Below are 144,179 nucleotides of genomic sequence, written 5' to 3' on the forward strand. Positions count from 1 at the left end.
GCCTCATTCCCATCTTTCTTTCCCAACGAAGTTATAAATGTTGGCTGTTTGTTCCATGCAACTTTTACGAGAAAATGCTGAGTTGACCTTTCTTTCACTACATTTTCCACCATGGAGGAAACAAACATCTAAGCATCATATGAAAATTTGCAATGCTGGCACAAACTGGCCCCAGTTTTTCTCACCATGTTCCTTTTTTTCATGTGATGTCTTTTATACCTCTTCCGAGAGTCCGAATAGGGTGCAATATAATTGCACAAATATTTGTGCATTAAGCACCAGATTCGCCTCTGTCAGACCTTGACAGGCCCTGTCCCCAGGTGATCAGGTGCTTAATGCACAAATATTTGTGTAATCATATTGCACCTGATCTTTTCACCTCTCCTATATGAAAGAGCTATCATGGGAAGGCTCTGTTTGCAGGACTTCTTAAAAAAGTCTGCCGCTTCCTATGAAAGGGTATTTTCTCCGTGAAAAGATTAGGTGCAATATGATTTTGCACATATATCTGTGAATTAATCAGGTGATCATCCTCCATCTTGGGCGACGCAGGGCATGTCGGTTGCAGGTTCCGAGGCTTGATTGAGAGCAAATAGTTATGCTTAATGCACAAAATTTTGTGCCATATGATTGCAACCGATCTGGACTCATTTTCTCTCATGAGAATGAAACAAACGGGTCCTTACAAGTTACAAGTCAGATCAAAAGATCAGGTGCAATATGAATGCGCAAATATTTGTGCATTAAGCACCTGATCACCCACCATCTTTGGGACAGGCCTATCAGTTGTAGGGCCCAAGGTCTGATGGAGGGCGATCAGGTGCTTAATGCACAAATTTTGTGCCATATGATTGCACCAGATCTCAACTCCTTGGTTGGTATTGTGTGCACAAGCAATTATAGGTCTGCAGAAAACGAAAAAAAAAAACACTTATCATGGACTGCTATAATGTTCTCATATGAGAGAGAGAGAGATTTCTAGTGAAAGAGAGCTAGATGTTTAGCTACGTATGGTTCACAAGGAACCTGTTCCGACTAAAATTAGAGGCAGCCAAATTCTGGAGAGAAATTGGAATTTATAAATTTTCTCTCATCATTTAATAATGAAAAATTCAACAAATTCTAAAAATTAGTAAAACATGCAAAAAATAAAAAAAATAGGCATAAAAAGCAAAAAACCTTTTTCCCTCGTGTATACCCAATAAAAATGTAAAACATTGTGATAAAAATCGATATTTTCAACTGACCAACAAAATATTGTAAAAAATTTACTATATTTTTTCATAAATATCATTTCACTTAGCACGTATCATTTAGCACCTATATATATATATATTAAGAGAGAGATGAAAACCCACAAGATGAAATATGCTAAATGGGTCAAAATCAGGTTTTATATAACTTTTTATTGCAATTCTGCCCTTGTCGATGGGTTCAACATGGTTGATTTGCTAAGAATAAACATAGATCATATTTTTTTTATTAAAAAATGATTTTTCAAGCCTCAAAATTTTCAAAGATTTTAGACCATTGATTTTTCAAACCCAATGAAAACCTATCCATGTGTCAAAACTGGACAATCCAAAAAAGACAATAAATCAAGCATGTTGATCGCATGTGTACGGTCAGAGTTTAAACAAAAAAACCTTGAAAAAACCATTCAGCATTTTAATTTTTATAGGTTTCCATATCTCTCTCTCATGGTGTGTGCCTCTCCAAGGAAAGTTTAATCATATTGCTTTGGGGGCTTCATTTATCTAAGCAAGAGATTTTTTTTGTTCCAATGCTCGTGCCTAGGGCTGGGAACGAGTCAAACAGCCCAGTTGGCTTGGGCCCACCATAGGTTGGGTTTGGCTGAGGGTTTTAGGCCTTGACCCATTAGCTATCAGGCTAAAACCCGACCCATTATATAATCAATCAGGCTCATGTCAGCCCACAGTCTAGGCTTGAGTTACCTAATTAGTCGCATTAGCATAAAAACTAAAGAAAATTAGCTAGGTACAAGGTAAGTTGGTAACTTGCTAGGTTACAATTTATTTTAGTTGCATTAATTGTATGGAAGCTAAATGGATAATGAGCAAGGTGCATGGGACAGCTGGGTTACCATTTACCTAATGAGTAGGGTTTTTTGGCATCTTGAACATTCTCTAATGTAGAATTTTGGATTTTATGATTTCTTCATTTAATTCATTAAAAAATAATTTATTTATTTATTTTCAAAATAACTTACAAATGGATTTGGGTCCAGATTGACCAACCTAATGCCCTATCTGCATGACCCGGGACAGGTCATGGATTATCTTTCAAACTCTAGCCCATTAAGAGGTGGGCCGAAACCCGGCCAATTCATAAATGGACTGGGTTGTTTCCAAGCAGGATCACGCTCAAAACCTGATGGACAAAGGTCAAATAAGTCTGGGCTGGGCCAGGCGAGCCGGATGCCCACCCCTACTCATGACTTAAGAGAGATTTGGGACCAATTTTATTTTTAGTTAGTGTCCCTTATCCTGTTTGATAACTTAAGTATATATATATATATATATATATATATATATATATATATATATATATATATATATATATATATATATATATATATATGAGAGAGAGAGAGAGAGAGATGTTACCAAGTTCTTTACTTTAATTTAGCACTAATTCTAAATAGCAGCACAGATCATTATCGAACGCTGTAATGTTTTACATTTAAATATTTCATAAATAATATTTGTTCAATAAGGGAAAAAGGTCAAGAAGAATGTGCGAACTCTTAATCCCCTGATAATAAGCACCTCTGAATCTCTGATATCTACATTGAAAACCAAATCCATTGTAAAGAAGTGACCGCGGAGCTTTATGATCCATGCTTGCATCGATGTAACATATCCGTATTTCTTCATCTGTATACAAGAACTTTTTCCTCAGTTCAATTATCAATCTAATCCCGTAAAGGTCATATTTATTTTGAAAAAAATATCATGAAAGGTTCACACTTTTCATATCATTGTACCAAGATACGCATGTGACACAATTCACAATCTCCTAATATTCAAATATAGAGTAGCCTATCAACACATTTCATAATCAATTTATCATTTTTCACTAAAGAGGGAAAAAAAACAAAATAATCTCTTGATGATTCCACAAAATATATATATGAGTGCTACCACCAAAACACAAAAATGTAACAATAAGCAAGAGGTTAGGATTGAAGGAATTCAATTAACATGCTTGAAGGACAAGTGAGTTTGAGAGAATATCGAATAATTTCTTATTACATCCTATTATTTTTGAAGATTGTGGAAAGATCTTGCTGCTAATCAATCGCTATCAATCAAAATAGATGGTTTTTCACCTCATAGTTTCTAGTTGTTTATTTCAACTAAAATAATGATGCACCCTTTGAGTATCTTACCATGTTTTAGGAATCAAACAGATTTTTAGGCGCTCAAATAGAGATTTATTAACCAACACATATGCCAACATGTAATTGACGACAGCTCCAAATTCAGTACTTGGCTACAACAGATTTCTAAAATGATTCATTCAATCAAGATCAATTTTGAACATTACATTAGGTGGCCCAAACTTTGTTGAATTCACTTTGAATGACCTAAATTGCACTCATTGGCGGGATTTGAAGTTATAGTTTTGTATGAGACTTCACCCCTCTACAATGAATCTAAAGGATTTATGCCTTGAGTTGGAAGTGAAAAAACAACACCCTATCCAGCTGAAGAAGAAGCCCCAGGATAACCGCCTTGGTGCCCCCTTTGTTCCCTTTTATTGATCACATTTGAGTAGGTGAAATTACATATATATATACCCCTCCATGTATGAAGGCATTACATCTAATGCTCTCATGTACAATTATGAATCGAGCGTGAATGCAGTACATCTCATAGTTACCGGAAGCGCCCCTATAGGGGAGAAGTGCTTCCGAAGCGGGAAGTGGGGGAAACTCACTTCCCATTTGCAGGAAATGTGCTTCCCACTCGCTTCTCAAATTGCTTCCCTCTCGTTTCCCACTAACTTCCCCATCGTTTCCTCCTTGCTTCCCCTTGTTTTTGGTGTTTTTCGTGTCAATATCTATTTTTTCGCTTCCCCCTCGTTTCCTGCTCATTTCCTTCACGTTTCCTAGTTCGCTTCCACAATCGCTTTCAAAACGAATCCTGCTTCACAATACTTTTTAACACTTGCTTCCGCTTCACGCATCACTTCCCGGTAACTATGGTACATCTAATGCCCTCAAGTACAATTACGATAATGTAATCTAAACTAATGCATGCAAGAATGCTAATCTGCTCATGTACTTTAGTACAATAATCAGAATATATACTGGGTGAAATGATGAAAATAACGGCGTTTTTTTCACCTTTCCTCAAACCAAGGATCACCTATGACCATCGAGAGTTTGTTCTTGATGATACAATGACATGCACAAATTGCTTTTGCATCTTATTTTACAGCCTAAGGGTTATGCAGTCAGTGGTTATGCCAACAAGAGTTTGAGAGAGAAATGGCTGCCTTCTAGCAACCAATGGAACGATGGAGCATCTTATGCAGGAGTATTAATCAATTTTTATCAATTTTCATAAAGATTATACTTCTTTAATCTTTTGAGTGCAGAAGCTTTTTTGTTATCCCGAATTTTAAAATAACAAACGCATGTACTCTGATTTTTTTTTACATACTTTTCTCCAAATATGCTTGACAAACTTTATTAGATCTTTACAATATTATCCCTCTCCCATGTACATGGATACTTTAAATTTCCAGCAACACTGTGTTGAAGATGGTACTTAGTTGTTGCTGCTCCACCGCACACATATATTATTACTCACCACATGCATATATATTATGTGCTTTTGTATTCTTCTTATATTTCCATATAATTTTTATTCCTTATAATTCCTATCACTTCTATGCACTTTTGTAATACAGTGTGGACACATAACAGAGCACTGGAATTTATTTACATGCATGACAAAGGCAGCACAGTAAATGTTTGCAACACAACTGGAGAGCAGAGAACAAAAGCTTACTTAATGTACTATTAAAGGTGAGCACAAATCAGGCTTTGGAACTCTAGTTGTTCTCCCCAGCATTATTCAAAAGTGTGAGTATCAGAATAATTGTCCATTAACCTGGAGAAAATACCTGAAGAGTTTCATCTGTTCCTCTAAGTAGGTCTAATTATTCCACACATGTTTACTCAAGTAATTTGATTTTGTAAATATCAACATTATTCATGCCTCATCACCACTGTAGATACCTACATATCTATACTAATATGTGTCTACACATATCTTATGGACAAACTACTGATTAACAATTTATTAATAAGAAATATATTCAGAAAGACAATGCTTTCATATGAGATCTTACATCAATATAAGACATGAATCATAGAAGTTGGTTTTTGGGCCTCATTACTATAAATATTCACCATAATATTGTCCTTCTTTACATGATTGCAGTAGAAAGTAAGAAAAGACACAAGTATGCATGAGATAACATGCTAGAAGTTTTGGAGCACAAACCTGGTTCAATGTTGCTGAGGGCCTTTAACCTTGCATGTGAACTATCTATCCATAGAATATGTGCATTTGGATCTGATAAGAAAGAATACTTCATCAATTTGATGTTCCTAATCATTAGAGCATCAAAAGTTGCAGATAAAAGGAATTTTGAAGATGCAGAACCATTATGGATTTGTGGGACATCAGTAGCAAAATTCAAATTCAAGCACCTATTTTATTGTATGGCATTTATGTTGGAACCATGACATGCCAAGAAATGATAAATATGTGGGCAGTGAGTCTGGGTATGACATGAAAAATTGATGTCACAAAGGACACAATCAGGATCAGGTTGGAGGAGTACAAGCCTAGTGTTTTCAGCAGCCAGAAGTGAACAAGGGATTAAAATGTAGTTCTCAGAAAAACTAGTTCTAAACTTGTCTAACATATATCTATAGCTGCACTTGCGCTTGGAACATGAAACTACCTTTGGTTTCTCATGGACGGTTAGAACCAAGGTTGTAAGTATAGTATCGTTACCTGTATCGGTCGAGCCCAAAATAAGATATGTATCATATTGTATCGTAAAAACCAGAGTTACCAGAAGCGCCTATGCTTGAGGGAAAGCGCACTTCCCCGATACGCGCTTTGGAAGCGCGAAACATGACGCTTTCAAAATGCACGGGGAAGCGCACTTAAGTATTAGGAAGCACATACCCCTTTAAAGGGGTACGCGTACCCCATTACATGGGGGTACGTGTACCCCTTTAATGGGATATGCGTACCCCTTTAAAGTGGTAGGCGTACCCCTTTAATGGGGTACACGTATCCCTTTAAAGGGGTATGAATGATCTTTATTACTATTATGCCCTTTTTTAAAAAAGAAAGAGTTTTTTTATTAAGGGCAAAATAGGAATTTTAAAAAACTCGCAAAAAAAAAACATAAAAGAGGCTTTAGGTTTTTTTTTTTCACGCCTCTTCCGAGTCTCTCTCTTCCTCCCTCTCTCCCTCAGGATTTGACCACCGACGGACGACTTTCAGAACTTTCGGCGACCTCCACCGACCGACGATGGGGATATTCAGGTACGCGTATCCATTTTCCCTCCATCTCTTCTCTCCATCTCCCACGACTCTGATTTTTTTCCCCTCTTCCCTTATGTTCAGGTACACTCTCATCTCACTCTCTCCATCTCTTCTCTCACGCTCATCGCACAACTGCAACCCCTTCACAAGCCAAGCATGGCGACTCTCGTTCAGACTCTTCAGAGTTTTTTTTTTGTTTGTTTTTTTTAAGGCAAACTGGGGTTAAGCTGAGTTGCAGACCCTAACCATCTTTTAAGCCCCATGAGGCATAGGGATTTCAACTTTCAGCTTGGCACAGGACCCGTTTACCACATGGGATACCACCTCGGTAGTAAGCCCTTAGAGTTTTTATGCTGCCAAGGTACCATTTTTATGAAATTTTCTATTACAAGGGGACATGATATGGGATTAAGTTGGAGTATCCCTGTGACATGTTGTAGCAGCAGGTACTGCAGATGGGTATCATGCCATCAGCACATGAGTTTTTATTGTATTATGAAAATCGTGCTATGTTACATCTCCATCATTCTAATATAGCATGGAAAGAACAAGCACATTGAAATTGTTTGTATTAATTCTTGAAGAGTGAAAAGTTGTGCATCGGTAAATGAATAGTATGGCTAAATTACATGGTGTTAGCATGGTAAAGTTTGTTCATGGTAATATCCTGAGTCAGGATTTGCATATTTCATGTCATATGTGGAATAGCCATCTTTAATCAACCTTTTGCTTCTTAATTTTCCTCAAATTGACATATTCATGTAGAGTATTGGTGTAATTATGTATTAGGAATAAGGGTTAATGTAGTATTTTTTTATCATTCTTGTAGGTTTTAAGTCATTTTGACGAGTGCTTGAATCCTGATCAGATTGACTGGATCACTTTTATTATTCTTGTACTGTTGGATATATATGGATTATTGATTTATTGTTTTCAATTTCAAAGTCAATGAAAAACATGTTCTGTCTCCACAAGTTGTCTTATGGTTTCATTATGGTGTTTGATCTTGCAGACTTTCATTCTCTCCTTGATTTCTTGAAGTGACTTTGCTTTATGTGAATTCTGAACTTACATGTTGATCAAGTGTACCAAGCATGATAAAAGAAACAAAAGAGATACTTATAAGTATAAATTACAACAACAACAACAACAACAACGCCTTCATCCCAAAATAATTGGGGTCAGCGATATGAACCAAATAAGTATAAATTAATATATATATATATATATATAATATTATAGGAAAATTCTTGATTTCATATTATAAAAATATATAAGTTATAATATAAAAACATATTATACAAAATATATACCAAGCATGATTGAGCTTATCATCCTTATTAAGTATGAATTCTTTGATATACCGAGCATGGGCACACCCAGGCTTGGCTCATTTACTCTATCAGAAGAGTGGGGCAACTAGTATGTTGCAACTAGTTGTTTAAAATTTTAAATAAATATCATTATTGCTAGAAACAGTCGGCCAATATGAATTTTGCTTTTCTTCGTTGTTATGTTATCTTTCTTTAACATTTTTTCATAAATGCAAACTTTTGAAAGAACTTCCTTTTTTTTTTAAATTTTGTCTGCTTTATCATAGTATATTATAGAATCATAGATCTTTCACCTTCTTAAATGATGTTTATTTATTTGTTTTAGTAATTGGTAAATTATGAGTAATGATTTGTGTTCTTCACTCTCCATCCTTTGCTGTTAATAATAGCTTTTTTAAAGTATTTTAGGTTGATTCTTATGTTTTTATGATGCAGGTATATTTGCATGTTCTTTGCTTCATTAATGACCATCCCAAGCTATGATCACGATAATTATGATGACAATGATGATTCTTTGTACAATTTGGAGCATGAATCATCTAGTGGTGTTGGGAAGGGCAAGAGGTCTTCTGCTTGTCCATATCAGTTTGAGGACAGAAACAAAAATTGTTTTAATGAGGAAGATGAAGAAGAATATGACTTGGATGACTACTATTCTGAAGATGACCAAGATAATGAACCACCTAGCATGCATAAAACAACAGTGCTATGGCACCATATATTGAAACAAAAGAAGAGTTGACAAGGAAAGCAAGGTGGAACCCAGGTTTTTATGTGCAGGCACTGCAAAAATATTTATCATGGGTCATATACTCGAGTTTTTCTACATCTTATGGAATCTCCAAAGGGACAAAGTGTTGGGATTGCCTTTTGTCCTGTAGTTGCAAAAAATGCAAAATTGGCAAAAAAAATTAAGAGGCAAGTTCGTCGAGTGGAGGTTTCATCAAGTGCATTTGAGTTGAAAAGATCAAGAATTGATAATCCGAAGAATCCTATTAGTATGACTACATCATCTAGTGGAAGCCGAAAAATAGTTGATATTCGTGATACCTTTAAAAAGGTAGAAAGAGATGATGTAGATCACAAAATTATCAGATTTTTTTGTGCAAATGGCATACCTTTCAATGTACTTTGATCACCATATTGGGAAGAGATAATATCTGCAGTTAGTAAAGTGCCTGGATATAAACCTCCATCATATGAAAAAGCACGAACAACGTTGCTTGACAGTGAGAAAGAGTGTATTCATAGAGAGTTAAATGAATTTCGAGAAAAGTTTGAGTTTGGAGTTTCCATTGTCTCAGACGGTTGGACAAATATCAAGAACAAACACTTGATAAATATACTTGCCTCAAACTATTTTGGCTCGATGTTCTTATATGCAAGCGATTTTTCTAATGTGCAATAGTCAGCTGCAAACATTGCCGAGTTTTTGAAGACGGGATTTAAACTTGTAGGGCTTTCTAATGTAGTGTAAGTGATTACAGACAATGCAGCAAATTGTAAGTTAGCTGGTGAAGAATTAAAACAAACGTATAAGTATATTTTTTGGTCACCTTGTGTTGTGCATACACTTAATTTGATCTTCAAGGATTTGGCACATGAGTTTCATTGGTTAGGAGAAACATATTTGCAGAGTAATGAAATTGTGAAGTATATTATAAATCATTCAAAAGCACTAGCAATCTTTAGAAGCAATGAAAAATTAGAGTTAATAAAAATTGCAAAAACAAGATTTGCTTCACATTATACTACTTTGAAGCGCTTTCTTGATGTGAGGGAGAGCTCGAGGCTCACAGTAATTTCAGATAGATAGAGCGAATGGAAGAAATCATGCACGGATGAAACTATGAAAAAAAAGGTTGTTACAACAGAAACAATTGTTCTTGATGAAGAATATTGAGATTTTGTTCGTTTAGCATTGTTGATTACAAAACCCATCTATAAGATGATTAAATTTTGTGATCAGAAAGACCCTATAATTGGTGAAGTGTATGAAGGCATGGACAACATGTTGAGGGAAATCAAAGACAATCTAAAAGGACAACCAAATTTGTATGAAAAGATTCATAAGATTGTCTCAAATAGATGGGATAGAATGAATGTACCTCTCCACAGTCTAGCCCACATGCTTACTCCAAAATATTACGAGTCAGAGTATCTCAAGATCCCAGCAACAGGAGGAGTCAAACGAGTTTCTCCTGGTAAACATTTTATTTTATCTATTTAATAAAGTTAAAAGTTTAATGATTTAATTATTTTTTTATTTCATTTGTATTTTCTTGTTATAGTTACTAAACATTTTTCTTTTCAGAAAAGGATAATGATATCTTAGATGGTGCAATGCTCACGCTTGAAGTGATATCTGCTGAAAATGAAGAGCTCTTTACACCTTATAGGTCACAACTTGTAGCTTTTGTATCAAGAAGTGAAAGATTTAGCCAAAATGCAGCAGGAATAGATGCATTGAATCCTACAATGTCGGTGTTTAATTGGTGGCATTTTTATGGTGGTGATGCACCTGAGTTGAGAGCATTAGCCATTAAGGTTTTATCTCAACCTATTAGCACATTTTCTGAAGAAAGAGTGTGGAGCACCTATAGTTACATTCACAATGTTAAAAGAAATAGGCTCAATGAAGATCGTGTTGATACTTGGTGTATATTTATTCTAATCTTCGATTGATTGACAGGTATGATTAAATCATATTGTACTTTTGTTTTGGTATTTTTTTTCTCTTTTTCTATCATTGATTATTTATTACCATTCATATTTTATATTCTTGTTATAAAAAGGTGCAACAATCGCTACAAAGAAGGACCTAGTCGAAAATGAGATATCAATCTAGAACTTCCTATTGTAGAAGAAAATACGTTGAGATTAGAGGACATGCGTTGGAGAGATTTAGATGATAGTGCACAACAATCAAGCACTATTTCTAAATCCAAGCATAAAGATGCACAACCAAGAGCTCCATTACCTCCAATAATCATATGTATGAATGAAGTTGAAGAGGATACAAATCAATCCAACAGAGCTAGTAGAACTGTAGATATATAAGAGCGTCCATCAGTTCCTAAAGGTCGGATTGATCGTTTTTTTAGCAAGAGACCTAGGCAAGGTATATTGATATTGTATTTTTTATATTTTAAATTATGGTTTTTGAACTTTTTAATTTTTTAATATATTCATTATAGGAAATGAAGGAAGAAGTAGAAGACATGGTCGTGGAGGACAAAAAGCACGTGATGATGCAGAAAGTTCGCGATCTATTGCTTACTTGAAGGGGAAGAGAAAGATGACAGATTAATGAACTCTTGAATTATTAATTATTTTTTTGATGATGTAGTTGGAGTAGTCCAACTTAAAAACTTTTATGTTACTTTTTTGTCATGGTCTTGTAATATTTTTTTGGTATACTTTTATTTTGAATCTTGCATGATGAAGTGAAGTAGTGGATTATGTTAATTTTAAGTTTACAGTTTAGAACTTTGTAACTTATAATTTACAATTTAGAAATTTATAGCTTAAAATTTTAACCATATCTCTATGTAATCTTTGAGTTTATTGATTTCTCATTTTCTATGTTGCAGAGATGACAAGATTTACAACAATCACAACATTAAATAACAAGTCATTTGATTCTTTCGTTGAAAAAGGTACATTTTTTAATCAAATTTATTTGTTTTCTTAATGCATTATTTAGTTCTTGCATGAATTTATTAAATAATTGCAACAAAAATGTGAATTATGATCTTCTCTTGATGTATGATTTTTTAGATGCTTGACAGTTGCAATATGATGCATTTGTTAGATAATTACAACTTATATTATTTATTGTCTATATACATGTTTTATTTTATCAATGATGACATAAATCTTATTTTTTTATAAAATAAAAATATATAATTACATTTTCGCTTCCCTTTCGATTCTTATTCGCTTTCCTTTCGCTTCTCACTCGAATCCTATGTCGCTTCTTTCTTCGCTTCTTAGGTCGCTTCCGGTTCGCTCCCTAGGTCGCTTTCGAGACGCTTCCTAGGTCGCTTCTGAGACGTTTCCTAGGTCGCTTCCGAGATGCTTCCTAGTACGCTCCTAAGTCATCTCGCGCTTTCCACTTCCTAAAATTTTAGAAGTGCCTTGCTTCCCGCTTCCGTTTCCCTCTCCCGCTTCCTCGACTGGCAACTCTGGTAAAAACTCATAATTTTTTAATAAAAATTTTAAAAAATTCAAAAAAATCAGAAAAAACTAGCAAAAATTCTAAAAAAATCATAACACATGAAACAATAATGAATTGCACAAAATACAACCATAAAATCACATATAAAGCATTTATGTCTCTATGAGTTGCATAAGACATCATCAAACATCAACTATCTCGCAAGAATAATGCAAAATATTAAATATCTTGCAATTAAGAACATGCCACAAGACTCGTACTTTCATATTACATAAACAAAAATATTATGACAATAATTGCACTTGATTTTCAATCGGTTTCCACTCATTACTTGAGTGCCCCATTGCCATGCCGGATCATTTGCATGTTATCTTTGTTAGAGGAGTGTAGAGCCTAATTTCTACCTTGATAATAAAATTTTGTTACCTTAACCCATTTTGTTGAGTGAAAAAATGGTGGAAATGCATTTTTGTTTTAGCAAACGGCAAAAAGCCCTCTCCCTTGTGCATGGGTCGACCCCTAAATCACTCTCACGGGTCCTAGGATGCGTGAATACCTCTCTAATGACTTTTACACAAATAAGAGAATCAACCCTCAAGAGGTCTTTAAAACCCAAAATTACAAAATTATGATTAGTCCATTTTTTAAGTGTGTCGATCCTGTATCGTACGATATTATATGATACAACTACAATACACACTCATATCACAATACTAATGTGTATCGTATCGATATTCCTTATAGTAACAATACACATCGTACCGTACCATATCATACGATACATACAACATTTGTTAGAACATGAAACTATGCAATACACCATAACACATGAGATTTTACAATGTCATGCTGACCAACAACATAATACAAAAATAATAATAATACTTCCGAAACAAAAGGAGATGAATTTCACAATCGAATCAATAAGTTCACTGATACATTTGACAAGCAAACAGGTATCAGTTGAGTACCACAGTCATGATTATAGAATGATGATAATATAAACAGTATTTCCTACAGATGCTTCAGCTGAAACAAAGGCTGTTGCACGTGACAACACATTGAGGTACCATTCTCTAGTAAGGACTGCTCATGTCAAAGTGAAAGCACGAAGTGGAACCGCTGGAAAATCATGTGCATTCATGTAAGGAAAAATAAAGATGACCAGAAATGAAAAATGCCAATAGAACATAACATTTAACAACTTTCCAAAGGATACACGCCAATTGTTCATCAGTTACTCCTGAATTTTCAAAACTAGTTCTCAACAAATTGAACTCCTCATTCATCTGTAAAAATAAACAGCAGGGAGTTGCTGGATCAGGATTACTCGGGTATAAAAAATATGGTGATTTCAAACCATTCTAAATGGCTCCGCTAAAATAAAATGGAATACTAATGTCCAATGGTCAACAGAACTGGCTGCTTCAACCAAGGTTCAAAAATATAACAACAAAAAAAAAAAAAAAACAAATGTTTTTCTCTTACCAGTATTCATCTGGTTCAGGCAAATTAAATGCATCAAAACATAATAAGTGGAATCCAATAAAACATTGCGGCACTTAAAGGCCATAATGCTATTCTGAAAATTTTAATTTCAAGAGTATCCTTCTGTTCTCCTTTTTTTTTCTTTGCTTCTTGCTTCGTATGGTCAACAGACTTGAATAAAACAGCCCTCAGTCCCAGATTCCTTGTGGACCACAAGAAATTCCATTTCTATGAACCATCCGATTCCAAAATTATCTACATAGATGAGTCACTAAAATCATTCTCAGTTGCCCAAAGAAAAAATGCATGAAACATTCAACATTTGGATGGCTGACAGACAAGGCAATTACCTCTGAAATCAAGCCAGGTGATAAAAAAGCTGGCTGAAGTATGTCAAGAGTATCAGCTGGTGCAGCTCCAGAGAGAACCATGCAAGACAACTTTTTTAATAAAAATGGATATTTCAGCCCCTTCAGACTTCAGCAAAAAAGAGCACAAAATCAAATCAAAAGCAAGCCTTTCATAACCTCTTATCCCTAAATTAGATGCAAAGCAGCTACAGATATTGCTGCCAACAATAGTGACCATTAACCTAACAAAATTTTCATACCTTTTGCACAGAATGCAGGAAGGCAATGGAAAAAAAGAACAAATGACAAGGCAGTATAGTTTTTACATGCCAAAAAAATAAAGAAATTCTTAAAAAGCACCTTCCAATACAATTTAATTTATTTAAGCAAAAAATATCCTGGCAATGCCCTATTAGTGGGTCAATTAAAATATGAAATGTCAATTACTAATATAAATAACAAAAAAGCAATAAAAATAATGGGCAGGAATAGTGATTAATATCCCAATCAATGTGATGATGAACCCTTGTGTTCTATTCTATACATGATGAAATCTGGGGACAAATTTATGCAAAGTCAATGGGACTGACCATCATATATGCCATTAAGTGATCTTAGGCCTGCATGTGTGTGACAGTGTGTGTGAACTGCAAAAATTGCCTTGACAAATAGTATAAGGGGAAAACCAACATAAAAAGGGAAAATGACAGAAATCCCTAATCGCATGCTTTTTTTCTAACAGAGGAGAAAACCATCATTTTCTGTTCACCAAAAGGTACAATTGGTTGACCAGTACCCTGTTTGCAGTGTCCATTGCCGTAAAACTCCTAGTCCCCCTTCTCACCAGGGAGTACACCTAGCTTCAGCCTTGAAGCAAGGGACACACCACCCCGGGTTTCAAACTCGTCATGCCCCCTTCAACTTAGGACATCAAGAGCTTCCCTCTAGCCAGATGAACCTAATCATACACATGAAATAAACTACATAGACCATAACTAACACCTCCCTTCAAACTCACTATGCAAGCAAAGGTTTGACAAGAAAGCATTGAAAGAAAGATGAAGGAATAGATTTGGTGAACATATCACCGATAGAGCTGGGCTATTGGGCCATAGCCCGTTGATGCCTGGCCTAGTCAAAACAGGTCAGACCAAGCCAGGCCAGCCTGTTGCCCACCCATAGTCAGTGTTTTGTCAATTGGTAGGTACACATGATCTGATAAACCCTTCCAAAAACGTTTGTCTAATAAAATGGCAATCTAGATCAACATGGTTATATATATACAATGGCAATATATATAGAGAGAGAGAGTAATGTGTGACTTCCAGACCATTTATCTTCTAGACCGTCATAAATTCCTTTAAAAAACATATTTGCGTGTGTTTTTTTACTTAATCTAAACCCGTAAATGTGATCTCTATGTTTTATTGAGTAGAAATCGTGTATTAGTTTGATTTTTTTCATGTTTACACGTGTTTTTAGCTTAACAAAAAGAAAACAACGGTTTATATTACACCAAAAACTTGATTAACTAAAAATCAAGAATTCTTGTTAAATTGATTTGATCCAAAGAATGGTTCTTAGTGAATAAGTAATGATAAACACATTTATAGGTTTAGATTAAGCAAAAAACACATGTAAGTGTGTTTTTTGAAAGGGTCTGAGACAGTCTCAGAGATAAATGGTCTGGAACCTACACATTATTCTCTCTCTCTTTCGCTCTCACTCTCGCTCTCTTTATATTTATATCTATGTATATAAAAAAATTGGTTCCTCCTAATTGTCCATCGACTCTATACGGTGTAGACAATGCTGATTTTTGATATTTCAAGCCATGTTTGGCAAATTTGACCCCACGGGTGTGCTTAGCATAATCCATTTGAATCAACCGATGGATCATCTTTTTTCAATGAAAAATATGATTTTATGAGTCTCTAAATTTATAACAATTTTGAGTCATCTATTTTTTATGCGTTAGAAAAACCTACTCACATGTTATAATTGAATGATCCAAAGGCTAAGTCACGGGGACTCGACAAAATAGGTGTTTTACCCGCACCCACGTCGACGCGACGCGACACGGGTGCAGTCAACACGACCCTGGGTGCGGTCAATGCACCCAGAGTCATTTTTGTCCACTTTTCAGTGTTAAAAAAAAAACCCGATGAAAAGGAGGATTAGGGCAAAAAAATTTTTTGCCCTAATCTCTCCTCTCCTCTCCCGCTCAACTCGAGCTCTCTCCTACCAATGCCCCAGCGCCACCTCCTAGGCTCCTCCTCTCCTTTCACAGGTACGTACCCTCTCTCGCTCTCTTCTTGTGTCGGCAGGGGAGGGGCCGAGCCCCCCCTGCGCCCTTTCGCTCTCTTGTTGGGTCGACAGGGAAGGAGTCGAGCCCCCCCTTCCCTTCTCGCTCTCTTGTTGGGTCGGCAAGGAAGGGGCCGGGCCCCCCCCTCTCGCTCTCTTGTTGGGTCGGCAAGGGAGGAGCTGAGCCCCCCCTGCTCCCTCTGTTTTCGGCAGGGGAGGGGCCGAGCCCCCCAGCCTACTCCCTTTGATTTCAGAGCAGGGGTTGAGCTCCCCCTCTCGCTCTCTTGTTGGGTCGACAAGGGAGGGGTTGAGCCCCCCCTGCTCCCTCTGTTTTCATCAGGGGAGGGGGTCGAGCCCCCGTCCCTGCTCTCTCTTATTTCAGGGGAGGGGTTGAGTCCCTCCCTGTTTTTGGCAGGGGAGGGGCAAATCCTCCCTCCTTGCTCCTGATTTTATATATATTTTTATATCAAGATAATGTCTGTACAATTGATTTAAAATTTTGAATGTATTTTTTTTTGTGTTTTCAGGATAAAAATGACGAATAAAGGAAAAGGACTTGCATCATCTTCATCCTAACATGTGAGTTCTGCTACTAGTTTTGCTGATAGTTGTAGTGAGATTGATGATATGGGGCCATTATGGGTACATATAGATAAACTTGCAAAAACTAGAGAAGGAGGTGATTGAAACAAGAGATTTCGATGGAAGCTCTGCGAATGAGATTTTGTTGGGTCTTACACAAGAGTGAAGGCTGGTTTGTTGAAGATACCAGGACATGGCATTTCAGGATGCAGAAAAGTTGATGAGGCAATGCGAAGACAATACAAGAAGAATATGAGAAGAGAAAGGCAATGGTTGATTCTTGTGCAGTTAGTGTGTCATTTGCAAGCCACCAAGAAGATGCTGGAAAAAAAAAAGTCAATGTAGGAGGTAGAAGAACGATACAAGCAGCATTCAATACATATGAGAGAGAAGAGTTTGATAAAAAATTTAGGAGGTATTTTTATTCTAATTCACTCCCATTTAATGTGGCTAGAAATTTTTATTGGAAGAATTTAGTAACATTCTTGGCAAATTGTAATTTAAGTGACTATGTGCCTCCAAGTTCAGAAAAAATACGAACCACACTTCTTACAGAAGAGAGGGCAAATATGGAGAGGTTGTTGGAGATTAAAAAATATTCATGGGAGCAAAATGGAGTTTCTATTGTGTCTGATAGATGAACAAATATTCAAAGGCGTCCACTAATCAATTTCATTGCTTGTTCGCTTAGTGACCCAATATTCTTGAGAGCAATTGATGCATCTGGAGAATATAAAAATGCAAAGTATTTAAATGGGTTGTTTATAGAAGTCATAAAAGAAGTGGGTGATCAGAAAGTGGTATAAATCATTACAGACAACGCTCCAGTTTGTAAAAGTGCAGCATTGAGTTTGAAGAGTGAGTACCCTCATATTTTTTGGACTCCCTGTGTAGCACACAACTTAAATCTGACCCTAAAGAGCATCTGCAACCCCAAAGAAGAAGAAAATTCATAAGCATATGCTTTATGTTCATGGATTGAAGATTTAGAAAGAAATGTCAAAAGCATTAGGAATTTTGTTGTTAACCACCATCGTGCTAATGCTATATTTAATAGGCATTCTGACCTGAAATTGTTGAAGGTCGTTGAAACACGTTTTGCGTTCATCATTGTGATGGTGAAGAGGATTAAAAGAGTGAAGAATACTTTGATTAACATGGTGATTGATGAAAATTGGACATTCTATCATACTGATGATGATATCAAGGCTCAAGAAATTAAAAAATTCATTCTTGATGATGAGTTTTGGGACAGAGTGGTATACTTCCTTCAATTTACGCAACCTATTTGAGAAATGTTAAGAGAAGTTGATAAGGATGAGCCCATGCTTCACAGAGTTTATGAAATGTGGGATAATATGATTGAAAAAATACAAGCTATAGTTTTAAGCATGAAGAAAAAAATCCTGCGTTTGATGATTCAGAATTTTTTAATCATATTCATTCAATTTTAGTCAGAAGATGGGATAAGAGCAACACTCCTTTGCATTGTATGGCACATTCTCTTAATCCAAAATATTATGCAAATAAATGGTGGGCGGGTGGTATTGGTCGTGTCCCTCCAAATTTAGACCCAGAGCTATCAAGACATAGAAATATGTGTATGACAAGACTTTTTCCAGAAGCATATCTTCTACATCAAGTCACACAAGAGTTTGAAAAATTTTCATCTTCAAGATTATATGGACCGGCATTATTCGTTAGAGAAGAGGATAATATAGATCCTATCACATGGTGGTCAACATTTGGATCAGAAACACCTCTTCTCCAACGTCTTGCATTAAGATTTCTATCGCAGCATGCTAGTTCATCTTGTTGTGAAAGAAATTGAAGCACATATTCTCAAATCCACAACATAAAGAGAAACAAACTCACCAGCAAGCGTGCAGAGGATTTACTATATGTTCATTCAAATCTTCGATTACTTTCGCGAACCAATGATAAATACAGGTACTAATTTGCTCTCTTAGTTATTTGATTATTTCTTAGTTTTTCATTTAAATATACTTGTATTGTATTTAACATTTTCAAATTGGGTTTGTAACGCAGACAAGGAACATCCAAATTTTGGGATGTAAACCCAGAAGAGTGTGACTTCGAGGGAGAGCATGATTTCAACATAACAAACATGGATTTAGCTGAGCCCAGTATTCTTTTTAATGATACATTTGATGATGAAGAAGAAAATTATTAAGATCAATTACTTTATCAGGATATACTTTGATATGTAATTTAGTTCTTTTCTGCTTTACTTATTTGATTGATATTTAGGTTGATATATTGCATGAATGATGATTGATGAATGATATTATGACAATGTTAATTGTTAACTGTTAACTGTTAAAACTTTAAAATTATATATATATGTATATATATATTTACATTTTTGCCTCTGCCACACCCCCGCACCCAAGGTTTTTGAAAGTACCGCACCTGCACCCATGTGACATAGTCCAAAAGCCTTTTTCTGCTAAACAGACTATGTAGATTACATCTGTAAGGTCAGATTCCAAAGAATATATATATATATATATATATATATATATATATATATATATATATATATATATATATATATATATATATATATTCTGTGTGTGTGCGTGTATTGCACTTTTTTCTCACAATACAATGGGGTAGGTCAGTGAAGATAGCCCCAAGGTCCTTAAGCAATTATGGCTACTATATAACTTTAGCAATAAATTGGTCAGAGCATAATACTTTGCCTCAGTGGAAGATGTACAAATTGTTGCTTCTTACATCTCAAGAAATCAAAGAATCTCCAAGAAAAAACACAACAAATAATCATGAAATCTCCTCCCCAACATGCATTTGAATAAGCAAATAATTCCCAAAATGAGGAAGAGCAAAAGCAATAATGATCCTAACATAATGATCAGAAATATCTAAAAAAGCAAACATAACAGTGATATGTGTTGTAGTACATGTATGCAGAAATTGCCTCATGAGTGGATTCCATGAATAATTTCTAAACGCATAATGGGTAAGATGTTAATGCAACAGATAGTTGTTCAAAAGGTGTGGGATAAGAAAAAGGCTCACGAAAAAATAACAGAATCTTGACATTTAACTGCTCAACTGCCTTATCAGCAGAAATACATGATTATGCAATAAGTTCACAAGGAAGCTTTATCTGAGATGAGAGTAATGGACATGGACATCAATCCCTAAGATTTTTCCTGAAATTGTTTTCTTAAAAGCTTACTATACCATTCTTTGGTTTTTGGCATGGTCTTCAAGACATTGCAGGTCAATTAATTTTGAGTTGAACTGGCTTGTGTAATCAGGATTGGCGCAATGGTTGGGTCAAGCATCAACAATATGGATCATTCCAAACCTAAATACGGGCTAAGCGAGGCCATGCATTCATCCCCTTGTCATCTTTCTGTCAATCTACATTAAAAAGTTTGAACAAGTGAAGATATGGTTAGCAAATAAGGATGTGTAGAGTGAGCCTAATATTTGCAGAATGAGGCTATGCCCACCAGCATTTGACCAACTAGGGTTGGAAAACTTTTCTGGTAAAAAGGTTTAACTCCATACAAGTAAGCAATTTAGATATAGTAGTTGTGCAGGACTGTGTAGGGTCATGGATTCATCACAGTGGTTGTTCACAATAGAATTGATAATGAGTATGCTTCCACCATACTGAATTGCACCATGTGAGTAATCAGATATTTCTAAAATATGTTGGATAAATATGTTCGATATGGGTCCATCCTCATATGGGAGGATCCATTTATCCCTTGTTTCTCTTTGTTGTAGGAAGTCAAATGTGAGGTTTGACTGAGAGGTCTATACTTGTTCATATTTTGTGCAATAAGTTAGGCCTTTATATCTCTTTTGTTTTTGTAAAGAGGGAGAGCTTTTATGTCTTTTGTTTTTTTGCTGAGTGGTTCCTTTACATGCTTGTGGGTGTGTGAGAGAGAAAAAAAAGCCTCTTCCTTCATTTAAAGAGCAAATGGGTGATTTTGTATGCAAAGAGAGAGTGATTCCTTAAGTTAAAGGCTTGAGAAGAAGTCATTGTAACCGATTTCACATAGTGGACTTGTTGCGGTGGCCTCGTGGTTTTTCCCTCTTCTTCAAGAGAGGGTTTTTCACATAAATCGGTGTGTTCTTTCTTTTGCTTGATCTCCTTTATGTTTTTTCTCTTTTATTTCAATGTATGTTATGTGATTATGGTGGTGGTTGCACAAGACTTGGTGTAGTGAGGGCATTTTATATGTGCATGCCAAGTGTTTGTTGAATTTCCTAAGTGATCTACATAGAGGGGAAGTCTTCTGCATCTTTGGGTTTCTCCTCAACAAGTGATATCAGAGCCAGGTTTGGCATTATTTGTGCTTGATATTCGTGTGAAATGAGATAAAAAATACAACAAAAAGGATGACTAGTCTTAATGAAAGAATTTGACAAGTATGGAAGGCTAAGATGGAGGACCTTCTTTATATTAAAGATTTGCATGAGCCCATTGAAGGAGATAAACCCGCAACCACTTCGGATGAAGATTGACAGAAACTTGATCAGAAAGCTATTGCAACCATTCGTCAATGGTTAGATGAAGTGATATTTCATCATATATCAACCGAATCTACAACAAAGTCTCTATGAATGAAGTTGCAGGATTTGTATGAGAGGAAGATTGTGGTGAATAAAGTATTTCTCATTAGGAAAATAGTAAATATAAAGTTCAAGGAAGGATCTTAGGTGGTGGAGCATTTAAATGAGATGCAAAATGTCGTGAACCAATTGGCATCAATGAAGATAGCATTGAGTGATGAGTTGCAAGCTATGTCACACGGACTCGGCTCCAAGGTCGCCGCACCCGCGTCGACACGCACCGACACGGGTGCGGACACGGGTGCGGCTCGGACTCGGTCAACCCGACCCTGGGTGTGGTCAACGCACCCAGGGTCATTTTGGTCCATTTTTTGGAAAAAAAAAATTTGAATTTTTTTTTTTAAATTTTCTGGGCTACAGCTGTAAGGAAAAAAACCCATCACAACTAAAAAACCTGTACACTTTCAAGTTTTAAGTACAGAATGGGCACAACTCAAGTTTTTGTGGTTTTTTCCTGTATGAAGAAAGTGAATTATTACAGTGTATGAAGAAAGTGCCCAAAAGTGAATTATTCCTGTATGAAGAAAGTGTACAGAATGCCTTCACAACTCATCACCTGTCCCCTAATGGGCACAACTTTGACCGAGTCTTATATATATATATATATATATATATATATTTTTTTTTATTTTTTTTTTAATATATATATAGCCGAGTCCCCGTGTCCAAATTTTTTGAAATTGCGCCGCACCCGTGTCGCACCCGCACTCGCACCCGCACCCGCACCCATGTGACATAGGTTGCAAGCCATTTTGTTGCTTCATTCCTTACCGAAAAGTTATGAAACATTGGTGGTTTCCTTGAACAATTCGGCTCCCGATGGTGTATTGACCATGAGTCATGTTATTAGTAGTTTGATGAATGAAGAAGTAAGAAGAAAATTTGTCAATTCCTCTACTCCATAAATCTTATCAAATGAAGATCGTGGAAGAAGTCATCATAGAGAGTCACATGGAAGAGGCAACTCTAAGCCTAGATCAAAATCTAGAAGCAAAGTAATTTGTCATTATTGTGGTGGTGTCGGACACTTTAAAAAACATTATAGAAAGTTCAAAAGAGACAACAAAGAAGGGAAGCCAAAAGAAAAAAAAGAAGTTTTGACATCTTTGGCAAGCCAAGATCCTCTTATTGTAATAGAAGAGAGAAATGATTGTCTCTAAGTTGGGAACGCCGACTCTGATTGGATTGTTGATTCGGGTGCTTCTTATCATGCCACACCATATATGGAGTTGTTTACTTCTTATAAGTCGGAAAAGTTTGGGGTTGTTCATATGAGCAACCACGACACTTCAAATATAGTTGGTATTGGTGATGTTTGTGTTGAGACTAGCATGAAAGTGAAGCTTGTGCTAAAGGATGTGTGTTATATACCAGATTTGTGCATGAATCTCATCTCTACGAGCAAGTTAGATGATGAAGGATACACCAACATATTTGAAAAGTCAAAATGGAGGTTGACTAAAGGTGCTCTTATAGTTGCAAGAGGTGATAAATGTGACACCTTATATCACATGAAGGGATTTTCACTCAAGGGGGAGCTAAATGCATCTATGGATGATTCTCTTCCAAATTTATGGCACAAGAGGCTTGGACACATGAGTGAGAATGGGATGAAAGTCTTTTCAAAGAAAGATCTCATTCCTAATATGAAAGGTATGCATTTACATTCATATGATGCTTGTTTAGTTGATAAGCAACATAGAGTTTCCTTTATAAGAGATGATCCCAAACTATATAAAAGACTCATACAATAAGTGTACTCCAACATATATGGTCCTATGATTACTAGTGACAGAGGTACATCTTATTTTATTACTTTTATTAATGATGCATCTAGAAAAGTTTGGGGTTATGCCATGAAAAATAAGAGTGATGCACTTGACATTTTCATGAAGTTTCATGTGTTAGTTGAAAAGAAAACAGGTTTGAAGATGAGATGCTTGAGGACAGACAATGGTGGTCAATACACCTCAAATGCTTTTGAAAGCTATTGTGCCAAACATGGAATTCGACATGAGAAGACGCCTTCAAGGACTCCACAACATAATGGTGCCACCGAGTGCATGAACCCAACCATAGTGAAGAGGATTTGATGTATGTTGTCCATGTCAAGATTGCCCAAGACGTTTTAGGATGAATCCATGAAAATCGCATGTTACTTGATCAATTTGTCACCATCGGCTCCATTGGATGGAAGGATTCCTCAACAAATTTGGAGAGGTACAGATCCATCTTATAAGCATTTGAAAGTATTTGGATGCAAAGTCTTCATGCATATATCCAAAGAATTGAGATCCAAGTTGGATGATAAAGCTTTGCCATGCATTTTCTTGGGTTATGCGAATGAAGAGTTTGGTTATAGATTATGGGATCCTGACACCAATAAGACTTATAGAAGCCGAGATGTTGTCTTTCAAGAAGATAAAACCATTGAAGAATTTGAAGAAAGAGTTTAGCAAAAGGTTGTTGGAGAAAGAATTAAAAGGGTGGAGCCTATTGTTTATAAAGATCAAGTTAAAAGTGATGATGTCATTCCACATGAGCATAGTGAGAATGATGAATTAGATGAAGATTCTCATGGAAGTGATGATGTTCAAAATGCCTATGAAGAAGATCACCATAGTGAAGATGAAGCCCTTGATGATGATCAAGTTGAAGGGGAGTAAACTTCATATGATGAACCGATTGTAGAAGCGTTAAGAAGGAGCTCAAGAGTTCGCAAGCCATCCATAAGGTACCCTACTTCCGAGTATATTATGCTTACTGATAGTGGTGAACCGGAAAGCTTTAAAGAAGCACAAGGAGATGTTTGCAAGAATGAGTGGATGAAGGCTATGAAGGAGAAATAGATTCTTTGCATAAGAACCATACTTATGACTTGGTGGAGAAGCCTAAGAGTAGAACCTTCTTAAAATCTAAGTGGGTGTACAAGTTAAAGTATGATGAAAAAGGCAACAAACGTTATAAATCAAGTTTGGTTGTGAAAGGATTCAAACAAAAAGAAGGAATTAATTTCAATGAGATTTTCTCACCGGTGGTGAATATGTCATCAATTCGAGTGGTGTTAGGTGTAACGCCCCAAATATTTAACTCAAAAATTTTGAAATATTTTTTTTTTAATCACAGCAGAAATATTTTATTAATCCCTCGGTCAAATAATTTGGACGGGTTACAGGAGATAAGACAAACTCAATAACATTAGGCAAATTAAAATTTTGCCTTGAAAGATTACAAGACGTAAATAATACAATTAATGAATCTTTCAAAGTCATAGTTCCTCAGGACATCCATAGAAGATATGGTCTCATGGCACTGACCGCAGCGACGACCGCAAATGCTCCAATATCTTTATTTGTTTCCTAAAAAATAATAATTCATATGGGGTCAGACTACAACCCATTTGAGTAAGAAGCATAATATCAATATGAATGTGCTCAGTGTCATGTGTATAAGTATATGTGCAACACATTGATATAAGAAATACCAAACATTCAAACAAGTTCTGAATGTACAGTTCATCCAATACAAACCTTTCATGGTTTAATACATAAAGAAAAAATATTAATGAGCGACACATCATATGAATGAATCACATTTATGTTATAACAATTTTGAATGTAAGAAAAAGCATTACTAAGCTATGTATCACATGAATGAATCACATGCATACTATAACAAATACAACATCAAGCATTGTGTGTATACTTGAAGACACTCAAATGTGTTCTGACTTTATGTTTCTCATGTTAATTACCCTATGGGTACGCACAAGCATTCAACATTATAGCAGACCGAGACCACACGGGGGTCTATTATGCTTTTCAAATTAATACCATGTATGACTAGCCATACAAATATCCAAAGAGGTCGGTTCACGATCGAGAGAGTACTCCCCAATGGCTAGAACTAGAATTAGGATGCACCCTGTAACTTCTGCAGAAGACTTGAATCTACCACCTAGGACACATTGATAGTTCTGGCTCCCATAACTTCGATGATTGGGGACCGGGTGAGACCCCTAGTTTCACAAAAATACAATTGTCCCACGAAGCTTGTACCATCTACCCTCTCTAAGGTAGACCATGGGTCCGGTAACATACACTGTCTTTTAAGTATACCCAGAACCCTTGAAAACTGATAATATATACTGTTTTCAGGTATACCCAGAATCTCGAAAAACAGATAACATATACTGTCTTTCAGGTATACCCAGAATCCCGTAGTTAGGTTATATGTGCATATATTACATTTTGTTTATTTCTTAGTGCGAGTCATGACACCACAAGGGATTTTCAAAATCATAACCCATACTCGGAGTGATCTTAGTGTATGCACATACCGAATCAATGCTCAATAGGCACCAACAATAATTCTTCTAAGTCAAGTACTTATACTTGCAGTCTTTTAAAACTTCATTTCTGAGCTAGGGTGTATGTTTCGTACACCCCATTGATCATGCACTCACATGGCATGTCTCAAGTATAATTTCTCATAAGTGCTTGTATGGCACTATAAAGGTTTTGCGAAACCCCAAGCTTGATTTTGAGCTTTCACATGATCATGGCATAACAAATATTCTTTATTAGGCAAATTTTTGCAGAACAAACGTATATCAACCGACACAAAACATGTTATAACATTTGCATGCAATCACCATTCAATTTATATGTGAATCAATTAGCATCATAGGTTCTGCATGCATAGTTTCAATCTTATACTATCATGCCCCCTTTAGTTGTTCTTAATTGTGCCATTATAACAAAAATATGCATTTAACAATAGACGATTCATGCTTTGAACGTGGGTCGCAACATTCATGTGTCAACTATATACAAAACCATGTGTAACATAAATACGTCATTGATATCTCATTCATTGGCCACATTCATCAACACATACTATTCTCTTCATAAGCAGATAATAACAAAATCATTATGCTACTTACACAGGTGCACTAGAGTGAGTTTTGCCATAACCAATGTATGTGTATATTAGTGAGTTTCTGGCCTACTCTGAGTATGCGCATAATAGTGAATCCTCGATGCAATACATATTTCATTTGCGAGGGAAGCAACAAGTACAATTGTCATTTTTTATATTTCACAAACTCAAGAACGAGATAGACATTCATTTCGAGAACAAATAGTAAAATGTACAACTTTTGCAAGAGTGCGTCTATGTACACTATGATGGCCAAAACATCCAAATTTCTATTTTTCTTAGATTGTCCAAGAGAACAATTGGGTACGTATACCATTGACGTTTTGCGAATTCAAGTATTTATCATTTATAAGACCGTACCAAACCTTTTGTCTTCTCAAAATATTTTATCATATATATATATATACACACTCTTGAGACTGTGGTCAGGTTGCGACGAGTCATTGACATGCTGCAAATCCTCTGCGGCCACCACAAGGCAAAGGCAGATCTGTAAAAGCCTTGCAGATGCATCTGTGAAGACTGCACCAAGCTGTGGTTGGGGTCAATGTGACCCATCCGACCGTGCCCAATGGAATACAATTTATTCTGCTGTGCACAGTGGCTGTCAGCCACAGTAGTGCACAGCCAGCAAGCTGGAAAACGACAAGTCAGTGATGACCTTGCGACCACCGCAGGAATGGTGTACCCTGCTGGTTGCCTCGGTACAGGGCAAGTAGAGCTGGGATCAGGTCGACCCCAGTCTACTGCACCCATGTAGATTGCAGTCCGTGTTGGCCTTGTGCAACACACCAGCACAGGTCTGCTGTGAGCAACAGGGTGTGAGAGTGCAGGTAGCCGGCTGGGTGTTGACAGGCCCAGCCTGTCAGCCTTCAATGTATATATATATATATATATATATATATATATATATATATATATATATATATATATTGTTTTTTTTTTAAATAGTTTTTTTGAAAGGCAAGCTAGGGTTTAGACAAACGCCTACCAGTTATACAATTACATACCATTGGGATTTGAATCTGCAACGTCCCAACACAAGGGGACATGCGCGGGCTGCTGCTAAAGGCGCCCCTGTTCGGCACAGCCAGCCAAAATGGTTGTGCTCAGCAGGGTGCCGCAACTGCTGTGCAGCAAGGGAGTGGCAACCGGCTAGGGGTCTACAGACTCCAGCCGATCTATATCATGTTTCCTTGTTTTTTTTCTTTTTTTAAATGCAAGTTGGGGTTGCGGCAGACCCCATTCAATTATGTAACATGATACTGATCGGGGCTTGCAACACTCAGCTAAGATGACTTGCACTCGCTGTGATGTTGCCATGATGGAAACCATAAAGCCAATAGGCTGGGGTCATGACTAAGTAGGCTGGGGTCGGACAGACCCCCCCCAAAAATCAGATTTATCGATAATGACATGTCAGACATTTGGAGCACACCAAATTAACGGGTTTGAAAAGAAAATATGTCAAAGTCCCGATTTCACCAAAATCTCATAATATTTTCATAATGATAACTCTTAAAAAATGTATGGATTACATGTACATAAGGAGCCCACCTCTATGACATGTCAATTTATAAATCATGATTAACATCTATTCAAGTTACATTCTATGAACTTATTTAACTTTTAGATCTACCTGGTGCATCATAGCATGCTTACGAAAACAAGGACTCAGATATGACAAAATTACATGATGGAAACCAAAAAGAATTTTTTTGCATTTAACGGTCTCTCATGACATGCAAAAGAATGCTAATGTGAAAGCATAAACTTCTTACTTAATGTATTAAAAATGCAGATCATATAGCAGACCAAATATATATACATGTATTTCCAAATCTTAAACACCTAAGAACATCAGCAAAATCCTGTATGGTTTTATGTATGCACAAACTGCCCTTAATCAAATTCCAAATCATGTAGAAAATTTACTCAGATATAATGTTATTCCTAATTAAAATTTTCAGAATCTAATTACAAGGAAAAACCAAAACAAACAAATACCTGTTGTTAAACGATTAAATCCATGGAACAAAATACAAACATGCCTGCTATATGCTAGACTGATTTTTTTATACATATCTAAAATAATTCAATGATAGTACAACATATATATATATATATATATATATATATATGTGTGTGTGTGTGTGTGTGTGTGTGTGTGTTTGTACATATCTCAAATGATAATCAACATAAGACTCGGTCATGCCATTTTTTTTATATGATACATGTCTATTAGCATGATCTGGGTACCTCAGTTATGCTTATGATATCTCTATTGAGAGCAGATCGACACCCCATGACATGAGTTCCAACCATAATGTATGTAGGCCCATTATTCGCATACCAAGGATCGATTTGATACCACATCCGCCATGGCAAAATCACATGGCTGTATATATGTATTTTCATACATATATTCGGATGGTGTACACCATATATGTGCTTCATGACATCGACACATGCATGAAGATATAATGCCCTTACATACAATCAAAAGGTGTTGCAGCATACTCGTGCTACGGGGCACCGAACACATGCATATAGATACTATCCCCTTACCTTGATTTGAAGAACAACGCCTCGAAATGGTGTTGCTTTCTTCCCTTCCGATTGAAGTCTCACATAAGGTGAGGAAAACCCAATGGAGGTTTAGAGAGAGAGAGAGAGAGAGAGAAGAGAGAGAGAGAGAGAGAGAGAGAGAGAGAGAGAGAGAGAGAGAGAGCAAGAAAATCATATTTCATGACTTTGATGTAGAGAACCTACCCTATTTTATCTCTTTTTTGGTTGGGCCTTTCAAACCTTTTTGAAAAATTAGAAACCATCCCAGCAATCGCGATTTTCTCTTTCTTTCTAACTCAACTCCAAAAGTACTGTGTTGCTCATCTCCCTTCATGAGCATTTGGTTTTGCAACCATTTTTTTTCTTTTTGTGGTGCCCTTCCTAAGCTTGTGGTACAAGGCTCCCCTAAAATCGTGGAAAGTGGGGGAGAGATCTTAGCTTCCTAAAAAAGTTCAGCAAGTGGTAACTTCCCACGTTACCACTTACTTTTGAAGTAGCTAAAACGTAGGAGTTTGGTTCCCACATTTTTTTTGTAAAAAGGATTTCAAAAAATGCGATGGTGTAAAAACCCATGTGCAATGGGGGTTTCAAACCAGGGTCTGACCCCAAAGGGGCAACGAGCATTATGTTCTATTTCATTGTAATTAGTGTATCTTTTAAACTATTTATGCGCGTCTAAGCCTCTATTCATTTTTATCAAAAAAAGGACATGTTTTCTAAAAAACGTGTGTGTGTGCATGGTGGTATTTGATCATGCGTCAAATCACTAAGAGGTAACGAGCCTCTCCACTATGCTACCCTCCATTTCGTTGCAAGTTTGGTTTGAATTAATTTAGATAAATTCTTGTTTGACGTTTTTCGTAAACGGCTTCGCCTTTTCTAAGTGAATTCTCCCGACTTTTCTTACATACCTACGAAACTTCGTTAATTGTTATTCAGTTCTTGAATAAGGACCACAAGATATTTGGATGTATCGGGATCTAATTGCAATCAGGTTGGGATTCAAATCTCAAATTCAAGTTGGATCTAAAATATACTTTAGATCTTCTGAACTCTCTAACTAGATTTTTGGATCTTGATTGAGATTTGACCATATTTGGATTCATTGTGATCCAATTGAATTCTAATTGGATTTCAGATCCATTAAGGATCTGAATCCACTCGCCCTAACCGAATCCAATTACTGGATCCATTTGATCTTATTCGGATTCAAGATCTATTTGGATCAAATCCATATCATATTATCGTATTTGTTTTAAAGAATTTTAACATTTATTTATTTATTTCGATAATTACCAAAATTTTGTAGGTTTTACATTAGGTCTCACAATTAGTTTGAATTTAGAAGTTGAGCAACTAGATGTGAAGACGACATTTCTTTATGGTGACTTGAAAGAAGAGATCTACATGGAACAACCTAAAGGCTTCAAGGTGAAAGGCAAGGAACATATGGTTTGCAAGTTAAAGAAAAGTCTATATAGGTTGAAGCAAGCGTCAAGGCAATGATACAAGAAGTTTGATTTATTCATGGTGGAGCATGGCTACCATAGATCATTGTTTATACACCAAGAAGTACTCCGAAGGTAACTTTGTCATTCTTTATCTTTATGTTGATGATATGCATATTATTGGCAAAGATATGAATATGATTAGAGAATTGAAGCATGATTTGAGCAAGTCTTTTGATATGAAAGACTTAGGGTCACCCAAGCAACTCTTGGGAATGCAAATCTCTCGAGATAGGAAAAGCAAAAAGCTTTTGTTATCGCAAGAGAAGTATATTGAAAAAGTGTTAGATCAGTTTCAAATGAAAGATGCAAAATCAGTGACAACGCCTCTTGCAAGTCATTTTAAATTAAGCTCAAAGCAATGTCCTTCAAGTGAGAATGAGAAGAATGAAATGATGAAGTCCCGATATGCTTCTGCAGTGAGAAGTTTGATGTATGCGATGGTATGTACTCGATCAGACATAACACACGCAGTTGGAGTTGTGAGTAGATTTCTTGCTAATCCAGGTAAAGAACATTGAGCTGCAGTTAAGTGGATTCTTAAATATCTCATAGGTACTTCCAAGATGAGATTATGTTTTGGAAATGGTAAACCAGAGATTGAGAGATTCATAGATGTTGATTTAGAAGGAGATGGTGATTCAAGAAAGTCTACATCAGGCTATGTGTTTACTTTTGCACGAGGAGCAGTTTCATGGCAATCAAAATTGTAAAAGTGTGTCGTGCTCTCTACTACTAAAGATGAGTATATCGCCATAGTTGAAGCATTCAAAGAAATGCTATGGATGAAGAATGTCATCAAAGATTTGGGCTTAGTCTGATATAGATCTACTCTGTAATTTTAGATTCAGATTTGGATCTAGAAATATCCTGCCCGAGTCTGTAGGTTATCTGAGAATTCAAATGGCCCTTAAAATGCTTCATGCTTTCAAGCATTTTCTCTCCTTTTTGACTTTTCCTTTTCTTGCTTTACGTGTATCCACATCAGCCTTGTGAACCACTATCCGGGCCCGACCCACTGGAATCCTCTTACGCGAAAATCAGGACACTTTACCGGGTCACCTAGTTTTTTTTTTGGATAATCTAAATGAAAAATACCCGTCACCAACTGCACCTTGGCTGGCCTCCGGTTGGTAAAACCCTCAAGTGTGTCCGTGCACATCGGAGAGTACACCCAGTTTCGACTTTGCGGCAAGAGATGCCACTCATTGGTTTCGAACTTGTGGCGTTCCATCAACTCAGGACATTCACAAGTTGCCCCTAGCAGATGAGCCGAGCCCTTGTGGACCCCGCTCACCTAGTTACCCTGACAAAAACAAAGAAATCTTAACCGACGAAACCCTCAGTACCTTCTGTGGGGCCCACGACAGAAACATGAACAGGCACTCTTGGCCTTGGAACGGGAAAAGGTTATCAAGTTATTACTGGCGGTCATCCACCCCACGTACGCAACAACACTGTCCCTAGAAACCCATCAGCACGGCAGGAAGGAACAGAACAGATCTCCTCCCTCTCCCCAAGGCCAAGTCCTCCAGCATGGCGACGCTTCCTACTCCAACCATCACAACAAAACCTTCTTATTCTTCAGTATCAACCTCCCTCTCTCTCCCAGTCCCTCCCTCCTACATCTCACTTCCCCAAATCCGGAACCGTCCGTGGAAACCAAGACCTGAATTTGTCCTTCCCCTTCGCACAAGGCCTCATCTCTCGCGCTTTACGGCTTCTTCTTCTTCTTCTTCTTCCGTACTGTTTTCGGACGAGCAGACAACGGAAGTGCAGGCGGAGAAGGAGGAGGAGGAAGAGAAGTTCGATTGGTTCAAGAATTGGTACCCCATAGCGCCGGTCTGCGACCTCGACAAGAGGGCGCCTCACGCGAAGACGGTGATGAGCCTCGACGTGGTTGTTTGGTGGGATAGGGCGGAAGGAAGGTGGCAGGTGTTCGACGACCGGTGCCCGCACCGGCTGGCGCCGCTCTCCGAGGGCAGAATCGATCGGAACGGCCGGCTCCAGTGCGTTTATCACGGTTGGTGCTTTGATGGCTCTGGGAGCTGCAACTACATTCCCCAAGCTCCCCAAGATGGACCTCCGGTATGCTTTCTTTTTTCTTTTTCGCATTCTATGTGTATATGATTGATCACTGGTCCTGCCGGTTAATCTCGTGGACAGTTGAATGGATGGTTAAGTTTTTTTATGTTGCTGGTGGTTTCTGATTGTTCTGAACCTGTGGATGTGTTTATCGTTGCTTGTTTATTAGAAAACATGTTTTGAATTGAACTATTTCGACGGGAAAAACTGTTGTAAAATTTAGATGCAATATGAACTGTTGACCAAATCAAGGTTGTAAGTATCGTATGGTTACCCTATTGGAATTAAGATAGTATCTCTTAATTTTTTAACAAAAATTTTCAAAAAACCAAAAAATCAAGAAAAATCAGAAAATTAACAAAAAATCTAAAAAACCATATCACATGAAATAATATGAATTACACAAAATCCAACCATAAAATTACATATGAAGCATTTATGTCTCTATGAGGTGCATAAGACATCATCTAATATAGAATCATAGATAATATTGCATGCATATCTCACAAGAACAATGCAAAATATTAAATATATTGCAATTAAGAACATGATGCAAGACTTATACTTTCATATTACATAAACAAAAACAAAATCAAAATAACCACGTTTATGAATAATTAAGTTTTAAATAACCAAGTTTTTTAAAACATATTATATAAAACCTCAATAATCATAATCATAATCATCTTCATCATCATTATCTTCTTCTTCTTATTCTCCTCCTTCGACATTCACATCGTCTCCAAGATACGTGGGGTATTCATCATCTACCTCTTGTGCTCCTTCCACGTTGATCCATTGAATGTTGTCTTCATTCAAAAAAGTCTGCTTCTTTAACCCATACATCCAATTCATCAAAATGTTTCAAATTGATGGGTTCGAATTGCTTTTTGTGCCTTCTTGATAATAACTTTTTTATTTGCATAAAAAGATGACACGGAAAAATTGAAATTAGTTGGGTTTTTAATGATATAAAAGAAAACTTTAAATAAACATATGAATCTCACGAAGTGATTTTGAGATTCTTGACATGGCTGGATTTGAATGTCATGTTCCTGATTTTCAGGATTTGAGATTTATGGGATGTGTTCATTCTCAAGTTCAGGGACAAAATTTTGGACTAATTCCACATTCGAATTCATTTCAACCGATTCAAAGATGACCATGGGAATGACACTATTCTCATCATTGACTTTGTCTCATTGACCTTGAAAAGAAAATTGATTTTCATAAAAATGCAAATTTCTGCTAGAAAATATTTCTTGTTTTTCAATGGCAAAAACTTTATAGGCGGCTTGACCATACAACGAAAATACATTTTCATGCCCTGCTATTAAACTTGTGAAAATACTACATATTATGAGCATAACAAAGACTCTTGAATACCTTTATATGACTGTACCAGGTTTTTTTGTTGTAAAGAATCTCGAAGGGAGTTCTCCTGGATAACAGTTTGGAGGAAAGATGATTTATAAGATAGGCAGACGTAAGAACACATTCCCCTAAAAAACGTATGGACAAGTTGGCTTGAAATCTAAATGTACGATCAATATTGAGGTCTTTGTGTTTGCATTCAACAACACCATTTTGTTGTGGCATTCTAACACAATTATATTGGTGATTTATCCCTTTTTCACTAAGATATTATTGCATTTCATTAAAAAAAAACCAGATTTGATGCTCAATACACGAGTGTTAAATTGGTTACTAACCATAGCGCTAAAACTTTGAAGAACATTTTACGTTTCAGATTTGTTTCACATTAAATACGCTCATGTACATCGACTAAAATCGTCAACAATGATGAGAAAATAACGTGCCCTGGATAATGAGGGGCTTGTATCCACCCCATATATTACAATGAATTAATTGAAACAAAGAAAATGTGGATATAAAACTATTAAAAAATGAGGATCGAGTTTGTTTAGTCATATGACAAATGCAACACTCATCAAGAAATAAATGACAGTCAATTATCTTTGAATTTATCAACATTTCAAGTCTAGCATTGGATTAATGTCCTAACCGAGAATGCCATAAAGAAGAAAAATATTTTGAAGATGCACTAAGTGGCAGAAATACCATCCATCTCGAGAAAATATAGTCTGTTATGTAACTGTCCCACTCCAATCTTCACCTTCGAGTGTGGGTCCTGGAACCAACAATAATCATTGTTAGAAACTTCACAATTTAATTCTTAAACAAGTTTATTTTACAGATATGAGATAGAATCTGAAATCAGGAATACAAGATATTCTTCAAGACAAAATTGGGAGAAACATTGACATTTTTATGTGGGTCACACGAGTGGAAGCTCAATTTGATAGACCAACGGGTGAACAAGAAACCATAGTTGGATTATTTAGATTCGACAAATCATTGGTCATATGATTGGTAGCACCCGTATCTATGATTGAATGTTGGGAAAAGGATAAAAGAGCGAAATGAGAGAAAAAATTACCTGCTAGGTTAACTTTGTGGGTTACCTTGGTGGATGAATGACCTTAGCTTTTCATACTTATCATGGGTGAATTAAGGTGCCGGATTCGTAAAGTTAGGAGTACTAAGGACAACAGAAGCATGAAAATTGGTTTGAGCATGAACGACGTTAAAATTAACTTGATCACTTGTTCGAGCACCAGAGGACACTATGATTGGTGACAAAAAAAAAACAGCACCACGAAAAGATGTTGCAGTTTTGGTCATGTTGGGAACGGAAAACGAGTTCACACGATGATGGTAGTTGAAGAAGAACGAATGCAGCTACGTCGGGTGGCCATTTCTTCGCAACTCTCCTTATAGATCACACAACTCTGATACCGTGTTGAAAAATGATATCGAAGAAAAAACACAATGGAGAACGATATTAAGTCACTGACCTCTATCATATCCCTAACTCAAGGAATTTACGATAACCCATCTTCTATCTCCTTCTTGAATTAAGCAATTCGAAAATTGAAACTTACCTAAGTTAAAAAAGAGAAATTACATTTTTCATATTTACCACACCGTAAATAGGGAACATAGTAAATGGGATAAGTTTAACAAATCTAACATAATTTGTTGAGATCACATTTGCAATAACTTATTTACAAAACATGCGATAAAAAATTGAAAAACTAAACTGTCCATTCAAATTTCCACACCATACTCTATTAGTAGACACACACACACACGTGCACCCATACTCTTACCTTGCTCTTGTCACTTTGTTTGAAATTATCTGATCAGCTGATTATGATGAGTTAACGATCACCAACTGCATAAACAACCTAGTCCAGAGTTATTCTGGCTTTTTGGCTTTGTCTCTTGATTTTGCTTGAGTTATTGTTTCGTAATTCCCTGTTGGACAGCTTCTTTTTATTTCAGAAAGTTTTGAAGGATCTTGGTTGATGTGTTCTCTAATTTCTAGCCGGTACTCTATGTCACACGGATACTCCATTTTGACTCCCGTTCTGTGTACCGTTGTCTTGTTCCATGTTTAGAACCTTTTATTTGGTAGGGTTGACGCTGGATTGGATCATCAAAGGGTGCATGAAGTCCACTGCTATGTGCACTGTGAAAAGAAACTTGTCAAACTCGAGATTCTATACTTCAATCTCATAAGATCTACCTAAGCCAAACCAGCAAGCTGATCGCACCATCTACAAAACTGGCAGAATGCCATTAGTACGAGCTACTGATTCCTCCCCTCCCCCTCAAAAGCTAATCCAGAAAGCTGTTGGTGCCAACTATCCACAGGCAGAATGCCATTACTACAGGCTACCAATTCTTGTCCTCTCCTGAACACCTTGTATAGGCCTGATCTTTTGTGACAAACCATGTCAGGCTGTACCGGCACCCCTAAATATACATGGCAAGTTGCCATGCTACAGAATTTATAGTTTTTCACTTAGATAATCGTGGAAAAAATTCTTTAACACCAGGGACAAATTGTGTCCAGTCATGTGTTGTTTCCTGTTCATGCAGGTAGTAATTAAAACCATTGAAGGGAAAGAACACATCTAATCTTTCTCATAACATAGAGTATGCATCCAATTACTAGGAGCTTGTTGTTCATCATTAGGAAGATTTATTATCCTCACAATAGTCGATAGTGTGAAGCAACTTATTGACTGATCAGTGTCAAGTTGAAAATTTGGGGCATCCAAGAGAGAAGCAACTCCCACAGGTAAAGAATCACATTTTACAAAAGTTTGAAATGGGTGTTTATGGTCATTTTCCACAATTCTGTTAAGCAGAAAGGAAGTTAACAAGTGCAATCAAAATACTGGATAGTTGATCCAGATCACTATACAAGGCATATTGGGTGACCAATATATGTATTAAATAAGGGAGGATTTTCAACATGACATGCCAAACATTCCTTTAAGTGGAGCCTATGCTGACTACTCTATGGTTTAGTTTTTAGCGTGTGTGTGTTGCGCTCACTCGTTCATGTGTGTTCCTGCATGCATGCATGTGTGTGTGTGTGTGTGTGTGTGTGTGTGTGTGTGTGTGTGTGTGTGTGCACACTTGTGTGTGTTGTGTGTGAAGAAGTTTAACTAGTTCAATGTACGAGAAAGTTAAAGCAGTAGTGACTAACACTCGCTTTGGAGCCATATAGAAATTTTAATGTGATTCTTTTTCCGTAAATTTTCTAATTGTTTTTATCTTCATCTCAATTAATTTGCTAGACCATTTGACTGGCTTGGGTCCTGCAATCATACTTGTTTATGCTAGCAACTTGGTCTACACTATAATCATAAACCACGACGATTATGACATGGCTTTGACCTTATCAACTACTTTGCAGATTCATACATCCAACAGAGCGTGTGCATCTGTTTATCCCAGTATTGAACAGAATGGTATTGTGTGGTTCTGGCCGAGCATTGATCCTCAATATAAAGATATTGCAGCGAAACAGAAGCCTCCTTTTATTCCAGAGTTGGATGACTCATCATATTCATCACTAATGGGAAACAGGGACATTCCATATGGGTGTGCCATCCACTATCTTCAAACTTTCCATTGCAGTTGATAGAGATGCACTCCTTATAATCTTTTAGATGCGTATACATCTTGGTGATGCCAAGCTTTTTACCAGATCAATGTAATGACCATAACATAGTTAGAAAAGCACATTATATGCATGTGACTACTGCTGTCATTATTATTAGTCTTGTTGCTGTTGTTATTGTTACTGTGAGTGTGAATCATACATATTTCATGCATTGCCATGTAAATGATAAACACTTGCAGCATATTTCGTCTTATGCATCAACAGAGTTCTATTTAGGGAATACTATTTTGGTACTTATGGAAATATTTCAAATGGCATGCAACAGTGACTAAAATTGCTAATGAAACAAGACACTGCTCACTGTGAAATTGCATACAAAAATTGTTGCTAGTCTGGGCTTTCTTTGAGGTGTTAGTTTCATGATTATTATTCTTATGAAAGGTAGTAATACAGTAAGCATCTCATTCATTCATTACTATGGAAAGGTTTCCTTATGATGAGTTGAGAGCTGCCTTTTCAACAATAATATTAGATGAGTTCACTATAATGAATTCCATATTGTTCTTATTATGTTGTGCATCTTGAGAAATTGCACATGCAAAAAATGTTTGTGATATTTTCATGTTAGCTCTGGCAATTTTATTGCTGCAAGTTCAAGGGCCATTTCAAAAGCTCATGTTCTTCAAAAATGAATTCCAAATGTTCGAACATCGAATATTTGAATCTAGAATTATCTTACACGTTTTCAAGAGATTTTCTTATCGTATCCAAGTTGAGACATGGAAAAATACTAGGAATGCATTAGAAAAACTCAAACATGATGTGGCCACTTTACCTGAAGGAAACTTTTACTGAATGTACTCAGCGAATGAGAATTAAAATCATCATGAACAATGCAGGAGCACCAAATAAGTTCACACTTCTATAATGTGGAGATATTATCAAGGCCGCTCATCTAAGTATTCTATTTCATGAATTCTTTGCCATATCAAGCTTGTCAGACAAACTTTTCAGGACACATTTCTGAGAGAGAAAAAGCATTAATGTGAAATTTTCTTTTTTTCGAACATTGTTGTGAAACATTACTTATTGTAGCTAAAAATAATTAAGGACCATCAGCAATCCTCATAACTTCAAGAATATAGATGTACTACAATCATCAAGTGGCATTTGATAAGAAACATCTATGTTTGTAAGTGTGATACCTAGGCCTTAGCATGCATAGCCCGAGTCAGTACCAGTGAAATGAATCTACTCAAAGATCCTCCTAAGTACTATTGAAAGATTGAAACTGTCTCCATTGATTAAAATGATTGAACATGATTTTATTGTATTGGCAATCAACAATGATAGTTTCGAGCAGTTCTGCACCCTATGTTTGATCATGCATGTGTTGCCAGCCTGCCTTCTTTGTATGCAATATATAGGCCTTTTACAGTGTTGGAATCTCTCATTTGTGTGCAATTTGCAAGATAAAATTCGGACTATAACCCAAGGGGATAAAAGTATTAGAGAATATTACAACGATTTGTCCGAACTTTAAGAAGAAGTGACCCTTCTAGAGCCAAGATGTCATTATGTTGAAGATATAAAACTCTGCAAAAAAACAAATGGATGCATAACATTTCTATCAATTTGTGATATTTTAAGACCGGAATTTGAGTTCATAAAATCGGGCCTCATTCATAGAGCAAAGGTTCCCTCTATTGTAGATACAATTGATGAATTAAGCATGGAGGAAAATAGGCTTAAGAGGAGGACTACGAAGAATGAAGATCTCTTTGTACTAGTTGTATCTAGGCCAGGATACTATGTACATACCTACAAACTACCTCGTTATGGAAAACAAAACAATAAGCATTATGAAAGACAAGACAACAAGTACGAGAAGAAAAAAATTATGCCATTATTGCCATGAACCGGGTCACATCAAAACATATTATCCTAAGCTAAAAAGGACATGATAAGGAGGTTGCCTCGGTTGGCCCTCCACAAGAGTCAAATGATGTTAGCACCACTCACGATTCATTTACTGGAAACATGTTCTTGACTCAACTAGTGGAGTCTTCAACCTCTTTTCAAAGGAGCATCTTTATCAATTGGAACCATTGTTTCATCATTCTTTGATCTTGATAAATCTCTTTGGCTTCTTAACTCGAGTGCCTCATTTTATATGACACCAAATGGTGATAGTTTATTCAAATGTCATAACTCAAGTGTGTCAAATGTTTTTACTGTCGATGGGACATTTCTTAAGATAAAAGAAATAAAAAAATTTTAAAGTATTTTTCAAAATTCAAAAAAGTTTTCTATTTCAAAAGTTAAATATATTCCTAAATTAAATTTAAACCTCTTGTCTCTCCTTAAATATCTGACCATGGATGTAATGTTTCTTTCTCTGATGGTTGTTGGGTGCAAGATCGTCAGTCAGGGAGGCTGATTGGAGAAGGTCATAGAAAAGGAGGCTTGTACTACATGGATCTTTTAGAAATACCCAAGAATACATTTTGTTGTAATGTTCAAAAATTAGATTTGGATTTATAGCAAAAAAGACTTGGTCATTCTAATGTTTCCGAAATCCAGTATTTTTCAAGTTTGAAAAAATTTTGTAATTTTGAAAACTTTACTTGTGAAGATTATATTCTTGGCAAAATGAAGTGATTGTCATTTCAAGAAAGAACTTTTGTTTCTTCTAGACCGCTTGAGTTAATACATTCAGATGTTTGGGGCTTAGCGCATATGATATCTAAGGTGGATTTGCTGATTACATAATTTTTTTAATGATTTTTTAGGCATGCTTAGATCTATTTTCTTAAACATAAATATGAAGTTTTCGTATATTTCCAAACATTTCATAATTTAGTCAAAAATAAATTTAAAAATGATATTTTTATCTTTTGCATCAAGGGGAGAATTTTTATCAAAAGAATTTAAAGATTACCTGAACCTGCATGGCATAACACAACAAAATGATTTGGCCGAAGGGAAGCATAGGCATATTATAGAAACAATAAGAACCTTGCTTATATTAAACCAAGTACCAAAAGATTTTTGGGTTGAAGCTACTTTGACTGCAGTTTATCTCATCAACAGAATGCCATCCTCCTCTTTGCAAAATGTGTCACCAATTGAAAAAACTTTTGAAATGAATCTATGATTATTATAGATTAAGAGTTTTTTGATGCAAATGTTTTGTCTTTACTGACAAGAATGATAAACTTTCTCCTTGTGTTATTCTTTGTGTGTTTTGGGGTTATGTAAAGAACCAAAAAGGCTATAGGTGTTTTGATTTTAGAAATAAAAAATTATATGTTTCAAGAAATGTCCTTAGAAAGGAAAAGATTCTTTGACTTTGAAAAATCTAAGAAAATAACTGAGTATTCCTTTTTGGTGGATTTAATTCCAAAATATGATTGTGATTTTGATCTTGATGAAGGTTATGAGCTTAGAAATAATGTGGTGAATGAAGAACAATCTCACGACGAAGAAATTAGAGAAGAGCAATCCTATAAAGACCAAAACTGTATACAATACTCTAGGCGTAGGGATCCTAAACGTCCATGTGCACTGGAAAGATATTATGATATTGAAAACCAGTCGAAAATACAAACTAGAAGTAGAATCTCAAAACCCCCTAAAAATTTTGTGTCTCATTTCTCTTTTTCACATAAGTACAAAGTCTACATTGCATTAATACATTTCTATATGCTCAAGCAAAAGAACATGAATGGATAGAAGCCATGAGGGTAGAGCTAGAAGCTTTAGAAAGAGCCAATACTTGGACTATTCAAGACATTCCAAAAGGAAAGAAACATCTAGGTTGTAGATGGGTGTATAAGGTGAAAACCAAGAGTGATGGTACTCTTGAAAGTTATAAAGCTAGATTAGTTACTAAAGGATACTTTCAAAAATATGACATAAACTATGAAGAAACCTTTGCACCAGTTTCTAGGATGATCACAGATAGGACCAAGGTTGTAAATATCATATTGTTACTAGTATCGATTGGGCCCAAAGTAACACCTTATCATATTGTATTGTATTGTAAACTATCATAATTTTTTAATAAAAAATTTAAAAAATCTAAAAAATTAAGAAAAATAAAAAAAATAGCAAAAATTCTAAAAAAATCATCACATGAAACAATGATAAATTGTACAAAATACAACCATAAAATCACATATGAAGCATTTGTGCCTCTATGAGCTGCATAAGACATCATCAAACATCAACTATCTCACAAGAACAATGCAAAATATTAAATATCTTGCAATTAAGAACATGCCACAAGACCCATACTTTCATATTACATAAACAAAAATATTATGGCAATAGTTGCACTTGATTTTCAATCAGTTTCCACTTATTACTTGAGTGCCCATTTGCTATGTCGGATCATCTTATGCCATCTATGTTGGAGGAGTATGAACATTTATACCTTGATATAAATCTCTAAATAGAGCTATTGGACCAGCTCCAACAGCTCTATTGAACTCCCTTGTTGTATATAAATAGGGGTGAACCCCTCTCTATATATGATGCTTCTTGCATATGAACCATAATAAAATATTATTATTTTTATGCTCTTGTGCACCCTTGTGTGGGTTTTGTGAGTGAACTCCAAAGTGGGTTCCCTTTTTGGTGATTGTCCACATTTATATCAACTTGGTGAACCTTGTTGGTGATATTTGAAGACTTCCATAACTTAACAGGTTACACTTTTTTTATGTCCCAACGGATGCACGGAACAATGTGTCCGTGCATCCACTATTCGACTGTGGGATGCCGCGAATGCATATAAAAATATTAATTTTATTAAACATAAAATTCTCAAGAAAAATCATACATGATAAGGGGAAAATGTCCACTATATGTACACGAGAGGGCAGCCAACTTGTAATAACCACGTTTTTTAAAAGCTTATGTGATTTGGGCCTGGGATCCAAGTCGCGGATCTGGGACCCATAAAGAGGTATTTATGCCTAAATATTTGCGTTATACTAAAATAATATTAATAATAGTAATAAAAGCGAAATATACTTGAACACATATGTATATATATAGATATATATAGCAAACTCGAGGATCCACATTTGGACCCACATGGATCCGACTTGCGGATCCATATTGATGGGGGTCAATTGGTATGGATAGGGTAAATTTTAAATAAAAACTAATAATAATAATAATAGTAATAAGAAATAAATAAAATTTAAATTATTATTATTATTTATTTGAGGATCCACAGTTGGATCCATTCGGATCCAACTGATGGATCCATATAGTTTGGGGGTCGGGTTACGGGCCTCGGGTCCGGACCCGAGCCGCGCCCCCTGTGTAACCCCTTTTAAAGAAAGGGGCAACCCGATAAGGGTTGCCCGATAGGTTTGTAACAGAACAGAAAAGGGGCAAGAGGGGGGGGGGTACGCAGGCGTAACCGAAACCCCACCCATCTCGGCAAGAAGGGGGGGGGGGGGGGGGGTTCGGCGATAAATGGGAGGTGGAAGAGGGGGTCTCACCCTCTTCCCTCGTCTCCCTCGTTTCTCCCTTCCCTCGATCTCTCTTTCCCTCTATCTCTCTCTCTCTGTCGAGTTGGGTGAGAGGAGGTCGCCGGCGAGCTGCGGCAGCCCACATCCACCATCGCCGACCTCCAGCGAGTTTCCTTTGTCACGGCAGTGAGAGGAGCATCACCAGCCGGCCCTGCTTTGCGTTCCCAACCTCCGATCGCCGGAAAAACTTAAAAAGGTACGGGTTTCTCCTTTTGCTTCGAATAGGGTAAGGAGCACAAATTCGTATTTTATGCAATATTTTAGGAAAAAAAATATATATATGAGAGAAGTCTGTCTGAGTATTTACTCCTATAAGGGTTTGATATCCCTATCTTTCGAACCATATTTTGGGAAAATTTGAGGATCTTGTTCGTGGATCCCTAAATCAGGTCCAGTTTTAGAATATGTAAGATCGTGGAGGTATGATGCAAGAATAAGCATTAGCATGCATACTTACTAAGATGCATACAGGAGTATGGGTTGTTAGCTTATGGATTCATGAAACGTATTCCAGATTTGATTAGTTATATAGATACCTAATAAAAAAGAAAACCTGTGTGTTCTGATTTATGCGTGTGGGTAAAACAATCTCAGTGTAAGCTATTTTCTGGTTAAACCAGAAATCGTGTCTAGCATGCTTAATCGGATACAAATATGTATCTGATTCAAGAACCCCCAATCCTTCTTGTGTAGGGTTACAGACCATAGTCTTCTACCTATCTTGAAAAAAAAATTTACTTGGTAAAAATGTTTTCTGCTGAATTACAACTATGAACTGCATGTGCATCTGATGATTCGGATCAGTTGGTTGGCCTGGTGTTATAGCTGCAGGTTTGCATCTTGAGGTTTTTTTTATTTCTTTTAGCTGTCTGTAGAATTATCAGTTCAAAAGGTTTTCTAAGCTACAACATCATATAATGCTGGGTTCAGCCAATCATAGTAATATTGTTAAGCGTTTATTATCTATTGGCAGTTAAGCTGCAGATTGTTATAAATCATGTCATGCATTTAGTCTGATTGGTACTCGTGCAACCTCAGATGCTATTCATTATTTAGTTGGCTTGACTGTTTCACAGACCATTATGCTGGGTTGACCACATGTCTCTGGATAATGAAACTGGGTTGAACCCTAGTCAATTAAGTCGGCAAAGCTTGAATAGCCAATTTCAAGAAAAATCTTATATAAACTTGATGTTATTTTAAATCCATAATTTGACTCATAGTGTGTGTTTTAAATTTCCAGACCCTAGTTGTGGGCAGGTAAGTTGCCTTTCAATACATGTTACGAATGGAAAGTCTCATGTTTTGACTATGTATACCTCTACTGGTGTTATGTATGTTCCACATGCCTATTGGTTATGTTATGCTTATTCAGGGTGATGTTTCCTTATGTGCTTAAACTTGATAAATAATCCTTGTTCGAAATTATTGTTGTAAGTGAGTGTACTTGTGCATATACACATATGGAATTTAGATGCTTTTGCAGGGTCAAATTGGCATGGTTGTTCGTATGTTTTAATTGGATTGATTCATGAATGAACTCTTGCATTTGACACGAGTATGTGCATGTCATGAAAAAATGCATTTAATGTGGGTGTGTGAATTTATGCTTATGCCTATGAAATTATTGTTTCATGCACAACTTGCATACATGAATGCGCATTGAAAAACATGTGAAAAGAATGCATAAGTGGCATACTCTTTATGATTTTTGCTTATGAATGCAGTGATGATCAAATTGGATCATCAGGGGCTGGGTGAGCCTCGAGAACTAGTTGTTCTCCGTTTTAATTATTTTGATGCATTGCAACAAATCAAATGTGATATTGTTGTTTTACCGCACTGTTCTATGTTGTCACGGGTTGTGGTCCCGTGAAAAGCTTAGCATGCTGATGTGCAAGCTTATGTTATTAATTCTGCATGTAAATTTGCAAAGGTAAAAGAAATGAATTAATAACCAGATAAAAGAAAGTAAAGAACAGTGTAATTCACTTTCTCCTTAATGTCCCTGCTTTAGTGTGAGAATCTTGGATATTGCGGTTTAGAGGAAACCGTGAGGATACAAAAACTCCGTGTGCGTTTTGTTGCCCCTGAACCCGATATTGAGGTTCCTTCTCGTGGCCACGGTTTTAGGGAGAGTCCGCTACTTTACCCGGGAGTGGTGTGTTAGTCACAACTGTGAGTTTGTTTTGGTATACCAAGAAAATGGCGCCAGTGAATGCTGTTTTTCATGGTGTCCCCGACTTTGGATGTTGTTTTCAAGGTTCCGATAGATGGTGCTGTTTCCTGATATCGGTCGAGGGCTAAGTTTGGAACCCGGTAATAAAATACAAATTGTGTGTTAAGCTACCCCGGGAACCCTACTTGACCTCGGGGACTGTACCCGTTTGATGTATCCGCGGGCAATGATAAATTAAAAAGAGGAACTTAAAGATTGTGTGCATTTAATAGGACATGCATATGGAAAGAGGGGAGCTTAAATGAAAGATAATATGGGTTCATGCATTATACATAAATCATGCATATTCTTGCTTTGCATTAGTTCATGCATGTTTACCTGTTCACTTGGTTGTTATATATTGATCATTGCATGACGTTGATCTCTTTTGCCTTCAAATGCCTTTATTGATTACATTATAATCACTGTTACTTACTTAGTGTTCTCTCATCCTTAATATTCATTTTATTGTTGCATAACTGGTTAATTGCCTTATAATTTGGTTATAATTGTATCATTCTAAAATATTACATGGATCTTATTTATGCTCTTTTTCTTATTTGATTCATTAGGGAAACCTGTACGCAGAATTCCTCGGATTTCTGACCCTCTCATTTTATTGGTTTTTTCCAGACACAAGCGATCAGTGAAGTCGACTCGTTTTTGAGGGGATACGAGGGTCACATTTGTTTCAGACGACTTCACTTGCGGACAGAGTGACTCTACTGTTATTTACTTTTAGTCTTCTTAACTACTGCATGTTGTTATTTCACTGTTGAGATTGAACATATTACTCTTATTGATTCATTAATAAAAGAGTTCAGTGGATTGGTTATAAGTGATAAATGTAAGTTGGTTTGTGGTGTGTGGTTATCCAACTGAAATTGGAACTGTAGGGACCCCAGGTCTCTGGGAAGTTTTCCGCAACTCTTAGAAAAAAAATATTTCGCATTTTTAAAGGGTCTGGATTGGGGTCGTTACACAACTAGCCATTAAAATGGCCTAACGGCTAATGGATAGATGAGCTAGCCTAATGGTTAGATGACAAAAGACAAAAATGCCCTTTAGTGGGCATACAAATGCAAAAATAAATATTACAAAAAAGATAAGAAAAAGAAAAAAAAAGGAAAAATGCATAATGCCCTAAAATACAACTTATATATATATATAGGTGCTCTATTTTCCCCAACATACTTAAGCTCCTACTCCATCTTTCTTAGGTGTAGGTTGGGCAGTGCAAATTGGGCGAGGTGCATCATTAATAGGTGAGGGCTCGATTTGGAATTTTTCTCAAATGAGTTAAGCATATCACATGTGATAGTTGTTAACCGGTACAAAATCCATCATTTTCCTAATAAATCACTTAATGAAAGTAAATTGTCTCCCTATTCATTCTACAAATTCCCTGATCTCTTCCCGAACTGAATATGAATCTTTTGATTCATTTGTCTTTCACTTTTTATAAGTACACACATATATATATATATATATATATATTAATAGGCTGCTAATGATTATTCGAGCTCAAATATTAAGCCTGCAGCCATGAGAGAAGAATACACGAGAGTTCATTTCACTAAAGAAAATGAGAGTCCCTTGTTTAATATAGGTTGACTCTCTCAAAGATACAAAGTAAAAGGAAACTAAAGAAATATAGGACTAAATTACCCCTTAGCATTAAGGTAATGTACAAAAGAATATTTATTGCACTATTAAGTGGAGGAAGAGTACTTTGGTGCCTCTATATAAGAATAAGGGTGATATACAAGATTGCACAAACTATCGTGGTATAAAACTCATGAGTCATACTATGAAACTTTGGGAGAGGGTGATTGAGTCTAGGTTGAGGAAGGTTGTCATGATATCGGAGAATCAATTTGGTTTTATGCCTGGAAGATCAACTATGGAAGCTATACATCTTCTTAGACAACTTATTGAGAGAAATAGAGAGAGGAACAAAGATTTGCATATGGTTTTTATTGATTTGGAGAAGGCATACGATAGAGTACCTAGGGACGTTCTCTAGTGGACAATGATGAAGAAAGGTGTTTCTCTCAAGTACATTAGTATAATTAAAGATATGTATGAAGGAGTAGTAACCAATGTCCGCACTTGTGGAGGGGTGACAACCAATTTCCCGATAACGGTTGGGTTACATCAAGGATCTGCTTTAAGCCCTTTCCTATTTGCGATAGTGATGGATGAGCTTACGAGATCAATTCAAGAAAATGTACCGTGGTGTATGTTGTTTGCGGATGATATTGTTTTGATTGATGAGTCTAGAGCTGGGGTTAATGCTAAGTTAGAATTATGGAGACAGACATTGGAAGCTAGAGGTTTTAAGTTGAGTAAGAGTAAGACTGAATATATGGAATGTCGGTTTAGTAAGCAACGAAGTAGTGATGGGAGTGTAGTGAAGCTTGGTGAGCAAGATATACCGGTGAATGATTATTTCAAATATTTGGGATCCATCATTCAAAAGTATGGAGAAATTGATGGAGATGTAAATCATAGGATAAAGGTTGGGTGGATGAAATGGAAAAGTGCTACTGGAGTGTTGTGCGATCGTAGAATGCCATTGCGGTTGAAGGGAAAGTTTTATAGGACGACTATTAGGCCCACTTTACTATATGGTACAGAATGTTGGGCTGCCAAGAGACATCATATTAAAAAATGAGTGTAGCTGAGATGCGTATGCTTAGATGGATGTGTGGAAATATAATAAAAGATAAGATTCAGAACGAAGAGATACGTAAGAAGGTAGGCATTGCACCCATTGAAAATAATATTAGATTGGTATACAGGAAATAAGGAGAGAGAGAGAGAAAGAGAGAGAGGGAGAGAGAGAAGTCACAATGGTTGGGGCGGCACACACTGCTCGACCACCGAAACCCTAAACATTAAAAGGTAAAAACATGTACAACGATATTACAAAAATGCCATTAATGAGGCTATATGGCATGTGTTCATACAATATGCGTATGGATCTGGATCCAGATCCATACGCATATATCCATACTGTATTCTAACACCCTCCCTCAAGTTGTACGTGATTTTGGAGCATGTACAACTTGCTCTTCAATAGCCAAAATTGATGTCCTGTTAATCCTTTGGTAAACAGGTCTGCCACTTGATCTTCTGTTCGAACATGACGTAGTTCTATCTCCTTCATCTCAACTTTCTGCCGTATGAAATGTTAATCAATCTCAATGTGCTTCGTTCTACTATGCTGGATAGGATTACATGCAATGTTTATTGCGCTTTGATTGTCACATAAAAGAAATGATCGAATAATTGTCTTCCTAAGATCACTCAATAAGTGTCTAATCCATGTGGCTTCTGCCGTGCCTGCAGCCATCGATCTGTATTCAGCCTCTGTACTCGATCGTGCCACTGCCTTTTGTTTTCTGCTGCTCCAGGACACTAAATTGTGCCCAATATAAACACAATATCCAGAGACAGATCGTCTCTCATCTGGATCCCCTGCCCAATCTGCGTCTGTATAAGTGATGAGTTCATGTCCTCTATGCAGATTATCGTTCTTGCGATAAACAAGTCCGTCTCCTATAGTTCCTTTTAAATAGCGTAGAATGCGCTTCACAGCTTCCATATGACCCTCCGTTGGAGCATGCATAAACTGGGATACCTGATTGACAGCATAAACTATATCAGGTCTGGTAAAGGTCAAGTACTGTAACATCCCCACGAGACTTCTATACGTTGTAGGGTTGACACAAAGATGACCATCTTCAGAGCTCAGCCTTTGATGTAATACACTAGGAGTGCTGACTGGTTTGCAATTCGTCATCCCGGCTTTTTCCAGAAGGTCAAGAGTGTATTTTTGTTGCATGAGTGTCAACGTGTCTTGTTGTCTGTCAACTTCCACACCAAGAAAGTACCGCAACTCCCCTAAATCTTTCATCTTGAAAGTTTTCATTAAAAACTGTTTCACGTCTTGCACATGACTATCTGAGCTCCCAGTGATCACAATGTCATCAACATATATAAGAAGAAGTATAACAATGTCCGCCTTTTGGTAAATAAAAGTGAGTGATCCAGAGAGCATCTTCTAAAACCATAACTCTGAATTTGCATAGAGAAACTTTCAAACCAGGAACGGGACGCCTGTTTCAACCCATACAGAGATTTCCTTAGTTTGCACACCCAGGCAATAGGATCCTTCTCGGCATAACCAGGTGGTTGCTCCATATACACTTCTTCCTTTAAAGTTCCATGCAAAAAGGCATTTTTAACATCCATCTGGCTAGGGCTCCAGCCTTTATCAACTGCTAGGGATATGATGATACGAATAGTACCCATTTTGACTACGGGACTAAAAGTTTCGTCGTAGTCTTCACCATATTGTTGTGTGAATCCTTGAGCAACAAGTCGCGCCTTATATCTGTCAATACTTTCTTCAGGCTTATATTTTATTTTATAAACCCATTTTGAGCCAACTACATTCTTTCCTTCTGGCCGATGAACTATTTCCCAAGTCTGGCATTCATTAAGAGCTTCCATTTCTTCATTCATAGCTTCAGTCCAATGACGGGATTGAAGAGCTTGATTAAAACAAGTGGGTTCATCCTGTTTTGTGAGCTGAGACATAAACAACTGGAAATCAAGGGAGAAGGTCTCATAACTCACCCATCGTTGAATAGGATGCTTAATGCGTGACGGCCTTTGAGCCGAAGCATTGGCGATGCTTTCCTTCACATTCCTCGGCTCTGTATTTTTGTCCCGTCTAGTGTATATCTGCCCAGAGAAGCGTTCTACTGGGGGTGGCTTAGCTGGAGACTCAACTGGAGATAATTCAACATGCATTTGTGAGTCATTCAACTCCCTACTCAAGCCGAAGGAAGGACAATTTGTCTGACATGTTTCTCCTGTATTAGCAAAAAGATCTGCGCTCATCCATGGATCATATACTTCTAATTCTCGAGATGATAACGCTGCAGAGTCATTGACTTGAAAATTTCCTTCATCAAAAACAACATTCCTGGAGGTCCTAATATGTTTTGTAATAGGATCATAGCATCGATAACCTTTGTATTCATCTGCATACCCAACAAATCTGCACTTGACAGCCTTGTCCTGAAACTTATTTCGCAGAGATGAATTAACATGTACATAACATACACAACCAAAAACACGCAGCTCATCGTAAGAGGGATGTTGCTCAAATAAAGTATAATAGGGAGATTTCTGATCCAAAAGTGCCATAGGAAGACGATTTATGATATCAACAGATGTGTGAAAAACTTCTGTCCAGAGACTAACGGGCATATTGCTGTCATGTAGCATGCTCATTGCGCTCTCTACAATATGCCTGTGTTTCTTCTCCGCAACCCCATTTTGTTGAGGAGTATGAGGGCAAGAAACCTGTCGACTTATTCCTTTATCCCGAAGAAAGGCAATAAACTCGTTCGATGAATACTCTCCTCCACCATCACATTGTAAATGCACAATATCACAAGCAAACTTTGTTTTGACCATCGAATGGAATTCCCGAAATATTTGAAAAACTTCATGCTTGTGTTTTAAGAAATATATCCAAGTATAACGGGAATAAGAATCAATAAAGATAACATAGTAGCGACTGCCAGAAAGAGAAGGAATAAGTGCGGGTCCTCAAACATCAGAACAAATAATCTCAAATGGCTTTGAAGCTCTTTTATTTATAATATGAAAAGGAAGAACATGACTTTTGCAGAGTTCGCATGAAGAACATTTATTATTATTATCAAAAAATGAACATAAACTAGACTCTGGAAGGAGACCATCAGATACAAGGTTTTCAACGAAACTCCGACTACAATGTCCCAAACGACTATGCCAAATATTTGACTTATTACAATGAGATGAATTAAAAACTTTCAATGAAGGAAAAAACAAAGACTCTGAAGGTGAAGACACTGAAGAATGCTTGGACGACTTCAACTGGAGAACTGGGACTGAAGATGAAGACACTGAAGGAACCTCCTTGAAGACGTACATGTTTCCTTGTCGCTCCCCCTTAGCGAACGTCTCCTTCATTCGTAGATCCTTAACATAAACAGAAGAGGGAGTAAATTCGACGGAAGAATTCATATCGTCAACAAGTTTAGCTACAAAAACAATGTTCTTTTTAATATTAGGAGCAAGAAGGACATTGGACAAGTGAAGTGAGGACTTTGACATAGGGATATGTGCACTGCCAGTATGACTAATGGAGTGATAAGTTCCATCTCCCGTAACTATACTACCTTTTTCAAAATAAGGCAATAAGTGAGATAACTTACCCGCATTACCCGTAACATGTGTGGCGACACCTTAATCAACATACCACTCGCCTTGTTCATTTTGCTTGATCGTCATCTGTGACAATGCTGATAACAAAAGTTGTTGCACATCTGTGGATGGCCCTTTTGTGTCCATAGGAGTAGCTGATTTATGCTCAATTTTGTTTATTTTTCCTCTATTCTGTAGATTAAACCAACAATCAGCTTTCACATGTCCTCTTTTGTTGCATAAGAAACAAGTGGGCACTTTCCTCTGATTTCCTGTATTAAAAACCCCTGAAATATTAGGTGTAGGCAAAATACCACGTCCTCCCTGCCCAAAACGTCCGCGGCCTTTGCCTCCTTGATGCCCTCCATTCCCTCGTCCAAAACCTACAGAAGTGTCCATGGCCAATACTGAATGAGGACGAGCAGATTCATTTCCTTCTGCTCGTTGTTTCATAATCATCTCATGCTGGAGAAGCTTCGCTTGAAGATCGTCAAAAGTGGGCAACTGCGGAAGGCATGATAAAGCCGTGGTAAGCATGTCAAAATCAGGACCCAATCCATTGAGAAGTTGTTGAACTTTATCTTTATCTGCAATAGCACTTCCAATAACCGCCAATTGATCGGTAATACTCTTCAAGCGGCCTATGTATTCCATGACTGTCATGGAGCCTTTCTTCAAACTTTGAAATTCATTTTTTAAGTACATAACTCGGGCTTCTGATATCTGAGAATATGTCTGAGACAACTTACTCCATAGATCCGCCGCAGTGCAATCATCTGAAAGAGTAACCAACACTTCTTGATAGAGTGTTGACGTAATATAAGCAACCAAAGACTGATCCCGCTTCCTCCAAGCTGTATACTCTGGATTCTTAATAGAAATGGTAATTGTGTCACCCTTCTCATCTTTGGTTTCCTGCAAAATAAGTCGTGATGGTATAGGAACTAAACCATCCAGATGTTCATCGAGATTCTGACTCCGTATAAAAGAAGAATTTCTGGAATCAATAAAAAATAAAATGAATGAAACTGACAGACGTTGCACAGGGGACACTAAAATAGCAATAAAGAAAAAAATTTCTGGAATCAAAGAAGTTCTGGAAATCAAAGAATGAATAAAAAAATAAATAAATTTCTGGAATCAAAGACGATTAACAGATGAAGAAGATAAATCATTAACAGAGAAGAAAAGATGGATGAGCACGCTGAAAGGAAAAAGGGGAAAAGGAAAGTGCCAACTTTCAGAAGATGAGATTTCAGATAAAAAAGAAGATCACGTTGGAACTTCTTCACGCTGGGGTTGCTGTTCACGCTGACGAACCACGAGATGATCACGCTGGGAGCTGGGGTTGCTGTTCACGCTGACGAACCACGAGATGATCACGCTGGAAGTTCTTCACGCACAGGATTAACCTGTGTGCTCTGATACCATATTAGATTGGTATACAGGAAATAAGGAGAGAGAGAGAGAGAGAGAGAGAGGGAGAGAGAGAAGTCACAATGGCTGGGGCGGCACACACTGCTCGACCACCGAAACCCTAAACATTAAAAGGTAAAAACATGTACAACGATATTACAAAAATGCCATTAATGAGGTTATATGGCATGTGTTCATACAATATGCGTATGGATCTGGATCCAGATCCATACGCATATATCCATACTGTATTCTAACAAATAAGATGAGAGAGAATCGTTTACTGTGGTTTGGACATATTCGGCGAAGGCCTAATGATGCTCCAATTAGAAGGATGGAAAAATGGGAAAATATATTAGTTAAAAGAGGTCGGAGTAGGCCTAGGAAGACTTGGATGGAGATGATAGGAAAGGATATGAATGCTTTGAACCTCACCGAGGACATGGCATTGGATAGAAATGATTGGAGGAGAAGAATTCATGTGGAAGACACAGAATGATTTTATTTGTTGGTTCATATCGCCGACCCCAATTGTTTTGGGATGAAGGCGTAGTTGTTGTTGTACAAAAGAATATTTATCCTAAAGGGGTAGTACAAGAAGTAAAACACCTACATTACATAAGTCTCAACAGTGATAAATGGAAACATTTCAAAAAATCATAACTCTCAGCACTCACCTCCAAAGTTCCTAAGGATGTTTGATGAAGTCTTTTATAAATAGGTACTGTAGAACACAAATGGTCCCAAATGTATCACAGGCCTTAGTATCCAGTTCATGTAAGATAGAGTGACATAGGTGGCGATAACACTAACACTCCAGTCTTTCCATCAACTTTCTTTTATTGAATCAATCCTTTTGAAACATTGTTACTAAGTTAGATTTCTCTTACCAAACCACTAGAACCCCTTCACATGGGAGGATCATAAGTGGAGCTTTTAATAACCTTGTACACATAGTTTGCACCAAGTTTGCCAAATAAGGAAGCGTAAGCAGAAAATGATATCGGAAGCGGAAGCTTGAAGTGAGGCATTTTAAAATTTATAGGAAACAAGAAGCGAAGTTTCAATTTCAAAGCAAAACGGGAATAAAAAAGGAAGCAATATGATAACTTAATAGGAATCGAAAAAGAAGCAAATAAAAACTAAAATAAAATTGATTATTCTTATATTTCATTAATTTTGAGTAAAAAAATTTAATTTTTGTTAAAATATAACAATGATGGTTACCAATTTAGAGAAAGCACATGGGATGTGAGTAGAAGTGTGAGAGGAAGCACATGAAAAACATGAAAAGAAACGTAAGAAAAGCATATAAGAAGCATAGACAATGCGTGTGGGAAGCATAGAAGAAGCGTGGGGGAATTTAGATTCCCATGAAAGTTTCGGAAGCGAGGAGTATCGCGCTTCCGAAGCGAGTTTCTGAGAAGCGCACTTTCCACGTACCTAAGAAGCTTCCGGTAACTTTGGTATGCAGTTGTCAGATATATATTTTCATACCCCATTCTCCAATCTCCACTTTTAGTTTTCACCTATAAGGAAGAGGTGTAAGACTTTGAACCCTTTAAAAGGGCTGAAGAAGTTTATTTTTCAAACTCCAAGGAATATGGGGAAGCCTCTACTTATTGGAAACAACTTGAAACCAATAGTCATTGACAAAGGCAAACTTTCACTATAATTTAGGCACATTTAACTAAGGGATAAGTTTCTCTCTATGTCACATAGACACGGCTAAATGGCCCATGTACCCGTGTCGACACGGCCCAACACAGGTACTAGGTGCAGCACATGTACGTGCTGGGCCCGGATCGGGTCCAACCTGGACCCAACCTGAAACCCAAAAACTCTCCTTTTTTTTCTTGTTTCACAAAAACCCTCAAAAGAAGAAAGAGGGGAAGAGAACAAGGAAGAAGAAGAAGAGGAGAAGATGAAGGAAAAGAGGGAGAGGACCTTCTACCCTTCTTTTTCCTCTGCTCCACCTTCTTTGTCCAATCAACAGAGAAGGAGAGAGGCAGTCGGACAAACCCCCCTCCCTTTTCCTCCCCCTTCCTTTTTATCGTACCCCTTGTTAAAATGTAAAACTGTACACATATGTATATATAATAATATTATATTAGTATATATATATATATATATATATAAATACATTTTTCATTTCTTTCTTTTCTGTAATTTTTTTTCCTTTATTTTTATTTTTTGTCTTTATGTCATCTAGTTCAGTTTGAACTAGAATGACTGTTGCTAGTCAAGTCCTGTTCAGACTTGACTAGCAATAGAGCTGTTGGACTGACACAGTCCAACAACTCTAAATAGAGAGAGTTGTTGGACTGTGTCCAACAACTCTATTGAGTCCACTTTCAGCTGTGTATATAAAGGGGTGCAGCCCCTCTTGTATTTTATTCCAATGCTTCTTAAGCAATTGGTTTTTCATATCAATAAAGAATACATTTTTATTTTTATTTTGTTTCCAGTTATACCCTTTTTAAGGGTTATGCTTTAGTGTCATTCTTGACACTTGCCCTTGTTAATCTAAGCTCGTGTTTCGAAGATCCCCATTTCATTTCATGGTATCAGAGCCGCGGAAGTACTAAATCTTGAGGAAAAACTGCCTCGGTTTCCGTGCCCGTTTGCAAAAGTGTTCGCCACTTGAAGAGAAGTGTTTTATCACTTCATTAGAGAAGATTTCACATCTTGTTATATTGTTTTTTTTTTCTTCTTTCTTTTTCATTTTCCTTCTTATTTCTCTTCTATCCCTATTCTTTCTCTCCTTGTAATCGATGGATGACAATGATAAAGTTACCATCATGCCTATGAAACTAAGCGATACGAACTATGTAACATGGGCTTCAATCATGAAGCACCATATATGGGGAAAAGGCTTATGGGGGATTGTGGATGGTTCCGATTCGGAACCTAAGCTATCTCTTACTAAAAAGGAGGGAGATAAAGAGGTCCCTCTATCGGAAGAAGAGAAAATCAAGGCTATTGCCTCATACGAGAAGAAATAGAAAGAATGGAGAATATCTCATGCAAAGATAATGTCATGGCTAATCAATAGCGTTGACATTAAAAAATGCTCAAGTCTTGCCAAATTTGATCATGCCGATAAGGCATGGGAATACCTTAAGAATATGTATTCCCTTAAAGATATTGCACACGTGTGCAACCTCCAAGAAAAAGTTCGAATGATGACACAAGGAGACAAAACTATTCGTGAATATTACAATGGGTTGTCCGAACTTTGGGAAGAACTTTCCCTTTTAGAACTAAAGTGGCATTGTGCCAAAGACATCGAGCTTCGTCAGAAACAACTCGATGCTGAACATTTTTACCAGTTTATCACTAGATTAAGGCCGGAATTTGAAACCACTAAATCGGCCCTACTTCACCGGGGAAAAATTCCTTCTATTGTTGAAACTATTGAAGAGTTAACAATGGAAGAAAATCGTCTCCCGAAAGGTTCTTTAAAAATTGAAGATGATTCCGTTTTAGCCGTGTCTAGACCAGGGAATCATGTTCGATTATATAGGCCTCCTCACTTTAACCGACAAAATGGTGACTATGATAAGAAGAAAGTTATTTGTCATCACTGTCATGAACCGAGACACTACAGGACACAATGTCCCAAACTTAAGGAGCTGAGAGAAAAAAGAGCTGCAATTGCTGGATCGGAGCCTAAAGATCAGGATGCACCAGTTTCCCTGGCCCAACTAATGGAGATTCTTCAGCCTCTCATCAAAGGTGCCTCTTCCTCATTTGAAGCTTCAACCGGCACAGCAGCCTCATCTTTTTCTGATCTAGGTAAAATTTCTTGGCTTCTTGACTCTGGTGCATCTTTTCATATGACCCCAAATAATCAAAGTCTATCCAAATGTGTTAAAAATAAAACAAGTGTGTCAAAGGTCTTTACTGCTGATGGGACTTCTCTTGAAATAGAAGGAATAAGAAATTTTGAAAAAATTTATAAAACAAAAAAGTTTTTTATTCCAGAAATTAGACATGTTCCCAAATTAAATTTAAATATTTTATTTGTATCTCAAATTTCTGATTATGGGTGTAATATTTCTTTTTCTTCTCATGGTTGTTGGGTACAGGATCGCCAGTCAGGCAAGCTGATTGGGGAAGGCCATAGAGAAGGAGGACTCTATTACATAGATTTTTTGGAAATGTCGAAGAAAGTTTTTTGTTATAATATTCAAAAAATAGAGTTGGAACTGTGGCATAAGAGACTTGGTCACCCACGTATAGCCAAAATCCAACATTTTTCAAATCTAGGGAAATTTTGTAACTCTGAATAATTTATTTGTAAAGATTGTATTCTCGGCAAAATGAAAAGATTACCATTTCAGAACAGAACCTTTTTCTCTTCAAGACTACTTGAATTAATACACTCGGATGTTTGGGGTCCTGCACCAGTAATTTCTAAAGGAGGATTTGTTTACTATGTTATTTTTGTCGATGATTTCTCCCGACATACATGGATGTACTTTCTCAAACACAACAACAACAACAACAACAACAACTACGCCTTCATCCCAAAACAATTGGGGTCAGCGATATGAACCAAAAAAGAAATTCATTTTGGGTCTTCCACATGAATCCTTTTCCTCCAATCATTTCTATCCAACGCCATGTCCTCGGTGAGGTTCAAAGCATTCATATCCTTTCCTATCATCTCCATCCAAGTCTTCCTAGGCCTACCCCGACCTCTTTTAACTAATATATTTTCCCATTTCTCCAACCTTCTAACTGGAGCATCATTAGGCCTTCGCCGAATATGTCCAAACCACCGTAAACGATTCTCTCGCATCTTATTTTCAATGGGTGCAACACCTACCTTCTTACGTATCTCTTCGTTCCGAATCTTATCTTTTATTATATTTCCACACATCCATCTAAGCATCCGCATCTCAGCTACACTCATTTTTTGAATATGATGTCTCTTGGCAGCCCAACATTCCGTACCATATAGTAAAGCGGGTCTAATAGTCGTCCTATAAAACTTTCCCTTCAACCGCAATGGCATTCTACGATCGCACAGCACTCCAGTAGCACTTTTCCATTTCATCCACCCAACCTTTATCCTATGATTTACATCTCCATCAATTTCTCCATACTTTTGAATGATGGATCCCAAATATTTGAAATAATCATTCACCGGTATATCTTGCTCACCAAGCTTCACTACACTCCCATCACTACTTCGTTGCTTACTAAACCGACATTCCATATATTCAGTCTTACTCTTACTCAACTTAAAACCTCTAGCTTCCAATGTCTGTCTCCATAATTCTAACTTAGCATTAACCCCAGCTCTAGACTCATCAATCAAAACAATATCATCCGCAAACAACATACACCACGGTACATTTTCTTGAATTGATCTCGTAAGCTCATCCATCACTATCGCAAATAGGAAAGGGCTTAAAGCAGATCCTTGATGTAACCCAACCGTTATCGGGAAATTGGTTGTCACCCCTCCACAAGTGCGGACATTGGTTACTACTCCTTCATACATATCTTTAATTATACTAATGTACTTGAGAGAAACACCTTTCTTCATCATTGTCCACCAGAGAACGTCCCTAGGTACTCTATCGTATGCCTTCTCTAAATCAATAAAAACCATATGCAAATCTTTGTTCCTCTCTCTATATCTTTCAATAAGTTGTCTAAGAAGATGTATAGCTTCCATAGTTGATCTTCCAGGCATAAAACCAAATTGATTCTCCGATATCATGACAACCTTCCTCAACCTAGACTCAATCACCCTCTCCCAAAGTTTCATAGTATGACTCATGAGTTTTATACCATGATAGTTTGTGCAATCTTGTATATCACCCTTATTCTTATATAAAGGCACCAAAGTACTCTTCCTCCACTCATTAGGCATCTTATTTGTTCGCCAAATCAAGTTAAAAAGATTTGTCAACCATTCTAAACCTTTCTCTCCCAAGCATTTCCAAGCCTCGATAGGTATACCATCTGGGCCAACTGCCCTTCTTGATTTCATTTTCTTCAAAGCCTCTGCAATTTCTTTCTTTTGAATCATGCGCATGAAGTCACGATTTATCTCATGAAAAGGAATGGAGAAGTCTCCAAGATCTTGAGCATGACTATCATTAAATAGCTTATCAAAATAATCTTTCCATCTCTCCTTAATCTCCTCATCTTTGACTAAAACCCTTTGCGTTTCATCTTTGATACATCTAACCATACCCAAATCCTTCGATTTTCTATCTCTCATCTTTGCAAGCCTATAAATATCCTTCTCGCCTTCTTTGGTATCCAACTTGTCATAAACCTCCTTATATATCTTAGCCCTCGCGTTTCGAACAACTTTTTTAGCTTCCTTCTTTGCTATCATATACTTCTCCAAATTCTCATTATCACGACTCTTACTTAGATTTCTATAACACTCTCTTTTAACCTTAATAGCTAATTTGACATCCTCGTTCCACCATGATGTATCCTTACCTAGTGGTGCACCGCCTTTAGACTCACCCAATACCTCCTTAGCTACTTTTCTCATACCACCCGCTATCTTATTCCACATTGATTCTGAATCCTCCTCGAGACACCAATCAACTTCCTTAACTACCTGCTCTACAAACATTCCTTGTTTAGCTCCTTTCAGTGCCCACCACTTAATTCTAGGATCTATCCTATGTCTATCCCTTTTGCGGCATTGTCTAATTCTAAGATCTAAAATTAAGACTCTAGATCTCAAACACAAGTCTGAAGTATTTTCATACTTTCAAACTTTTCATAATATGGTTAAAAACAAGTTTCAAAATGATATTACTATTTTTCGCACAGATTCAGGGGGAGAGTTTTTATCCACAGATTTTCAAAATTATCTTCAATTGCATGGCATCACACATCAAAGATCTTGTCCTTATACACCTCAACAAAATGGACTGGCAGAACGAAAACATCGCCATATTATAGAAACCATTAGGACTTTATTAATAGCAAATCAAGTCCCGAAAGACTTTTGGGCAGAAGCTGCCTTAACTGCCACCTATCTCATTAATAGGATGCCATCTTCTTCGTTACAAAATATCACTCCCATTGAAAAACTTATGAACATTTCTCCAGACTACTCTAGACTAAGAATATTTGGGTGCAAATGTTTCATATTTACTGACAAAAATGCTAAACTTTCCCCTCGTGCGATTCCCTGTGCCTTTTTAGGATATGTTGAAAACCAGAAAGGTTATAGATGTTTTGACTTCAAAAATAATAAACTATATGTGTCTAGAAATGTTTCCCTTCTTGAAAATGAGAGTTTCTTTGATTTTAGAAAATTAAAAGACGTCACTGAGTACTCCTTTTTGTTAGATCTAATATCAACATCTGATGAATATGACCTTGATTGTAACTTTGATGATGATCAAAGAATTATTGATCTTAATGTTGAAAATGAAGAAGTTCATAGAGATACTAGTATTCAATATTCCAGGCGACAAGAGTCTAATCCTCCATGTGCACTTGAAAAATATTCTAACATTCCAACTAGACAATCATCCCGAATCTCGAGGCCTCCAGGAAAGTTTGTATCATACGAGTCTTTTTCACCCACATATAGGGCAGTTATTGCATTAATTCACTCATATGAAGAACCATCCACATATTTTCAAGCAAAAAATGATATCAAATGGATAGAAGCCATGAAAGCTGAATTAGATGCACTTGAAAAAGCTTCTACATGGAATATTCAAGATCTTCCTTCAGGGAAGAAAACTATAGGATGTCGATGGGTTTATAAAATTAAAACCAAGAGTGATGGTACTCTTGAAAGATATAAAACCCGTTTAGTAGCCAAAGGTTATGCCCAAGAATATGGGATTGATTATGAAGAAACCTTTGCTCTGGTGGCTCGTATGACTACTGTCTGAACCTTAATTGCCTTAGCTTCTATCAAAAAATGGTCTATTTTTCAAATGGATGTCAAAAATGCTTTTTTAAATGAAAAACTAGTTGAAGAAGTATACATGGAACCCCCTCCTGGTCTAAGTATTCCTAAGGGTAAAGTCCTTCGCTTAGAAAAAGCTCTTTATGGACTTAAACGAGCACCAAAAGCTTGGTATGATAGGTTTAGTCGTGTTATGATTGATATTGGTTTTCAATTCTGTTTAACTGACACTGCTTTGTTTATTAAGAATTCTGATGCAGGGATCATTGTGCTTCTTCTCTATGTGGATGATATGATCATCACCGGAAGCGATAAATAGGGAGTTGAAACAATCAAAACACTACTTAAATCTCATTTTGAAATGACTGATTTGGGCTTGTTGAGATACTTTTTAGGCATTGAAGTTGCTTATTCTCCTATAGGATATTTATTATCTCAGACTAAATTTGCTTTTGATATTGTTTTCAGGTCTGGTATTACTGATGATAAGAAAGTTGACACTCCAGAAGTTGTTAATGTTAAAATGAAGATTGATGATGGAGAACTTCTTGCAGACCCTACTCCTTATAGACAGTTTGTCAGTACACTTTCCTATCTATCCATTACCAGACCAGATATAGCACATGTTGTTCATACAGCAAGTCAATTTCAACATGCTCCTACTTCTGTTCATATGGGAGCAGTCATGCGTATTATCAGATACATCAAGTCCTCTCTTTCACGAGGACTTTTCTTATCTTCCTCCTCTTCTCTTGATTTAATTGCATATACTGATGCTGATTGGGGAGGTGATCCCAATAACAGACACTCAACCACTGGCTTTTGTGTCTTTTTAGGAGAATCATTGATCTCGTGGAGGTGTAAAAAGCAGTAGAAGGTATCTCTCTCATCCACCGAAGCTGAATACAGAGCCATGGCAACCACGACCATGAAAGTAGTTTGGCTCCGACGACTGCTTGCTGACATGGGAGCTGAAGCAACAAAGGCTTCACAAATGTGTTGTGACAACAAAAGTGCGATCTACATTGCCAGTAACAAAACATTCCACGAACGCACCAAACACATCGAAATGGATTGTCACTACGTCAGAGAGGAATATCTACACGGGATAATTGATCTGCCATATGTCACTTCAGAATATCAGTTAGCAGACTTCTTTACAAAGCCTCTCGCTGCACCCCGATTTCACTTTCTCTTAAACAAACTTTTGCTCATTGTACCGTAAGTTTGAGGGGGAGTGTTAAAATGTAAAACTGTACACATATGTATATATAATAATATTATATTATATATATATATAAATACATTTTTCATTTCTTTCTTTTCTGTAATTTTTTTCCTTTATTTTTATTTTTTGTCTTTATGTCATCTAGTTCAGTTTGAACTAGAATGACTGTTGCTAGTCAAGTCCTGTTCAGACTTGACTAGCAATAGAGCTGTTGGACTGACACAGTCCAACAGCTCTAAATAGAGAGAGCTGTTGGAATGTGTCCAACAGCTCTATTGAGTCCACTTTCAGCTGTGTATATAAAGGGGTGCAACCCCTCTTGTATTTTATTCCAATGCTTCTTAAGCAATTGGTTTTTCATATCAATAAAGAATACATTTTTATTTTTATTTTGTTTCCAGTTATACCCTTTTTAAGGGTTATGCTTTAGTGTCATTCTTGACACTTGCCCTTGTTAATCTAAGCTCGTGTTTCGAAGATCCCCATTTCATTTCACCCCTCAGAAGAAGAAGAAAGAGCGGAGGAGAAAGAGTAAGAACTAGAAGAGGAGAAGAGTAAGAAGGAAAAGAAAGAGAGAGAGGGGGCACCATACCTTAAACTGAAAAGATTCGAAGAGTCTTCAATCATGAACTCAAGAGTCCACCAATCTTCAACTTGAGTGGATAACAACCAAAGTGTTCTCTAAGGTACACGCTCACAAATCCCTCAAAGGGAGCCACAAAGGTGTTCTAAAGAACACTCACAAATCCCACAAAGGGAATACACACAATAAAACACATAATGTAAAAATATATTTTATTCAATGAAATTAGTGCGCATACACATGCTTTACAAAGGGGAGAACATTCTTATTTATCAGAAGCAAACTTAGACTGAGATAATAGATACCCTCTAGGGGAATAAGCAACTTCTATTCCTATAAAATATCGTAGAAAACCCAAATTAGTAATTTCAAAACTAATTTTAAGAATATTTTTAATATGTTCAACTCCCTGTGTGTCTCTTCTAATGATTATCATATCATCAACATAGACAAGTAAAATGACAATACCTACATCAAAATTCTTAACAAATAGAGCAGTGTCAGTCACATAGGATCTAAAGCCAATATTAAGCATAACATTTCCTAATCTATCATACCAAGCTTTGAGAGCTTGTTTCAAACCATACAATGCCTTATGCGGGCGAAGAGCCTTCCCTTGAGGTATACCCATACCCTGGGGCGCCTCCATGTATACTTCTTCTATAAGATTGTCATTTAAAAATACATTTTTAACATCTATTTTATATATAGATCAATTTTTAATTGAAGCAAATGCAATAAAGGTTCTAACCATGGTCATGCGGGCACCAAGTACCAAGGTTTCTTCATAATCTATGTTATATTCTTGTGCATATCTTTTGGCAAGTAGCCTAGCTTTGTATCTCTCAAGAGTCTCATCACTCTTGGTTTTTATCTTATATACTCACCTACAACCTATAGGTTTTTTTCCCTGCGTAAGATTTTGAATAGACCAAGTTTGAGTTTTTTCTAATGCATCTAGTTCTATCTTCATCGCTTTAACCCATTCGGAGTATTCTTTGGCTTGATCATAAGATGATGGTTCAATATATGAATGAATTAAAGCTATGCATGCTTGATATTTAGACGAAGAAGAATCATATGAAACAAATTTTGATGGAAGCTTTGAAGCTCTAGATTTCCTAGTTTGCAGTTCTTCTTCACCTAAATTAGAGATTTTTTCAAGTGCACGTGGAGGTTTTGGACATCCCCGTCTAGAGTATTATAAACAAGTTTAATCATCATGAGTAGCTTCATCAAGAGACTCCCTAGCTCTTGATTCAGTGACATTTTCAAAATCATAATCACAGAAGTTTTTCAATGGGTGAAATATTTTGCAAAGAGGATGAAGGCATTATGTTTATAAGGTAAACAACTCTTAAAACAACTTCTGCTATAAAAATCTTAGGCACATGACTAGCAATAAGGAAGGTTCTTGAAGTTTCAATGATGTGCCTATGTTTTCTTTCGGCTAAGCAATTTTGTTGTTGTGTGTGAGGACATGTTCTTTGACGTGTGATGCCATGAAGTTTAAAATAGTCTTTAATATTATTTGATACGAATTCTCTCCTTGAATCAGTATAAAGTATAATTTTTTTATTTTCAAACCTATTTTTAACCAACTTATGAAAGTTTTGAAAGTGAAAAAAGACTTCAAGATTTATGCTTAAGTATATCCAAGTGTGTCTAGTAAAGTCATCCACAAATATGACATAATATGCATATCCACATTTAGATAATATGGGTGTTGGACCCCAAACATCCGAATGAACTAACTCAAGTAGTCTAGATGAAACAAAAGTTCTATCATTGAATGATAATCTCTTCGTTTTTCTAAGAACACAGTCTTCACAAGAGAAATCGTTAAGATTACAAAAAGTTTTCAATTTTGAAAACTATTGAATTTTTGATAAATTTGGATGTCTTAATTTTTTATGCCATACATTTAAATCTAATTTTTGAACATTCATATAATGTATCCCTCTTTCTCTATGACCTTGCCCAATCAACTTCTCTGACTGGCGATCCTGCACCAAACATTCATTTGAAGAGAAAAAATATTACAACCATAATAAGATATTTGAGAGACGGATAAAATATTTAGATTTAATTTAGGAATGTGTGGAATCTTTGGAATAAAAAACCTTTTTGATTTTAAAGAATCCTTTTTAAAATTCTCTATAACTTCAATTTGAAGAGATGTACCTGGCCGTAAAAATATTTGACACACTTGAGTTATTATGATATTCAAATAATATATCATGGTTTGAGGTCATGTGAAATGATGCATCAGAATTGAGAAGTCAAGGGAATTTACCGGGATTGAAAAAGGATGAAACAGTGGCTTCAGTTGAAGACGATGCTCCCTTGAGAGGAGGTTGAAGAGTTTCCACCAGTTGAGCTAAAGACATGCTTCTAATAAATGATTCTTGGGATGTAGGAATGTTCATTTATTCTTGTGGAGAGCCAACCAAAGCAACTTTTTTTCAAATGTCCCTTTTAGTTTAGGACATTGGGGCTTAGTGTGTGGTTCATGACAATAATAACAAATGATTTTCTTTCTATCATAATCATTTCCTTGTATTCTATAGTAAGGTGGTTTATATGCACGAACATAATTTTCTTGTCTAAAGACTGCCAAGATTGAGTTATCTTCATTTCTTGCCACATGTTTTTCAACCTATTTTCTTCCATGCTCAACTCCTCTATAGTGTCTTCAATAGAGGAATTTTTTTCTTCTTCATAGACTTGTGGTTTCAAATTCCGGTCTTAAACCATTGATAAATTGATAAATTAATAAAAATGTTCTGCATCTATTTGTTTTTGGCAGAGTTCAATATCTTTGGGACAATGCCATTTTGACTCTAAAAGATCCAATTCTTCCCAAAGTTTGGACAAGTCATTATAGTATTCTCTAATACTTTTTTCAGCTTGGGTCATAGTCCGAACTCTATCTTGCACATTATACACATGTGCAATATCTTTTAGATAATACATTCTCTTGAGATATTCCCAAGCCTTGTTTGCATGTTCGAATTTTGCAAGGCTAGAGCATTTCTTAACATTCACACTACTAATAATCCAAGACATGATCTTGGTGTTAAATTATGTATCAAATATTGTAATCTCATATATATTATATATATTAAAAGGTGATACATATACATATATGATATATATGTATATGTATCTACCTAATTATATATATAAAATATATATTTCTTTATTATTAGCCATAGGGGTAGTTTAGTCATTTCTCAATTCTTGCGCATATTCATTTTACGAATATGCTTGTAATTTTGCTTTTTATTTTTTCCTTTTCTTCTTTTTTATTTTCCCTTTCTTTTGACTAAAGTCAAATGCACCTTGGGGGGCCCACTCTCATAGACGTTGGGCCCCTCCAACGTCTATGAGTTGGCCCCCTCCAAGGTCGTCCTCATTGTGTATAAATAGGGGCATTCCCCCCCCTTGTAACTTCAAGGCTTTGGGTCAAAGCCCAAGTGATTCATAAAGTGTTTGCATTTCACTTTTACGTTTTTGTGCATTTGTGAGATTTGTATTGTGCCTTTGTGCACTAGTGTTCTAAGTGTTATTGTGCATGTATGCACGTATTTATTATCAAGAATATTAAAGTCTTGATCATAGTATCTTGTTGAAGATACTTTCACATGGTATCAAAGCCATGTTTGAAGAAGGAAGATCGTGCGGTTTTCCACATTCTTGGGTACCTAAAAAACCGTGCCTTCAAGCTATTAGAGATTGGAGTGGATCACTTTCTTCGGGCAATATTTTAGAAATCTTCTTTGTCAAGAAATACTTAAAAATCTATTGAGGTACGTATTCTTTTTTTATTTCTATCCTCTCTAATAGGCGAAAAAGACTCCCACTTCTCCTTCGGGTTTAAACTCAATGGTTCAAACTATCATGTTTGGGCCGGTAATATGGAAGCCCATATTAAAGGAAAGGGGCTTTGGGGATATGTTCAAGGTTTGATAGCAGAATCCGAACAAAAAATTACCATTATCGAAAAAGGAGATATAAAGATTCTTGAAGGAGAAGAAAGACAAAAAGCTCTTGAAGACTATTAAAAAAAACATGACGAATGAGAATTGAGAAACTTCAAGATCTTATCTTGGATTTTCTGATCCGTTGAAACCAAGATCAATGCCAATATCATCAAATTCAAGAAAGTTTCCGAAGCTTGGATATATCTTGAAAAAATGTATACATCAAGAGATTTATCACACAAGTACTACCTTTAAAAGAGGGCATTAACCCTACAACAAAATAAGATGACTATTTGAGAATACTTTGCCGAATTGTCTTCCATTTGGGACGAGCTTGCTATGCTTGAACCCAAATGGAGTGGTGAAGCTATCGAGCTTAGACACAAACAACTAGAGGAAGATCGCTTTTTTAACTTCCTAAATGGCCTTAGACCCGAATTTGAACAAATTCGGTCCTCTTTTCTTTCTTTTTTCACATCTTCCTATATTGAAGATGTAATTACTAAATTGAGTGGGGAAAAAACCCGTATGAGTATTAGTAAAATCAACCCTAGCATCCTTGCTACCTCTTCTATTCAAGAAGAAAGTGAAGGGGTGAATGTCGTTTCAAGACCGAGTAACAATGTGAGGACTTACAAACCTCCTCACTTCAAGAATCAAAATCAAGGAGGAAATGGGCAAAATGGAAAAAGAGACTATAGCAAACTAACTTGTCATTTTTGTAAAGAACCGGGGCATATCAAACCAATTTGCCCAAAATGGAAGAAATTGCTTGCAATGGCTACTACAACTCAACCAGAAGAACGACCATCCTCTTTCAATGAGTCTCTTTCTCTACAACAAATTATGGAAGCTCGGGAGGAATTTTCGGAGCCGCTATGACAACCTCTTCACCCCTCGGTAAGACATCTTGGCTTTTAGATTCCGGTGCATCATTTCTAGTATCTTATTGAAGATACTTTCACACTTGGCATGTCCCATTGTTCATTCTTTCAACTTCTCATAGTGGGTAATTGTTTTGGTTTTCTCACTTTCGGTCAATGAAACCTCTTTCTCACCTTCTACATTGGTGAAAACTAGCTTGGGTTCCAGATCAGACCCATCTACTAGTCCCCACAACCCTTTCCCTAATTAAGGTGTTTCATAATATAATCACATGTTAATTAAAATCATTAAGTTTCACGGGTTTAATGGTGACATTTTCATTGTCATCCATTTTACAAGGAATGGATAGAGAGGGGGCTATGTCACAGGGATTCGGCTAGCAGGGTGCCGCACCCGCGTCGACGCGGGAGCGGGTGCGGCACCGGGTGCGGTCAACCCGATCCTGGGTGCGTTGACCGCACCCAGGATCATTTAGGTCCATTTTCTTTTTTGGATTTTTTTATTTAAAAAAATTTGCCCTTTGAAATGGGCTGCGAAATTTTTAAAAAAAAATTACTGCTGACAGCTGAGACAACAACTTCTGTCAGCTGCTGAGCTGCGATTTTTTTTTTTTAAAATTCTGCTGACAGCTGCTGAGCTGCGAAATTTAAAAAAAAAAAAATTCTGCTGTCAGCTGCTGACTCTGCTGACAGCTCCTTTTTGTTGTCAGCTCCTTTTTTTCGTAAAGGGTTTTCTCTGCTGACAGCTCCTGTCAGCTGCTTTTCAAATCCTTTTTTCGTAAAGGATTTTCTCTCTCCCCTTTATATATATATTTTTACATTTTTGCCCCTGCCGCACCCCCACACCCGGGTTTTTTGGAAGTGCCAAATCCCCGCACCCGCACCCGCGCCCGCACCCGCACCCGCACCCATGTGACATAGAGAGAGGGATAAAGAGAAGAAGGGAGAATAGAAGAGAAGAGAAAGAACAAAAATAAGGACATGTGCACTCCACCAATAACATGCAAGCACTTGAATTTTCTAATGATGCACAATTACGATGCACAATTATGATCTACAAGCACTTGCACAATCGTGATCTCACGAAACACTCCACCAATGTCTCAATCAAGAACACTTGAATAAGAATAAAAAAGAGCTTTGTTCTGATACCATGTAAAGATTCAAAGAGTCCACCAATCTTAACTTGAGTGGATAACAACCAAAGTATTCTCTAAGGAACACACTCACAAATCCCTCAAAGGGAACAACAAAAGTGTTCTAAAGAACACACTCACAAATTCCAGAAAGGGGATACACACTAAGACACACAATATAAAAAATATATTTTATTCAATGAAATGAGTGTGCACAAGCATGCTTTACAAAGGGGAGAACACCCCTATTTATACACAATAGGAAAACAAGAGAGAGAGAGAGGCCTCTCAACGGCTAGAATTCTAGCCATTGGGGTCAAGGTAAAATCAGTTTGACTTGTCCCTTGTTCTCAATTATATATATATATATATATATATATATATATATATATATATATATATATTTGTGTACAATTTTGTTAAATTATGTAATCAAACTTGTAATTTCGCATATATATTTTATATATATAAGGTAATACATATACATATATACAATATATGTATATGTATTTACCAATTATATATATAAAATATATATATTCCTAGTAAGGGTAGTTTAGGAATTTTACACATATTCTTTTTTCAAGAATATGTTTTTGTATTTATTTTCTTTTTCTTTTTTCTTTATTTCTTTTTCTTTTTGCATTTAATGCATTGTACTTGCATTGGGAGGGGCCCAACCCACTAGTCGTTGGACCCCTCCAACGGTCACATTTGTGACCGTTGGAGGGGCTCCAATGACTATGTGGAGCCCCTCCCAAGGCCTCCTCAAAGCCCTATATATATGGGCAGCTCCTCTTGTATTTTTTGAAGGGATTTGGGATTATAGCCCAACCTCTTTAGTTGTTTATGAATCTTATGAGTGCATTTGCACATTTGTGATTCGGTGTGTTGTGCTTGTTGTGCACAAGTGTTCTTGGGTGTGTATGTTCACACGTTTATTCTCAAGGTTATTGCGTTATCGACTAAAGTATCTTGTTGAAGATACTTTCACATGGTATCAAAGCCTCGTTGAAGAAGAAGAATTGCGATCCGCCTTCTCTTGCATTCCTCGAAAAGCGTGCCTTCAAGTTTTTTGAAATCAAAGAAGATCACTTTCTTCGAGCAATATTTTAGGAGCCTCTCTTGTCAAGAAAGACGCGAAAAGTAATTAAGGTACGTACTATCCCTTGCATTCTTTCCTCTCTAATGGGCGAAAAAGACTCCCATTTCTCCCTTGGGTTTAAGCTTAATGGCTCAAACTATCATGTTTGGGCTGGTAATATGGAAGCCCATATTAAAGGAAAGGGGCTTTGGGGTTACGTTCATGGATCCATACCGGAACCGGAACCCAAAATTACCATTATTCAAGGAGGGGATATTAAGATCCTTGAAGGGGATGAAAGACAAATGGCTCTTGAAGAGTATTCTAAGAAACATGATGATTGGCAAATGAAGAACTTCAAGATCTTATCTTGGATTTTTTCATCCGTTGAAACTAAGATAAACGCCAATATCATCAAATTTAAAAGGGCTTCCGAAGCTTGGGTATATCTTGAGAAAATGTACACCTCAAGAGATCTATCCCACAAGTACTTTATCCAAAAGAAGGCTTTGACTCTCCAACAAAATGACATGACCATTCGGGAGTACTTTGCCGAATTATCCTCTATTTGGGACGAGCTCACAATCCTTGAACCTAAATGGAGTGGTGAGGCAATCGAATTAAGGCACAAACAACTTGAAGAAGACCGGTTCTTCAATTTTTTAAATGGCCTTAGACCCGAATTTGAACAAGTTCGGTCCTCTCTTCTCTCCGCTTTCACATCCCCCTCACTTGAAGATGTTATCACCAAGCTAAGTGGTGAAGAAACCCGTATGTGGATTGGCAAAAATAATCCTAGCATTCTTGTTACTTCCTCTACTCAAGAAGATGGTGAAATGGCTAATGCCGTATCAAGACCGGGAAATAACATGAGGACCTATAGACCTCCTCATTTCAAGAATCAAGGTCAAGGAGGAAATGATCGGTATGGCAAAAGAGACTATAGCAAAGTGACTTGCTATCATTGTAAAGAACCCGGACATATCAAACCTTTGTGTCCTAAATGGAAGAAATTGATTGCAACGGCTATGGCATCTCAAGTTGAAGAGCGACCTTCTTCATCAAGTGAGTCTTTTTCTCTTCAACAAATCGTAGAAGCACTACAACCTCTTCTCAAGGGAGGTACTTCCGGAGCCGCTATGTCATCCTCTTCCCTTGGTAAGACATCTTGGCTTTTAGATTCTGGGGCATCCTTTCACATGACCCCTAGCTATTGCTCTCTTTCAAATTTTTCTAAAAATTCTTTTCCATCCTTTGTATCAACCGCGGACGGAACATCTCTTGAGATTAAAGGAATAGGTAATTTTGAAAAACAAGACTTCTTTGTTCCAAAAATTCGTTTTATTCCAAACCTTAACCTAAATCTTCTTTCCGTTTCCCAACTCTCGGACCATGGTTGCGATATAAAATTTTCTTCTAATAAATGTTGGATACAGGATCGCCAGTCCGGGAGATTGATTGGGGAAGGCTCTAGAAGAGGAGACCTCTACTACGTAGATTTTCTTCAAGTTTCCAAGAGTCAATTTTGCAACGTCGTCCAAAACAAAGATATTCATGTATGGCATAAGAGATTGGGTCATCCCAATATAGTTAAAATCTCCTATTTGCCTTTTGTTAAACATCTTTGTAAAAGTGACTTTTTGTGTAATGAATGCATTCTTGGGAAAATGAAATGTTTTCCTTTTCCTCAAAGATCCATGTTTACGACAAAACCATTTGAAATTGTCCATTCCGATGTATGGGGACCGACTCCGGTAATGTCAAAAGGAGGATTTTCATATTATGTGATCTTTGTGGATGACTATACTAGGTTTTGTTGGATCTATTTCCTTAAACATAAACATGAAGTTTTTTCAACCTTTAAAAGTTTTCACATGATGATTTCAAATAAATTCAATGGATGTTTAAAAATCTTTAGGACTGACTCTGGAGGAGAATACCTCTCCAATGAATTTAAGAGTTATCTTGAAAATTTTGGTATTCTTCACCAAAAATCTTGTCCGAAAACCCCTCAACAAAATGGGTTAGCCGAACGAAAGCACAGACACATCATTGAAACAACTAGGACTTTGCTCATTTCTCAAAACATTCCAAATTTTTTTTGGGCTGAGGCAGCCCTTACTTCTGTCTATCTCATAAACCGACTCCCATCGAAAAATTTAAACAAAATTTCCCCTTTTGAAAAACTGTATGATAAGAAACCTAATTATAGCAGGTTAAGGGTCTTTGGGTGTAAATGCTTTGTTCTCACTGATAAGAATGACAAACTTTCTCCTAAATCCATTCCTTGTGCCTTTCTTGGCTATTCTGAAACCCAAAAAGGGTTTCGTTGTTATGATATCAAAAGTGATAAATTATATGTTTCCAGAAACGTGAGTTTTTTGGAAAATATTAGTGGATTTGAACGTTGTGACCCCCATAATGAAAATATGGATTATTCTTTTTTATTTGATTTACTGAATAAGGACGATGATACTAGTGATAATGAGTCAGATCAAAGTAACCCAAATGAATTTGAAACCGAGGAAAACATCTCCTTGCCTCCTTCGTCACATCAACCTATTGGATTACCTAGAGACCCTATCACCTACTCTCATAGAGATCAAAACAACTTTAGGAATGCTTTTGACAGATATAATGATGCTAGTTCCAGTGCCTCTCAGAATGAAGTGATCCCTCGTAGAACTGAGAGAAGTAGAAGGCCTCCTTCTAGGTTCATTTCCTATGACTCTTTTTCGCCAAGATATAGAGCCTGCCTTAGTGCCATCCACTCTTATATAGAACCTAGAAATTTTGAAGAAGCACGAAAGTGCCCTGAATGGATTAATGCCATGGACAATGAACTTGAGGCTCTAAGAAGAGCCAAAACCTGAGAATTTCAAAATCTTCCTGAAGGCAAGAAAACAATAGGGTGCAGATGGGTTTTCAAAGTAAAAACTAAAAGTGATGGATCCCTTGAAAGGTATAAAGCTCGCTTGGTTGCAAAAGGATATAGTTAAGAATATGGTATTGACTATGAAGAAACTTTTGCTCCTGTAGCTCGTATGGTCACTGTTCGATGTCTTATAACTGTTGCCTCTATCAACAAATGAAACATCTATCAAATGGATGTGAAAAATGCCTTTTTAAATGGCGACTTAAGCGAAGAAGTTTACATGGATGCTCCTCCTGGAATGGAGACTCCTAAGGGAAAGGTGCTTCGTCTTCAGAAAGCACTCTATGGCCTAAAACAAGCTCCCAAGGCTTGGTATGATAGATTTAACTCTGTCATGATTGAGAATGGTTTTTCCTCTTGTTTTACTGACACTGCTCTATTTGTTAGAAAATCCAATGCAGGGATTGTAATTTTACTTCTGTATGTTGATGACATGCTCATCACTGGGAGTGATTCTAACGGGATTAAGAGTATAAAATCTATCTTAAAAGATAAATTTGAAATGTCTGACTTGGGTTTTCTAACTTATTTTTTGGGAATTGAAGTAGCATACTCTCTTAGAGGATATTTCTTATCTCAAACTAAGCTTGCTTCTGAGATCATTGACAGGTTAGGTATTACAGATGAGAAGCTTTGCGAAACTCCTGCGGTAGTAGGAGCAAAGATGAAAATTGATGATGGGGTTCCCCTTTTGGATCCTACACCCTACAGACAGCTTGTAGGATCTCTGATGTATCTGAGTATTACCAGACCAGATATATCCCATGCAGTCCATACTGCAAGTCAGTTTCAACATGCGCCTACATCCTTTCACATGAGTGCCATCTTACGAGTCGTAAGATACATAAAGGGTACTCTAAACAAGGGAGTTTTTCTGTCCTCTTCTTCTGACTTAAAATTGATTGCTTATACTGACTCAGATTGGGGAGGTGACCTAAATAACCGTCACTCCACCACTGGCTTTTGTGTGTTCTTAGGAGACTCACTAATTTTATGGAGATGCAAGAAGCAACAAAATGTGTCGCTCTCCTCAACTGAAGCTGAATATCGTGCCATGACAACTACTACCATGGAGATTGTTTGGATTCACCAACTGCTAGAAGATATGGGGATCAAAATTGAAGGACCCACCAAGCTATGCTGCGACAACAAGAGTGCAATCTACATTGCAAAGAATCACACTTTTCATGAGCGGACTAAACACATCGAAATGGACTGTCACTATGTTCGTGAAGCATATCTCAGAGGAGTTATTGATCTCCCTTATGTCACATCCGAATATCAGTTGGCAGATTTCTTTACTAAAGCCTTGTGCGCTCCGCGGTTCAACTTCCTTCTTGGCAAACTTTCGGTCATCTTGCCCTAAGTTTGATGGTGGGTGTTAAATTATGTAATCAAACTTGTAATTTCGCATATATATTTTATATATATAAGGTAATACATATACATATATACAATATATGTATATGTATTTACCAATTATATATATAAAATATATATATTCCTAGTAAGGGTAGTTTAGGAATTTTACACATATTCTTTTTTCAAGAATATGTTTTTGTATTTATTTTCTTTTTCTTTTTTCTTTATTTCTTTTTCTTTTTGCATTTAATGCATTGTACTTGCATTGGGAGGGGCCCAACCCACTAGTAGTTGGACCCCTCCAACGGTCACATTTGTGACCGTTGGAGGGGCTCCAACGACTATGTGGAGCCCCTCCCAAGGCCTCCTCAAAGCCCTATATATATGGGCAGCTCCTCTTGTATTTTTTGAAGGGATTTGGGATTATAGCCCAACCTCTTTAGTTGTTTATGAATCTTATGAGTGCATTTGCACATTTGTGATTCGGTGTGTTGTGCTTGTTGTGCACAAGTGTTCTTGGGTGTGTATGTTCACACGTTTATTCTCAAGGTTATTGCGTTATCGACTAAAGTATCTTGTTGAAGATACTTTCACAAATTTAACATAAACATCAGCAAAGCAAACAAATTTGTGAGAGAGAGCACCATACCTCCTTCACATTCTTCTTCATCGCATATATATATATATATATATATATATATATATATAGAGAGAGAGAGAGAGAGAGAGAGAGAGAGCAGTAGCAGCGGTGGCGGCTTCTCGTTCTTCTTCACATCGAGTGAGAGAGAGCATCAGATCCACCTCCTTCTCATTCTTCACATCGAGATCGAGAGAGAGGTGGTGGGAAGAGATCAAGTGAGAAAGAGAAAGCAGCAGCAACGAGAGAGAGAGAGAGAGAGAGAGAGAGAGAGAGAGAGAGAGAGAGAGAGAGAGAGAGAGAGAGAGAGAGAGAGACCCTTCCCTTAAAAATAAAAAAAATTCAATCACCCCCCTTGTTTTTTAAGAAAATTCATTTTACCCCCTGTTTTAAAAAAAAAATCATTTTAACACACACACACACATATATATATATATATATATATATATATATATATATAGCCGTGTCCCCATACCCACATTTTTCGAACTTTCCGTGTCGTACCCTCCATACTCGTACCCATGTGACATAGGTTTCTCCTCAGGGAGAAACTTTTCTAAGGGAAAAAGTTGCATGGTCCCCCATGCGACTTCCCCCTCCCCAGTTTTTTAGGAGATTAACTCCCCAAAAACAGCAGTAAAGAGGGGGAAGAGTCGTGCTTCTGATGGATTATTTTGACTTTCACTTTTAAGTAACCAAGGTTTTCTAGCATATTCACATATTTCTTTAAATAATATTTTGGACACATTTTCTTTTCTAAATCTAGATCAGAGGATGGCAAAAAGCCGGGTTTTCGTGAAATGTGAAATCTTGTTGATAAAATCTCGAGAATGATCTTTGTGGTTGTGATATGAAACTGAGTATCCTAAAGGGACAGTGATACACTTAGCTTTGATACCATGACACATTTCAATGTCATGTAAACATGAAAAATGAAGAGAATGTGAGACAAACCTGGTTATGCATAGTAGCACATGAATGTGGTATTATGGACAAGATGTTACAAGCTTCTAGAATTGGCAAATTTATAACCGATTAATATAATCTCCCTGCTGTTGTTTTTTTGATGGGTGCGATTAAGTGATGTGTCATGTTTAGTCTGATTTAGCCATGGTGTCCTGAATTATTATAGGAGAAATAAGCAGTTACAATTGCATGGAGTCTGCTTTAGGGTTGAAGGGTAGGTAAATTCTATAAAAGATGGGTGTATGGTTTTAATTGCGGTTTCACCCAAGGACATCACGTCAAATCAAGTTTCATTGTTTGTTTGAATTCACGCCAGAATTCCCTCATGTTCTTTACAATGTTATTTTTCTAAAACAAATGCATCTTATTATTCCTATCTAGGCATGTTGAAAAGTTACTGATTTTGACAGTGAACCCAATAGCTATGAAAGGTCTCCTTTATTCAAAGCTATGCTGGGTCTGTCTCCACATTTTCTTGTTATCCATTAATGCGTGACCTTAACAGGTTTGCTTTCGAACTGTAGGCATAGTGCAACAGAGCATATGAATTGATGCTATTGATATGTTGAAAATTGGCCAAGTAGTTTATTGCTGAGGATTTGGTGCTCAACATATTTGATGTCATGGTGCCATCACTTGTTTAATTCTGGTGTAAAGTATTTAGTATGTTATATTTCTGCATGGTGTTCTGCTCTATTGGACTTGGATTCCTTTTCATGTTGTCTACTTTTGTAACAATTAGTATTTTTTAAAGGGTATGAATCTAGCATAATAAAGAACTGGAATGTCAGGTACGAGGTTCTCATTGAAAATCTTATGGATCCTGCTCATGTTCCATATGCACACTATGGACTAATGCGCACTCCGAGAAGGGAAACACCCAATTTTGTGCAAGTATAATCTGTTCTCCAGGTTTTATTAGCATTATTTTTTTCATAAAATATCACATTAGTTTGTGTTTTATTATCACTATATAATTCCCATGTGGTTTACTGGAATTTGCTTCATGTTCTATACTGCCAACTGTGGGAATATTTTCTTGCAGGCTGACAGAGAAGGGGGAAGACCACTGAACATAACTGTGCAAGATTTGGATGTGACAGGTTTCCTCGCAAAGCAGGAGGGGATGTATAGCAAATTTATAGCACCCTGTATTTTGTATGCATTTCCACCGTTGGATTCAAGTGCTAAAGTGGATTCAGCGGCAAGTGTTGGCTAATCTTATTAAGTGCTTATATTTATCTAAGATTACTATCATACTATGCTACTGGATTAGTGTCTAGATTTCACTGGTTCACTTATAAAATTTATCTGCTTACTGCATTCAGGTTGCTGTGGATGACAATCATCAGAAGAAAAGATTTCTTCTGATTTTTATTTGTGTGCCAGTGGCTCCAGGTAGAAGTAGATTGATATGGTCATTCCCTAGGAACTTTTCTGTATGGATCGATAAAATAGTTCCAAGATGGATGTTTCACGTGGGTCAAAACCTAATTCTCGATTCTGATCTATATCTTGTTCACTTGGAGGTAACATCGTTATCTTTATGATATTCAATGAATCTGTGGTAGTGTGCCTGTTTAAACTTCTGCTAGTGAAATTTTATTTCCAAATATTTTCTGATACAGATTACAATCAGCAGTTGCTCCATCATTCATGTTCTTTATGTTGATTGTACTTTCAGCTCATAGTCATAATATTGTTTGTATGATTATTGTCATTGGACTTTTGACTCTTGTCACCTTTTTAGGAGAACTACCATTGCAATGTATAATATGTAAATAATGTACATATAAGTGAATGAAGTAGAATAATGCTAGCTTTGCTAATGATGTGCAAAAGAAATGTGATGTGGGGAGGATGAGGATTGAGGAAGAGTATGTTGTTTGTCATATTATAGGCCTGTATACTTAGTTGTCAAAGGCGCTAGGCGGAACCTAGGCAGTGAGCCCCTAAAAAGACTAGGTGAGGCCTAGGCGGTACACCAAATAAAAGAAAATTAAAAAACATACAAAATATATAAATAAGCTACTAAAATTAATAACAAAGATGTATACAACATAAAATCAATCAACAATAAGCAATAGACAAATAATAACATGTCAAATACCTTAAAGCAATTACATGACATAAAAACAGTCAAATAGATAACTCATACGCTTATAAATTATATATGAATTAAGTACACAATATATATATCTATATCTATATATTATAAACACATAATATTCTAAATTTATAATATATGTTTATGATATGTTAATATATATAATTATATACAATTACACAGAAAACATATATGTGTGTGCAACTGCGCATCAAACTGAGGGACTACCTCGGCTAAGCTGCCTAGGCTTCGCCTTTGACATCTAAGCGGAGGGGTGAAAGGAGGAAGAAAAAAAATAAGGTAAAAAAGAAAATAAAAGAAGAAAATGAGAGAATAAAAAAAGTCAGCTTTTGGGGCGGGAGGAAGAAGAAAAAAAACAGAAAGAAGAGGATTTTTTTTTTTAAAACATGACAACTATGTCCCTACGGCTTAGGCATGGACAACCTAAGCAGCCTAGGTAAAAAAATTGGGCCCTACCGCTTAGACCCATAAGCCTAGGCGGTGGCCCTACGCCTAACCAACCTAGGTGGCCTAGGCGGAGCCTAGGCGCAGCTTTTGACAACTAAACCTGTATATGAAATATCTGAAAACTCCCTTGGGTGTTAAGTGTTGCTTAGACGTTGCCTAGGCATAAACAAAAACTTATAGTTGTTTAAAACTAAAATTATAAAACTCATAAAAATAAGAAAAAATCTGAAAGAGCCTAAATATTTCAAAATAAACTATTAAAACATTACCATGATGTTTTAAAGTTAAAAAAATAAATATAGAAATACTGTTGTAGGTGCCCACACATCTAGGCACTAGGCCTATACCTAGGCGCTTCTAGCATGTACAACTTCCTTCTATTGAAACATTCGAGCACCGAATGAGGATGTCATTGGCATGAAGTGGACACTTTTAACTGTTAAATCTATAGCCCTTCAACACCATTCTATGTGGTGTATGTAGGAAGGATTTGTGGGCACTGTTTCGATGACAGGAGGCTAAACCGGGTTGTTGAAGAGCCTGGTTTTGCCTTAGAACCAGGTTTTTGGCAAAAAAAAATTAAAGTTTTTATACTAAAAAGTGAAACAATAAAAAAAAGGTCCAACTATTTTCCAGCTGACCACTAGCCAAAAATGGCTGGGATGATACCGGCCATTGACCAGACACCAGCCGAAAAATGGCCGGGCTAGTACCGCCCTTGCCGGATGGCATCAGCCCAGCCATTTTCTAGCCAGCGCCTGGCCAAAAAATGGCCAGGCATTCAAAAAATTATAAAAAAGTATGACACCCAGCTGATCTAATCAGAATTGATAGAGTTCTGAAATCTGTTCTGACACCTATCCCAAAACCAGAATTCTTGAAAAAAATCATCAAAATTCCAATATGGATCCAAATTGTGTGAGTTTTGATTCTAAAATGGTACTCTAGAGGATGCACAAGAGGAAACAAAAAAAATCAAAACTCACAAATGACTTGTTCCAAAGGAAGATAATGTTAGCAGCCAAAGACGTCAGTGCATGCTGCAGTTCTTTATTTCTTCAATTCCAACTTCCATGTGCCTCCAAAGAGTCTTCAACATCTTTCGCACAGCCAACCAGGCTCTGATGCCAGCTACAAAATGAGAGGGACAAAGAGAAACAAGAAAGTATGGGAGCAATAGAATTCTTCTTCATGTATTCAATACTCCCCTTAGGGTTACAATGCAAAGATTTTCTAAAGGGTCAACCCCTTAGAAATATACTCCTCAAATGTTCTCCTACAACCTATCAAATCAAGTATACAGGAAAGAAGGTTAAAAGACATTACAAACTGAATAAAACAGAAAAATGTCACATATTACTAACAATATACTAAGAACTATAATACAAAACATCTCTTTTTCACACTTAAATGAGTATATAGCGATTGAAAGATAAGACAAGGATGAATTTCTGATGGTCATTTGACATGCCTGTTATGCATGACCTACATTGTAACGCCCCAATTTTTTAAATTGAAAATTTAAGATTTTTTTTTCTTTACACGATTTTCAAGAAAGCAGTGAAAATTCTTTTTAAACACGGTTCAAGCCTTGGGCAAGTTATAGTTCCTAACTCACACGTGTTAGACTAAAAATAACTGAATCAAACCATGAATTGAATTGAAATAAATCAAAGTGTTAGTCTCACTTATTCGGAGTTTACAAGTTCAAAGAATTCAAATCATAACTAATAAATAGTTCAAGTCGTCCCAGAAGCCCTAAAGAAATGCGACTCTCTTCGCACTACCCTGAGACTCTCTCCATCACTAGCCAACTTACTCGTTACTTGAAAATATTAAAAGAGCATTAACAATAGCTCTTAAGGAAACACCCTACAACATAGGCATGAAAAAAATACAAACACACAACGCATACATCTTTCCCAAAACAGATAATTCGTAGCATGACTTTAACATAACATATAAACACAAGGTTCATGATTACAACAATGATAAATATAAGCATACATGATTTCACAATTAACCATTCTTACCCTCAAGTAACGAACCTTCATCCACATCATTAATAATCCATATATGCCAACATATTCATGAACTTGAAATCATACATGACATGTATAGACATTTATGCCAATATTCAATGAAATACTTAAACACTTATAAACCTCACCTAATGCATTATTACATTGTTACTCTTTCTCTGTCCTGTAAGGGTACACTCCTAGGAACTTAACTCCAACTCAGCAATCAGATGGGGTGTTTATTGTGCTATGTATTTTAATTTCTCAATTGATTTGAAGAGACTGAAAAATATTCACTAGAGCAGTCTGTGACTGAGAGAAACTCATAGTGGTCTAGGAAATCGATTTCTACTCTGCAGAGTTACAGGACTTGCCTACCTAGGCCTCTTTGGCAGTTCAGCCCCCCTACAATCGACGACTAAAGACCAAGGAGGCGTCTTTGCCCTGCAAAAAGAACAATTGTTAGTCGGTCGTATGTACCTCCTACCCTCTCCAAGGTAGGTCAGGGTTCAAATGGGCTATTAAGTGTTATTATACTGGGTTCAACTAAAACACTGGGTGTACTCAACACTGGGCTCCTTATCCCTAAACTCCACTCTGGGTAGCTTATCACATTGCCTCACAAGGTATGAACCCATACCTCTGAACTTCCCTCAAGTGCAACTAGATATAGCCCATTCAATCTATCTCAAGGTACATACTCCCATTTAAGGAACTCTCGAGAGTTATGCCTCTTTAAGGCTTAAGTGTGTATGAGTATGTTTATTATCAACTTAACTTGGTGTTCACTAGCACTCTTGGTTCCACTGAACCTGGCTCACCTGCGAGCCCAGTGAATACATGTATTATATGACTTATAATACATCACATGTTACATATCACACTACATTATGCAAGAGACTCATTTCAATATAGCATGAACCATGAATTATATAAAATAACACATGTATGCCTATGCACACTATATTACTCATTTATCATGCTTAAAACTCATATTAACATGAAGTCTCATATATCACCATGCATAATTAATCAACATGCTTGTATACAACATAAACATGAAACATCACATTTTAAAAAATACATGATCAATATCCCATGTCATAAGCAAGCATATGATTTTAAACAAAACAGGTTCATAAGACATAACATTGTCCAAAACCAGGGACTGCATATATCAATTTTTTGTTGTTGTTCACGAGTCTATTAGATCATCATACCGAACATATCAGAACCCATAAAAATTCACAGTCATACAAGAGGGTATTAGCTCTCATATACAAGTGATACTCAAAGAAAAACAATTTTGTTTGCCCGTAGAAATTTTTGGACCAAAAAACTATTTTTTTGTTCTGTCAGAACCTGACAGAAATTTGCTTCATAAAGAAGCAGTCACCAGACCCAATCCGAGAGGGATATCAACCTCTTAAATTTTTTTGGTGTTAGCTATAATTGTTAACTTTTAAAAGCATCAAAGTTTACAGAAAAACTCCATTATATGAATTTTCTAATTTTCTGGACCTGACCCTATCTGAGACAGTTTTAAATCCAGATTTTTTGCAGAATCCTGAATTTCACACGACTTGTCAAATTTATCCATATAATGGCCATAACATATCCAAAAATCAATCATAAACACTAAACAATTAATTTATTGCATTTTCTACAATACCGACTATTGAAAACTGCTCTGCACAGAAGGCAAAATTTCTGTCTTGTGTTATAGCAGTCATAACCCTCAATTTCGTATCACTACTGGGGCCCATTTTTTTTCTGAGACACCTCCCAGATGTTTGGAAGGTCTCCGTAAAAAGGTTTGGCAAGAGGTGATTCGGTTTGAAAGCTAAAATTATTTTACCACAATGAATCAATTAAGAAAATCATGACAGCATATGCATCACAATGTAAAACATGATAAATATAGGAAAACACAAGTATCAGCGTGCAATATTGATATACAATTATGCATCAACCATATATACAATATCTAAACATCATATAGATTCATAAAAACCTCACATGGTCATAAAATATGTTTCAGATCCTAAACTATCAATATAACTCATGATTTATGCACATAATAACTAGTTTAAGATGCTAGTATGCAAAATCATCATAAAACACATGAAATAAATTTGCAAGAACGTGAATCATATTGTAACTACATGAAAAAAAACAAATATTGGAAACAATGACCTACTACTCTTAAATCATGTAGGAACATGAAACTATGCATTTCACAATACCCAATTTTTCGATTTGGCAGTTTGGGCATAGTTTTATCGAAAACGTATTTTTAAATCCGTTTCAAAGCATGGTAGTGATTTAAAAATAATTTTAAAACACTTTTCTAACTTATTTCAGGTCTGATCCACTATGGACCAACTCGTAAAATTGGCAAGACGCATGATTTATGTGCTTGCATTCGATCTATAGCTATGAGTAAGATGAATCATACCTTAACCGAGTTTCTGGATGTTCTAACGTCTTTGTCTTCCGTCTTAGCACCTTGGAGCAACTTTAATGGCTACTGAAAAAACTCTAAGATAGAAGAAGAAGATGGTAGAGAGAGATTAGAGAATTCTAATGAGAATGGGAGAGAGAAAGAGAACTAACCTTGTTAATCATTCTCGTGAAGATCTCTATTTATAGATGGACTTAGACAAGAGTCACATCTCTGATATAAGAGGTTAGTATTTATTAGTCTTCTTTATTAATAAAACAAAAAAATAAATTATGGGTCCTAGCTTATTGGATTTTGAAATTTATTAAGCTAGAGAAAGAAAGGTGGAGACTTCTTATCCTGGCTTGGGCTCTAGTGACAGGGGAACCTTTCGGGAGACCTACAGACTCAAAGACTCAACAAAATTTAACGTTTAAATAGTCGATTCGATAGCCTTCGAAACGTAGATCATCGTGGTAGTCTTAGATTTAATCGTACACACACGGATCAACAAAAAAAATGAGTCGATGCTGAAAAGTATTGATTTTTGACCTACAATTAGGCATAGACTTCGGTCGATGATAAAATGCTCAAATCAACACCAATTTGGGTGCGTAGATAGTTGATTTCGATGCCCTTGAAATGAGGAACGTCAATGTCGACTCCGATTTAATAGATGAGTCATTGATCGGCCGAAATTTCTATCGAAACAGTAATGATGTTGTTCGGAGTGTCCCACCCTATGGTTTCAATCTATTTAAGATTGGATCAAATGACCAAATTAAGTTCGGTCCAAACTCCTTAATTAAGAGTCCAAACCCAAAATCTAATCCAAACCCATATTGGATCTAGTTAATATAGTTTAGATCTATATCCAATATATCTGAAATCCATTAATTAATCAAAATATGTATTGGATCCAAATACTAATGTTTAGATCCATATATGACCTATCCAGAATCTATTATTTTAAAAGCAATACCAAATGACTTGGGATCCACCTGGAGGATCTCTATGTGTTCTGGAGTCGCCACTTGGCGTAGAGATGGTGCCAATGTCCATTATACCCTTGACCACCTCCATGCCCCCTGTGGGCCCCGCACTAACACGTGACACTCCATTGGGCTGGGCGTGACCCTCTGGGCCCCATATGCCATTGTGGCACCCTATTAGGACTCTAGGTTAAGTCCAAATACAATTCGGTCAATTTTGAAAAATCTATTTCTGGATCTGATCCAAGTAGAAAAACCCAAAATAGAGGTCAGTCCAATTTGAAAAATGCATTTTATGATTTTAACCAAAATTCAAAATCGCCAAATTGGATCGCCTACAAGATTTACGGCTCATAACGGATCTAACTAAAGTCCTAGTTCAACTTAAACTCTTGAATTTTGCCTGATTTTAACATGAATTTAACTTGAATTTCGCTTGAATTTAAAAGTTAAGATAAAAAAAATTTACAAGTGTTACATACATGGAGTACAACAACCTAGGAAAAGGCTTCACACAAACTTTCTTTATACTGCCAAATCAATTCCCATTTTCCCTAAAACTTCCCACCTAAACTTTGATCTCCTTACAAAAGAAAAGAGAATCCCATCAAAGTACTGCTAAAAAAGGTGAGTATTAGGGTTTCTGCCTATGTAGTCAAAAGCGATAGGTGGTGCCTAGTCAGTAGACCCCTAAAAGGACTAGGTGGGACTAGTCGGTACCATAATTAGAAAATAAAAAATGTATATAAAATATACATAAATATATGTTTAATTCTTTTCATAATAAGATGTTTCTTTCACACCAAGTACAAAATTACACATGCTTTCACAAAATATACATATATATAACCACACACACACACATATGTATGTATGTATGTATGTATGTATGTATGTATGTATGTATGTATGTATGTATGTATGTATGTATGTATGTATGTATGTATGTATGTATGTATGTATGTATGTATGTATGTATGTATGTATGTTCAATTATTCATAACATATATAACTAACAAAATATTAAAAATTGATTTTAACACACATATACACGAATACGAATACACACATATATATTTATATATACAAAAAAAATCAGGCTTTCACAGCAAAAATCATAGAAGCATAGTAAAACATATATAAATAACATGTTGCATAATCAGTAATATTAAACATGCTTTCAGGATTTTATAAATAAATTCACAGAAACCCACATCGATATACAATTAAAATCAACACATATTTATCTCATTTTCAGCCTTTAATAGAAAAAATGCATCAGAAGAAAGCACACTATATAAAAAACTTAAAATTAACTGGGCATGATTTCAACGTTTCACAAAAAAGGTCCCAAAAGCAAAGTAACACACACACACGCATATATATATATATATATATATATATATATATATATATATGCATGCTTTCATCATTTCATAGAACAAATCACCAGAAAACATGCACATATATATAATTATATATAAAAAAATAACAAACTACATGTAATAATAATAAAAAATGACTAACCTGCCCGCCCTCACACCTAGGCGAGGGCAGCTTAGTTGCCAACTAGGTGCCCTAGTCGGTGCCTAGTCAGCAAAATTAGTACATTTTAAGGTACCCACCTAGGAATTGCAAAGCCTAGACATTTTACTTGTGCCTAGGCTGACTAGTCGGCACTTTTGACTACATAGGGTTTTACTGTAGCATTTTTTTTCAGAGTCATAATAAGATAAGTGATTAACACATACTTTAAGAGAAATTCATTCAGAAAGAGGAGGAGAGAAGAAAGGAAAGCAAGTTTTGATTTCCAAAAATAGTTCACTTAGTACTCTCTGTAATGAAATATGCGGAAAAACAAAGAGTGCGTTAAGCACTTACAATATCCACTAATGAATAAACAAAAAGGGCTAACACCCAAACCCACAAGAGACAACACAACATAAAAATATAAATGTCTCTTATTGAAAAGAGAGAGAGCTCTCAAGAGTAAAAAATACAAGAGGGGTTCACCCCTATATATACACAAAAGAATGAGAGGAGGAGTGGCCTTATGGCCTTAAAAGAAGAGCTACCTAGGGGGCTCCCCATGGAGTCGTTGGGAGCCCCCAACGGTCACAAATGTGACCGTTGGGGGCCCCATCGACTCCATGGTGGGGCCCCTTATGTGTACAAAAGAACAAATAAAAAAGAGAAAAAATAAAGTGCAAAATAATTACAAAAATAAAAGTAAAATAACAAGTACCCCTATCGGGTACTTGTGAAATGTCTAAAATACCCCTATTGGGTATATTAGACAATATATATATATATATATATATATATTACAGATGTATTTTAACACCCTCCCTCAAGCTTTACGGGGATATAACCGAAAGCTTGTTAAGGAGAAACAAAAAACGAGGAGCAACACGGGCTTTAGTGAAGAAGTCCGCCAACTGGTACTCGAATGTGACGTAAGAAAGTGCTATGGTTCCTCTTAGGTATTCATCACGTACGTAATGATAGTCCATCTCAATATGCTTAGTACGCTCATGGAAGGTGTGATTGCTGGCGATATAAATTGCGCTTTTGTTGTCACAACACATCTTCGAAGGAGTAGAGATGACAATGCCCATATCACTGAGGAGACTTCTTAGCCATACAAGTTCCATGGTTGTAGTGACCATAGCACGATATTCCGCTTCCGTTGAGGACAAGGATACTTTATGCTGCTTCTTGCATCTCCAAGAAATCATAGTCACCTAAGAAAACACAAAAACCCGTAGTTGAGACTCGGTCATTGGGATTTCCTCCCCAATCCGCATCAGTATAAGCAATTAAATCAAGTGATGAGGAGGATGAAAGAAAAACTCCCTTAGTTATGGTGTTTTTGATGTATCTGACGATCCTTAAGACTACACTCATGTGCACAGTTGTAGGTGCATGTTGAAACTGACTAACAGAGTGGACGGCATGAGCTATGTCTGGCCAAGTGATGGATAAGTAGGTTAGAGACCCAACAAGTTGCCGATAGGGAGTAGGATCCTCGAGAGGTGTTCCATCTTCCAATCTTAACTTTGCATTGATGACTTCAGGGGTTTCTATCTTCTTATCATCGGAGATACCAGACTTGAAACAAATGTCAACAGCAAGTTTTATCTGAGAGAGAATGTACCATCGAGGAGAGTACGCCACTTCAATTCCTAAAAAATATCTTAAGAAACCAAGGTCAGACATGTCAAAATTTTCTTTTAAAACTTTCTTAATATCATTAATTCCTTGCTCATCACTTCCAGTGATGATCATATCATCAACATAAAGTAGTAAAATAACCACTAAAGACCCTGCACTTTTCACAAACAAAGTAGTGTCAGTATAACATGAACGAAAATTCAAACTTGTCATTACATTACTAAATCTATCATGACAAGCCTTTGGGGCTTGTTTTAAACCATATAATGCCTTTTTAAGTTTGAGAATTTTATTTTTACCAATACATACTCCTGGTGGGGGATCCATGTAAACTTCTTCATTTAATTCGCCATTTAGGAATGCATTCTTGACATCAAGTTGATAGATAGGCCATTTTTTGACTGACGCAACGACGATAAGAGTCCTAACACTGGTCATCCTAGCTACGGGTGCGAAGGTTTCTTCATAATTTATACCGTATTCTTGAGCATATCCTTTAGCTACTAACCGGGCTTTATAACGTTCTAATGAACCATCACTTTTGGTTTTAATTTTGAAGACCCATCTACATCCAATTGATTTCTTTCCAGTGGGTAAAGAAGTTATTTCCCAAGTTTTTGCCTTTTCAAGGGCACTAAGCTCTAAATTCATGGCTTCAACCCATTGGGGAATGTTTTTGGCTTCATTATAGTGTGAAGGTTCATGAAATGAGTGCAACGCAATTAGACACGCTCTATACCTTGGAGTTAGGGACTCATAGGAAACAAACCTATTAGGAGGATTGGAGATTCGACCGAATCTCCTTAAAGAGGTTTCTTCTATGTTGGATCCTTGAGAGTATTTTTCTAAGATGCTTATTTGAGCTTGTTGACCACGCCTAACATAGGTTTGTATTGGTCTATCACTTTCATCTATAACATTGTCAAGAGGAATATCCTCTAGGTCATTCAACGACTCATTAGAGATTTCCTCTTCTTGAGGAGTCTCATCTTCTTGGGAGAGAAGATCAAATAAAAAAGCATATTCACTTTCGTTAATATCTTTAGTTTTCACAAAACCATTTTCATTTTCCAAAAAGGTTACATCTTTAGATACATAGAGTTTGTTATTTTTCAAGTCAAAACATCTAAAACCCTTTTGATGATTTTCTCCATACCCTAAGAAAACACATTCAATAGCTTTAGGAGATAATTTGTCTCTTTTATTTGTAAGGACAAAACATTTACACCCAAAAATTCTTAATCTATTGAAATCAGGTGTTCTTTCAAATAGTTTTTCATATGGAGATGTATTTTGTAAGGATGAAGATATCATTTTATTTATCAAGTAAGTTGAGGTTAAAGCGGCTTCGGCCCAAAAACTCTTTGGAATTTCCTTGGAAATAAGGAGTGTCCTAGTGGTTTCCATGATGTGTCTATGCTTTCTTTCGGCCAAACCGTTTTGTTGAGGAGTCCTAGGACACGATCTTTGATGACAAATTCCATTCACTTCTAAATAATTTTGAAATTCATTTGATAGATATTCTCCACCCGAATCAGATCTAAGAGTAGAGATATTACTTGAAAATTGATTTTTGACTATCATATGAAATTTTTTGAAGAAGTCAAAGACTTCGGATTTTAAATTGAGAAAGTTGATCCACACATACCTAGTGTAGTCATCAATGAAAGTAACGTAATAGGAGTACCCTCCTTTAGACATGACCGGGGAAGGACCTCAAACGTCCAAATGGACTAACTCAAAAGGTCTTTTGGACACAAAAGTTCGATTTGGAAAAAGAGTGGATTTCATTTTGCCAAAAATACAACTCTTGCAAACAAAATGTTTCTCATTACAAAATTTCTTTCCAAATGGAAAGGAGTACATTTTTGAGAAATTTGGATGTCCAAATCTTTGATGCCAAATTTCAATATTTTTATTTTGGACATGGTTACAAAAAGAGTTAGTGGGAAGTTTCAAGTTGCTCATATAATAGAGATCTCCCCTCCTATGGCCTTGCCCAATCTGCTTCCTGGACCGGAGATCCTGTATAGAGCAATCCTTAGTTGAGAAGGAGATTTCACATCCATGATAACATATTTGAGCAACAGAGAGGAGATTTAAATTAAGTTGAGGTACCACTCTCACGTTTGGCACAAAGAAATCTTTGGAAAAATTTAAAGTTCCAAAACTTTTTACTTGTAAAGATGTACCATCGACAGTTGAAACATAGGAGTTTTTATAGTTATTACACAAATCGGAAAGCTCATTTTCAAGCGGGGTCATATGAAATGAAGCTCCAGAGTCAAGGATCCAAGAAGACATACCTGGAGGAGAGGAAGAAGCTATGGCGGCACTCGATGTTGATGGTATCTTGAGTAGAGTTTGTAGTGCTTCCGATAGTTGAGCAAGAGAAAAAGACTCCTTCCCTTTGATTGTTTCCTCTTTCTTTTGAGTAGCTTCTTCAACGGAAGCAACCTTATTTTTAGGTGCTTCATTCAACTTGGGGCAATTAGGTCTTATATGACCCGGTTCTTGGCAATGATGGCAAATGACTTTTCTATAGTTGCCATTATAATTATTTTGCCTTCCAAAATGTGGAGGTTTATAGGCTTTCACATGGTTGTCGGGTTTCGATACGGCCAAAACATCATCTCCTCCTTTAATCATGCCAAGACGAGTTTCTTCTTGGCATATTTCGGCTATGGCATCTTCCAAGGGAAGATGCTTAGATCTATGAAGAAGGGAAGATCTAACTTGTTCATATTCGGGCCTAAGCCCATGTAAAAATTGGAAAAAATACTCTTTTTCCATTTGTTCTCTTCTTAATTCCACATCCACACTAGAAACCCACTTTGGTTCTAGTAAAGATAGTTCATCCCATAAGGGTCCAAGAGTGCTAAAGTAGTCTCTTACACTCATTTCTCCTTGCTTGATAGTCCGGATTTTTTCTTGAAGAAAGAATTGACGAGCAAGGTCTTTTTGAGTAAACATACCTTTCATAAAGAACCATGCTTCGTTAGCCATCTGAAACTTAGCAATGTTGGCGCAAATCTTGAGCTCCACATTGTTCATAAACCAAGCAAGAATCTTGGCATGCTTACTTTCCCAATCTTCCACTTTAGATTGGTGATCTTCAATAGCCTTCATGCAGGCATTTCCTTCAAGAGCTTTTTCTTGATCACCATCCATCTTAGTGAGTTGGAGTTGTGATTCCGGAATGGTGCCCATAACGTATCCCCAAAGTTTTTTACCTTTGAGGTTGTTCTCCATGGCGGCGGCCCACATCATGTAGTTGGGGCCATTGAGCTTGAAGGAGAGATCAATCTTTTGTTCCCCTTCCATTTAATCACTCACAAGAGGACAATCGAAGAGAGATACAACAAGAAAACAAAAATATAGCTACGCAACTAGCTATATTAAGAAGAAGAGCATACACAAGGCTCTGATACCATGTAATGAAATATGCAAAAAAACAAAGAGTGCGTTAAGCACTTACAATATCCACTAATGAATAAACAAAAAGGGCTAACACCCAAACCCACAAGAGACAACACAACATAAAAATATAAATGTCTCTTATTGAAAAGAGAAAGAGCTCTCAAGAGTAAAAAATACAAGAGGGGTTCACCCCTATATATGCACAAAAGAATGAGAGGAGGAGTGGCCTTATGGCCTTAAAAGAAGAGCCACCTAGGGGGCTCCCCATGGAGCCGTTGGGAGCCCCCAACGGTCACAAATGTGACCGTTGGGGGCCCCATCGACTCCATGGTGGGGCCCCTTATGTGGACAAAAGAACAAATAAAAAAGAGAAAAAATAAAGTGCAAAATAATTACAAAAATAAAAGTAAAATAACAAGTACCCCTATCGGGTACTTGTGAAATGTCTAAAATACCCCTATTGGGTATATATATATATATATATATATATATATATATAGATTACACATGTATTTTAACACTCTCTGCAAGATATTAGATCAAGCATATCAAATATCTTTCAGGAAGAATGATAACTAAAAGCCCCTCCTAGATGACAAAAATACACACTGCAAGTGCATAATTATTGATAAGAATGAATATATTATTGCATATTTGCTATTTCCTCCAAAATCTTTCCACATTTTACTTGTGCTTCAAGAGCTAAATATTTCCTAATGTTATACATTCAGTAATACAAAAACCTTTTTTGCATGAAGCCAGTTAAGTATCCTGCTAATTGATTCTAGTCATAGTGGTGGAAAGTCAAGGAAATAGGTCTATGTGGACTCTATTATGTTTTTATTCTTAACTTCAGTTTTTATATATTGTGGTTGTTCATGTAAACTTACATCATCAAGTGAAGAATAGTTAATCAACTGAGAATAAAGGCTGAGCTGTTATATATTTTCTTAGGAGCGGAAGATAGAAGATATTGGTCAATCCAATTGGCATAAAGAATGTTTTGTGCCAACAAAGTCAGATGCACTTGTAGTTGCATTTCGAAAATGGCTGAGGAAGTACGCTAGTGGTCAAGTTGAATGGGGAAGAAAGTTTAGAGGAGACCTCCCTTTAACTGCTCCTCGAGAGCAGCTCATGGACAGGTATCTCATATTTTATGGTCTATTTTCTTGAGAAGGAACTTGCAATTAACTCTGTTTATAGGTGTTCCTGCTAGATTTAGCATTTTTCTTTTTTAAGTTGATATGAACACTTAGAATTTTCCTTTCCAAGTTTGTCACAGTCTCATCTACTGTTTTTTTCTTTTATTTAATACAATATGTATAGTGCTATATTTGTTAATACTTTAGCACTGTCCATGGTTATGATGAAATTTCTTTAGTCTGTCAACAATACAGCCTATTGCAACATAAGATTGTTCATTACTTGATGACACGTTAATGATGGTCATAATTATTGCTGCACTTCATTATACTTAAATCATGTTTAATGCTAATATTATTCTGTTGAACCTGTATCTCATTTGCCTTTATGAATCACTAATAAGCATGTATACATGTTATTGAGTGAAAAGAAATGCTCTTTCCGAATCCATCATAACTTCCGAGCTTCTCATGCATTTCATATGCATATCTTTTCTTCATTCTTTGCTAAATTTTTGTTGGATCCTTACCATTTTCAATTTCTTAAGAAAAGTTTGTTTTTGTATACATGTTTATTTTCTCTTCTTATGGTTAACTGTTTCCTTACCCTTTTTTGTCATCATGTTGTTTTCTTTTTTCATTCTTGGTATCACTAGACATAAGAGAGAAGAATTACATCCATCTGTTTTTCTACCTTTTTGTGTCATTGTTTTCTTTTCTTCTTTCATTCTTGGTATCACTCGACATAAGAGATAAGAAATGCATCCATTTTTCACCTTTATCTAAGACAATATTAGCACAGAACTGCAGTTATATTATTTTTACCTTTTTCATTGTAAGATCCATTGTTAGTTTGATCCTCTATAACCAGAAGTGAAGTTGTTCTTTTGAAGTGTTTCTCTGATTTTATAAGGTGAACTACCTAAAAGCATCCATTCTGGCGCAGCTTGATATTTGATGCTAAAGTACATTGAATTTCTTTTTCAACAAGGTAAACTAGTATTTAGACAACAACAGCCATTACTCCACAGCCTATAAACAAATTGCTATCCACTCAGTGGGCAATATTTTCATGAGGAACGGAAGAAATAGAACTAAGAATGAGGCCCTTCTACACAATCTAATTAGGTAATTTTCATCTTTGGATTTTACTAGTCATCAAATGCATAAACTAGCTCTCCACCTTATGACATTCATTTTTTATTTTTTTGCATCTTCCAACATGAATTTAAGGCTTAGGCCTTAGGGACTGTGAAGAATAACAAGAGGAAATTTTGAGGTAATTTCCTTTAGAAACAAAATGGACAGGTATCATGGAAACAGGGACTCTATGTTAGCTATAGCCGCCTACTTATAGTATAACGCAAACCTACTTATTAACACTTCTAATGAGGGGCTGGCGAGCACCATTAAGTGAAACCATCTGCATGGATTGCTGATAGAGTTCACCCTTGTGGAACTCCCTAGCTCGTTCTTCATCGGATTTTGTCTCGTGGTTTCTTTCCAATCATCGGATGATGATATGGACAAAGTCTCGTTCTGCACGTCCAAGTCTCATTGTCACTCTTTTCTCTATGTTGTTTGGAAGGTCAACTCACTCGCAGTTGCTTTCTTTTCGATGCTGAGCTCGCAAACTTGCTCACTTCATCAAGCTCTTGTAGTGGAGTGTAGACGATCACTCTACACTCGTTGCCTACTCTCGACTCTTCACTGCCCACTTCTAGCTTCTCTTCTATAGTGGCCCTTCAAGCCTTTGGTGTAGTTGAATTGAACATTGATCTTATGAACCGCATGCCCCACACTCCAGAAAGAGTACCTTATGTATGGAGTAATATGGATGGAGTCAGCCTTACTCCGAGTTTTGCTGACTTGGATGAAGTCAGCCTCATTGTGGCATGTTTCGAATAAAGGAGGGATCTCATTCTTAAGGGATACAAATGGTTGTATGCCTTGTATAGGGGTATGTTTGTCTTTTGCATGTAGATATTTTTGTCATTACTTGCTTTTCTCAAGGGTATTTTGGTCCACAGAATAAAACCCTAAGTTTCCATATGTAATACATTTCATGAGTGATTGAAAAAAAATCCATGATCGCCTCTCTCTCTTTACATTAGTTGATCCTTCTCTTCAATTTCTGTGCAGATGTTGCCAGAGGACCAAAATGTAGTCAAAAGCTATTTTAGTGTGATATTGGAGCACATTAGGGCTAGGGTCATAAAGGTTTTCCACCATCCTGCTGATGTCACACTACTTTCAAACCACTGGCCTAAGGTGAATTTAGGCGTCTTCATGTCCAAACCTTGGTGTATATTCTCAGAAGCTTGGCAGATCATAGAGGATGAGTACTTCATCAGCTAGATGTCAAAAATACCTTTGTCCAACCAGAATTAGGATCAGATATACCTATAGGAGCAGGGTAAGACAAAGAGGAAGATGAAGCGAATACTTGACTGTGTGAGAAGAAACTGGATTGGCTCTGGAAACCAAGTGAAAATTAGCCTTGGCCTCTGTAAGTACAGCTGCAGTTTATATCGATGATCCATTATCGAGAAATATAGTTCTCTCTTCAATTTTGGACAAGTATACTTCATATGACCTAGCATCTTTCAGTAATTGCATCTTACTGCACTCATATTTCTCTATTTCTCCATTACTCCTATGATATTCAAGTTACGCCACAATCTGCCAATAAATAACAAGATACCACTCTCTTGGAGTTATTTTCAATCAATCAATTCATGAAACACTTAGTGTGCACAAGAACAAGTTATGTCCACAATCTAGCAATAAATGATAAGATATCGCTCTCTAGGACTTATTCTCAGTCACAACAGTCAAATCATCAAATACTAAGTATGCATAAGTATACCAAGCAATTTCATCAATTTCAAAATCTAACTTCATATAAAATAGGCTGTGTGACTCGGCATGGAAGTTTCGATAACTTCCTGTTGTAATTCTCTTCTTTGGGCTTCAAATGCACCCCTTCCCATGGATGCTTTTATGGGGCAGAAGTCCAATTCCAAGAGCAAACATATCATCTTGGCTCATATCTGTTAATGGATCTGCAGCACAAGTTTAAGAAGAGATGGAATTCTTTGGAGACAAACGTCTTTTGTCATATTGAAGAAGAGGCTGTATTACATCTATTTTGGAAATGCTCCTTAGAATAGTTCTTCTCTTGGCAATAGGATAATGGATAGACAAGATTGATAGAATTGAATCTGTACAGCAAGCTAGGTACATGGATGAGGGTAATGGGAAGAAATCGTACTGTTTGGGAAATATGGAGAACCGCAACCTGGTGGCATTTTGGGAGGAAAGAAATAACAAAATATTTAAAGAAGCAACAGTCCTTGCGTGATTCACATGAAAACCCATTGCACTTTTAGACTGTTGTTTGAAGATCTGGAAGGATGAAGGATTTAAGCTGGACTGGAGTTTCGATAATCGGTGGACCAAAGTCCTCATTAGATGATCTAGTATAAGCTAACATTTGTTATTTTGGCTCATCTCTTATTGTTATATTAGGTTGCCTACTTGGTAACCATCTGAATTATTTCAATGAAAGAAATGCTTACATCTAAAAGAAAAGTACTGTCCCCACTACCATCATCTGTGTGTGTGCGTGGCATGCTGCTACTGTTTTCTGATCATTTCATAATTCTTCAAGATATGATGGATCAAATGGATCAGCTGTTCCTACATCAAACAAAAAGTACTCCCCATCTTTTTCCAATCATATTGTGGCTGGTAAGTGTCTGGAAATCCAAGATTAGGCTTTACAGCATGGTTTTCTTGACAAATTTTGGCTATAGAATGGCTACAAACAGTGGCAGGGTGCCTCCGGCTACCCAATGTCTATTTAAGCTATGTATCTATGCCATTTGTACACAAAAGAAGGGATAGGGAGGGTAAGGGATGGTGGTAAAGGCATTCAGTGGAAAGAAAGAAGGTTGTTTGAATGGTTCAGTTATGAGAAGAAATGACAAGGGCCTGTAAACCAGAATCATTTTAAAAACATAGCTTTTTGATGGTTTTAGAAGTCTCATTATTGGGTCCCAAAATATCATTACTTTTTTGAAGGACCAACAGAATTCCATTTTTGAAATTGTCAGCCAAACACCTCTTTTGCTCCCTCCCAATCCATATTATCCCTTATGCGCCTCTGGAACAAATTGGTAATATGTATTTCAATATTCATTTTTATTGAAGTATTCCTATCTTAAATATGAGAAGTTCAAAGCAGCTGAAAAAATAGTTCTCCCTGAATACAGCACAAAATCAGTTGAGTGGCTAATTTGCTTCTTTCTTCAGTCTACCAGATACCATGGGGAGCGCTCAATGTCTTTGTCAATCTTCCATCAAAGAAGAAACTTCATACTCCATACATCCAGATTGTTATAAACTAGAACATAAAAAATTCTACCATACATGTTGATCTGGTGTTGACTTAATTCCACAAACATTAAGCCATATATTTTGTATTTGGCAATAGCAGAAAGCCAGTTTTAGACTGTGTAGCTCAACACAAGTTGCTTGACCTGAAGATTCCGAAGGTTGGATATAGAGGTATCCACTGTATAACTAGTGCAATCAACTTGTAGTAGCGGGGATCTTATGATTTAGCTGTATTACGTGATTGATATGCTCACATTTGTCAATACTTTCAATCTGTAACTGTAGATTAGGTTTGTTCAGTTCTGAAAATTTTATTTTGCAACTGTTTCATTCGATGTCAGAAACATAGTTCCTTTCTTTTAGAGGTATCATATAAACTGTTGTAAATTCCACATCTTGAGGAATATGGGTATTCTTTCTCTCAGGTACTGGTCACACGTGGTGAACTGTAGTAGCTGCCAAGCAGCAGTACCAGCATTAAAGGCTGTAGAGGTTTGTCTGCAGGCCTTATCAATCGCATTGATCGGCATAGTTGCTGCTGCTAATTACACCATGATTTCAAGTCTCGCACGAAAAGCTCTTGTTTTTGCTGCAGTACTATGCTTCCTGACTTCTAAGTGGCTGGGTAGCTTCATCTACAAAACCTTTTATTTCCATGACTACAATCATGCTTTCAAATGAGTAGTACCATTTTATAATCAAATCTGTAAATTCTTCTTAAATAGCGGATGATTTAAATTTGGTTGTAAGCTCATTGGCCATTTTCTGTAGCCATTGCAAATTGTACATTGCAGCCATTCTTTATTAAGCTGTCATTTTTAGTGGCCACAATTAAGTTGATGTCATATATTGCTAGATAGTTGATGGGGATTGGGGAAGATGATCAACTGAGCATCGCTGGTAATTGCTTCCATTCACAAAGTTTTTAGGGTCCCGTTTTGATGAATATGAAGGATATCAAGGTGTTCCTGTATATTAGGCTAGACCTAGACTGACTTGGGCTTTGGCTTCATTCTTCTTCTTAGTAGCCAGCGTCTCAACTTGCTTGGAATAGCTATGTCTGGTTTTGACTTTACATGTTTTGTGATATTTTATTTTTATTTGACATCACATGGGCATTGTTGCCATCATCGTTCATCATTCATGGGATGTATACTGCACACATTTCTAACAAATTGTCACTTGGGTTTGTGTACCTGGTCTCAGATTCTTGAGCAAGGAAAAGATTGCCCAATATGTTCTGAGAATAAAGATTGTCCAAATATGTTATCTAAGTTTTGATTGTTAATGTGATTAAGTATTATTAGTGTTAACTGTTAAGGGTTGCATCACACTTGGAAGATGCTGGACAATTGAATATATGCCCTAATGTTGAGCCAGATCTAGATCCATATCCATCCATTGGAATAATTCAGACCAAACTGCAAATAAAACTTTTGGCAATGCTTTATGCATCAAACCTTGTTATGGAAGGGCCACACCTATAACTATGTTTTGCTATTAGACACTGTTGAATAGTTACAGCTAAAATAATCAGGAAAATGGTTGTTTAATCATATTTTTGTATCTTAGCATCAAGGCCCTCTAGCAGCGCATAAATATAGTACTACTGTTTTAGCTCAAAATTTTGAACTTAAAAGCCTTGTTATAGTTTGATTAATCCTTCATATGTCCCTCTTTTCTCCTAATTTTTCAAATTAAAGTGTTTTAGAGGAAAACCTTATTTTTTAAAAATTGTTTAGTCCTATATTTAAGGCTGAGAGGAACCTTCTTGAGTGTGTACGTTCTAGCGTTTGGTGTGAAACCCTTTGTGGCAAAGGACTCGTCAAAGGACCTCGACTTGACTTTGGCATTCGTTTTGGTTTTGACTTTTGTCTTGAAATTGGACTTGAGCTTTGACCTTGACCTTTTTTGCATGGGCGTGTGTATGTGTGCACGATGTAAAGAGATCGGGTGCAATATGATTGCACAAATATTTGTGCATTAAGCACCTGATCACCCTCCATCTTGGAGACATGGATTGTCAGTTGTGGGGCCCAAAGCCTGATGAAGGGCCATCAGGTACTTAATGCACAAATATTTGTGCAATCATATTGCACCCGTTCCAGACTCTTCATGAACCGCAGGTCCTGTGAGTAACTGTTTGATCATTTGGGATGGTTGTAACCTCTTAATTTAAAAATCTAATCTTTTGACTGCTCGGCATTGACTGATTGGTCAAGGGTTATTTTTTGACATAGGTTTGGCTACACCGGTGAAATGGTCTAGTAGCCCAACCTTAGCTGACTTAACCATTGGACCATTCTAGTATACTATTAACTGTTCAAGCTCTGGTTGTTTTGACCATTTTTAAGGGTTATTTTTTACCTGTTGACTACCCATTCTCCATTCTGACTGTTGAATGTGCCCAAAGTGGTCTGAATCAGACTTAGCTATATAACCTTAATGCTCATCCGAAGTCTTCTCTTTTCTTCCAAGTTCAAGCACATCTAATATGTGCTTCTTAGCCAACTTCTTCATACGTTAAAGTAGCCAGTGGCGGAGCCAGGGGTGGGCATGGGTGGGCAGTCGCCCACCCCAGAATTTGAAACCGAAAAAAAAAAATACTGTGCCTCCAGCGATATTTCTTAAAGAAACAAAGAATCTGATTTTAACTCTTGTATGCTAATGCCTACCGCTATGTGTGTTTTAATTTGTCTGGTGTGTGACAAACAGAAAATAAGTGTATGTTTACTTTTAATCCAGCAATCAGTTCTGGATATTATCATCCCTGATGTGTTTTCATTTAGATGCAGTTTGTTTTAGGTGGCAAGCACTCGCCCAGGACGGCAATCAGCAAGTGGTGCTGACACATTTATGTCTTCCTGTGGCAGCGGTATCACATACACCCTAAGCTTCCACCTAATCTGGACCCGCGTCTGTCACTCCCCGAGTTCGAATCTGCATTCAACCGGGTTCTGGATTGTGCGTTTTAAGTTTTAGAAGCTGCTTTCGGAAAACAGCCTAATGTTCTGGTTCCTTGCTGTTTATTTGAGCTGAATGTATGCAAGACTGATCTCAAATGATTTGAGTATATTGTGATAAATATTGCTAATTTTTTTTACATTGATAACCAATAGATTTCAATATAATTCAAAGACTTATTTAAGTTTTATCTCTTCACCAACTACTGTGCCTCCAACCAATTTTTTTTTGCTCCGCCATTGATCCGAATAAATGGATCGTCCTTCAAGACCATAGCATTGTCCCCGAGACCCGAGGTCTGCCCACCCAACGAAAAACTCCTGGCTCCGCCACTGAAAGTAGCTTCAACCTTAACTTTCAACATGATCAAGCGATTACCACAAAAGCTAAAAATTTAATTTAAGAATTTAAATGTAGTTTTAACACATTTTATTTTGATTTCCTATATTTTTTATTAATTTTAATTTTTGACCTGTTGACTACCACAAAAGCTAAGATCCTACTCTCAATCTATGGTGCATCCATGTGGACAAAGTTAATTGGCATTTTGAGAATTATGGAGAATTATCTATACTGTGTTAGGAACAACACTATTGAACGCACATGGTAGTCTCCCTGTCGTCATTTGTTTTTTAAATGCAAAAAGAGGTGGATAACAAGCCATTATCTAGGAATTTGCAGGCAGATAGGATCTATAAGAGTTGTTTTGAGATTTTCAATTGATTTTGTTTCTTTCTTTCCTTCTTGCATCATCTCATTTCATTCCTCATCATCAGTGCAATGCACATTGCACAATTGCATTGATGAATGAATTTGTAGTTTATTGGATATGGATGTGACTATTTTTGTATAGTTTTCTTTTAAAAAATGTCTATTTGTTGAAATATTAATTTGTAATTGGATTTGGACCTTATTTAGGTCCAATATCTAAATAAGGGTGCCTCAAGTTAGTTGGATACTCTTGTAGCCAAGATAGGGTAGTCATAAATGCATTAGTTGTGGTGAAAGAAGGGACTAATAGGTACATGGATGACTCTTTGGAATCATCTCATTCTATTTGTAGTATTTAACTTTTGACTCAATACCTTATCATCTTTCGAGTGGCTTTTAGTGAGACTTGTGAGTTTCTTGGAGGTTTGTTCCTCCTCTTCTTTATTTCTATTATTTTATAGTTATTAGAAAACCTATATATACCCCTCATGTAAAATAATTTTTCTTGAGTGCAATCCTTGGCTTCTTCACTTGTGAGTGTGTGTGAGAGAGATTAAAAGTGTGTGTGCACCTAAGGCCTTTTGCCTCACACCACCTTCTTACTTGTTCCTTATTGGTTGTACCAATTTTCGCTGCGTTAATTAGGATCTCAAAATCCCAACAAGTTGTATCAGAGCCTTGTCAAAGAAGATCACACTCATATCAAAATTATGTCTGCAAGCTCAAACAACTCCATCTTCAATGGGGGCTCTATGTAGTTAGTAGGAGTTGTCAATGCATGTCTCCTTGTGGTGGGACATTGCAGGTTCAAACCCCAAATGTTGAATAATAACTAGTGGGGGTTTACCTAACCCCAACTTGCCTTAAAAAAAAATCAACGTCAATCACTCCCAACTCTAAGTGCTCGTATTTGATGGTAAAGACTGTGATTTTTAGAGTCTTAAAATTAAGACTCTATTTGCCTCGCAAGTGCTTTGGGAGCTAGTCCAAGTTAGTTACAAAAAATCTGTTGATGAGCAACTCTTGCATCATGAACTCCGGCAAAACAAAAAGAGTAAGAAAAACAAAGACATGAAGGCACTTCTATACATCCAACTTGGGGTAAGCAATTTGATCTTTTCCTAGATTATGAATGCATATACATCAAAAGAAACTTGAAATATTCTAAAAGTTGAATTTCAAGGCTCCAAAAAAATCATCTCTATCATGCTTCAAGCATTATGAAGAGAATTTGATATATTGTCAATGAAAGATAGTTAATCCATTAATTTTTTTTTTAAAGTTGCTAAAACTGTAAATCAAATTAGAATCTATGATGACAAAATTGAGAAAAAAAATTGTTGAAATTTGTTTAAGAAGGTTGCTGATGAAGTATGACTATATTGTAGCTTCCATAGAAGAATCACAGGGCCTAGCAACCTTGTCATTACAAGAGTTGATGAGATCTCTTGAGGCACATGATAAATGGATCTCAAGGTTCGAATATCAAAATATCAAACACACACTCCAAACAAAACTCAATATAGCTGAAGAAAAAAAAACTCCAACAAAAAAACACAATTTACAAAAGAGAACAAAAATAATAAATTTGCTAGAGGACATGGCAGAGAAAAAAACTATCATAACCAACCCTGACACCAAAAGAAATTTGAAAAGTATTGTTATGTGTGCAAAAAGCCTGGACAAGAGTTGAGATACTACCGTCTCTAGTGCACATGATCTCGAGTTTCAAACTACTCTGTGAAAGATTATTGGTTTCATAAAAAGAATAAAGCCAACTTTATAAAAAATGAAGATGAAAAATGCCAAATGTTTTTCTCTTGCATGAATGTTGAACAAGAGTAGCATGATATATGGTATGTGAATAGTGCGAGTAGCAACCACATGACTAAAAATTGAAAGTGCTTCATCAATTCAGATGAAACTGCAACCTCCAAAGTAAGAATCAGAGATGCCAAATTTCAAAATATTGAAGGCAAGGAAGTCGTAGCCATGAAAACTAAAACAGGTTACACTAAACGCATTCATGATGTTTTAATGTTTAGAGTTTAACTCAAAATTTATTAAGTATTGGTCAACTCATGCAAAAAAAGATATTCAATTCATTTTAATAATGACTAATGCACTATAGTTGAGAAAAAGAGTCAACAGATAATAGTCAAAGTGAATGTCGTCGTGAGCAAAGTCTTTCCTTTGACTATGACTCCATGTGAAGGACATGCTCTAAAAGCTAAAACTTTAAATGATTCAAATCTTTGACATTTACGATTTAATCATTTAAATTATCAAAGCTTAAAATTGTTAAAGCAAAAAAAATATGGTGATTGACCTCTTCTATATCAATAAAGAAAAGAGACTATGTGAAGAACACATCTATGACAAGTTCCACATACTGTCATTTTCATACTCATCTTCAAAGGCGAAGCATCCACTCAAAGAGATTGATGATGGATCACAGAAGAGAGTTCACGTCCATTGAGTTTTGATACTTCTGCAAAAAGCACGACATCAAGAGGTAGCTAACTGCGGCAAAAATACCAGAGCAAAATGGCATGGTCAAACGCTGAAATAAGACTATTGTCGAAATGGCAAGAAGCATGCTCAAAGAAAAAAATCTTTCCAATAGTTTTTGGGTCGAAGCTATAAACAATATGGTGCATATCTTGAATAGAGATCTCACAAAATCCATTCACAACAAGATTCCATATGAAACTTGGTAATAAGCACAAACCAAAGTTGAGCTATTTCAAAGTTTTTGTTGTATTATTTAGAGCAAATTTCTTTCTCAAAATAGAGAAAAAATTGATGAAAAATAAAAAATGTTCATATTTATCGACTATAGTGCTACTTCCAAAGCTTATTGTCTCTTTGACACAAATTCAAAGAAGTTGGTGATCTTGAGAGATATGATCTTTGATTAAGAAAGTGAATGAAACTGGGAAACAAATTTGATATTGTCACCATAAGATAAGAAGGACCCAGTTGCAACAAGCTCTGCTGCAAGTAAGGAATATGTCGACTCAAGTGACTCAGAATTTGAGGCTTCTTCAATAAAGGTCAAATCTCTTGCAGACATCTATAATTCATATAATTTTGCATTATTTTTTTGTGAGTTACAAAATTTTGAAGAGGCTATTCAAAATGAAGTTTGGAATCCATGAACGAGAAAATCTTTGTAATAGAATATAATCATACATGAGAGTTGGTAGAACTGCTAAAAGGAAAAGATGTGGTTGGCCTAAAATGAATTTTCAAAACAAAGTACAATGATGATGGCTCAATCCAAAAGCACTAAGCTCGACTTGTAGCAAAGGGCTAATCTAAATTTTTTATGGTAGACTTCAATAAAACCTTCATTCTAGTTGTGAGAATGGAGAGAATTCAAGTTGTACTTGCCATTGTCGATGAATTAAAAATTCAAATATACCAACTAGATGTGAAATCTGCTTTCCTGAATAAAGAACACAAAGAAGAGGTTTTCGTTAAACAACCTTTTGGATTTGAGAGGAAAGGAAATGAAAAAAAAGTTTACAAACTAAAAAAGATGTTATATGTTCTGAAACAAGCACCGCGAGTTTGAAACATGAAGATAAATAGTTATTTTCAAAAGAATGGATTTCAAAGAAGTCTAAGCGAGCCCTATTTATGTGTAAAGAGATGAAAAATATTTTTTAATTGTGTGCTTATATGTGGATGATTTGATGTCGGGATCAAATACAAAGATGATGATCAAGTTTAAAGAATCCATGATAAAAGAGTATGAGATGACAGACCTGGGAATTATGATTTTTTTCTCGAAATTCAAGTGAAACAACCAGAAAAAAATATATTTCTCGAGAAATATATTTTAAAGATTTGTTAAAAAGATTCAACATGATAATTGAGCACACCAATGGCTATAAAAGAGAAGTTATCAAAAATTGATGTTGCCAAAAAGGTGAATGCAACGATATATAGAAGCTTGGTCAGATCGTTGATCTACCTTACTAATACAAGACCTGACATTATAAATGTTGTTAGTCTTGTATCCTAGTTCATGAGTGAATCAAGTAAACTCCATCTTGCAGCTTCAAAAAGAATTTTAAAGTATTTGCAAGGCACAAAAAGCTTTGGAATCAAGTATATTGCCGAGAACAGCTTAGAGCTGGTTGGTTACACTGATAGTGATTGGATAGGATTGGTCGATGATAGAAAAAGCACCTTAGGCTATGTTTTTTGCATAGGAATGAAAGCGACTCTTAGTCATTGAAGAAACATAATTTTATTGCATTGTCTTATGTCAAAACAGAGTATATCACAACCACTGCTGCAGCAAGTGAAGTAGGAGAATTCTTTTGAACTTGTAGGAGAAGCCCGAATGACCAACCATTATCAATTGCATTAAAGAGTTTGCTATTGTAATGACAAATAATTCAGTCTTTCACGACCGATCAAAGCACATTGAGATTCACCACCATTTTATCAAAGAATTAGTTAAAAAAAAAATTTGCTAGAGTTTGTGCCAAGCAATGAACAAGAAATGCCACCAAACCATTGCCTGCATATAAGTTTGAGAATTTCATATCCTTTTTCAAAATTACAAGGGGGTGTTGAAATATTAATTTAAACTTTAATTAGGTCCAATATCTAAATAGAGGTGCCTCAGGTTCCTAGGCTGGATAAGGTAGTCATAAATGCATTGGTTGTGGTGAAAGAATGGTACTTTGGAATCCGAATCCTCCCATTCTATTTGTAGCATTTAAGTTTTGGCTCAAGTCCTTATCATCTTTCTATCTATAGTTATAAGTGACTCTTAGTGAAATGTGTGAGGCTCTTGGAAGCTTGTGCCTTTTCTTTATTTTTATTATTTTTGTCATTAGAAAACCTATATATACCCCTCATGTATTCTCTTTAAATCAAGAAATAATGTAGTTTTTCTTGAGTGCAAGTGAGTATGTGTTTCTACAACGTAATAGTGCCTTCTTGGCATCTTTACTTGCGAGTGTGTGTGCACTGAAGCCCTTTTGCCTCACATCTCCTTCCTACTTGCTATTTATTGGTCGCACCAATTTATGCTGCATTATTTAGGAGCTCAAAATCTCAACAAGTGACATCAGAACATTGTCACACTCACATCAAAACTATGTTTAAGGTAAGAGAAAAGTCTAAGGAGATATGGATGAGAAAACTTTGACAAAAATTACTTGTGGTTGTAGACAATAACTAGACTTAGTTTTCAAGCTCACAACGTGTGTATGCTGCTTTGTAATCTATCTAAGTACCCCCATATAACTAAAGATTAATGATGTAATACATCTAGATTCGAATCTAAAACAATGGTGCAGCCATGTGGACACAGTTAGTTGGTATTTTGAGAATTATTTAGGAGTATCTATACTGTGTTAGGAGCAACAATATTGAACTTATGCAAAAGAGGTGGCTAACAAACCATTATCTATAAATTTGCAGGCAGATAAGATCTAGATGAGTTGTTTTGAGAATTTCAATTGATTTTGTTACTTTTGTTTCCTTGCATAATCTCATTTCATTCATCATCAGTGCAATGCACATTGCACCATTGCATTGATGAATTTGTAGTCTATTGGATATGGCTGTGACTACTTATTTTTCATATTTTTCTTTTTAAAAAGGTCTATTTTTGTTGGGATGAGCTGGCCTGAGCTCGAAGGTTCTGTTTGGGAGCTGGTGTTGGGACAGATATTGGAATGGTGATGGGTCAGCTGAGATGGGAGTGAAGTTCATAACAACATCCTTGGAAGGATGTAGTTGAACTCTGAAATTTACCCAGATCCACCTCGACCCGACCGATATCTCTTTGGATCGACTCTCCAGTTCCAACTGCTCCATGCCAAACATCGGAGAGGAGTGGGGTTTCCAGAAATCCCTATCACCACTTCGGACACCAGCTCCCAAACAGAGCTTAATTGAGGCTCTGGCGAGCTATTTCGGGTTTTGCTTGAGTTCGCAATGAAGTGAGCTCATCAAGCTCATTTGAGCCAGACGAGACGAGCTTGAACAGAGCAAGCTTGACTTGCTTGGCTCGTTTAGCAAATCCTAGGTGTGACTCAACTAGTCATGACCCCAAACAAAGTCAAGGGTACTTTAAATGAAAAATGGGTTGTTGCCAAAAACCACATTGTTGCACACTTGCACTTTTTACTTTTTATGTTTCAATTTTGGTTTGATTTTGAAATGAAAGCTGATAGTCCAAGTTAGTTCCTAAGATATATGTCTGATCTGAGATCCAATGCTGAGAGAGAGAAAGAGAGGAATCAAAGGTTCAAGTATCTCTAGCCCAACCTCCCTGGGGCTATACTCTCTCTCTCTCTCTCTCTCTCTCTCTCTCTCTCTCTCTCTCTCTCTCTCAGCATTGGATCTCAGATCATGAAATTAAGGGTACATTTGAACCTGGGATTTGAGGATCTAAGATCCTGTGCTTGCAAGACCATGGATTTGGAGTGAATATCATGCCAAAATCCAATACTTATACCCAAGATCCGAGATAATCAAATGCACATTTAGTTTGGAAAAAGATTGCTTGGTCATGGACGCAGGTTAAAGAAAAGTTGCAATGTTTTTTGGTGTGTGTTCAAAGACCTTGTAAAAATGTGACTTTGATGCTTGCCTTAAGACTGCATTGTGCATAGGAGTGCTTGCAGGGTTCCCAAGTAGGGCTGCAAATGGTTTGGATATGGTTGGATATCCTATCTGAGTCTGACATGTTATTTTCAGATATGGATCTTTTAAGTAACATCCCAATGTGCATTCAGATTGGATTCAGATACTTTCAATTGGATTACTTATGGATTCAGATCAGCATTTTAAATTGGATCTAGAATTGATCCAAATAAAAATCCTACTTGATTGTTTTTTTTTACATGTAAATAGCTTGTTTTTGTTCTATTTTTTCTGGATCCAGTATTATCATATGTATTGTGGATTCGGATTCGACCTTACTTCTTTGGATTTGACTTGGATCTGAATCTAGATTTGGATCTACCATTCACATTACAGATTTGGATTTGGATCTGGTAAGACCCAACCCGTTTACACCCCTGTTCCCAAGGACAGATTCTCGGGAAAAGGAAAAAGAAAACATCCAAGTGAGGTTGATGCCACTTTGAAATTTATGTCCGAGATCGCTAATGCAACGCCATTGATTTTGAGTAGCTCCAAGAAAAGGCAACATCACCTCAAGCTTTGAGCAAAGAATGTATGCCCAAAAAGTTGGCTTTGGTTCAGTAGAATCCGAGGGCACCAATTACTGGTTTAATGAGATGTTAAGATGATGCCTACTTGAGTGGGGGCCATAATTACATGGGTTTGGCTAAAAGCCAATCAATTAAAAAGTAAAAAGAATCCACACAATTACGAGGGTTATAATGTATTTGTTTGGTTCAAAAAGTATCCAGATAATTGTGGGCCATAGTTACATGGGTTTGTTGGCAAAAAAAAGTCAATCAATTAAAAAAAAGTATCCACACAATTATAATCATATGCAAATAAAATATATCTTTGTAACACCTTAGAATTCTAAAACAAAACTTAGGCCTAAAATTTATGATTTTTTTTCTTTGTAGCAAAATTCAAAAAAAAATTAACAGAAAAAATAGACGATAATGAGGCATCGGTTTTAGAAAATGTCAGGCAAGTCATAGGTATATAGCCAATCACTCATTAACTACCAAAGTATTTTATTTATTAAAATGAGTTATTTATTACAGACATCGCTACTTGAAAAAACAATATTCTATAAACCTGGTTCTATAAATAAAATGTTCTAAAACTGTCTAGAGAAACTTTGGAACTTGATGCCGCTCTACTCCGCATATCACATCGCAGGTTCAGTATGTGTATTTCTCCATGAAATAGAGTCAGAATCATCGTTGGTTTAGTAGGAAAATATTTCAAATCAAAATAAGTATAAAGCTTGAAAATACAAGGAGTCTCTTTAGACCATAGTTGAAAGCAACGTAACTCAAGTCTCCACGACTTAAAGTATAAAATACAAGGACCCCACAAATCAAAGAGTTTCTCAAGCTTAGCTTAGTTGTTAGGATACAACATGGGTCATTTACCTGATCGGTCCGGTAGTATATCGATATCAACACCTTTTAAAAGGTTATGCATGAATCATAATAACAACGCACATTCATTCATTCATCGATGAATCTATAACTAATGCATTTTTTTGATATTAACTATTCACTTCCTGGTACACGGGAGAAGCATGACCTTAGCATCAATGCGATGTTTTGAGAGTTTATTATGCTATATATTTTATATACCCCAAAGGCCAGATGACCCTGTCCATGACGGGGCGATAGTCAAAGCTCATGCTGGACGACCCCCACTAAGCCGGTTTGGATACATCCTTCTACTGCAATAACGGAGTTCAATCCCTAGATCTTAAAGATAACCTGACCTCTAAACTTCCGAGTGACGAGAGGTCCTATGAACTCTTTGGTTCATAACATAATACAAGTCACTCACGGTGGTACAATTACCGTCATGCCACAGTGAGCGTAAGTTCTAAAGGGGTTTGATGGCATAATCATTCTTATTAGAATGTTGAATGCCACATAGGCAATTCAGTATATTATGCACCAAGAGAATATACCCCAAATCCCACTAAGTATTTCGAAGCATGGGTCACCCATGTGGTTCAGAAACTACTATTATGTTTTATTCATATGCATGTAGTACCTCGCTTTCGGCATCTAAGGCCTTCATGAGTGCTTCACCCATTTCGGGTGGACAACCAACTCCGGCACAATGACCCTTACAAGTCTTATTGTAGAACAATATTTTATATGGGCATGCATAGACAATGATTGCTTTGAATCGACTGCTAGATGTATATAACTGTAATGAGCACTGGCCTAGTCAAGGCACAACAACTACTCTGGCACATCGGCCCTTACGAGTATGGTGCACTTGCAAGTAGAAGTAGAACGAGCCACGTAGGCAGGGTTTCGACAATGGGGCATCATCATAGCATTCATACTAGTTCAAGCAAGTATTTTTCCAGAAATTTTAGCAACACTTTCTCTGATTGACGAAGAAAGCATGACATTCCTTTTTACTATGAAAGGTGACTTATTAAAATTTTGGCAGCACCTCCTTTTTTTTACGGAGAAAGTGTTACTCTTTTTTATGCTCGGTGAGTATCTTTTCAGAAAATTTGGTAGTACCTCATCTCTTTGTCGGAGAAAGCGCTATGCTCTTTTAAGCTTGGTAAGCATCTTTTCAAAAATTTGTCAGCACCTATTCTCTTTGACGAAGAATGCACTATGCTTATTCGGGGATAGATGCACTTTGTTATGCGTACCTTGTATCTACCATGGTTAAATGGAAACCTAGGTCTTAGTTAAGCCATACGCAAGTGACTTGGATGTTTACGAAAAAGCGGTTTTATGCAAGTAGCAAAACCTTTCCAATAGGGGTTTCTTCCCCAAACAATGTCTTAAACAAGGATGGGTATTTGGAATCACATTTGGCGTTAAGGAGTAAATCTTTATTTGTACACTTATGCGCAACTATATGTAGTAAAAATGGGAGCATGTGCACAATATAGCACGTCGACAATGTAAAAGCATTTGTAAAACCCGACGGGTAAAACAAAACTAAATAACTTACAGAAAGCAGGAGCCTTCGTACCGTTCAACGCTATGCTGATCTCAAATGCATAAGCAAATACATATATACTGCAGAAAGCAAGAGCCTTAGCATTGTTCAATGCAACGATAATCTTAAATGCATAAGAAAATATATATATATATATATTGCAAAAAGCAGAAAACTTCGCATCGTTCACTATAACGACAATCTTAAATGCATAAGAAAATACATATATATTGCAAAAAACATGAGCCTTGGCACTGTTCGGCATGACAGTAATCTCAAATGCATAAGAAAATACATATATATTGCGAAAAGCAAAAGCCTTGGTACCGTTCGGCACGATGACAATCTTAAATGCATAAGCAAAATATCTATCGAGAAAAATCAGAGTTTTGACACTATTTGGTGTACAAACCTACCAAAGCTAGGCAACGGTGCTTCAACGAAGTAGTTGACGTACTCCTAGGTCATGGTCAATACACTCTTTATGTGCAGTACAGTCACAACCAAGAGTGTCTCTTGCAGAACTCAATGGTATGGTGATATGATGAGGTTTAGAATAGAACCGAATTGGACCTAGTTTAGGTCCAATTGCATTTGAACCCGACCTTAAGTGGGCTAGACTAGGTCATATGGGTTGGACGTAGTAAAGAGAATGCTAGATGAGGTCAAGTGGTTAGGGCTAAGGGGTTTTATCCCAACTAGGTTTAGTCTAGGTCATGTGGGTCCAAGTTCACCTCAAGTATGCTTAGTCTATGTCAAGTGGGTTTAACCTAAGTTAAGATCAAGACAAAGAAAGATAGAGAAAAGCTAGCCTAGTATGTCAAATGGGCTCAGTCGAGGATAGGCAAGTCCAAGCTCACTGCAACTGAGCATGATTTAAGCTAGAACCAAGAGAGAGGAGAAAGGGAAGAGTGGCTAGAGAGAGGAGAAAAAGGAGAGTGGCTAGAGAGAGAGGAGGGGGGTGGGGCGATTTCTAAAAGGGGTCACCTCTTATTTATAGGTAAAGTTTTGGCTCTTGGATCCCCATGAAGTATGGATTTGATCCAGATGCCTACTTGAACTAAGATCCAAACTTAGTGATAAAGTAATTAAATTACTTCTAGGTCCCTATGGGGCTCACCTAATGATTGCATAAGATATTTATGTGGGGTCAACAAGATATTTTTGGTGAGATATTTTTGTGGGGTCCACCAGATATTTTTATGGAGCCCGCGTATTTTTGGGGTTTCGCCAATATTTTTGTGAAAACATGTGAATATACTATTTTCTTTGTATCGATGAGACTGAGAGAGTTGGCTTGTTGAAATCTCCTAATTTTGTCTAGGAAGAGAGTTATGACTCCCTGATTGCTTGAGTATATATCTTTGAGGATGTATACGTCCTAAGTATAATTGTCTCATTGAATTTTACTTGTTTCACATTTCAGGTTCATATGATAGTTTTACATAAAATACCTCTTAGTTTTATTCAAAATTTTCACTAAAAAAATTATGGGTCTTACAATCTTCATGTGCAAAATTATAATCCAGCTTTTACTTTTTTAATGCATTGCAATTAAGCAATATTTATATTAAGTCATCACAAACTAGAAGCAATATGCATTAAAAAGTAAAGCATAAGTCTTTATATCTATATTTAATTTGGATATGCACTATATTCATATCTAATGAGAGTCTTCTTTTTCATATCCCATTACCATTTGAATATGCAAAACATGATAAGGCAAGTCCAAGGCTTTAAACATATCAAATATGATAATACAAACTCAAACCACAAGCATGTCAATATGTAAATTCATATTCATTATCAGATCCAAAAAAAAATCTATACACATCCAAAAAGTGACTTGAGATGTTAGCATTAACTCCAACATGATCCATATTAAAAATGGATATGCATGCAAGTTAAATAACCCATGCAAAATCATGCATCACAATAGATATAACCATTGTCCAAATTCATATCCATATATTATAAATTTAAATTGATCTACACCATATATTCAACATTATACTTATCTAGATCTATTTGGGTTAAACCAAGACCCATATAGAATATATTATTATGACCAAATATCTAGCTTGATACTATCTAGATCCATCCTAAAACCTGAATCAAATTTAGATCCATACAACATATCTATCAGTAAAAAATTTAGACCTATCTCTGGATCAAATTTAGATCCATACAATATATCCAGCATTATACTTTTTTGGATTCATCACAAGATATGTTGAATAAGAGGACCCAATAAGAAATTACTCAAAAATTATACATGCATCAAATCATAAATAGTTTCATGTAACCAAGTTAAATAAGCTTGAATGTCATCCATAAAGCACATGCAATAAAATAATATGCAATCATATAAAACGTTCTTAGATCTTATATGGATCCAACTCACCTATATCATGTACGAATTCCACACCATGCATTTTGAGTCATAAAACAATTCTAAAATTGAATATACATACTTGATCCATGTTGAGTTATTTTACTCAACACCCAAAATAACATCAAAGCTCATAAGATGACACATTCAAGTATAATAATCATGTAAGAAGTCCAATAAGTTCAATTGAATACAATAGCATTGCCTAGATCCAAACTAATTAACTGAATCTATTCAAATCCATACTAGTTCAACCATATCCAATATGAATCCAATCAGGTTTATTAGAATATTACCTGTTCCAACTGATCTAAGCTACTCTCATGTCAGTTTTATTGATCTAAACATCAGATCTAATAATGTCTGATCCAATCTAACTTGATCCACCATAAAACTTGATCAATACTAGGCATACCAGATCCATATATTAATAGGATCCACACTAAAAAAGCAAAGGATTATTCATACTTATATCCAAAATTTATCTAGTATGCTACTATCCAAATTCAAAGATATACCATACACATAATGGATCAATTATGCTAATGTAAATAAATTAGGGATCCCATTATGTTAATCTGAATCTAAACTTACCTTTCTTAAGAAGCTTTAATTCAGATCATAACAAGATCCAAACCATTTTTTGTCAAAATAAAACACTATGAGGTTTTCAGCAAATTAAAACTACTTTTCTGAACTATCAAAAAGTTAGAGCATAGTTATGGGGAAAAAATAATAAACCAGAACCCTAAAACTGAATTTTCAAAATTTACTGAGTTACACAGAAAAATATTGGTGGTTTCCAGCAATTGCATAAAGTTTGAGAGTCTGTTTTGAGAAAAAGCATATATTGCAACCATGTCTCTGGTATTTTTCAGAGAACAAGCATGTTTTTGAAATTTACCAATAATAGAGCCTTGTTTTGAAAAAAATGAAGTGCACAAAAGAAAATAATAGGAATGAATAGGGAGAATATGATAATTTTAGTTAAAAAATAGAAATAAGGGTTCTCAACCCTTCTCAAACCCTAAAGCCCTTTTTTCTACTATTTTTTTATTCTTCTTCTCTAGCGCTTCTCCTCTTCTTGCAGCACCTCCGGCAGAGCGTCATGCATTGTAGATCGATGGGGGGTTTTCCTTCACTTTTGAATCTGGTGGTTGTTGCCCCTATCGTCGACAACAAACCCGATGGAGAGGAGGGCTCTACTCCACACCTGATCCGAGCACCACCACTGTCGAAAGTTTCACCGAATTTCAGTGACCACCTGATGGAGGGGATCTTCTTCTCCTTCTTCCCAAGCTCGCCTTGCTACCTCTGTGTTCTGACCTCCACCACGATTAGCACCGGAATGTCCCCTCCTCCACCCATAATTGGCGGAGCCAAACATGCTGCCCCAAATGTTCACCGATGATGCCCACCTAGTCAACGTCACTGGTAGGCTGCAAAAAACAAGGCAGGGGCTCCCCATGGCAAGATCGTAAACTGAGAGGTAGCCCAAGGCTGCAAAAAACTGCATAGGGGTTCCCTGTGGTAAGATCACATCATGCACTATAGATTGGAAGCTGAAGAAAGCAGGGAAATTGCTAGCAGCGAGACAACCCCATGGCCAACCAAGGCACCCGACAAAGACCGCCATGGCTCGCTGGAGGCCCTTAAGGGAATGGACAGTCAGGGTACGGAAGAGCCCCACAGTGAAAATAGTTGGCAGAGGGTTCAAGGACGATTGTGATTTCTCAGTGGTCCTCTTCCACGTTTTTTTTTTGGCAGTCAATGAACTCTGACAGTTTCGTCTCGCTTAGCCCACCCTCTGTGGTTGCTGCCCGACAGAGAGGTCCTCTCCTCTGCAGTCGCCACACAGGCATCACCACCGGACACAACTGGTGGTTCCTGGATTTTTCGGTGAGGGTTGTGTCTGTGCCAATCTTCGAGCGATGATCAACATTGAGTCTCTGCACACACCAGAACCGAAGCTTTGATACCATTGTTGGAATTAGGATTGGAGTGTGCAGAGAGTGAGGGTATTGAGAATAGAGAGAAGAAGAAATAGATGAAAAAAATATGGAAAACAACCTGCGTCAAAGAGAGGCTTCAGTTCAGTCATTCTTACTATTGCAAGGGCTAAGGCTATAGGGCTATAGATATATAATCCTCTTCTAAGTAGCCATTTTTCCAGCTTTAAATGAGGATTTTAATCTCTTTCAATAGATTATAATGAGATTTTAACTTGCATGTTATATGAGTTACGAGCCTACCAATTCCAATGTTAGACCCTATAACCACTGAGTTATAAGTCAACTGTGGATCTAGATTCTAGTGTGAGACCCTATGGCCATATTTGATCCAACATATGGAGACTTGGTTGCTTTGATCTTAAGTATCCATGGTTGCTGTTACAAGCTAAAAAAAATTCTTTTAGCCTGCATGACCTAAGTTCTCTGGAACTTAACAGAGACTTAGCAGCCTTCTAGCCAACAAGCAAGGAACACAACAAAATCCTTTTTCCCCAAGAGGGGTTTCTTCCTCTTTTTCTTTTCACGAAAACTTTTTACACTTAGCTAAAATACAAAAGTCGTCGTCCTTTTTGAAGAGTCAGGCACCCTCTTTAAAAAGCATGTCCTTCGGTTACAAAGGCAAACCGTATACAAGTCATGGGCGTCATGCCCACTTGCCCCACGTCGCAGTGGTTCTGCTCGAAGCTATGCACTTCAGAGGCGAGGGCCTATGCACACCGCCTCGCCCGCTTTCCTTTTGCCTAATGGGATTAACTGCTTCCGCCCTCTAACTCCTCCGAAGGCGTGGACAATGAACCCATCGTCCACATTTTAAAGTGACTCGATGCCATCGCCTGCAGCGCCTTTCGCACTTTGTCAGTATGACCCGCCTTTGTTAGTTGACTTGTCAGCACGTGCCTTACTCGTGTTGGACTTTCGCATCCTTCTGTCACTCGTCCCAGTGCCCGCGTCTCCATGACCGCTTTCTTTGCCTTAGCCTTGCGGTCATTGGCTATTTCTTGGTTTGGGTCTTACAAGCCTCCCCCACCCACCAAGCTCGACGTCCCTGTCGAGCCAGTTAAGTAATAATTAACTAGCTCTTTAAACTGCCAAAGGGTAGCATCATGCTCTCAACTGTTCTCAGTCTTGGGTAAGCCTTTCCACTTGACTAGGAACTCACAAAATCGGGCCCTCTTACCATGGCCCTTCCACCTATGGCCAAGGATTTGATCTACTTGTCGATCGAACTACACACTCATGTTCGGTGGGGCTCGGCTGGACACTCCTCGTGACGGCTCACCATCGTCATGATAAGGTTTCAAAAAGCTTACATGAAAAACTAGGTGTGACTTAATCCTTGAAGGTAACTCCAACCTATAAGCCATTGTGTCTATTTTCTTAAGCACTTTGAAGGGTTCATTATATCTTACAACTAAGTCACGGTGAACCAACTTGTTGCTAATTTTCTTCCAAATCTGAGGGGTCAACTTGAGCATCACCAAGTCTCTTTCCTTAAACTCTAAGGGACTTCTGTTTCAGTTAGCTGCTTTCTTCATTCTTTTGACAGCTTTGGCCAGACAGTCGTGTGCCTCATCCATAGCTTTTCGCCTATCACGAACAATTCTAATTGCTGCAGGGCACTTGCCCTGTTCAGTCATACCCAAGTTTGCAGAAGTGAGGGGTTGTTGCCCCATCACTACTTTGATGGAACTCTGCTCGGTGTTGCTAGATTTCTGCAAGTTATAACAAAACTGGGTCATTTTAAGCAGGGTCACCCAATTATTTTGGTTTGCGGTCACATAGTACGGCAAGTATTCCTTCAATACTGCATTTATCTGCTCAATCTTCCCATCACTTTGCAGATGGTTGCTTGTTGAAAAGTTTAACTTAGTGCCAAGCAACTCAAATAGACAAGTCCAAAACCGCCCAATAAATCTGGCATCACGGTCACTCACTATTTCAACAGAGATACCCCAATACTTTACCACATTGCTGAAGTAGAGTCTGGCAGTCTGTTCAGTAGTACACGCCTTTAGGGCTGGGATGAACGTCCCATACTTAGAGAACCGATCAATCACCACAAGGATTGAACCTATGTCGTCCACCTTCGTCAATCCTGTGATAAAATCTAGAGACACACTTTGCCAGGATCGATCTGGAATAAAGAGCGATTGAAGTAATCCACCTAGCCACAATCGCTCCACCTTGTCTTGTTGACAAAATAGGCATGTTCGAATATAATGTTCAATATCCACTTTCATTTTTGTCTAAAAGAACCCTTGGTTCACCAAAGCCAAAGTATGATCCTGGCCAGGATTGTCATGTATCTCCTTTAAAAACTTTTGTCGAATATCTCATGTCTTAGACACATAAACTCGACTGTCTATAGCATGCAAGACTCCATCTTGTAGCCAAAATCATCGACAGGTGCCTTCCTTCACCATGCCGATTAAGCGATCCATGACAGCATCCCTTGCCGAGGCTTTCCAAATTCGCTGAAGTAACTCCCCCGTCACTTGTGACAGTGTAGCCACAACATACAGGTTTGCTTACGTGCCTCAGCTCAATGCATCGGCCGCTTGGTTTGAGCTGCCCAACCGGTGCACAGTTTCCATTTCAAACTTCGCTAAGAAGTCCAGACATCATGTCTATTTGGCACTCAGCCACTTCTGGGTCAAAAAGTAGCTATTTGCTACATTATCCATCTAAACAATGAAAGGTCTTCCCAACAGATAATGTCGCCACAATCTTAGGCACTGAACCACGACTATTATCTCCTTTTCATGTGTCGTATAGTGTTGTTCTGCCTTAAAAAAATTTTGACTTTCATAAGCCATTGGGTGCCCTGCCTGCATCAGAATACCACCCAATGCTTGATTCGAAGCATCAATTTCCACCTTGAAGGGTTGTGTGAAGTTCGACAGACGCAACACAGGCTCACTTGTAAGTTTCTCCTTAAGCAGCTGGAATGCCTCATCATAGCTTAACGACCACTGCAATGGCCGCCCCTTCTTCAAAAAGTCTGTCAAGGGTGCCACAAGACGTGAATAGCCTTCCACGAAACACCTATAATAGTTGGCTAAACCCAAGAAGGACTGCAACTCAGACACACCCGTGGGTGTCGGACACTCCCAAATGGCCTGAACCTTTCGTGGATCCATCTCCACCTTGCCTCGGCTAACATAATGACCGAGGAAGGGTATCCTTGATTGAACAAAAACACACTTCTTCGGTTTGAGGAATAGTCGGTTCTCCCACAACTTTTTAAGCATTGCCTCCAAGTGCTTCACGTGGGTTTCCAAAGAGGGACTATAGACGACTATATCGTCTAGATACACAACTACAAAGTTATCAATGTAAGGCCGAAATACATTATTCATTAAGTTTCAAAATGTGGCTAGCACATTGCATAACCCAAAAGGCATTACACGGTACTCAAACAATTCTACTGGGTAGTACATGCCGTTTTCGGCTCATCCCCCTCAACTATCTTAACTTGATAGTACCCTGATAGCAAATCCAACTTAGTGAAGATTTATGCCCTTCCTAACCGATCGAACAAATCCTCCACTCTCGGTAAGGGGTATTTATTTTTCACCGTCAGCTTATTAAGAGCACGATAATCCACACACATCCGAAGAGAGTCATCTTTCTTCCATTGGAACAACATCGACGCTCCATAAGGAGCTTTGGACAGTTGGATGTAACCTGCATGCAACAACTCGTCCAATTGTTGATGGAACTCTACTAGTTTGGGTGCGGACATTCGATAAGGCACCTATGAAGGAGGTCGAGTGTCCATCACAAGCTCAATGGCGTGATCAACATCGCGCCTCGGTGGCAGTTTCTTGGGTATTTTGTCGGGCAAAACATCAGCGAATTTGCCTAGGATCTCCTACACAGGCAAAGGGACTTCACCTGCCTCCTTTTCAGGCGTAGTTTTCATCAACAAGGCGAGGAAGGTTGGTTCTCCATGCCTCAACCCCTCTTTCAACCGCAACGATGACATAACCTTTGTCACCGGAGAACCTGAAACAAGCAAGACAAGGCATGGCCACGCCTCGTCCACAATCATCAAGGGCCGCAAATGCGGCCAAACAACCGCTCTGGCTTGGCTAAGGAACTTCATTGCCGGTATCATGTCAAAATCGTCAAGTGTGCAGGCAGTAAAATTGCACGTTCTTCTCCATATGCCAACTTTCGTCGACACAGCCAGTGCCTCACCGCTTACGGTCAATGGGTTGACATTGATGGCTTTAACTTGGCATGGGTTCGGGGTAAGTCGCAGCTCGAACCTTTCCACCATACTGGTCAAAACAAAGTTGTATGTTGCCCCCATGTCAATCAAGGAATAGCCAAGCACATCATTCAGGCAGACCACTGCATAGAACAATCCCAGGCTCAAAGGTGCTTCCTTCACCGCATGCCATAGAGTGTTCACCAACTGAAGGGGGTTCATGTGCACCGAGACATCCGAAGCAGATGCCAAGAGTTCTTCCACTAGCTCTTGCATCACAGTCGCATTCATCTCCTTGTGTTACGGGCACTCTCGAACACGGTGAGGCCCCTTGCAAATGAAGCATCCTGAGAAGTTAGAGGACTTCAAAGAATTGTCTCTCGACGACTTATTCTTCTTGCTGCCATCTTTGCTTTTAGATTGTTTTCCATACTTTTGTGGCTGACTCTTCGAAGACTCAGTGTCAGTGTGCACCCGAAACTCCAAGAGACGGTCGACCACTGCCAAAGTCGAAGGCAGGTCTTTCACTTCCTGTTGTCTGAGTTCTATCTGGGCTCAACATTGAAGCCCACTCATAAAGTAAAAGAGTTTATCTTCTTTAGCCATCGTCATGATGTCAAGCATTAGGGAATTGAATGCCTTGATGTATTCCCACACAGACCCACTCTGTTTCAAATGGCGCAGGCTTTCTCTAGCCAACCAAGCAACGTTTGAGGGCATAAATCAGTGTTTGAGTTCCTGCTTCATGTCAGCCCAAGCAGTGATAGTCAAATTTCCTGCATTGATATCTTCCTCGAGCTTGGTCTTCCACTAAAGCTTAGTGTCGCTATGCAGATACTTGCTTGTGATAGTCACCTTGTCTTCCTCCTTCGTATGAACAACCTTAAAATATTATTTCATATCCCAAAGGTAGTTTTTAAGGTCTTTCGAACTCCGAGCACCAAGAAAAGTCTTAGGTTCGTGAATTTTTATCTTCGGTGTTTTTGAAACCATAGTGTTGCCCAACGCCCGACGTAGAACAACCACCTTCCGTTCTAGTCCATCTATGGTCTCGACCATCTCTTGACGAATTCCATCGAGCAGGCCATCAACGCGAGTCGCCATCTCTCTCACTTGGCATTCTAAGGCCGCCATGCAACCCTATCCTTCGTTGGCTCGAGTAGCAGCATCACCGACATGTGATGTTAGGGAGCCGACTGACTCCTTCAGTCATCTCATTCTTTCATGAATTTCAACCATAGTCATTGTTTCTCCTTAAACCAAAACTCTGATACCAAATGTTACAAGCTAAAAAAATTTCTTTTAGCCTGCACGACATAAGTTCTCTGAAACCTAATGAAAACTTAGTAGTCTTCTAGCCAACATGCAAGAAACACACTGAAATCCTTTTTTTCACAAGAGGGGTTTCTTCCTCTTTTTCTTTTCACGGAAACTTTTTATACTTGCCGAAATACAAAAGTCGTCATCCCCTTTGAAGAGTCGGGCGCCTTCTTTAAAAAGTCTGCCCTTCTGTTACAAAGGCAAACCGTGTACAAGTCGTGGGCACCGCACCTAGCGCCCACTTGCCCCACATCGCAGTGGTTTTACCCGAAGGTAAGTACTTTGGGGGCAAGGGCCTACGCACGGCGCCTTGCCCGCTTTCCTTCTGCCGAATGGGACTAACTGCTCCCGCCCTCTGACTCCTCCGGAGAAGTGGCCGATGAACCCATCATCCACGTGTTGGCTACATTTGAAAGTAGCTCGATGTCGTCGCCCGCAGTGCCTTCCGTACTTTGTCGGTCTGACCCACCTTTGTCAGCCGACTTGTCTGCACACACTTTCCTTGCATTGGACTTTCGCATCCTTTGATCGCTTGTCCGAGTGCCCGTGTCGCCGTGACCCCTTTCTTTGCCTTAGCCTTGCGGTCTTTAGCTATTTCTTGGTTTGGGTCTTACAGATGCCATCCTAACAGCGTAAAACTAAGCCGGAGAGCCTCTGCTTCACGTTGTGAAAAGGAGTGCCAATAAAATAAATGCAAAGCCAATGTACCATTGGAGATGACATTAAGGGTATGTTTGTGTGTGGGCGTGCTCCACCGTGGCAACTGGCAACGCAAACAGAGAGCTCTCTTTCCTCGCATAAAGAGAGCCTCAAAGGCAACGTGACCCCCCCCCCCCCCCTCCCTTTAAGCGGAATCGCTTCCTGTGAGGGGAGGGGGATCGCAGACCCTCCTTCCTCATGACGCAAGCGCTCATCACAGAAAATAGAGGGTTTACACGAGGTCCTGTGCTTTTCCACAGGACCCACTGTAGCCACAAAAATAAAGGAACCTCGTGTGTGTGTGTGTGTGTGTACTGGTCCTACTTTGTTTCTGTGGAAGGAAGCTCCACGCTACCTAAGGACAGGTTTGTACACCACAGAAAATGGAGAAACACAAGGTCCTGTGCATTTCCACAGGCCCCACTGAACTTCCTCTGAAAGCTTTCCCGTTGAGGGGCACACTAACATCAACATTTATGACAATGGGTTATTGACATCGAATCAGGAGGAGCGTGGGCAAACCGGCAAAGCATCATTCATGCGGAAGGTACCAAGGAAACTGCCACAGACACCTTTAGTTTAAAGGTTATAAAGTGCGTTTGTTTTGTCCCCCACCCCCTCCTTCCCCCACAATGACCGCACTCCTATACATCCAACTTTTTAAGGAGGCAACCGCAGTCTATAAAGGCTACGAATCAAACGATCGTTCGAATTTACTACACACAAAGCAGCCCCCACGATAATGATTTGAGCTTTCAATTTCTTCTGTCACATGGTGATACAATACAACCATACCAAGAGCGCATAGACCTCAACTGCAGTAACTCTTTTTGAATTACAGAAAGTAAAAACTGAGAAAAAAAAAAGCCTGCAACGAATGTCATCACTAACTTTTAACCTCTCACATATCATACACATCATAAGAATTTGAGTAGGTACATCATGAATCCTCTCTCATTCAATACACACATACGCTGGGCAAAACTGGTCTTAAATTTGGGGGGCCATTCTAGGCAAGAGCCCACATGATGGTCAACAAGGCGGGCATGAAAAATTCGAACTGCGACACATGCAAGAGGTGAGCCTTGCTCCCATCCAAAGCAGATGGCCCCGATACTCCTGATGGAGCCGCTGCTGCAGCACCGCCTCCGCCCGAAGAACCACCACCGCCAGTTGTGGCACCCGTGCTGCCAAGCAAAACAATGACACCCCTTTCGTTACAATATAGATATTATGGACTTCAAAACTAAAACAGAGCTCTCTCTTGCCCACAAGGACTCCCCTTATCTGGTAGGGGCGACTTGTGGATGTCACCAAGTTGACGTGACGTCACATGTTAGTGGCGTCACTTGCCATAAGGTCGAAGCTCGGTGTACTTCTCAGTGGGCAGGGGGGACCTCAAGGGTTTTACCAACTGGAGGCCGGCCAATGTGTGGTCAGTGATGGGGTTTTTTCCCTTGAATTATCCAAAAAAACAGAAGCAGAGCTCTCTATCTCTCTCTCCAAAAAGGGTAGAGAGAAGAACTGCTTACCTTCCCACATATATACAGCTTCCACTGCCTGCAAACCGATTCCCAACAAAGATTAGTGTCTAAAAATAGAAATTTTATAGCTTAATTGCTTATACCATTAAAAACAAGCACAATGGAAATAGACACCAATATTCTCCTTCAATTATTTTGACCAAACTTGGGAACAACCGTCGGTTCATTGCCGATTAAGAGGATCGGTTTTATGAGTTATAGCCTGATTCGAAAAATTCAGGCAAGAAGGTGGTGTCTATTTCCAACCGCATTTTAATGCCATGAGTTATCAGAAAGAAAAAAAAACGAAAAGCAAGAAAGAAGAAGAAAGTCAGCCTCAGGCCCTAAGGTAAAACTACACTTTTTATCAGAAGCTTTTAAAAAGAATGGTGAAAAAACGTAGACTGGTATCTCAGAAAAAGAAGAGGAAAGAAAAGAAATGCAAGAAAAAGGGAAAAAAAGTTCAACACAGGTAAAAGTATAAGAAGCCTTGTTAACTCGCTTCGGAATGATGAAAAACATAGGCTTTTGAAAACTTTAGGAGAAGCTCACTTCCCGTGAATAGAAAACTTGGTTTCCCCGATAAGGACAGAATTCCTTGATGCTGAAAATGCACCTTTCATGAGCTGTAATTTCTTTTAAAAATACATTTTCATATATAAAACATGTATAGAATAGATGATGGGTATTTTTGGTTAAAAAAAATTAAAAATGAATTTAAGTAAACAACAAGTTTTATCTAATTTTGTTTTTGTCACTTCCTACTCTCGCTTCTCTTTGTGCTTCCTAACCTATGTCCAGCTTTCCCAACTCGCCAAATTCACAAATGAATAAAGATATCAGAAGCAGAGGCACCCAAGAAACGAAATGGTCTAAACTCAACCGAATTTACAACTGTGGCAACTAGCTTTATATAAACAAACTGAAAGAAAATGCAGGCAGGAGAGGGAACACTCACTGGGATCAGTATAAGAAAGAGTAGCAGTTGCATTGAAGTAGCAGGTGCCACCAGCATTGATGGTTCTGTGATAGTAATCGTTGTAGGCGTAAGAGGCGTGGCTGGTGAGGGTGTTGGGCAAGTAGCAGGGCTGCCCCTGCTGGATCGGAGTACAATTGGCGGTGCCGGGGCCGCACGCCCAATCGAGTCCGAGCTTCAGGGCAGTCGGATCGGCGTCCGGCCTGGCCAAGCAGAACACCAGCGAAGTAGAGGCGTACGACGAATCATTGCTGATCCTCAGGGAGTAGACGGCGGTGCCATTGGGAAAGTAGAGCCCCCAACTCCTGGCGGACGCCGCGCCGGCGACCATGTCCTCGCTGAACATCTCGTAGATGTAGGTGTCGATCCCCGTCCCCGGGTGGAACGGCGTGCCGGTGCCATTCAGCACCCACCGGATGAGGTTGGAGTTGTAGGCCAGGGCATTGTCGACGGTGGCGGCCGGCTCGCCGGGGCCACCATGCCATGGCCAGCCGGACTCCGTCACGACGATAGGGAGCTGCGAGAAGTTCGCCGCGGCCATGGCGTAGAAGGCGGCGTCGACTATGGCGTCGAACATACCGTCGTAGTGTAAGAGGGTGTTGGGGTCGACGATCTGCTTCACAGGCGGGAGCGGTTGGAACAGGGCATAGTCGAGGGGGAACATGCCGCCGGCCTTGACATAGCCATAGTAAGGGTGGGCGTTGAGCATGAAGAAGGAGCGAGTATCCTGAAGAAACTGGAGGATCGGACGGAGGATGGGGAGCCAAGAGGAGTTGAAGGCCGCAGCGGATGGCGGAAACGGCTGGACGACGACCTCGATCGATTGCGGGGTAGAGACCTTCACCTGAGAGGCCAGATTGGAGGCGAGAAGCGCCGAGTGGAGGAATTTCATGGCGGGGAAGAGGGCGAGGGCGGCGTTCGGCATGGAGGTGAGGACCTCGCTGCCGACGGCGATGGCCGTGATGTTGGTCGCCGGCAAGTAGGTGGCTACGTTGCGGTTGATCCAGTCGGCCGCCGCGGCCGAGTCGTCGCCGACGCCGAGGAGCTCGTCGTTGGGGACGCCCACCATCACCTGGATTCCGGTGCCGGAGAGGGCCTTGAGGAGCTCGTGGTCGGCGTTCAAGAGACGGACGTGGGTGATCCTCTGCGCCTGCAAGAAGCTCACCACCTCCTCCGCCTTGGGCCGGTCGCTCATCGCCGTGCCTATGTTCACCCCGACGAACGCCCCTGTTCCAGTTTTTCATCATCACAAGAAGAAAAACAAGCTCAGCAAGAAAGACCAACAGCAATCGAAGACAAAGAAAGAAAAGAAAGCAAGAAAGAAAGGAACCCCACAAAGAAAAAAGAACTTCAAAGAACGGGGGGAAAGGAAGTTGGTACCCGAGACGATGGGCAGTATGAGAAAGGGGATGAGGAAGAGAGTCGCCGGCCGATTTTCAGGCAACATGGTGGCCGGAAAACTGAGTCCACTTTCTTGTTCTTCTCTCTCTGCTTTCTGTTGTTGGAGTTTGGAGGTTTTGGAACTTGGGGAAGGTACGGGGAGGAGCGGGCAAACCGAGAGACAGCAAAGAAAACACACTTGTGCAGCTGCTTCAGTCTGCTGTCAATTTCTAGGTTGGATTCTTTGGATGACGATAAAACTGAGCGTCCCCGCGAGTATTTCTTTGGATGACGATAAAACCGAGCGTTATTGTGAGTATTTCACGGGAATGATTCTCTCTTTCAAAGCCAATAAATGGGAAAAAACGTTACTGGAGGAAAATAGGAGGAGGGGGTGGGGAAAAGAGTGACATAGGTTCTGTTTTTTTCTCGAATGGGATGAAGACAATGTGGAAAGAAGGAGAGAACAAGCTCATCCCGATTTCTTTGGTATATGTTTGGCTGCAAATCTATGGGAACGTTCTAAGGCAGAGGAAAGGATGTTGATTGATATTTGTTTGAGAGAGAGAGAAAAAAAAAAGGAGAGAACAGACATTCATAGTGCCTGTTGTTTCTTGAAAAAACTAAAAAAAAAACATTCACATTGTTGGATAGAAAAAAAAAAAAAAAAAAGGAGAAAAAGGTTGAACATTCTGTGGAAAGAAAATTAAATTGCATTTAAGTTTTGGGGAATTTTCTATTCGGCTACTTTGACTTTGTTTTTAATGAATTGTTGACAACGGTTTTTTTTACTTTTTTTCTAAAGGGGAGGATCAGGATTAATGTGCTGTTCCACCTGGTCACTCTCCAGTGGTGGGATTGGGATTAAGGTATCAACGGGTCGGGTTTGGTTCCATCACAGAAGGTATCCGTTTTAGTTTACTCATTCCTTTGAGGGCTTTTGCAGTAAAATGATTTTAACATTTCACAAAAACCACTAGAATAATTATACTTACAGATGGATGGTAAACAGGGCTGGTAAACGAGCCCAACGAACAGAACAGGAAATGTTTGGGCTCCGCTAATTTACCATTGGATTGAGCTTGTGGCTTGGCTCGTGATCGTGTTTAGCCGAGCAGAGCAGAGCAGAGCTGAGCTTGGCTCACCCCTGAATGAGATGAGCTGGCTTGTGCAAAAGCATTTCATGTTATATATATATATATATATATATATATATATATATAAACTGAACATACTAGGCTGTCTATTCTTGTTCTGCCCGTTTGTCCCCATAGTTTGAAGTGTTTTATGATAGATCTGAACCGTTAGATGTGTTTAGCATGCTTGATTTCATGAGAATCGACTCTTGGATCATGTTTTCTCTATGAAAAAATGTATTTTTATGAGCTGAAAAAAATTGATGCCTTTGTAGCCATTGATTTTGGTTCACCGGAAAAGCTTGTATACATGTCATATTCCGGTAATCCAAAAGTCGGCTCCCACTAAGCAAAATCTATATCACATTTATGGTCTTAGATGTGAGAAAAAATACCAAAAACTACTATTTTTTAAGGTGCCTAACCAGTAACCAGGCAGAACGAGTCTCTCTCTCTCTCTCTCTCTCTCTCTCTCTATATATATATATATATATATATATATATATATATATATATATATATATATACTACACTTAAAATATATAACTTTTGTATATTATAATTAATAGTTCATATTTTAGGTATATATTCTCATTTATTTTCTCTTTTTATATATATTTTATGCATTTTTTGTATATATTATACATAAAAATAATTTCTTTATCTATGCTAGCTCTCTCGAGCCCACCTGAACACCCAGTGTTCAGACATGACTGGTTTAAGCTAAACGAGCTGGCTCGTGGCTCGCCAATTATATGAACCAATCACAAACGAGTTTGTGACAAACAGAACCAAGCTGAGTCATGAGCTACTTTGTTTTTTTACTCACTAATCTACTTTCAATATGTGAAGAAGGTAGTGAATAAGAGAATGGTTCGGACTCAGGTGGAACGGACCAGATTTTCAAGTGTGGTAAATGGGTCTGGACCTGGGTCTAATCAGGTCTATTGTAAAAGAAACAGTATCCAGACCTGTTTATTAAACGGGTCAGCTCGTGTTAGGGGTATGCCAACCCGGCTGACCCATTTAATAAACGGGTTAGGCGGGCGGGTCAACCTGTTTATCTGAACCCGACCTGCCAACCTGTTTACCTGACCCGCCCGCCAACCCGGCTGACCCATTTAATAAACGGGTTAGGCGGGCGGGTCAACCTGTTTACCTGAACCCGACCTGCCAACCTGTTTACCTGACCCGCCCGCTAACCCGCCAACTTGTTTACCCGACCCAACCCGTTTATTAAACGGGTTAACTGTGTTGTGTCAGGTTACCCGTTTAATAAATGGGTCAGGTTCGTGTTTTTCACAGCCGACCCATTTAATAAACGGGTCGGGTTCGTGTTGAGGTATGCTGATCCGTCAACCTGACTCCATTGCCACCCCTAACCTAGTTAGGGCAGCTAAACAAGCTGAACTAACCAAACATGGGTTGTTGGCGCTTGGCTCATTAAATAATTGGAATAGCTCGAACTCGGCTCTTGTTCATCACGAGCTTAGCTCAGCTAGGATCCGTCGTGATCATTCCGCAAAACAAGCCTAGTTGTTGCTCGGCTCGAGCTAATTCACATATTAATTAAGTTTTTTTTTTCTGTTTATATTACGGAACTCACATAGCGTTCAAAACCATTTTGTCTCTGTTATGAAATAAAATATATATATTTTTAAATCAAATCAATTTCTTTTTAAATATTCATTATGAGATTTCGTGATCATAGCGTTTTTGACTGAAAAGAAGAAAAAAAGAGTAATTGAAGTTACAAATTTGCCTACATGTGTGACGCAATATTTGGAAAAAAATCATAATAATATATTTAATTAAGGTTATAACTGTAATTACAAAATAATATTTTATTAATCAAGGTTTGGTGATGGTCTTTCTCCGATCATTTCAAATAATTTTAATTATAAAATTAAAATATTACATAAATGCCATCATTATTTTCCTTTTAAATTAAAAAAAAAATGAAGATTATATTTCATATTTATAAAATGTGACATTTTATTATGTTACATTATATATATAAAAAATTTAATATATATTTATGGAGACGAACAACTTCTAAATGGCTCATTAAGATGACTAAGCCTGAATGAGTTGAACCCAGACAAATATGCACTTTTCGTACTTGTGTCTCGGTAAGGTATGCCGAACCATCTCGTGATGGACTCATTATCTAGATGAGCTGAACACAAACGAGCTTTGGATGAGTCAAACCAAGTCGAACGATGAGCAGCTCTACCTAGCTAGCTTCAGCGCGACAAATGATGCATGTTTTTAATAGGTTTCAAACTCATGATGTCCAAACTTCATATGGTTAGTGAGTCACCATATAAGGTTTGGCAACATACTTAAAGTGTACAATCACATTGCACCTGATCTCAACTCTCTACTCCTAAAAACTCTATAAGAAAAAGAAGAAAGAAAGAGAAACCCAAGGTCTTGATGCTTGAAGAAAGAAAACCCTATGCACTCATTATAATTAAAACCTACCCAAAAAACTATACTTTAAATTGAAAAGTAACCTGATCAACTTGCAGGCTAACCGAGTTTAACCTGTTAATTAACAGATCAGGTTTAGGCTTCGCCTCTAGTAGGTCAGGATAAACCCCCAACCTAAGGTGGGTGGGGTTAGCTTAACTTGTTTGTCTGCTTGACTTAAGGATGTCAATGGATTATGTTTTTGTTGAATATCCAAATCTGATTAGTTGGATTTGATAGAGAAATTAATAAGCGGTTTGATTCTGTATGCATTTTTTTGCATCCAAATCTGAAACAAAATTCATTCCAAATCCAAATTTGACTAATAGCCCAACCCATTTACACGCATAATATATTTGATTAGCTATCAAATTTTGGTTCAGTAAAGTCTTTTTGCCATCCAACTCTTAATCTGAATCCGAATATGATTATGCTAGATCCAATCAGGTTGGATTCTATAATGCCTAAATTCAAACCAAGTTTGACCTGTCTACATCCCTAGATCAGCCCTATGCCAAGGAGATTCTCTTTTAACTTTTTTCTGTAATCATCCTCCACCATAAGTTGAGATGAAGAGACATCATATTCAAAAAATGAGTATAGCTGAGATGTGTATGCTGAGATGGATGTATGGAAATACAATAAAAGATAAGATTCGGAATGAGGAGATAAGTAAGAAAGTAGGTGTTGCACCCATTGAAAATAAGATGAGAGAGAATCGTTTACGGTGGTTTGGACATATTCGGCGAAGGCCTAATGATGCTCCAGTTAGAAGGATGAAGAAATAAGAAAATATATTAGTTAAAAGAGGTCGGGGTAGGCCTAAGAAGACATGGATGGAGGTGATAGGAAAGGATATGAATGCTTTGAACCTCACCGAGGACATGGCATTGGATAGAAATGATTGGAGGAGATGGATTCATGTGGAAGACCCAGAATGATTTTCTTTTTTGGTTCATATCGCCGACCCCAATTGTTTTGGGATGAAGAAGTAGTAGTTGTTGTTGTTGTTGTTGTTGTTGTTGTATCCTCCACCACAAGCCTTTGATTGGCGATATTGGCCTCCCCTATTTCCAAGTCTCTCTTTTAAGTTCTTGCAACCCATTCGTATGTAGGAGGTTCTTGACCCTACTCATGGCTTGGACCAAGACATTTCAAAGATGGTCCTAAACCAAATTGCAAATTCGGGTATCTGGCTTAGTGAGTTATCCCTTAACCCTGAATTGAATGACTCCATTCTGTGGGACAACCCAAACGAGTTCTCAACCAAGTCTAGTTGGGAATCCATTTCCAACCACAACCCAAAATTGTCCCTATCCAAACTGATTATCCCAAGGCCACCCTCATTTTGTTGTTTGACTACTATGACCTTCTACTAACCCAAGACAAACTAAAAAGGTTGGGTTCCTCTTTGGCTGGTCATTATCCCTTTTGTAAAGAGAACAAGTAAACAATTTCCCACATATTCATTCAATGTTCTCTTGCTCAAAAAGTGTGTGTTTGTTTGATAAGAAATGTTCTCCTACTCAATCTATTGAGGGACTAAATAGATGGGGCAATCAACTTGTCCAGCCTAAATCTCTCGAGTGTGCATGGATCGAAGCCTTCCAAATCATTGTTTGGAAATTGCGGTCCATTCGGAACTTGGATCATTTTTTAAGGCAAAAATCTCACAGGCCAACAAATTCAACAGTCATGTTTCCTTGTTGTGCCGGACCATGTGATCTGGATATGTGGTAAGTTGGATAACCGAACGGTTTGGACATAGAGAATCGCCGGAGTCCGAAGTCCCCCTCCCCTAAATTGGGTCTCCTTCTTGTAATTTTGTTTTAAAGAGTTAATAAACAGACAGGAGTCTGCCTAACCCCAGCTATAATCGTCGAAAAAAAAAAACAAGGGTCACTTAATGGGATCATTTTAAGTAAACCTTGGTAAGTGTCCTAGCCTGCAAAGAACACCCACCGGGCAAGCCATCGGTATGATTTCATTGGAGATCGATCCTGGGTAAGACAAGATTCTACTGCCTTCCAAGAACAGCCCTAATTGACCACTTGGGCAACCTAAGGCCAGCTAACAATAATTTGATTGATGGTATAACAAAATCTTGATCGCCATAGAATAAAGGGAGGGGGTAGTCCCAAGAGTTTTAAACCATGGATACCAAAACAGGGCCGCGATCCATATCCGAGATCTCCAAACCATAATGGTGGTTAATTTCCCCTCGAATATTAATCAAAAAATGTAAAATAAGATAATTCTTGGCCAGGATGAGTACGTTGAAGTAATTCCAAAGAGAAAGGATGGGATCCATGCATGGGTTTCAAATGGTACGTCTGAGTTGATCTAAGCAGACGTGTAAATTGATCATAGGGTTTATTAATTACTTGATAATTAGATAATGAATACAAAGCAATTCAAACTAAGGCTAAGCACACCATATGAGTGACACACGCTCAAGGTAACGGAGGCGTTGTAGTGAGGTGTTTGAGTCTCGAAGCGCACGCTTCGCGTCGAGGCGCGCTTCACTTCTAAGGCGTACGCATCATATTACCTTCTGAGGGATAAAGAATAAGAAGAAGAGGAGGAGGAGGGAGAAGAAGAAAGAAAGTCGTACCTCACCAAAAAATGCTTAAAAATCTCCGCCAATGATACGTCGGAGAGTAATCGGGGATGAGTATTCCAGAATCTGGCTGCCGCTCTCAGAGGTCGCTGGAGGAATCCGTGGAAGCACCCGTCTAGGGCTGGGGAAGGAGGTGAGAGAGAGGGGTTGTCGACCAGAGGAGAACCGAGTTTTGAAGCATCATCTAATTAAGCAGCATCTAAGACGGAACATCTTTTATTGATGGATTTCGGTTTGGATCTAGATTGATGTCACAAAGATACGGGTACGACCCGATACGTGACTCTATGTTCACAATCTTTTTCAAAAAATGAGATACGGTGACATGTTTTTTTTTAATATTTTAATCAATAAACTTTTTCCTGATGTTTTAATGTATAAACCTATATTTTTATTAAAATATTATCAAGAGTAACAAAACAATATTTAAAATATTAAATTAGTGTTGGTACATGTCATAAAAGTGTCGATGTACCCGCATGCATGCCCCTTAAATGACGTGTGACTTCGACATAGATCTAAATGTTATGTTTATAATTGGATTCGGTTCTAATTATTACATATTGGATCTGATCCAAATTCGATTTTGATTAGGACATATCAATAATGGAATATAATAGTAGTTCTTATTTAAAAATTTTATTATTTTATTAATATTATATATTTTATTATTTTGATCATGAAGCTTATGCTTCAACACCTTGGCGCTTACGCCTCGCTTCATAACAGGCTCAACGCCTCGCTTCGCCTCATCGCATTTAACAACCTTCCACCAGATTACTTTTGCAATTTCATTGGAAAATCTCTCTAGGCATCGAACACTATTGATTAATTACTTGAATGGGCCCCATGCTTTTTCTCGATGTAGTTCTTGTTTCGGATGGACGGCATCAGAATGGTTTAAAATGAATGGCTCACAATTAGCATATTCACTATTTTGACGGGTGTCGTACATTTTTGAGATGAACGACATCCAAGGTGCCTTTGACGTTGTTACCATCAAAGGTGATGTGATCCTCTCTCGTTATCTCTAGGGTGGTTCTCAGCCAGTGGGATCTCCGTTGGCTGAGCACCAACCCGATGGCGGTGATCCCCAAGATGGGACACATTTGGCCATTGATTCAGCTCTATCGGGAGATACCTAAAGTGAATCGTTCTATATCGACCCAAAGATAATAAAAACTATTATGTATCAATCATAACATGACACGTGTTAAAACTATTAAAATAATATTTAAAAATTATTTTTGAATATTTTTTTACATTTATTAAAAAATAGCCTATTCAAGCTTGCAACATATCGCTTTTCTGCTGATACCATGTGTATTGGCCGATCTGCAACGATAGATAACATTGGTATATACCATTTATATTTTATAGTATGTTATCAATATATTGTATATAATATATATTATATGATGTTTTTTTATAATATGTTTAGTGTTTAATTTTATTAATATATGTATAACCATATTTTTATATATATAATATATATATAATATTTATATTATATTTCATATAATATATGTAATTATATATAAAATGTAACATATATATATATATAGACTCCACCAAGTCATTGGTGGGCTTAGTAGAGTCATGCTAAAACTTGGCTGACTCGGCCGAGTTTTGTTCATTTTTGTATCATTCATTGGGTTGACTCAGTAAATAACCGAGTCAAACCGAGATACTGGGTCAGCTCGGTGAGTTTTTAAACCATGGTTTATCTATAGATGAAGTTCCTAGAAAGAGAGATTTAAAAAAACCTATTGAGCCTCGTAAAAAACTATTAAAAAATCAAACTATTTTTTTTGTCACAATCCCATTTAATTTTGTCCTTCATTTCATGTACTATTATTTCTTTCAAAGTATCGAGAAGATTGAGTGTTACATGTTAGAACAAGCCTATTCTAAAAAGATTAAGGTGCATTTGAATAGAAATCTTTGGCTTTTGTGCCCTTGAAACCTATACCCTTAGGGGAAGTTTGCACCCCCTTCCATGGATTCCACTGCTGGGAAAATGAAATCAGACTCTCCCAAACTGCGAACTGTTTTCGCCGAAAACCCACCTCCAACGTGTAAAATAGTATGCCTGTCAAGGGTTTTCAGCAAAAACACACATTTTCAGTGTTTGTGTTGTCACTGTGGGCCCAGCGAAAACGTATGCCCGTTGATGCATTTTCGTGGAAAATAACCCACTTTTAGCCCAGCAGGTTGTATGTTACCCCCTGAACACAAGGCCGCGTGTTCTGGTCCGAATGAGTGCCACGTGACACTCATTCGGCTGTTCATGTACGGAGGAAGATCTTGGGATCCGCAATATTCCTTCGTACACACCAAAACAGCCGAATGAGTGCCACATGGCACTCATTAGGACCCCGAACACGCGGCCCCGTGTTCAGGGGATAACATACAACCCTGCTCTCCACTTTTAGTGACACACAAACCCGCCAATAGTCTAACCTATTATACCCACATCTTGACAATCCTCAAATCTCGTAGAGCTAGCTGGAATCTCTCGGACAAATATGGACCGTTCCTTGTAGCTAAGGCAAACCCCTCCATCATCTACTGCACATTGGCACGCTTTCAAGCTCCCCATAGCCTACTGTAGAAAATATCAGTATTGGTATCGGCCCAGTATCGTTTGGCTAACGGTTCAACTGGATCAAACCCAAAAATAATTAAAAAATATTATATGTCAATCAAAACTTAACACATGATAAAGCCATTAATTATTAAAATAATAATTTTAATAATTTTTTATATTTATTGAAAAAAATAACCGATTCAAGGGTGAATCGTATCGATTTTCTGCTAATACGATATGTATCGGCCCATACACACTCGACATTACAATATTATTTTAGTGTACACCCAACTTTGTCCTTAAGAAAAGGGATGACCTCATGGGTTGGGAATCGTGGTTGAGATCGATGTACGTGATCCCTTTTTTTCTGGCTTTTCTTTTATTATTTAAATTGTTTTCTTATTTTTTCATTCATACTTTTTGAGTTTCTATTTGTTGTTTTTTCATGTTTTTTTTTTTTTGAAAGGTAAGCTGAGGTTAGGCAGAGCCCCCCTACCAGTTATACAATTGTACCGCTCGGTTTTGAACCTGCAAGGTCCCAACACAATGTGACGTGCACTAGCTGCTCCTACCATACAAGCGGAGCCCCTGGTATGTGTTTACTTGGTTTTTCTTTAATTAATAATGGTGTCATAATGGGTCGGGTTTGGTTCGGACTCCGGTGGAACCAAATTTGGATTAGACTTTTTAGTATGGTATCAGGTCCGGTCCCAAGTTTAATCGAGTCCACTATAAGAAAAATCATACCCGAACCCGATAAGAACTACATGAACCAAACCCAGACCATACCCGGTAAAATCATATTTTTTTTTCATTTTTACATCAAAAATTGCATATCTTAATCGGAACTCAAGTCTAGTATAAAATTTCACAAACTATACTCGAGCTTATGTATTAATCAGACCTTTGAGTACGGACCCAGGTCTTAATCTAGTCTTCTTATTTATCACCACAACCGAACCTTATAGGCTTTGGGTTCGGTTCGGATATGGGTAAATCAGGCCCGTTCACACCTCTACTGCCATCTATCATCGTGACTTGATGACATGACTAAACACAAAGTTTGACGGTGTTGAAGCTATCTTCCTAAAAAATTAGTATCGTCATAAAATCGATACGATACTAACTTGAATCGGCTATTTTTAATAAATATAAAAATACCTAAAATTAAATTTTAATAGTTTTAACATATGTCATGATCCGATTGATACAAAATATTTTTTAACCGATTCAGAACGATTCACTTGAGAATTGGTATCGGCCGGATTCACCTGAATCGCTGGCCAAACGATTCAGAGCAGATACCGATACTGAGTATTGTTCCAAACAGTTATATTATTTCCTTTTGTATGAACATGTGATTCAAGAACACGTTTTGCACATTGCTTAAAATCTCACCCTTCGGGAAGCTTTACTATTGGGAACCATGAGAGCCAATCTTTTCATAGGTTGCTTGGTAAGGGAGAAAGGCCTTTCTTACACCCCCCACAAGGGAAACTACTTTCTCTTGAAAGGGATGTCCAGTATGGAAAGTGTTTTTCTCATGGATGATATGTGACCTCGTTTCACATCAAAGATGATTTTTTTTTTTTACATATTTATGTGCAGCTGCCACATTTGGCATAGAGATGTTTGTTTCATTACATGTTTGGAAGCAAGAAAAGGTTTCACATGAAAAGAAAATTTTGCCTACGAGAAGTTTTGATATGGTTACTTTTCAAAATGATTTTTTTTTTCTTATTTGTGTAGCAGGAAGAAAACAAAATGAAAAAATATGAGAAAAATGAGTGAGAGACCTGAAAATGGTGGTGGATGGAGGAAAGATGAAGATGGAAGAAGCTCCTCTTATGGCAGTCCTTAGAATGTGATTTGCTTAGAGTGAACGATTGACTTAAATAAAAAAAATTTATAATAAAATTTGTTTCATGCCCTCAGGTGAAGGAATATTTTTATAAAAACTTTCCTTTAAAATCGACGAAAAAGTTTTATTTGTTCTTTCTTACATTTATTTTTCCTATCATTTTCTCACTTGAGAAATACTTTCTTTTTCTATAAAAAAAACGAGCCCCTTTTATTGGAAAGTGCATGAAAACAAACCCCACCAAACCATTCTCAATCATTTTGAAAACTCCTTTTAGTAGTTAACACGTGACTAAATTGTCATCCATACGTGCACTTTTATGCTTGAGACTAACAATCGTTGATACTTAACCTCTTAAGATTTTTTTTTATAACCTTTTATTATATTTCTTAAGTAATAAAAATGATCTAACATGAACATTATACGTTATGACAACCTTATAAATGAGTTATCCAACCTTATAAAAAGTTATTATTTAATTTTTAAAATTTTATATTAATAAAAAATTAATAAATAATTCAAAGCCCACCAGGCTTGCCCAAGCTCAACCCACGTATGAGGCCAGGTTTCAGACCGAACGAGCTCGAGCTTAAAACAATGACCCAAACCCGACCTATGGCGGGTCGGGTTGACTTGGCGGTCCCACCTGTAAATCCACATCATATCTTATATTATACCATAAGGTCAAGATTTATTATTATTAATACCCACCAATATAATTTTCTAAAAGAAATAAACAATTAGATTTTTTATATAAAAAATATTTTTATTGGATTTTCATGACACAGAAACGCCGAATCACTGCTGACCCAGAGGGAGGGAGTAGACGGCGGTGCCATTCGGGAAGTAGAGCCCCCAGCTCCTGGTGGCCGCCGGGTCGGCAACCAGGTCCTCGCTGAACATCTCGTAAATGTAGGTGTCGATCCCCGTACCCGGCCGGAACGGCGTGCCGGTGTTGTTGAGCACCCGCCGGATCAAGTTGGAATTGTAGGTCAGGGCGTTGTCAACGGTGGCGTCCGGCTCGCGGGGGCCGGGGCCGGGGCCGCCCTGCCACGGCCAGCCGGACTCCGTCACGACGATGGGGAGCTGCGAGAAGTTTGCGGCGGCCAATGCGTAGAAGGCGGAGTCGACGACGGCGTCGAACATCCCGGTGTAAGTCAGCATCGTATTGGGGTCCACGATCTGCTTATCGGTCGGGAGCGGCTTGAATAGGGCGTAATCGAGGAGGAAGAGGCCGCCGGCCTTCACGTAGCCGTAGTAAGGGTGGGCGTTGAGCATGAAGAAGGAGCCCGCCTTCTCAAGAAACCGGAGGATGGGGTGGAGGATGGAGAGCCAGGTGGAGTTGAAGGCGGCCGTGGAGGGCGGAAACGACTGGACGATGACGCCGTCGATCGATTGCGGGGTCGAGACCTTCACCTGAGAGGCCAGATTGGAGGCCACGAGGGCCGAGTGGAGCAACTTCATGGCCGGGACGAGGTGCAGGGCGGCGTCAGGCGCGGTGGTGAGCACCTCGCTGCCGACGGCGATGGCCGTGATGTTGGTCGCCGGCAAGAAGGCGGCAACGTTGCGGCTGATCCAGTCGGCCGCCGCGGCATGCGACTCGCCGACGCCGAGGAGCTCGTCGTTGGGGACGCCCACCGTCACCTGGATCCCGGTGCCGGAGAGGGCCTTGAGGAGCTCGTGGTCGGCATTCAAGAGACGGGCGTGGGTGATCTTCTGCGCCTGCAAGAGGCTCACCACCTCCTCCGCCTTCGGCAGGTCGCTCATCGCCGTGCCTATGTTCACCCCGACGAACCCCCCTGATCCAGTTTTTCATCATCACAAGAAGAAAATATGCTTAGCAAGAAAGAAGAACAGCAATCGACGAAGCAAGAAAGAAGGGAAGCAAGAAAACAAAAAAAAAGGGAACCCCACAACGAAAAGAGAGCTTAAAAGAAGTGGGGTGGAAGGAAGTTGGTACCTGAGACGATGGGGAGTAAGAGGAGGAGGAGGAAGATAGTCGTCGGCCGGTTTTCAGGTGACATGGTGGCCGCAAAACTGAGTCGACTTTCTTGTTATACTCTTGCTTTCTTTCCTCGAGTATTTACAATCTAATGCCCTTCTGATTTTCCTCTCTGTAATCCACACATACCGTGTTAGGATTTGGAAGATTTTGCTACTTTCCATTTTACCATTTTCATTATTACCGTGTGTTATTTGTTGTACATTAGAATTACGTAGTGTATCTTCTCCCTCAAAAAAGGAAAAGAGGTGTATCTTGTCTTTCTGTTTTGGATTCTGCTGTAATTATGGTAAGCGGATTCCTTGTTATCTTCATCACTTAATTTAAGGAATCCATTGATTGTATTTTATATATGACATCGACCAGGAGTGGAAGACGATATAGAGAAAAATCAGTTTTTACCATTAAAGTTTTATCTTCACATATCGCTTTCTCAAGTCATGTCTTTCAAAAAATTGGCAGCTTAGCTGGTTCAAAGCCAATAAATGGGTGACAAGTGTTCTTGTGGGGGGGAAAGCGTTACTGGTAGAGGTGAGGAAAATAAGGGATGGTGGGGGTATGCAAAAGAGTGACAGCTTTGTTGTGTTTTTGGTTCAGGCTTATTGGTGACTTCCTCCCCTCTAAGGGCTCAGTCTTCTATCTCTTCTTGAATTTATGTCGATTTCCTTCTTTCTTTCTTAGTTTCCTTTTACTCAATGGCTTATGAATTAAATCTCCTTGCTGACATAGAAGATGATGGAGTCCTTTTTCAAATATATAGCTACTGCTAATAGGAATCAATGGAGGAAGTACAGAGACTCTTGCATACAGTATGATAAAGACAAGGTTTTTGTAGAGAAATTGAGGGCGAAGCAATCTCATGGGGGAATTTAGAGGACTGTGTTGATGTAAAGTAGTCCTCATGAGGGAGCCATGGGTGTAAGTAGGGAGTGGTCCTTGGAGTACCATGCTGTCTCAGCAAACTCCAAATGAAATCACAGAGGACTATTCCCCACTTAGTGATTTGCCTGAGAGGAAATGTGCACAAGACACTTCTGCAATTGTTGATAGAATGGTGGTGCATGCCCAAATGCCTATACCTTTTGGTTTCAGCGGGGAGAAGCATCCATCTTTTATGGCAATTCTTATATGCTTGCTAATTGCGGATGTTTTGGTGGATGAAGACCTGAAAACAGTTTGTTATTTAGATATCCTTTTGTGAGTAGGGGGTAGCTGCCTACTTCGATCCTCCTACTGCTCACATGCCGGGCTTCTAAAGTTTCTTTTTTCTTATTTTTCTTAAATCTGACCATACATGTGTTCTAGCTTGATTTTATATGAATTGACTCTTGGATCGTTGTATTCCCACACATCGATAGTTTTTATAAGTTTTGAAAATCGATAGTCTAAATTTTCTACAAATATTCAAGCTTAAAAATTTTATATTTTCATCAAAAATGCAATCTAATTGTCATTTTCTATCACAACTATGCTAACACCTGTGGAGTCAGATTTGCTAAAAATATCCTGAAAACCCTTTAGCTTAGAGAGAGAGAGAGAGAGAGAGAGAGAGAGAGAGAGAGAGAGAGAGAGAGGTCGTTTGCTCTCTGTCTGGCTTGGTGAATGACCCCTAACCATGCATGTTGGAAATGACATGCCAACATCGGTCATTAATGGAAGGAAAGGTGGTGAGTCTTGCACCAGCCTGTGCTTCTATTACTGATCATGGATTAGGACTCTAGTATCAAGATATGAATGTGGTAATACAACTGGCCATGCTGCATTTTAGGTGGTTTAGTGTTTGTTGTATGAGCATTGTGCAGGGTTACAGTCTCAACAATGAAAGTCTAACATGGCATTGATGTCAAAATGCAGTGATCATGATCCAAGGTCCATCAAGGGTAAAATTAACATTTTCAACTGGCATTGAATTTTTCTCTAGAGGCTATTTGTGAAATACTCTGTTTAAAAGCTTTTAAATGACAAAACTCTGTTTAAAGTTATTGCACTAGTTTTGCCTTGGAGGAAAATGTGGCCAGCTGCTAAGGAGAATTTGACATATGGTTAGAGAGTTCTTTACCCTTAGAGAGAAGCTAGTTGGTGGGTTTTTGCTCTATAACATTCTAAGTAGCAAATACACATAGATGCCATAAACAACTAAGTTAGAACTATGCTATATGTTGGCTTGGGCAGAGGGGTGACGCCCTATGAGAATCGAACCATAACTGCCCATCTAGCAGCCAAGGCCCACCCCACTAAGCCAACCCCTCTTGGAGCAAGAACTAGATGACGTGCAATTGATGAAACCTTTCAAAAGAAGAAGAAAAAGGGTAGATTTAGTTCGCTCCTGAAAAAGAGAAGAGGCAGACGAGATCATATCTGATGGAGGAAAAGCTGAAAATATATCGAAAGCTACAGTTTGAGAGAACTTGCATTATTTAAGGCCATTTGAGGAGTCAAGGGTAGGGATCTTAGCGGTTTGGATTCGGGTTGGATGTGGTCAATACCATAGGATGTTGGCTAAACGGATTTGAATTGCTAAATAAGTATACCAAATCCCATTTTTTACATATAAACCAATTCAGATATTCATCAAATGTAGATACCTGTGGTAGCAAAAAGTCAAAACCATATTTGCATCTGATTATAACCGGATATGGTTTTGGCTTACCATATCCAACCAAATGGAGTCAGATTTGATTGGATACTGGATATAATCCGATATGTTGACATTCCTAGTTAGGAGGGCAACTCCCCTACCAACTTCTTTGATTTTGGTCATCTAAAAAAAACTTATCTGATTGCTGTTTTTCTTTAGCAAATCTTTTCATCTTGATTCCTTTTAGGTAGGAATGAAGAAATACTTTGGCAAGTAAGAGGAAATTGAAGTCTAGAAAAACTGATTTCTACTCTAAGACTGGAGAAGGATGTAGTGGTACTATAAAAGATAACCACAAAAGAGGAAGAGCCTTTAGGAGAATTAAGAGGGAGATTCTTCATAAGCTGCTGCTAACTCAAAGGAATCAAGATCAAATAAGACCATTAATCATTTAGAAAATGATTGTACTGTCATTGTAAAGTAGTGTGCTTTTTAAAATGCATCACAATTTGCTCAAATCTTTTTCATGTCCAAAATTTTGATTCTCAACTTTTTATGATAATTTTGTCCTAAACCAAATATAGAACAACATTCACAAATCATATTCATGAATGTCCTCAAATGTGTAAACCTCCTTTTACTAATATCTCATAAAAGGCACAAGCTAAAAGACATTAGTAAATGTACGAGGACATTCACAAATGTTAAAATATTTAATAAAATGAGGTTAGCATATTTGAGAACATTCACAAACATGATTTGTAAAAGTTGTACTATATTTGTGGACCTCTTTTAACTAAATACTCTTACATTTGCAAATGTGCTCACACCTTTACAAATGTCCTCCTTCCTATACCCCTTATACAATTTAAGTAAAAAATAAGCTTGCACGTTTTAAAAAAAATCACAGAACATGATTTGTGAAGGTCGTACTATATTTGTAAACTTCCTTTAACTAAATGTTCTCACATTTGCGAATGTTATGACCTCTGCATGTAAATGTCCTCACACATTTGTAAACTTTCTCATGCCTAGGCCCCTCATGTGATTTTAATAAAAGAAGGTTCACACATTGTGGGGACATTTGCAAACATTAATTATAAAAGGCCATACTACATTTACAAACCATCTTTTAACTAAATACACTTACATTTGCAAATGGTTTGACATTCACGTGTGAATGTGCTCACGCATTTGTGAACGTCATCTTGTCTTAGTGCTCTTTATAATATTTTAATAAAAAGGAGGTAAGCACATTTGGGGACATTTGGAGAAAATGATTTGATAACCTATTCTCGAAGTTTGAAGAAGCAAAAGTTTATAGGGGGAGCCATAGGAAACGATAAAAAAAACTATGCAATAAAAAAATTAAAAAAATGAAGAAACGAAGGAGAGACAAATAAAAGAAAACACTAAATTCTCCCAAAAATTGTTCAATTTTTTCATTACCCTTTTTAAGCCTTGTAAAAACTTATTAAAAAAGCAAACAATTTTTTTTTTACACAATCCCGTTTAATTTTAACCTTTATTTCCTGTCCTATTATACCTTTCAAAGTACCTAGAAGATGATTGTCACAAATATTGAACAAGTTGCAGCAAGCCTAAAGAGATTAAAGTGTATTTGAATAGAAACAATTGACTATTGTGCACTTGAAACTGATGTATTTTAGATGACCATTCATCAGGTTAAGCCTTAGTCTAACCTATCATACCCAATTCTTGAATATCCTACAATCTAGTAGAGCTAGCTGGAATCTCTTGGACAAATATGAACCTTTTCTTGTGGCTAAGCTAAGAGAAAACCCTCCATCATGGTACCTTTCCAATTGATGAAACTCTCTGGGTCCTCCTAGCCCACATTGGAGTGCACCCAACTTTGACCTTATGAGAAAGAATGCCCCATGTGTTCGGAATCGAGTCCCATATTAAGATGACAAACCATGGTGAACCTATCTAGGAAGGTAGAGCTTTGTGGGCCGTTCAATAAGATCTAACCTTTCCTAAGGGCCCTAAGCTCAATGCATGTTTGTTATTTACTTTGTTTTGTATGTTTTTCATCAGTAATTTTTGAGTTTCTATTTGTTGTAGCTACGGACAAAGTTAGAAAAGATCAAATCTTTGATTATTCAATCCTAAATGATTGAGTTGTGAAAACATCTGGATAGTTATCCTTCACTTTGAATTGAATTCTTTCTGATCAAAGAATCTTTTTTTAGTTGCTCTGAAACAATTAGGAGATTCTCAAAAAAAAAAAATGTAGTTCTGCCAACATGCTATTGAGTGGTGGTTTTACTTATGAGGTAAAATCAATAAATTTTAAAATGAAAGATTTAAGTATCAATCTCATCGATGTCATCTATCTCATCAATCTATTTTTTTTTTTTTAGAAATACAAGACATTTAAAGAGATATATTCATTGATAAGAAAAAATGTGAACAGTGATTGGATTGATGATCAAATAGAATCCTGAGTCACGAACAGTGATGATGGTCTCATCTACCAACAGGGCTCTCCCATGGTTTCAGATTTAGATTCAACGTTATTTACCTTACCTCATCGATCTGATTCGGATTCAGATCTACCAATAGGGCTCCATTGGTACATACTATGAAGTTAATTATCAAACGATTGGCTCAAATTTCATGTGTTCAACATATTCACTAATCAGTGGCAGACAAGCTTTATTATTGGGAAACATTAGATCTCAAGATGAACGGCATCCAAAACATGTACGAATGGGATGCCCATCACTTGGATGAGATGAACCCCATTCCTTTTTCAGATGTCATCTGTATTTCGGATGGATGGTCTTAGGGATGGCAGTGGGTGCGGGGCGGGGGACAAGGTCTCCACCCCCGCCCCGCCTCAAGATTTTATCCTCCACCCCGGCCTTCATCCCCAGTGGGGAATGGATTTTATCCTCCATCCCCGCCTTCATCCCCGGTTCAAACGGGGATGAGACGGGGCGGGGCGGGGATATTGCGGGGAAAAGTGGTCGAGGCGGGGACGGGGCGGGGCGGGGAAAAGTGCACGTCCATCCCCGCCTCCACCCCCGGACGGGGATGGATTTTAACCTTCGTCCCCGCCTCCATCCCCGTTTCGTACCCTTCATCCTCGGTCCAAACGGGGTGAGGCGGGGCCCCGCTTTCCCCGGTCCACTGCCATCCCTAGATGGTCTAAAATAAACAGGTGACAATGAGCATGTTCACTGTTTTGATGTGTGTCCTTCGTTTCCAATAGAGGATCACATCAAAGGCAATAAAAAAAAATGAGTTGAGTGCATCCAAGTGATGGGCATCTCTTTTGTACAGGTTTTGGATGCCGTTGATCTTGAGATCAATGGCGGCCAGAAGTGCTCTATGGAATACCGTCAGAGCACACTCTGGCCTGATCCCATCTGGTATTTCTCAAGGAGATGCTTGTTTGACTCCACTGCATATTCCCATGGAAAAAAAAATGGAGATGCTTGTTTTACACTTTTACTTCTTTGGTATGAAAAAGGACTCCTTTGATAGGAAAGTGCACGAAACAGCCCCTCCAAACAAATGTTATCAGTATCGGTAGAATAGATCTGCCGATACAAATTCTCAAATGAATAGTTCTGAATCGGCTAAAAAATAATTAAAAAATATTTTGTATCAATCAGAACGTGACACATGTTAAAACCATTAAAATAATATTACAATAATATTAAAAAAATAATTTTAAGCCCGATATGTATAGCACCGGTACTGACAACATTGCTCCAAACGATTCTCGATCACATCAAGAGACGTGATCATCTTGTAATAGATGTTGGAAAGATATGCCATCGGATTCCCATGATTCTTTTTTGATTAATAAGCTGTTGGGGTCTGCTTAGCCCCCATCTTTCCTATCACCAAGAGGAAAATAGTTTCTTTGGAAAAGCATCATGCTTTTTATAGCATCCTACGGTTTGAAAAAAAAGTTTTGTATGTGTGATTTCTGTCCATATTAATTGGATCTGATAGTTAAATTGGGATCTAATTCAACATTACCACGTTGTCTCTCTTGGCTAACCCTCGTGTCGCCTCTCTCCCTCACGGTGGCCGCCAGAAACCACCACTGCTGGTTTCCCCTCTTCCTCTCCATTGGGAACCAGCTGGAGGCCCCTGACCCCACGGTCTCCTCTTTCCCTACCCACCTTCCGGTGAGCCACGCCAGAGCTCCCACGTCGGCATCGTGACCTCAGGTGAGTCTTCTCCACCCTTCTTGCCCCTTCCTTGTTAGCTCTGGCTTGCTAGGAGAAAGGGTGTCCAACACCCTCTCCTGTGATCCTTCGGTTGCTGATGTTGTTGCTATGGTAGGACTGTCGAAAGGGGGTGGCTGAAGCCACTTCCCTGCCGCCCCCCTTTTTTTCCCTACCGCACCTCCCCACTCCTTTTCCCTTCTTTTGTGGCTGCCCAAGGCAGCCACATCAACAACAGCGTCGGATATTGTTGCAGATGCAATGGTGGTGGCTAGTCCTAGTGAACCCGAGCTGAGTTCGGGTTCCCAGTACCCTGCAGCGCCACCAAGGGCGAGCAGGAATCCTTGCCTGGGGCAGTGGAGGTCACGGTGGCTCTCGCGTTCCATGGTACCTCCCCTTTTTTTGCATCTCTGCTATGCCACCAGTGGCGGCGGGCAAGGGCTTTCGCCCCTGTGTCAGCCCGCTCCTCTTTTCTCCTTACTCTGTTAGCAGGTCGCACCAACCACTGCCTCTGGCAGCGGCCCCTTGTTGGAGGACTGAGCCAAGCTCGGTTTGGGATCGGGTGTGGCTTGGCCTGATTGCCGAGCCCTCACCCCCCATCGTCTTGTTGTACCTGAGTTGCAACAGCTACTATTGTTGCAGTCTTGAGTCTGGCCAAACTGAGCTCAGCCAATTTTGGTTCAGCTCCCTAGGGTCGGATCGAGTGCACCGAGTTTGACTCAGGTCCACCAAGCGAGCTCGATCGGATCTTGTCCCGCTCCCCCGGTTCTCTGCCAAACTAAACTGACTTTTTATGCCTTGTCCCGCCCGGCTCGGTCCGGTCAACTCGATTTGGGTTTGGGTTCAACCCCTGTGACACAAATGTCGCTTATTCTGTTAAATTAAGTTTGTTACATTGTTCTATTCGCAACATGATAAAAACCATTTTCAGTGCACCATTCGACACAACGGACAAGACTTCATA

At 37.7% G+C, this 144,179-nt stretch overlaps 2 protein-coding genes and 1 pseudogene across 2 annotated transcripts; 1 reads left to right on the top strand and 2 right to left on the bottom strand.

Annotated features, from left to right (window-relative positions):
* The first annotated feature begins 31,943 nt into the window (after positions 1 to 31,943).
* On the top strand, positions 31,944 to 96,753 carry ACD1-LIKE (ACD1-like protein). Its single transcript, XM_090017888.1, has 7 exons — positions 31,944 to 32,583; positions 37,376 to 37,563; positions 76,546 to 76,648; positions 76,800 to 76,958; positions 77,083 to 77,283; positions 91,334 to 91,521; positions 96,348 to 96,753. The coding sequence occupies exons 1-7, from the start codon at positions 32,032 to 32,034 to the stop codon at positions 96,601 to 96,603; spliced, it is 1,647 nt and encodes a 548-aa protein (XP_089874014.1). The 5' UTR covers positions 31,944 to 32,031; the 3' UTR covers positions 96,604 to 96,753.
* A 23,902-nt stretch (positions 96,754 to 120,655) lies between these two features.
* LOC149829067 (glucan endo-1,3-beta-glucosidase 4-like) lies at positions 120,656 to 124,310 on the bottom strand. The gene is made up of 4 exons (XM_090017265.1): positions 123,743 to 124,310; positions 122,345 to 123,589; positions 121,396 to 121,423; positions 120,656 to 121,050 (listed from the first exon to the last, which is right to left on the bottom strand). The coding sequence occupies exons 1-4, from the start codon at positions 123,807 to 123,809 to the stop codon at positions 120,873 to 120,875; spliced, it is 1,518 nt and encodes a 505-aa protein (XP_089873391.1). The 5' UTR covers positions 123,810 to 124,310; the 3' UTR covers positions 120,656 to 120,872.
* Positions 124,311 to 135,163: 10,853 nt separating this feature from the next.
* LOC149829068 (glucan endo-1,3-beta-glucosidase 3 pseudogene) lies at positions 135,164 to 136,760 on the bottom strand (annotated as a pseudogene).
* Positions 136,761 to 144,179: the final 7,419 nt, after the last annotated feature.

This window comes from Nuphar pumila, chromosome 9 (assembly GCF_984573655.1).
Source record: "Nuphar pumila chromosome 9, dmNupPumi1.hap1.1, whole genome shotgun sequence".
Lineage (NCBI taxonomy): Eukaryota > Viridiplantae > Streptophyta > Magnoliopsida > Nymphaeales > Nymphaeaceae > Nuphar > Nuphar pumila.

What these genes read in the sequence shown, in the direction of transcription:
- ACD1-LIKE (XM_090017888.1), top strand. Translation starts at nt 32,032, where the DNA reads ATGGCGACGCTTCCTACTCCAACCATCACAACAAAACCTTCTTATTCT. An exon ending in CTCCCCAAGATGGACCTCCG is followed by an intron (nt 32,584 to 37,375) that starts GTATGCTTTCTT and finishes ACTACTTTGCAG; the next exon opens with ATTCATACATCCAACAGAGC. An exon ending in AAACACCCAATTTTGTGCAA is followed by an intron (nt 76,649 to 76,799) that starts GTATAATCTGTT and finishes ATTTTCTTGCAG; the next exon opens with GCTGACAGAGAAGGGGGAAG.
- LOC149829067 (XM_090017265.1), bottom strand. Translation starts at nt 123,809, where the DNA reads ATGTTGCCTGAAAATCGGCCGGCGACTCTCTTCCTCATCCCCTTTCTC. An exon ending in TCTTTCTTATACTGATCCCA is followed by an intron (nt 121,424 to 122,344) that starts GTGAGTGTTCCC and finishes ATCGGTTTGCAG; the next exon opens with GCAGTGGAAGCTGTATATAT. An exon ending in AGCTGTATATATGTGGGAAG is followed by an intron (nt 121,051 to 121,395) that starts GTAAGCAGTTCT and finishes TTTGCTTGGCAG; the next exon opens with CACGGGTGCCACAACTGGCG.